This window comes from Molossus molossus, unplaced genomic scaffold (genome assembly GCF_014108415.1).
Source record: "Molossus molossus isolate mMolMol1 unplaced genomic scaffold, mMolMol1.p scaffold_m16_p_1, whole genome shotgun sequence".
NCBI lineage: Eukaryota > Metazoa > Chordata > Mammalia > Chiroptera > Molossidae > Molossus > Molossus molossus.
In genome coordinates, this window is record NW_023425344.1 from 9,924,171 (window position 1) to 10,068,349 (window position 144,179).

At 46.1% G+C, this 144,179-nt stretch overlaps 1 protein-coding gene and 1 pseudogene across 13 annotated transcripts; one reads left to right on the forward strand and one right to left on the reverse strand.

Annotated features, from left to right (window-relative positions):
* Positions 1–14,201: 14,201 nt before the first annotated feature.
* On the reverse strand, positions 14,202–71,457 carry TAPT1 (transmembrane anterior posterior transformation 1). 13 transcript variants are annotated; one of them, XM_036247596.1, is made up of 16 exons: positions 59,277–59,340; positions 57,507–57,554; positions 57,363–57,390; positions 48,042–48,182; positions 44,178–44,296; positions 35,573–35,735; positions 31,440–31,575; positions 30,052–30,149; positions 29,804–29,873; positions 28,253–28,333; positions 26,487–26,596; positions 25,221–25,280; positions 24,788–24,856; positions 21,247–21,323; positions 17,467–17,627; positions 14,202–16,210 (listed from the first exon to the last, which is right to left on the reverse strand). In XM_036247596.1, the coding sequence occupies exons 5-16, from the start codon at positions 44,291–44,293 to the stop codon at positions 15,993–15,995; spliced, it is 1,359 nt and encodes a 452-aa protein (XP_036103489.1). In that variant the 5' UTR covers positions 44,294–44,296; positions 48,042–48,182; positions 57,363–57,390; positions 57,507–57,554; positions 59,277–59,340; the 3' UTR covers positions 14,202–15,992. The 13 variants fall into 13 exon arrangements, with proteins under 13 accessions (XP_036103489.1, XP_036103467.1, XP_036103459.1 ...); XM_036247574.1 differs by lacking the exons at positions 57,363–57,390; positions 57,507–57,554 and adding an exon at positions 50,618–50,811 and having other exon boundaries at positions 48,042–48,087; positions 59,277–59,385; XM_036247566.1 differs by lacking the exons at positions 57,363–57,390; positions 57,507–57,554 and adding an exon at positions 50,618–50,811 and having other exon boundaries at positions 59,277–59,385.
* Positions 52,083–52,896, forward strand: LOC118620504 (annotated as a pseudogene).
* Positions 71,458–144,179: the final 72,722 nt, after the last annotated feature.

Below are 144,179 nucleotides of genomic sequence, written 5' to 3' on the forward strand. Positions count from 1 at the left end.
CAGAGGGATGAGCCAACAGAGCAAAGGGGGTTTCAGAGCAGCGAAACTCTTCCTTATATGGTAAGGATGGATACATGTCATTACATCTTTTTCCAAGCCCACTGGATGTCCAACGCCAACATGGAGCCTCATGTGTTCTATGGACTTTGCATACCAATGGCGTGTGTGTAGGACATGGGCCGTGACAGACCTGCCTCTGTGGGGGTGGTGATCGCTGGGAGGAGGTTGTGGGTGTGGGGGAGGAAGGGGGCACGCGCATGAGGACTCCGCACTTTCCACTCAATGTTCGTGTGAGCCTGAAACTGTTCTTTAAAAATAAGGCCTATTTTTCCAAAATCACATAAAGGGGAAAAAAAATCACTGAGTTCTGTCCCACACCCATGATCACTCAACAGTTTGACCCATGTGCTTGAGTCTTTGGCAAGACCTTTTATATAAATAGTTTTATGTTATGGTGTTTCTGCCTGTTTTTCTCCACTTAGAAATATTCCGTAAACATTTTTCTATGTCAGTAAAGACTTGACTCCATTTGAAGCATCTGCATGGAAATGCACTAGGTAGATGAGCTATGATTTATTTAAACTCTCCACATTTCCAGGTATACTCCTGACCTGTGTTAGGACCGCCAGTCCCGCGTCCTCCTGCTGTTCTGATAATTAAATCTACATGAGAACATTAATAAGAGAGAATAACCAACTTTAATTACATGATACATATGGGAACTTCATATGCATGAGAGCCAGAGACCCCCACACACAAAGCTTCAGAGACAAAAAATGTAACTCATGAATCCATAAAAATCCTAGAAGAGACTGTAGGCAACAAAATTTCAGACATCATACGCAGCAGAATTTTTACTGACACATCACCTAAGGCAATAGAAACAAAGGAGAAAAATGAACACATGGGACTACATCAAACTCAAAAGCTTCTGCACAGCGAAAGATACAATCATCAAAACGGAAAGGCTACCCACTGTATGGGAGAGCATAATTGCCAATGATATATCAGATAAGGGGTTAATTTCCAATACATATAGAGTGCTCATACAACTCCACAAAAGGAAGACAAAGAATCCAATTAAAAAATGGGCAGAAGAACTAAATAGACACCTCTCCAAACAGGACATACAAATGGCTAAGAAACATATGAAGAAATGCTCATCATCACTAATCATCAGAGAGATGCAAATTAAAACAACAATGAGGTATCACCTCACACCTGTCAGAATGGCCGCCATCAACAAATCATCAAACAACAAGTGTTGGCAAGGGTGTGGAGAAAAGGGGACTCTAGTGCACTGCTGGTGGGAATGCAGACTGGTGCAGCCACTATGGAAAACAATATGGTGTTACCTCAAAAAATTAAAAATTGATCTTCCATTTGACCCAGTGATCCCACTTCTAGGAATATACCCTAAGAAGCCTGAAACACCAATTAGAAAGAATATATGTACCCCCATGTTTGTAGCAGCACTATTTACAATCGCTAAGATCTGGAAACAGCCCAAGTGCCCATCAGTAGACGAATGGATCAAAAAGCTGTGGTACATATACACAATGGAGTACTACGCAGCGGTAAGAAAGAAAGATCTCTTATCCTTTGAGACTACATGGAGGGACCTTGAAAGTATCATCCTAAGTGAAACAAGCCAAACAGAGAAAGACAAGTTTCATATGATCTCTCTTATTTGTGGAATATAATGAACATAACAGTCTGAGGAATGGGGTAGTCCTAGAGACGTGGAAGTGGGGTACAGACTGACAATCCCCAGAAGAGGGGGTGGTGGGGGAGAGATAAACCACAGAACTTATATGCATGTATGCATGAACAGTGGACATGGACAACAATCTGGGGAAAGGGCAGGGAGGGAGGGGGAGGAGGGAATCAGTGGGGGAAAAAAGAGAAATATCTGTAACAAAAATTAATTAATAAAAAAAATTAAATTAAATTTAAAAAAAAAGGGGGGGTAACGAGATACATACCACATTCTGAGCTAGGGCTTAAAGGGAGGAGGGGCTTTCTCAGGGCAATAAGAGCAGATGTTTCCTTATCAGTAGTTTGCCCTTCCCTATATAGGTCAAAGGTCATCTCTGATTACAGGCTAGGCCCCTAATTTAAGTTTTCCTAGGTAGTTAAGGGGCAGGAGTCCAAAAGTTTCTCTTGGCCCTGCAGGGTCTCCATTGGTGGCCTTTAGGTCAAACACTGACAATTTGGGGGGAAATGGCATTTTGAAAGAATTCCAGCTCCCTTCTGCTTGTCCAGTCCTGTGAATGCAGACAGTTCTCAAAGATACTGCTGGGCCGGAGAGTGGGAGATGGGACTGGAGCAAGTGAAAACTCAGAAATTATATTTTGATGCAACATTTTCTGATTTTTAAAACGCCCTTTGATGGTCCCCAGTGAAAACACTTGTGAGTTAAAATTGACTGTGGTCCCAGTTAGGACCCTGGGTCACAGAGAGAGGCGGCTTCTGCAGTAGAATAGTTTCCAACGGTGTTAAGTAGTAGTAACTTTTTATCAGATACAGTTTTCGAGGGTGACGTAAAATATTTCACAATCCAAGGCCGAGGCACCTGCTGGTCAGAACAGACTCCGGTGTTTGCTGTGCCAGGTGCGGTGAATGGCTGGGTGTGGGGGGATAACAGGGTGTCCAGGATCGGGGACCCCAGGAGCAGTCCCCGGAGAACTGACACAGGTCAGGCTGATGAACGTGGGGAGAGAATCTGCCACTGAACCCTGCTGTGCCTCCACCCTCCCCACTCCTGCAGTACCCCCTAAAGAACCTGGGGAGCCAGGGCTCTGCAGAGGCGTTTAGAACCTCTAGGAGTCTCAATAATGTAGCCAGCATCTGGGCTTCTCATAACTGGGTCTTTTGGGGTCTACCCCCTTCCCCATGATGAGCGGGAAGGGAAAATGGGGGAAAGCCAGCTTCCCCCTCCCACCAGCCCTCCTTCAGCCACAGGGCTCAGCTGTCATGCAGGGCTGAGAGGGGGCTCCGGGGTCTCTCCATCCCCCACTCTTCCCCCCCACTCCTGGCAGTCAGAGGGTGGTGCCTGGCCCTTCCAAGGACTGGCAGGTGTTCATTCTGCCCCTCCTAGCGGCTGGACGGCCGTGGATGCCACGCTGGAACTGGAGGTGTGGTGGCCCTGGGCAGCAGAGAGGACCTTGGCTCCCTGAACCCCACAGTGTCTGGAGGAAGGGGTTCCTCCCCGAGTCCCCCTCTTTTCCAGTATTCCTTTGTATCAAGTCCTCTTTAAAAGCTACCCCCCACTAGAAACCCCGCCCGTCTGTGTACGGTCCAGCTCTGCCGGGCGCCCAGGTCCCAGCGGGGGTCCCGAGTCGGTGCGGCCCCCCACCCAGAGAACTGCCGGATTTCCCACTCCTCTTCCAGAGGGAAGCAGCCCGGTCAGTGTGAGCGCTGCTTCCCCTGGACCCACCGCATCTGGTTCTGTCCCGGGAAAGCGCATTCCGCCTGTGACATGTCTTGGGCCTGCTCAAGGTCTCACCAGGGGCCTGTGCCTCCTGTTTCACTCTGCGCGTCCTGTCAGCCGGCAGCAGGCTCCTTCCTGATTGGCACCAGCCAGTACAGCTGCGGTCTCTGGGCCCCGACGGGGACAATGCCGCTGCTCTCCTCGCCGATGGGCATGGTCTTCGGTGTCAGCCAATCGGTCTGTCCGTGCTCTCCACCACCTGCAGGTGCTCTTAGCGGGTTCACGGGGCCTCCTCACCGCAGGCTCCTCAATCACAAACCTGACCTAAGACTGTCCTCCTTGCTGGGAGGATTAACTCAGGGGGCAGCAAGTGCCCAGGCTTCTCCCGGGCAGGAAGCGGACCATCAGCAGGAGAGGGTCCCGGCACTGCTCCCCTCGGCTCCTGGTGCTGGACCAGCTGACGTCCACACCTCGTGGAGCGGCCCGGAGAGGGCGATTCTAAGACCCTCTACCGCTCTGCGGGCCCGTCTGCTCTGTGGACAGGACCACCGTCCACGGACCACGAACCACGGACCACGGTCCAAGCCCAGGGCTGCAGAGGAGCGCAGGGGCCCCCCGTGGTGGGCACTAGCTGCCGGTTTGAATCCTGCCTCTGCCACTCCTTGTCCCTCTGAGCTTGCTGCTTCCCCCAAAGCCTCGAAGTCTTATCTGTGAAAGTGGACAGTGACAGTGTGTAGCCGAGACCCGCGAGTGCAGAATGAAGGACCCGAGGCACCTCAGTGCGTCAGCAGAGTCCGACGTGGTGACAAGCCCCCCGCAAACCAGGATTACTTACAGCCTCTCAGGGCCCCTCTGAGCAGGCTCTCGGTGAGCTGTGAATGGCTAGTTCAAAATAACAGCTTACTGCCCGGGCAGGTTTAGCTCAGCGGTTAGAGCGTCGGCCTGCCGACCAGAGAGTCCGGGGTTCGGTTCCCGCTAAGGGCACGTACCTGGGTTGCGGCTTGTCCCCGGCCCTGGTCAGGTCATGTGGGAGGCAGCCAGTCGATGTCTCTATCACATCGATGTTTCTCTCTCTCTCTCCCTCCCTCCCTCTCACTCTATCTGATGATAAATAGAAAAATATCCTCGGGTGAGGAATAAAAACAAAAATCAAACAAACAAAATAATAATAAAAGCTTATTATCATTTGAACAAAACAGCAGGGAGGGAACATGGTCCCGGCTGGGATGACACCAGGGCGGGGAGGCTGCCTGTGCCCGAGGAGACTGCGGTCGCGCACACACAGAGAAGGTTCTGCTCCACGGTCAGCCGCTTGCCGGGGGGCTATTGTGTGACCTGATTAAATGGTGGGAAGTGAAAGGACTCTCGCAAAGTGGAGAGGAGACTCCATCAAGAGCAGTCACGTATGTTAAAACGACAGACCTCACTAATGTGGCTTTCATTAGGAAATCATAGGAATTTAATTTGCTGTGGCGGCCTGTGCTCTCCTCAGGACCACGAGGACAAGCCAGAGCCGGGTTTCAGAGACCTGCGTTTGCACGAGACTTGTCTCCACCGCTAGCCAGTGTGCAGGGCTGGTTACCCAACCTCCCCAGGTCTTGTGTTCATTAATTCTTTTGTCTCCTTTATTGATTTTAGAGAGAGAGATAGAAACATTGATGAGAGAACGATTGGCCGCCTCCTGCATGCCCCCCACTGGGGATCAGGGCCACAACCTGGGCATGTGTCCTGACCGGGAATTGAATCAGTGACCTCTTAGTGCATGGGTCAACACACAACCACTGAGCCGCTCCAGCCAAGCTGTTCATTAATTTTTTTAAATTTTATTTTATTTTTTTATCCTCACCCAAGGACATTTTTGCATTTATTTTCTGATAGAGCGGGAGGGAGAGAGGGGGAAGAGAGAGAAACATCGATGTGAGACAGACACATCAGCTGCTTGCCACCCACACGACCCCAACCAGGGCCAGGGACAAACCGCAATCGAGGTACATGCCCTTAGTGGGAACCGAACCCCGGACTCCCCGGTCTGCAGGCCAACACTCAACCACTGAGCCACACCAGCTGGGCTGTTATTGACCACCCTGTTCCAAGGACGCGAGGCAGCACGTGGAGACACATGCAGAGTTGAGCATCATCCAGTGAATGCCGCAGGAGTCCCGAGGCTATTGCTTACAGACGCTACAGCGACTTGGGGGTTCTTCTTCCCACTTGGTTCGTTGAGGCTCTGCATGCCTGAATGGGCGGTAGCAAGTGGAGATCCTCGTCAGGGAGCACACACTTCTGCAGCATCCACCAGAACCTGTTCGAGAATCTCTCTAACAGTCATAAAGGCATCCATGGGAATGGGACCACCACCTTCAAGACGAGGAAGCTGACACCCCAACAGAAGCCAGGGCTCTCAGTGCACGATCAGCGTGGACACGGTCAAAGAGGTGGTGAAACACTCCTTCGGCGGAACGGAAGAGACCACAGCTGAAAACACAGATGCTTTATTTCTGAACTCAAAGGCATCTGAGCAAAGCCCTCCTTTTGGGGGGGTGGTTTCTTTGTGTCCAGTCTAGACAGAATGGGGATCATTTCATGCCCAAACGCTGTGTCCTTAGCCTTGTGGGGCACCGGCGATGAGGGAAGAGGATGCCGAGTGCCGTGTCCCAGAGATGCACCCAGTACTCAGGTGCTCTGTAGCGTGTCCACGCCCCACGACTCGCGTTCTCTGTGACAGGTGTTGAAGGCCGTTTGGGGAACTGTCCAGAGGACGAGGTTAAACAGGACCTTGGTGGAGCGCTCGTGATGGCTACGTCCTCGAGGAGGCATCCGGAAACGTATCCTGCAGGAGAAAAGGCACACAGAAAACAGCCGCAACCTGAGCACAACTGGGGAGCAGCGCGAGCTTGGTGAACAGCCCTGCGGTGGGTCGGCCTGTCGTTAGAGAGCAGCTGGGGCCTGGGCAGCTGCCTGAGGACAACTCCCTGCTGTGGACAATGTGTGGGTCCCCCGCCCCCCCAAGTTCACGGGTTGAAATCTGCTAGTACACACAGACCCGAGAAAGATCCCTGGACTGAAAATCTACCTCTGTCAACAGGGCAGGGAAAGGCAGAAGAAAAGAACTGGGTACCCGTTCTGGTAATTGATGGGGTTTATTCGGGGAAACTTACCTGCAAGGCACACCTTGGGCAGCTGCAAGATGGAGTGGCTATCTGCACCTCCCGGGAGCCAGAGAATAGGGGCAAAGGGGGGGGCGAGAGTCCCCGAGTGCTAGTAGGTGGAGGCCACCAGTTACGGGAAATTACTTGATGTGTTTGACCAGGTCAGAACAATGGCCTGTTCCGGAACCAGGACCTCGTGGGAGGCAGGGGAGGGGTACTGCTTTGTATCAGAACAAACACGGCTTATGATCAGATAATCTTCAAGGGGGACTTGCAAGAGCAGTCTTCCCTGGTTCTGGCCCTGGTTCAGCTCACGGGTCAGACAGCAGTTATGTCAAGAAACAGTGTCTGCTCCCCCAAATCCTAACCCCCAAAGTAAGGTGGGAGGGGGTGGTTAGGAGGTGGGGCCTTTGGAAGGCGATTTGGTCTGAGGGTGACGACCCCCTGGATGGGATCCCTGCCTGTATTATCAGGGTTCTCTAGAGAAACAGCCAATAGGAGATACACAGTATCTGAGACTTGTTACAGGGATGGGCCTTGCAGTGACAAAGTCCCCAGATCTCCTCTCTGCCGGCCGGAGTCCCAGAAAAGCAGGGGTATAATTCAGTCTGAGTCCAGAGGCCTGAGCAGGGGTGGTTGGCTCATGTAAGACTTGGAGTCCAAAGGCCCGGTCGGAACCGGGAGCTCCGATGTCTGGGGCAGGAGAAGATGGACATCCCAGCTCAAGGGGAGAGGGTTCACCCTTCCTTCACCCTTTTGTTCCAGTCGAACCCTCAACAGATTGGATGACGCCGGCCCACACGGGTGAGGACTTGATCTCTTTGTTTAGTCTACCGAATTAAATGCTAATGTCTTCCAGAAACACCCTCATAACCACACCCAGAAATGTTTCACCAGCTACCTGGGCACCCCATGGCCCAGTGGAGTTGACACAGAAGAGGAACTATCACAGAGCCCTTGGAAGAGGAGACAGGAGAGAGCTTGCTCCCTCTCTCTGCTCCGGGCCACGTGAGGACACGAGAAGACAGCGGCCGGGGAGAGGGTCCTCATCAGACAGATCGGCCAGCACCCTGACCAGTGTTTGTTCAAGCCACCCAGCGCTTGGTGATTCGGCACAGCAGCCGAGCTAAGACGCTCCCTGAAGGGGTCTCCTGCCGCCTGGTAGTCAAGGTCCTCGGGCACTCCCCTCCTCCTGCCCCCCGCCCCCCACCCCTCGTCTTCACCGGCCGCTCAGAGTTGAGGTCCAATGCGGCTCCACCGGGGTGTTCCTGACGCCTACCGCCCTCTCACTCTGCTGACGAGACCCCGATTTTGTTCAGCGCCCTTATGTTCCAGGTAGTTGATTGGTTTAAGCCAGCGTTTTTTAAACTACAGGGCACAATTCATCGCGAGGTTATGAAATCAATTTCCTGTGGCATGAATAACATTTAAAATATAAACAGAAAACGTGAAGACATCACAGTAAAGGTAGGTGTCGCCTTCAGTCACGTATGTGCGGGCACACTGGGCTGCAACTGTCCTTCCAACACTTCAAGCGTCTGGGCCAATCGGGGTTTCAGCTCCGCCTCCCAGCCCTCCGCTTGCCGTCAACACCAAGAAGGAAAATCCAAGGTGTGAACACACACGTCACTAACGGGGAAATATCTAACACATCTGTTAAAAGCGCACTCACACTCGTAAGACTAGGTCCCCATTCTGAAACACCTGTAGGGTTGGCAGGCATCGGGCAGGCATCGGGGCAGGGCGGGTGAGCGCGGGGGCCGAGGCCGCTCTCCTGCCCCTTCCTTCCCCTCCCCCTCTCGGAATGTGCCTTCCACAGTGACTCTGGCCCTGAGCGACCCCCAGCCTCGGGGAATCATTTCAGAAGAGCCGCGGGGGAGGGGGGGGGCGCTTGTCACCAGGATCCATCCCCAGTGAGACAAGGAGAGAACCGACGTCCTGCTGCGCGGTGTCGCACGGAGGGGTCCAGTCCAGGCTGAGGCCAGTTCTGTCTGCACTGCCTGTGCAGGTGCAGCTGCTCCTGCCACTGCTTCGTCCGTCCCCGGTGAAGACAGAGACAGCGCCAGGTCAGCCTGGGGCGTCTGGCACTCCCTGGCGTGACTCCAGGCTGCCTGGGCGGCCCCTCACCGGTGTCCCTCCTGTCGAGCAATATGCTAACTGCTCCAGCCCCGGGACTTGAATCCCCAGACCTTTGCTCTCCGCGCCTTACGGCCCTCACACTGCAGACCGCCCCGCCCCATGCCCCAGCACCTCGAACTGCTGCTGGTCAGACACACCCTGCTCACTCTCGCCTGGGCAGCTGTGAACTTGCTGGTGACTCACCAGGCTCCTTCTCAGCTCACACCACCTCCGAGAGGCCTCCCCGACCATCCCGTTTCAAGAAGGCATCATGCTACCTCGTTCTCGGCGGCTCCCACGTCCATTAGCTGGTTCTCCCCTGGAATCCACGCTTCCAAAGGGAAGGGCCCTGCTGGTCTGCTGGGCCCAGCTCCGAGAACAGCCGCCGTGCCCCAAAGCGGGAAGGAGCCCTCACCAAGGGCGCTGGTGCTGCCGCCCACTTAGTGGACTGTGGCCCTGTCCCACTTCCTCGACTCCGTTTGGTGACAGAGTGCTGGAGCATCATGCGGTGTCCTGCCCCGGCGCTCCGTGCCTCGGCGTGCCTGGGCTGGAAGGTTCCACGGCTGCAGGACCCCTGGGAGCCTGGTGCTGAACCCTGTTCTGCTCTATCCAGCTGCCTGGCTTTGAGCAAATGACATCAGTCAAACGCAGCGTTTAAAGTAAATGTACATGCCAAGGAATGTTGGCCCCAAATTCCACTTTTGTCTCTCCGATGTTCACCTTGGGAGAGCAGGAGATGATTTTGGCCACATAATTCTCAGGTCCAGATCCTAGTGATGGTGCTGGGCCAGCGGTGCTCAAACTCGAACATGTGTGGGAATCCGCTGGAGGGCTGGGAAGACAGCGGTCAGGCCCCACTCCCAGCGTTTCTGACTCAGCAGGTCTGGGCGGGGGCCAAGACTCTGCGTCTCTAACAGGTTCCCGGGTGGCAGGATGCTGCTGGCCCAGAGACCACACGTTGAGGACCACTGGTCTAGGCTCTGAGGCACCAGGCGATGTAGGTCAACGAAAGGGTTAGTAATGTTTTAAAGGGTAAAGGTAAAAGTTTGCAAAAGGTGGAAATTGTGTTGCTTGCATGACATTTGCTCAGCCTTTTGTTGAGTACGGATAAGGATTATCTGGATCATCTGCAAGGCAACGGATAACCCAGCAGATGCTGGAGGAGACACCAGACCAGTCCTACTGCAAAGTGGACAGTGGGCCAAAGTACATCAGCAGGAACTGCCGGAAGGTAAAAGCAGGGTATATAACTGACACCCCAACCCTGATTCGAGGCTGAATTCTTCTCGGCTCAGCCCGCCTGCACCCAGGCGCAGGCAATAAAGCCATTTCACTGTACATTGACCTCGTGTTGTGGACGTGATCTCCCGCCGGCTCCGACCTTTCAGTCAACACTAGTGCTTGAGCAATTCATAAACTGGCTTCAGGGGCATTCTTACCCGCCCCTCCCCCACCCCTGAGAAGTGGTTATTACATCCCATTCACAGATGAGCAGACGGAGGTTTGCTGTACCACACAGAGCAAGTGCAGGCTCCAACACTGCTGGCCCGGCCTGCACGCCTCGTTTGAGCCCAGGGTTCCTGGTAAGGACGACAAGCTCGCCAGGATCTAGCCCCTGCCTTCTCCTCCAGTTTCCCCGGAATAAAGCTGTTCCTTCTCGTGTCTCTGCATGATGGTTGCTTGGCACTAACTAGGCACTTGGACACGTACATTGAGCGGAGAAGCCCTGTGCTGCAGCCGAACCGGGCTCTTCCTCCCTCGTTCATGTCTGGCTTGCCCTTCCTTTCCCTTCTCATCCATTTACTTCCTAGTTTTCTTTTTTTTCCCATTTATCATCAGAGTGGGAGGGAGGGAGGGAGGGAGGGAGAGAGGGAGAGAGAGAAACAGCAAAGTGAGAGAGACGCATCGACTGGTTGCCTCCCACACGACCCCCACCAGGGCTGGGGATGAACTGCAACAGAGGTGCGTGCCCTTGACCAGAACTGAATCCGAGACTCTCTGGTTTGCAGGCCGATGCTCTAACTGCCGAGCCAACCCGGCCAGGGCTCTTATTCCTTTTTTTGAAGGCAGCCCAAGTGCACATCCTCCACAATGTTCATTCATCCAATAGATACTGGCTGCCTCCACGTGCCAGGAAAGGTACCAGACGCCAGTGGCGAACGTGGTGGAATCGGTGCGAATTAGATGCTCCTCCACAACCAGGACCTACGTTTATGGTAGAGCTTATCCCATGGGCTGTAATCGCCTGGTTTGAGGTCAGTTCCCCCAGCAGACTACAGACATACTTTGTGAGCAGAGAATATAGCTTATTCATTTTTTTCTTTTCTCTAATTTTTATTATTTTTGTTACAGAGGTTTCTCCTCCCCCCCCCCCCCGACCCCCTTCCTCCCCTAGCGTTGTTGTCTATGTCCATTGGTTATGCATACGTGCATATAAGTTCTTGGGTTCATCTCATCTCTCACCCCTGCCCCCTACTCTGAGGTTTGTCACTCTGAACTGTACTCCTTTCTATGTCTCTGGGTCTATTTCGTTCATCAGCCCGCCTTGAGAACATAGCTTACTCATTTCAGTGGTTTGCACAGCGACTGCAAATTACTATTTGAGAAATGAAGCCCAAGAAGTTATTGATGCATTTTTGTCATATTTCACTTGTCTTGTTTACCCTGACTTTATAGCTATTTCTGACTTTCCCCAGTATTTATTTTTATGTACATATCTAAAATGAAATGAGGATATGGCTACTGAAAATAACTGCAGTTTCAAAAATATCAACCCATTTTGCAGGTGATTCACCCTCTTCAAGAGTTTATTCATTCTGCCCTGGCCGGTTTGGCTCAGCGGTTAGAGCGTCAGCCTGCGGTCCAGAGAGACCCGGGTTCGGTTCCCGCTAAGGGCACGTACTTCGGTTGCAGTTTGTCCCCGGCCCTGGTTGGTCGTGCGGGTGGCAGCCACTCGATGTGTCCCTTCACGTCGATGTTTCTCTCTCTCCCTTCCTCTCTCTCCCTCCCACTCTATCTGTACAAAAAATGGAAAAATGTCCTTGGGTGAGGATTAAAAAAAAAAAAAAAAAAAAAGAGTTTATGCATTCTGGCCCTGGCCGGTTTGGCTCAGCGGTTGGAGCACCGGCCTGTGGACCAGAGAGTCCTGGGTTCAGTTCCTGCTAGGGGCACGTACCAAAAAAAAAAAAAAAGTTTATGGATTCTGTAATTCTTCAACTATTACCTTAAAAAGGTGCCAAGTTGCCCTGGCCAGTTGGGCTCAGCAGTTAGAGCGTTGACCTTTGGACCAGAGTCGTGGGTTTGATTCCCGGCCAAGGGCACCGTATCTCAGCTGCAGGTTCGATCCCCATCCCTGGTTGGGTCATGTAGGAGGCAACCAATTGATGTGTCTCTTATCACATGAATGTCCCCCCCCCCCCCATGGAAAAATATCCTCGGGTGAAGATTTAAAAAAAAAAAGGCACCAAATGTACTTTCAAGAGCCTCCTTAGCTTCCTCACCTTCCCAGAAGAAAGTTCTGAGTGAGAAGCAAACTACACTGTGCAGATGCCTACCCTTCTTTTCCGTTCCTTTCGATGTCGGCTTCAGATACGACTCGACTCCGCCAGGCCGTCGTGCCTCCCCTGACTGGCCATGTGCTGACTCTCTTCTTACTGAAATCCAGAACAGCCAAGCCGAGCTGGCCAGCACTGCGGAACCTTCACAAACTCTCCGGGTGACGCCCTTCAAGCGCCGATTTCCTCAACTTCCCCTCTCGGTCCACATCCCTCCTTCACCAGGGCAGACACATGGGCCATCCTCCCCGTCTCAGGCGCGGACTCCGCAGAGCCAGGACGCAGGGGCACTGTCAGCGTCACCTGCAGGGCACCATTGTCTCAAACTGGCCCCAGATGACATTGTTGCTGCTCTTTGGACAGGTTAACTCCTTTTCCTTCCACTTGTGTGCTGGTAGGCTACACACACCTGCTCTGCTACTGTGCACAGGCCTGTCCTGAGAGATGAGGGGCAAGGCACAGCTACCTGGTAGACTTACGATCAAATAGGATTTGGCACTTAGAAGCAAGCTTAATGTTCAGTTCGAGGTGGCCCTGGGTGCTGGGAGGCTGGTCGCTGAGGAAGTGGGACAGTAATCTTTATCTTTTCCCCTGAAAACAACCAATAGTAAAAGTGAATCCAGGCGTATCTTCAGGAGCACGTGTTTTAGAGTCAGGTCTAACACTGTGCTCATTTTCTGTCAAGGTCTCTAAACCGGCCCTTTCAGATTCCCTGGTGCGTGGATGGGGCTGCAGTAGACCCTGCACATTCAGTGGCTTAGAAACAAAGGCCTTAACTGCTCTCTCGTCGCAGGCAAAGCTGAATGTGGAAGGCTCTACAGAGGCCTTTGGGGAGCCAGTTTCTTGCCTGCATGGCTGGGCAAAGGCCCTTCTTCTCTGGGTTCCAGCTCGGGGGGAGAGAAAGTGAAGGGGACCCATAACGGCGTGCACCTCTCCAAGGTCCATCCCTTGGTGAGGACCAGTCACCTGGCCACATGGAACAGCAAGACAGAACGTCGTCCTCGGCTAGACAGCCTGGGGCCAGCTACAGCTCTTATGTTTGTATGGACAACTAGCGTCTCTAGAAAAGAGCATTTTCTTATTTCTTTGTACTTTATAGAAGCACTTGAAACCACGATAAAATTATCTTATTTCAAATAAGCAAATTCAATAGGAAAAACAAATCAGATTTACATAAAAATAGTAAAGAACTAGATTTATTTCAGGACTGAAATAAGCCGAGATCACTCGGTCATTAGCTGTATCTCCAGCACATGAGCTCGCTGATGTTTGCTATGGGTCTCCCCAAGGACAGCGTGACTTTGTCCACTGCCCACCCCAGCATGCAAAATAGTTCCTGACACTGTTCAAGTGTAAATAAAGCTGAGACATATCAAAATGTAGCGATTTAATTATTGCGTGAATGTGAGCCCTCTCTCCGAGTCTCCGAGAAGGCAGATGTCTGAGGATCTGGGTATTTCGAGTTCTTCCGTGGACACGTGTAGAGCACGAAGTCTCCGTGTCAGCCAATACAAAGTCCCGAGAAAACAGTGACCAGCTCCTGAATGACCCTTCGTGTTTACACCCCAACTCCAAAGGACAGCCTGGAAGAGTCTGACCACGATGTGCCTGAGATTATTTCTAAAACCAAAGGACTGTGTTGAACTCGACTCCCAGATGTGAAAAGCATATTGTGTGACATTCAAAACATCTGTAAAATGCAGGTATCTTCATCTGCTGACAGACAGTAAATGGCCCAGCCCTTTTTTTTTTTTTTTACGAAAGAATCAGTTTGTCACCATTAAGACCAAAAGAATAATTCAAATTAGATAGTCCTGTCACTTGTAAATTAGAAATAAATTCTTACAGAATGGAACATTCACCCCACCAAATATAACAGCAAACATCAAAATAAATTCATTGACCTTTTTTAAAAAGATTACAAAATTGAATTTATTGAGTTTCACACATGATGCACTTATAAAATTAGGACTGACTGCCATCTGGACAGAAGAAATGAACATGGTTCGAACTCCCGGCACGGTCTGCAGAGGGATGAAACCCTGCGAATCAACAGCTGGCAACGGTGACTCAGGTTGGACTGAAGATATGCCCGCAGCACATTCTTGCTCTGAATGGGGCTGTGTTTGGCAAAGTTTCCCCAAAACTACTCCTAGTCACCATGGACACTGTTCCTTTTGGTGGAGAAGCTGAAAAACAAAATTCTACAATGGGGCTTCATGAAAACACACACAGAACGACGATGGTCTCCCACAAGCTTCGGTCCAGTTTCCTCTTAGCTCCGTGCACGTTAATCTTCAGATCTCTTCAGTTAGCGTACACACATTCACGTCTGCGTGTCCAGCGAAAGGCCACGCATCCCAGCTAGCTCTGTTTCACCCAGGAAACAGGCACACCCCTGAACTTTACCTCCGCACAGTACGTGGCGGAAACGTAGTAGCGCCCCGCTTCCCACGGGAGCGTCCCAGGGGAGAACCGTTAGTGACGCCTGGGCACTGCGAAACTGGAGGCTGAAACATTTTTATGACGACGCAGGAAGGCCTCTCGAGGTCACGTGCTGGAAACAGCCTGTCCTGTGGCGCAGCCGCAGACTACTACGTGGGCAGAAACGGAATCCTGACCTCACACAAAACCAAAAAGCACCTGGACAGAAACACCTGCCAGCGCCCGACCGCCACCCACACGCCCGGCTGACGTGCCCCTCCCCAGCGAAGGCGGGGACAGTCACAGCTCCTCGCAGACACCCCGCCGAACACAGGGGGCGCGGGCACACCCTCACACCCAAACAGACCGGTGCACTTCACAGCCCAGGCAAGACGGAGCTGCTCACCCTACTTACTTCAAAACTGTCACTTAAAAACTCAGTTATGGTCGACACCAAGTTTTGTACAATTCTTCAGCCTATTCAACACCAAAGCCTTTTAACTGTAACCACTGATGAAGCAATTAGTTTTAAAGCAAAACCAGTCGACTATACATTAAAATGACCACTGCTCTTTTTCGGTATGAAAAGTTCCTTTTTGTAAGGTAATTTGTCTCATCCACTGCAATTAAACAATACATGGCTCACATTCTGCTTTAAAGAATAAACTGAAAACTTATAAAACATTTTCTCAGGAATGCATAACCTTCATTAGTGAGTATTTTTTAAATAGATGAACTGGCTTAGGGCTTCTGTTTCCTATAAAATGCTACTATTCATCATGTCTTATTTAAGGTAGCCTTTTATTCTGATTAATTCAGATACATCTTCAAGGATGATTCTGTGGTGAGAATGATCTTGACTTGAATTCAATTACTATTTTTAAATGCTTTGGCAGAAGGAGCAGAGCGTGGAAACGGTCTGTGGACCTAGTGGGAGACACGGCAGGTAAGTCACGGTGGAGACCCCAGCTTCCCGGGCACACGCCCTTGCACTGCAGACCCGAGGCCAACCCGCCGCCTGGAAGCACGGACGGACAGAGCGGAGGTGGTTCTGAGGTTGTTGCCGTCGGGCAGGAAGCAGCTGCGGCCTCCCGGAGCAGGAGGAACTACCTGAAGTCAGGGCTGGGGGTCACTGCTGTCCCGTGACCTGATCGTGACCAGACCACGTTACTGGAAGAAAGAGATTACAATTTGCTTTCCGTTAATAATTTAAGTTTTTAAATAAATATTTAAGTGCCGCATTTCGCATCTGTCCGCCCTGGGGGCAGAACGTGGCTGCCCAGGGCTCGCGTCCAGCACGCGGGGCTGCAGGACTCAGTCGATCCGGTTTCCACAAATTGTGAACCTGTCTATGTCCAACAAGTCTTTCTTCGAGGACCTGTGCTTCAGTTCTGAGTTCTCCTGGGGCATGTCCTTCTCATCACCATCTGGAGTTGTCAGAAACTGATCGGAATTGCTTGTCACAAGTAATGGTGTGACGTTTTCCTTTTGATGGCTAGGCTGGCTGGTGACTGCGGCAGACAGGTTTTCTTCTGTGGGAAAACAGATCCTTTACTTAGAATAGGACTTTCTCCACACTACAATAAAGATGAGCTTACCAACAGTGGTACTGAAAAAGCATAAAGGATAACCAAACAGCACGTTGTGAAAGCAGCCATCATTTTTAGTGCAACTCAAAGGCCATGCTATTTGCTAACCCAGAATTTTATAGAGGGGCTGCCATCTTTTGCTTCTTTTAAAACACGATGAACACCAAGCTGTCTTGAGAGTCGGTCCCACCGTGTGTCCTTTAATGGGCCTGAGCTGCCTGACTCGCAATGCTCTCTGCCTGAATGCTCTCTGGCCTCTGCTCTCCTGACCCCGACGGCTACACAGACAACTCACCGGAGTGGCTCCTTGCACACAGCCCTGGACCCGGCAGCCCTGACCTGCGATCTGTGCCTGAGGGCTCATCCCCTCATTGGTTGGGAGGCTCCTTAAGGCAAGACTAACGCTCATTTCTAATGAGCTGAAGGAGCCTAGCGTAACAGGGCACTTACGCCCCACCATGAATCATCAAGTTAGTTGAAGCAAATGCAATCCCATGACTAACAGTACTTACATGCTTTTTATAAAAAAAAAGTTACTTCAAGTGATGCTACCACTTTTCACCCCACTCCATACTAGCTGCCTGCGATGCACTCGCCATGGCCTCTGGCCAGCTCACGTCTCATCTCCCTCTACCTGGCTTCACCCGGCCTTTTTCTTCTTCTCACCCATCAAGATTTAGTTTGGGCCTCACCACCTCCAGGAAAGAACCCCTTCCTGTCCCCTCCCCAGCATCAGTCCAGCCCGGCCACCCTGGCCTTTGATGTCCCTCCACATGCCAAGGCCTCTGCCCGACAGAAGCGGAGTCTCCCCGGGCTGGGCAGTGTCCACGTGCCCCAAGCCTGCTCCGCTTTCTCTGCAGCACCGACCTGCTACCGCCTGGCAGTGCGCTTGCCTTCTCCCCTCTGCCTGGCACTCTGGGTGAGCTCTGCTTCTCCTCCCACCGTGGACCCCGAGTAACAGGTGCTCGCCCATCACCTACTGAACCACCAATGAACGTACAAACTCAGAGCCCGCATGAGGTGTGTCTGTGATGAGGTCTAAACAGAAACATTAACAGTAACAGCTAAGCAAAGTGAACTTAAACCTCGAAAGCTCTGCTCAACGTTGACAGAGTAGTGATTTCTTTTACCCGGGAGAGTGCAGGCAAACAGCTCTCCTGAAGATGATGCAGAGCAGTGATGACAAGAACCCGGCTTACCTTGGGAGGGTTTGCATTTGCTCTGTGATTTACTGGGCGGTTTGCTGGGAGTGCTGGTGGGTGGAGGGTTAAACAACTTCTCTTCCATTTTGGCTTCCTTCACATATTGGCATGATTTTCCCAACAGCACAATGCTATTCAGTACTTTCAGAGATATCAACCTAAATCCAGAAAGAGACAAACGACCACTGTTGGAATTCATCTCAATCACTGCAAATGCCACCCACTACCATGGTGAACAGAGAACCCAGGAGTCAGAGGGCCTGAGTCTGAGAAATTCCCACACTGAGATCCTAAAGCAAAACCCGGGTTTCCTGAGACTTCTTTATCATGGGAAATCTATAATAATTTCCTTACTTCTCTCTGTAAGAAGAAACCATACCATTCAAAAGTTATACCTTCTAACTATTTAACATTTACTTTTTTCCTATTATCACTTAGAAATTTTATCTTCCAAATTATTTAACATTTGTTGTCTTATTAAAAACAAATACACAGTAGTAAATGCAGATGAACAAAACTATACACAAAGTGGCTCCTAACTCCTCACTGGAGCCCTAATCCCTGACCTCCGCCGCTGCACCACCTGTCAGCAGTGCTGATGCGAATCCATGGATTTGTCCTTTCCTGTTCAGAATGGGCTGGCGGGGCAGGAGGGGCTGGGGGCTGCAGTCAGAACACACACCCTGGGCCCAGTGTTGGGGTTTGCGCCCCGACTGCACTACGAACGCTGTGTGGCCCGAGCTGCCCCACCCGTCGACCCAGAGGACATGACTTTGGTCAGGGCCCACAGTAGTGCCAGGCACAGCACTGTCAGCCGCTCTTGTCATGACCACTGCTTTACATAAACAATATATGAGGAATATTTTTCCCTATCAGTTAATGCTTCTCAGGGACATTATTTTAATGGCCTTACCGTGCTGTATGGGTTATCATATAACAAAGCCCTTAGTTTCATAATATTTAGATTATTTTGAATATTTTTATTCTACTAAAAAGTTTCTGATTAAGAAAATTTATTTTAAATCTATATTTCCTTAAAATAAATTTCTAGACAGCTATGATTATAGAAGTCAGATTTCTAGACCAAAGGTACATAACATTTTCAGGTATCTGACACAAATCTGGCAAAAAGTTCTGACCAAAAAAACCAAAACCCTTCCCACCGGAACCTTGGACGGCAGCACCAAGGCCCTCACCGCTGTCTGCAGAGTGGGGAGCGGCTGCTGCTGACGTCCGGGATGACCCTGGCACTGGGGGCGGGGCTGGCAGGAGGTCCCTGTGGCCTCTACAACGGGAGGAACACACACCCACCCCGCAGGCCTCACACAGCCCCCGGCCCTGCTGCGAACACACCTCCCAGTCGGCCCCACCGGGCTCGGAGTCCTCACTCACCTTCCTGCTCCCTCGGCACTGCCTCGGCTGTCCGACAGGATTCCGGACCTGCTACATCCAAACCAGAACTCCTTCCAGCCCTAACCCTCCAAATCACAACAAAACTAACCCCAGGGACCTACATGCGCACAGGCTTCCCCATCACAGTGAGTGGCAATTCCACTGCCCTACATGCTCGGCTCCACACTGGCACACACCTGCTTCTCGCTCCCTCGTGCCGCACGTCCCATCGGTTCATCTGCGAGTCCTGTCCAGCTCCACTTTCAAAATATACCCCTAGCTAACAAATTCTCACCAGTCCAATTCCGGTCGCCACCTGCCCCGCAAGGACAGGAACGACTCCGGACCCAGACGGCCTTTTGCTCCTCCTCTCGCCACTGCAGTCCACCGTGCACAGCAGCCCGCGGGCCCGGCAAGAAGCCACGGGGACCCAGCTCTCTTCTGCGCAGAGACCCCCACTCTCCGTCCCAGAGTGCAGCCCGGGCCCTTCTCAGGCTGCAGGTCCCGTCCTGCGCTCCCCGCTGCAGTGCTCCAGCTGCTCCTCACATCAGGCTAGTCCTGTGCCTCTCTGAGCCTGCTCCGCTCTCGGGCATCTGCGCGGCTTTCCCCGTGCTCCATGCATGTCCGCACCGAAGCAGCAGCTCAGAGAGGCCCGCTGCTGCTCCCTCCAGGGCCGCCGGCTCCCTCTCCGCCCGACACTACCATGTTTCCTCCTGATGCTTGCTACCAACGCTCCCTTTATACGATTTGTCTTTCTGGTTGTTGCCCACTTTCCCACTGGAACTTCAGGGACATGAAGGCGGGTACTGTGTTTTCTCGGTGGGTCCCGAGACCAGGGCTGGGAGCAGCCTGGCACGGAGCAGGTAGGCCTGTGAGGGCAGGGCCGCCCCCACAGCTCAGGGAGAATGGTCTGCAGGGAGGGAATGGCGGTGGGGGAGAAGCACAGCGTTGGGTCAGGAGGCCCAACTGAGTTCTGACTGTCCGTGCTGAGGGAGATTCCCGGGCTTGCGGGGCTGAGGAGCAGACAGGTGGCTTTGAGGACGTTTCTGGAGGCGGAGGATAATCTGGGCATCGCCCTCAAGCAAGGAGAATGAAAATAAGTCAAAAGAACGGAACGGCCAGAGAGCAGATGTGACTAGCTGGATGACAGAGGGGGCGACGTGGTGAGATGTTGAGGGAGGTGCCCGGGGAGGGGTGGGGGAGGCTGTGAACTGCACAGAGGTCTCTGGCGGAGCACAGGCGCCTGGACGTGTCTGTCACCAGGCGCGAGGATGGCGGCACTGTGACATCCCGGGGAGCAAGGCGCCAGGCCCGCACTCCGGGCAGTGTGAGAGTGTGCAGCAGAAAGGATCTTGCATTTTTTAATGCCAAATGATGGAAGCGTTACCTTACCCTAGTAAGCAACTATGTGTCCAGTGAGCTGGAGAACAGTGAATCACCCTTGCTTCGCTATCACTGAAGTCAGCCACATGGCCTGGACAGCACGGGAGGGGCTGGGAAGCACATTCCTGACTCATGGCGCTCCAGGGACAATGACGAGTGACTGGTCCCGTGCTCCTGTGGCAGGAGCTTCTGAGTGCTTGCGTGTGCCAGGCACCAGGCAGAGAGCCATGCAGGAAACTAGGAGCCCCACCGATGTCTCTGGAAAGCAGACCTCAGGCAGGGGAGGATCCCGAGTGGATCTGCGGCTGGGGTGCCACTGTCCTGTGCGCTCTGCAGAGGACCTCCGTCTGACCGCCCACAGCCCCACACGCGGAGCCAGACTGCTCGTGCGTGTGCGGCAGTGCACAAGGTCCCTATTCTTCCTCCCAGTCAGACTACAGCTGGGCGGGGGCTGCTTTATCACAAATTCACTTCCACAGAAAACTAACAACTGCAGAAACATCACTTTATATTGTTATTTTCTTACCATTTCTCTTCCCCAACCAGAGTGTAAGCTACACAAGACCAACAAATTTGCAAATAAAAACTCAGCCAATCACAGGCAGACTGATGACCTTTCTGCAGCTTCTTTAGGTTCCCACGACATGGGCTGGAGCATGCTAACCAGTAACATAGCACACAACAGAAATTCAGAGGTTTTGTACACAGAGAAATGTCTGAATGCAATGGCAGATTTTACTTTATAACGGAAAATATGGGTAAAACTTAACTCCTAAGCATAAAGAGCTTTACGTCAATGATTTCACTAAATTTCGAAAATAAAATCTAAAGTGCTATTAATACTACTGGCAAGCGATGTGAATGAGTCACAAACACATCTGGAGGTACACACTGTTATGGGAGCCCCAGGACAGTTAGAATGGGTGGAGTATGACTTGATTACATCTTGCATTTATACTTTACTGTATAACCAAAAACATATTTAAGAATAGTTCATCTTACCCAAAATAGAAGAGTATGACACAGGCATAAGACAGGATTCCTTGCACTTTAATTGAGCTTGTTACAACTCTGATGAGCTAGCCAAAACAGACCAAAACAACAAAAACACAAACAAAACACACAACCAGAGTTATTAGTTCATATTTAAACAGTCACCTCTTTGACTCTACACTCTGGGCACACACCTGTGGCCTGTCTAGAGCTGTCCATTCATAGTGAATCGTGGCAGCTTGGAAAGCCTTTTGTGGCAGATTTGGGTGGTTCAGGCAAATCTAGGATGCCCGTGGCTACGTTCAACTGCTCAGATACTGTGCCTAGTTCATAAATGACACGTTTGATTAATCCTGATAGAGGTGCAAATCCACTGATTTTTAAAATGGAAAACTATTCTGGAAAATACAAACGGACTCATCATGCCGCTGTGTCCCTGCCAGAGCCAGAACATTCAGTGGGCGTTTCTGTTCTTCCGGCTTTGTCCTTTGTTCTTTGACTCTTTTTAAGAACCCTTGGTGACTCCCAGGGATCAGAGAGAAAGGGGAACCTTAAGAGATTTGTAGTGCTTAAAAAAACTAAATACTATTATAAAATTAATTACGTAAAGAATGAAAATGTGTCTCTTTTGGATAGTTGTGGTTAAATGTCTATTTTCTTTTTTATCTCAGAGAAATATGGCAATACAATCTTCATGCTCAGAAGCCTCTGAATGGACGGTGGTATCTGTCCCGGGAAAACACGTAAATATCATAGCTTTATCTAAAAATGTGCCCACAAACACACCTCGGTTGCAGGTTTGATCCATGGCCGCAGTGGGGGTCGTATGGGAGGCAACCAATCGATGTGTCTCTCTTACATCGATGTGTCTTTCTCTCTCCCCGTTCCTCCCTTCCGCTTTCTCTAAAAATCAGTGGGAAAATATTGTCAGGTGAAGATTAACAAAAACAAAAATAAAAAATATATAAAAATGTGCCCACATACAGATATCCCCATCTTCAAAGGTTGCTTTATATCACTGTGCTTTTACAAAAGACCTACTCTGGTACCTGTTTTTGCTAACCCAAAGAAATCCAAAGGTGATTTTCGCTTTTACTATAAAAGGCAAAGACTGTTCAGCATTTGATTTGCATGGAGCTGAGACAGATGTAGCGCTCACCCCAGCAGCAAGAGTGGCCCTGCCAGGCTCCTTCAAGGGACCACACTCAGCACCATCAGCATCAGGCCCGCTGGCTGTGAACTGTGTCTGGGAGCATCTCCCTGCACTGTGAGCATCTGTCATCATGTGTCCTTGGGTAGCAGAAAAGCCTAAGACAGCTTGGAAGGGTGTTTACATTAAGCGTAAAGCTGGACGTACTTAAGCATTTTGATCATGGTGAACAACATAAAGGCATGTAAATTCATGTCAACTGTGTCTTCGATGTGTGCCATTTTGGCTTACGAGAGGTTTCACAGAGACGCTCTACATTCAGGTGGGGAACTGCATTAGGGCCGGGGGACTGCTATACGGAAATGGAAAGTCAGGGAAATGACTGAACTTATCTAGTAATGTTAAGTTACTATCAAGTAAAAAGTTTATTAGGGTATCTTAAATAAACATCATAAGATACATTTTAAATAATATCTTTAAAATGCTGTCAATAAAAGAACTGGGAGGAACTAGAGGGGATGGATCATCATGTGTTCAATTAGGTTCAGTATGAGGAAACTGATACAGAAGTCCTCATCATTTCCTCTCCCAGGGAAACGGCCCTTGTACAAACAGCTGTGATGGCAGTTACTGTGTCTAGGACTTACTTTATATAAAAGGTTTGCCAACGATCACATTCACGGCTTAAATGACTTCATTTTTATCTAGTATATTATCAGGTACTTTAAGATACCATGTGTTCAAAGCCTCGTCTCCATGAGACCTTACCACATGATTTCTTTTACTTTTTTGGGTGTGAATTCGTTTCAGGACCTAAGGTAACATTTAGAAGTAAGCACTGCCTCTCTCGGGCCTTAATTAAAGGCCTGACCCCCGAGGCTCAGCACCCCCTCCAAGCTCTTCAGTGACCGCCAGAGCTACGGTGTCACTCTGGGGGTCTGAGAGAAGCCTGCAAAAACCCACTCACTAGCTCACTACACAGTCACCTGTGAAAATACTGGTTTTTCAGAAGTGTTTTTTAATTATTAATTAAGCTCAAAGCTTTTGGTGTAACAACCATAAAAACTCATTAAACACAAAAAAATATTTAAAAACTAAATTAAAAAACCCACACTAATCATGAATAGAGTTTTCTAAGAAATGATTTACTAGACAGTTACTATTTAGCAAAGCAGGGCCCCATTCAAATACAGTCCTCTAGGCTGTCCTTTTAAACAACCAGTCAGGCCATCCAGCTTTCTCCTCACGCTGTGCGAACCAGCTTTCGAGTTGTAGAAGCCATATGTAAAAAAATTTAATATTCTATTTTGTCAACCTTTTAAACATTTAACAAATAATTATTTTAGTCTCCATTTTCCCAAAATTCTAGGCATTCCTTTTCCCAAGCAAAAATAAGCTATATTATTAGATAATAAACTACTAAGATACTTGAAAACATTTAGGATGCGATTATCTGGACAGGTGCACTGAAATCTGAATAACATTATTAATCACCAACCCTCTAAAAACACCGGGCGAGCTGGTCTACAACACAAGTGGTGTGAGCCAGTGTCTTTCTCCTCCTAGGCGATGCCGTGGACGGCATGAACGAGAACTCCAGGTGACCTCTGGCAAAGAGACGGCTGCGCGTGTCTGAGGTGCGAACAGGTAGCCACATGGAATAGAACCAAGTACAAGGGCAGCCAGCCAGGCTTCGCAACGAACATTATTAGAGCATGACGTGGCCAGTGACTATTTACAAGGCTGTTCTGAGCAATTCATTAAGATATAAACTTCATGACTTTTTTTAGTGGATTTAGTAAATTTCAGTGCTATTATTTTAAAATACATATAATTACTGAATATAAGACTAGAAAGTTTCATTATAAACCCTTTGGAAAATGAATATAGACTATTTCTTCATTTAAGCATGTCATAATTCGACCTACTTCATTTGTTTCAGATTTTACTATAAACGTCACTATAATATATAACTTTGCCTATAAATCGTCATGTGCCTTTTACAGCCACTTCCTCACAATAAATTCCTAGAACTGGAATTACTCCATAAAACTGCCACACTGCCCTGTACAAATGCTGGACCAACTTCCACTTCCACCAGCATGTGTTACACTGGCCAAGCCCACGCCCACCACCATTTCCATTAAAAAAAACCCTCTCCCAAATGAATAAGCAGAAGAGAGTATTCTCACTGCTGGAAAAGCCATTAGTAAAAACAGTTCCTGATATCACTTCTCTATGGGATGGCTCAAACTCCAAAAGGATAACCCAATTTCCTCCCACATCATGTACCTTTCATTTCTATATCAAGTCCTTTTGAAACAAAGTTATTGATAATCCACTAACATTCAGTAATCATGGGCATTGTATCATTTAAAAAAGCAGAAGGTACAGACTTACTAAGACGGCTAGTGGGAGAGGGATGAAGCCCATCCTCCGAGCCACGGAGTCGCTGTAGTCAGTGTACGCCTGGCAGAGAGAGGGGAGAGGGTCACGGCATCTGCACCACCGCGAGGTGCTCAGCTCTCATCATCAGCTTTCTGAACAGGCGAGGTTATGACGAGCACCCAGCACCTACTATGTAATCTAGCAAACTGATGTGGAAATCTAAATGTTCATAAATTTTAAATACAAAATTGCATAACTGTTACAAAGTGGCAAAAATCATCTTATTTTAGTATTAGTATTATTGTTATTAATCTGTAAAAACTTAGTATCAAGAACAGAAAGAAGTAAGAAGTTTAAGTTCATGTAGTTTTCCCTTAACTGATACTTTGGCTAAATTAAATCACTGCCAGGTAATTTCCGATTCTGTCTTTGATAGAATACTCACATTTTTCTGTCGACTGCTAACAAGGTCAAAAGCAAGGCTGGCTCTATATTCACTGTAGACCTGAAGACAAATAAGAATGCAATATATTAAGTAATACAGTGCAAATATATAATGTGGAAAGACTTATACTTTGTAGAGAAATATGTCTAATAATTAACCAGAAAAAAGGTCTTAATAGCCAAGCAGACATCTGGGTAGTGTTTCTCTAATTGTTTTCTTACAACAAGAGTAAAACAACCTCAGTTCCCCTAACTGTTATGTTCATAAGCCTTTTAAAGGTTTCTCTTCAAAGAGGGATAAATACTAGTCCTGGCTGGGTTGCTCAGTGGGTTGGAGCATCATCCCATACACCACAAGTTGATCCCTAGTTGGGACACACACGGGAGACAATGGATCAATGTTTCTCTTTCTCTTACATTGATGTTTGTCCCTTCCTCTCTCTAAAATTCAATGAAAAAACATATCCTCGGGGAGGATGTAAAAAAAAAAAAAAAAAGCCATGCCCTGGCCAGTTTGGCTCAGCGGTTAGAGCGTCGACCTGCGGTCCGGAGAGACCCGGGTTCGGTTCCCGCTAAGGGCACGTACTTCGGTTGCAGTTTGTCCCCGGCCCTGGTTGGTCGTGCGGGTGGCAGCCACTCGATGTGTCCCTTCACGTCGATGTTTCTCTCTCTCTCCTTCCTCTCTCTCCCTCCCACTCTATCTGTACAATAAAATGGAAAAATATCCTCGGGTGAGGATAAAAAAAAAAAAAAAAAAAAAAAAGCCAAACTTAAATACGCATTACAGTCCTGAGAGCTTAGAATCTGGGAAGTACTGGCTAGTTTAAGTAGTATAATATATATGATATTTGGAAATTTTAAATTCAATAAACAGTTTTAAAGTAATTATTACTTTATATCTAATAATAATAATGGCTTCTTAGAAAATAGATACTGAGCAAGATAATTGAGTTTTTAAAGTCCAATGTTTTAAATAAAAACAATGTGATTTTTAAAAGTTTAAGTAGATGATAATATTAACAGTTTATGATGACTTTGAGTTAATGACATTCTGACTTCAACTACTAGTCAACCTATACCTCCAAAGTGTGGAACCAGAATTGTTTAATACTAATTTTTAGAAATTTAAAATTATAATTCTAGCTTTAAAGTAGTAGTACTTCTATTATCTTCATAAATGCAATAAATCTAAACTTGTTATTATACAACTTTGTAACATTAAGTAGAAGTCAACATCAAACACTAAATTGCTTATGAAAACACATACATCTGCAGTAATGTCATTGAACTTGGTGATAAAGGCATGCTTCACAATATCCACTGCAATTTCTGATGCAATCACCATACAGACATCTGGAAATAACACCCAAAGATGATCTATAAAGTATAGAAAAAAAAGAGACAGATTACTTATTATAAATATAATCCACACTATTAGAGGCTACCACAGAAATCTGAAATTCACCGGGCAAAACTGTAATATTTTCAATAAATGATAACAGACAGAATTAACATTCAATAAATTATCAAAGGGGCCACATTTTAACAAGTTAAGGGATAATTCATTCAGATATTTAGTCTGTATTCCCTCTGTGCCAAGCACAGCTCGAGGGATCACACGGCAGGAGCAGAGCCTCTGCCTCCCTCCCTGGAGCCGACATGGGACCCCAATGGGGTAATAGGCAAGCTCCGCCAACTCTCTCCTTCCACGGCTGCCTCAGTGGGACAGTCAACAGCTAGTAGGCACATGTGCTGAGGGCGACTGAACAATCCTCTCTTCGATCACTGTGACTTAAAGACATAGCTCAGTCACTTATCTCGCTGTCATAGAGACATGATTTATCAAATGTGCTCACCTTCACATTTATTAAAATGTCAATTTAGTATGAAGTACCTGATAAAAAACACAAAAAGACACACTCCTAAGACTTTAAAGGATATAAGAATGGGACAGAGCAAGAAGAAAACTATGCTGAGGAGGACCTATGGCGATTCAGAACCTGGGCAGCTGGGGGTGGGTGCAGACAATATGACGGGCAGTGTAGCACAGTTTTAGTGAGTCTGACATCATGCTGAGGTTGGGGGAATCAGGGACCTGATTTTATGGTTTCTACAAGAAAATAACTTCTGGACATACATTTCCAAGATCAAAAATCTCATTTTATATCTGTTTCTGACTTTCCACAGGTACCTAAAAACTAGCGATGAATCAAAATAAATTAACAAAAAGTTATTATATGCCTATAACATGCATGGTATGCAGGTAATAAATAAAATGCAAAACATGATCTCATTTCTTAAGAACAAAGTTGTACAAAAATGTCAGACATTAGAAAACTCTAAATTGCTTGATACCTGAGCATGTGGATCACTTCCCACCAAACTCACTGCAGCATTACCAGACTATGCTGTAATAACCTGTCTGTTTCCTCTATAAGCTTGAGTCTTAACATATGTTACCACTTGTTACATGTGCCACGTAGCACACACGTAGAGTCTGCCAACTGTGTGGAAGGTGAAAATCCATAGACTCTCGACAACTTGTCAGCCTCAGTTCAGAGATGTATATAAGTAACATTTTATTGCTTTACATTATATTTCTTTATCATTATTCAAAATGCTAATTAATAGGTAATGAATAAGTAAGTAAAAGACAAATGTTAGGAAAGAGCAAAAGTTCTAGTGAACCCCTAAAATGCAAAAAATCCGACTGCCTTTAGATAACCACGGGACACTATAAAAAAAGGGGGGGGGGGCTTGGAAGCTGCAGTGCTCAGCAGGGCCCACCCCCCACTGGGAACACAGCCCTAGACACTGTGTCATTTATGGGACATGATGGCTGAAGACTGTCACACACGCTGCGGCATCCCACCCACCAAATCACTCTACTGAGACAGGTTCTGCTCGTGCCCAGAGTGGAGCAGCTAAAATGCTGTCAAATTTTCTGCAATTCTTATTTTATTCCATGTAAAAGAATGATTTTTGGTTCAAGGATAAAATTAGAAGCCACTGTATTTATTAAAAGTTACTTACCTGGATTCCAAGAAAACTGTTCCATGTTTCTTAGGCACACTATTAGCAAAAGCACATAATTTGTGAATCGTTCTTTGATATCTGAAAAAGATTTCACATATAAATATACAGTGCATACAAATAAAATGATAATACATGTATACATAAAATAATTTTCTTTTAGTCAGAACATAGAATTATTATATATGTGTGTCTGTAAAATAAATATACTACTTTATATACAGAATCTGCTACAATGGTAAGCCATTTACTTCTTTTACCAGCATAATCCTAGCATGGAAATTCCAGTTTTCTACAAATTTCAAAAAATACTCAAACCATCAACCTGCTCAGATTGAGCAAGATTCCTCCAATGGTCTTTGGGTACAACCAACAACTGTTTTCATTTTACAGAAGACAAAAACAGAAGCAGAGAGTACATACAATACAGGCCAGGGTAATGTACAACCCTGCAGGCAGACTATTTCCAATTCAGTCAATAGTAAATGTACAAGTGGTAACCTGATGCTCGATTAGCTAAGTACTTCAGCTAACAGAGTATTAGTTATTATGAAAGCACTTCTTAAGATATGTGTAAAAGTTGAGGGGAAAACAACAAGGTTTCATATTATTTATCATAAGTTACTAAATACTCTCATCTTAGACTGAGTAAATTTAATAAAAGCAAATAACTAAGTTCCTGCTAAAAGCTAGTTTACACATTTCACTTTGTAAGCTATTTTCTAGTCTAAGATACTGCGTAATGGAGAAATGAAGGCGACCTGTCTGCGGCAAGCCTGGCACTGCATGTGTGAGTGTGTCTATGTAGGTGGGACTGGCCAGTGCAATCGTCAGAGTAACCCACCCAAGGCCTAAGTACACTTACACTGTCCTTTCCCTAATTCTCGTTTCTCAGCAATTCTGGGCCGCAGCCTGCCATTCAAATGTGGGACCCCCTACAGCACGCTGCATTTCAATTTCACATTGAAGTCCTTCCTCGGACGGTCTTGGTTTCTCTTTTATGTCCAACCTCTGCCTGTTACTCTATAGCAAGTGATCTGGACTTTCATTCTACAGCCAAACCTCGGTCTCTAAGTAGGCTGGCATTTTCCATGTGTGCATTCCCTAAATCCCTAAACTCTGGGAGACCAGTCAGGAGGAGTATCGTCTCTTCCAGGGTAGCTCAGCTCTTAGTCCTTATTTGTGAGGGGCCTGAGCTGTCATAATTCCGCTTAGTAGCTTAGTGACCTTGGCTAAGTCAAAGTACTTTCCCTGTGTTCTAGTTTTCACATCTATAAAATGGACTATCATCTGCTACAAAGAAATTTCTGGATTCATGAGAAATTTCTGAAAGTACGGTAAAGTGCTATATAAATGCTTGGATTTTTTTATTATCTTAAACATCCTGAGATGGCAATAACCAAAGCCATAAGCAAACTCAGTAAATGCTGACAGATAAGAGAAAGCGCAGTTAAAGAAATTATAACCCACAGGAAATGTGACATTAGAGTTTTACGATGAACTGCAGAATCATACTGGATAAAGCCGCAAGGAGAATCTAGCTGTACATACCGCTATTTGACATTTGAAAGAGATTGTTCTTTTCAAACTTCTTGAAAACACTCCCTTTAATTTCAACAAACTGAAATAGTAAAAAAAAAAATCCTCATCATTATAACAGTTTTAAAAATGAACACAGGCTATATAAAACTTCCTGAAGAATAAATAACATTTAGAAAAAATTATTTTTCCCATCCAGAATATTGCTGTTAAAGTGCCCATTTAGCTTTAGAAATGTAAAGTCAAAATCTCATACTTACATTATTGGACATCATGATAGTGAGCAGTGACTTGTTGTGTGAATTAAATGCCACATTGAGAGTCGTTGCTTGAACCATTATAAGAATTGCATGCAAAACTAGTAGTAAGTGATGTTAAGGAAAAAAACGTAAGTCTGTTTTCATATTATATTAATACATAAAACTATACAATTTTCGGAATAAACAGGGAAAAAGATGACTATGTTTTCTAAATCAAGTCTTACATAAGTATCTTATTCTCTGTAATTGTTCATTAGTTGACCCAAATCTGACAGGATGAAGATGTGTGCCACCAAAGAAAACAGAAGCAGAATGAGCCTCACGCATCCATCCGCACGGAGGAAGTCCTGGGACACAGCTGTCTTCTTCTTTCTGGTCTCTGGCATCTGGCTCAGTTCTTGTGAAATAGGTCCTTTAAAAAGTGTGTTAAATAAATGGAATACATTATGGTAAATACTGAAAGAAGACATTTAGCAACATACACTCTGAATTAAGATAATTTGCATTCTAAAATAGAAAAACAAACAAAACAAAGCAAAAGTCTGGAAGTGATTTACCTTTCTGGTTCTTCAGGGAATGGGGAACATAAGACAATAAGAATTGTCTAATAATTAAGATTCTTCATCATAAGTTATTTTTGAAGCCATCACACATTGCAAAATTATATCCATTATTACACATGAAAATTTATTTAAATAAGAACAGTAACTTTTATTCCATTATACTTGGAACAAGCTTTTATTCTATAGAAATCTTCCCACTTAGTCTCTTAACTTTCCAAGTGTTAATCCAATTCTTTAAAGTATCACTGTTTCAGAGAGTACAAAAATATCACACGGTACATTTCTGTGAATGAGTTCTGACCCCACATGGAACATGTAATATGCACGTGTATGTAAATACCTAGGAACAGGCGCGCACACACACGCTGTTTATATACAACGAAGCCTTGACTCTGAAAAGGAAATGCTTTAAGATGGGGGTGCAAGGGGAAGAACAAAACCTCCAAAATTCCTCTCAATTTCAAATTTTCTTCTAGATGAGTTGCATACATTTTAAGCCCAGGTTATAATGAAGAATTCACAGGCTTAAAGATAACTTAAAAACATTCCAAGTAAGTACATAAAGTTACACAGACCTATTAAATGTAAAGTATGTATAATACCTTTCCATCAAGTCTTTCCACATAATCAGTTATGCGGAGAGCAAAACTGTTTTTTAGCAGTTCAAAGAAACATGCATACATGAGGCTCTTTAAAATAACCGACATTGACTATTATAACTAATTTCTCAAAAGAAAGCAGACATTCACATTAATGTTCAGGATACACACACACACGCACGCACGCACGCACGAAATCAGAAAAACAGCTACGTCAAAAGGATACAGACATAGAGAACAGCCATGAAAAAGTGAGGAATCACCCCAATGTGGGCTCTTTTTCTTTCTTTGGGCTCTGTTGCTGTCCAATAGAGAGCATCTAATATATCTTGACCAAATGATGAAAACAGACGATCTGCTACCTAAAGAGAAAAGTGATTGAAAAGGTGTTTCTTAATATTCCATTTAAACCTGTTACTACAATTCAGAAGCAACTCAAATACTAGCGATCTGCACTGATACAAAAACGAACAGTTAAAACCCCACTGGAAGGTCAGCTGCAGAAGGGCAAGGCCTGTTCACGAATCCACGGCCGCGTCTCCACGCTGACAGTGATGCTCCAATCCTTGTGCTATTGGAAAGAGGCTCTATTTAGCTATGTTTGTAACAAAACAAAGTCTTATTACATGTTGGCAAAAATAAAAAAGGAGAAGACACATCAATATTACAGTTCCACTGTTTTTAACTCTCTAATTTCAAATTCAGGATTCAAACTAAAAGTCTTTAGAACAAATACATCATTTGACCCATTCTATTCATACTTAATATTTGTAAACAACAAAGCTGTTAATTTGTTTGAGGTTTACTACACAGAATATAATGTGTAGATTTACTTCCTAAAGTCATTTTCAGGTACTGGTCTCCAAACACAGTATGATAAATAAAATGAAGCACATTTTAAAAAAGAGAATGTATCATTCAGGATTCAGCTGAAATGTTACATCCTGAGAGAGGCCTTTCCCAGACTGTGTCTGATCTCAGGCTCCCACAGTCTGTAATGCATCAGCCTGGTCGTTCTCATCACGGCAAGTATCATCTCCCAGCACCTCCTGGTTTACTGTCCCTCTCCCACAGCAGAACACAAGCTCCATGAGCCCGGGCTTTGTTCACTGCTGGATCCTCAGGGTCTAAAGCAGTGCTTGGCATACAGAAAATGTCAATTAAACACTTGCTGAATGAAGGAATAATAGCTACCACTTAGGAGAGTTCTTACCACATGCCTGGCATTGTGCTAAGCCCTTCCTATATAGTATCTTATTTAGTCCTCACAATTACCCTGGTATCTCCAATTTACAGACAAGAAAGTGAGGATTAGAGACATTCAGGAACCAGCAGCATAGGCAGGAAAACCAGGACTGCGGGCAGTTTCTCTGCACCAGAGCCTGGACCTTCCTGTCCACTACGCGTAAACCACACTGTCCTGCTCTGCACCAGAGCCTGGACCTTCCTGTCCACTACGCGTAAACCACACTGTCCTGCTCTGCGCCAGAGCCTGGACCCTTCCTGTCCGCTACGCGTAAACCACACTGTCCTGCTCTGCACCAGAGCCTGGACCCTTCCTGTCCGCTACGCGTAAACCACACTGTCCTGCTCTGCACCAGAGCCTGGCCCCTTCCTGTCCGCTGCGCGTAAACCACACTGTCCTGCTCTGCGCCAGAGCCTGGACCCTTTCTGTCCGCTACGCGTAAACCACACTGTCCTGCTCTGCACCAGAGCCTGGACCTTCCTGTCCACTACGCGTAAACCACACTGTCCTGCTCTGCACCAGAGCCTGGACCCTTTCTGTCCGCTACGCGTAAACCACACTGTCCTGCTCTGCACCAGAGCCTGGACCCTTCCTGTCCACTACGCGTAAACCACACTGTCCTGCTCTGCGCCAGAGCCTGGACCCTTCCTGTCCGCTACGCGTAAACCACACTGTCCTGCTCTGCACCAGAGCCTGGCCCCTTTCTGTCCGCTACGCGTAAACCACACTGTCCTGCTCTGCGCCAGAGCCTGGACCCTTCCTGTCCGCTACGCATAAACCACACTGTCCTGCTCTGCGCCAGAGCCTGGCCCCTTCCTGTCCGCTACGCGTAAACCACACTGTCCTGCTCTGCGCCAGAGCCTGGACCCTTCCTGTCTGCTACGCGTAAACCACACTGTCCTGCTCTGCGCCAGAGCCTGGACCTTCCTGTCCACTACGCGTAAACCACACTGTCCTGCTCTGCACCAGAGCCTGGCCCCTTCCTGTCCGCTACGCGTAAACCACACTGTCCTGCTCTGCACCAGAGCCTGGCCCCTTCCTGTCCGCTGCGCGTAAACCACACTGTCCTGCTCTGCACCAGAGCCTGGACCCTTTCTGTCCGCTACGCGTAAACCACACTGTCCTGCTCTGCGCCAGAGCCTGGACCCTTTCTGTCCGCTACGCGTAAACCACACTGTCCTGCTCTGCACCAGAGCCTGGACCCTTTCTGTCCGCTACGCGTAAACCACACTGTCCTGCTCTGCACCAGAGCCTGGACCCTTCCTGTACACTACGCGTAAACCACACTGTCCTGCTCTGCGCCAGAGCCTGGACCCTTCCTGTCCGCTACGCGTAAACCACACTGTCCTGCTCTGCACCAGAGCCTGGCCCCTTTCTGTCCGCTACGCGTAAACCACACTGTCCTGCTCTGCGCCAGAGCCTGGACCCTTCCTGTCCGCTACGCATAAACCACACTGTCCTGCTCTGCGCCAGAGCCTGGCCCCTTCCTGTCCGCTACGCGTAAACCACACTGTCCTGCTCTGCGCCAGAGCCTGGACCCTTCCTGTCTGCTACGCGTAAACCACACTGTCCTGCTCTGCGCCAGAGCCTGGACCTTCCTGTCCACTACGCGTAAACCACACTGTCCTGCTCTGCACCAGAGCCTGGCCCCTTCCTGTCCGCTACGCGTAAACCACACTGTCCTGCTCTGCACCAGAGCCTGGCCCCTTCCTGTCCGCTGCGCGTAAACCACACTGTCCTGCTCTGCACCAGAGCCTGGACCTTCCTGTCCGCTGCGCATAAACCACACTGTCCTGCTCTGCAGCAGAGCCTGGCCCCTTCCTGTCCGCTGCGCGTAAACCACACTGCCCACTGTAGTCCATGAAGTGAACAGTAGTAAAGCCATCTGGTCAGCAATTCATGGGTCCTTTTTCTTGACCTACTTCATAATAACAGTAACACCACCTGTAGTGGGCTTCATGAACCAGGAGACACACACATCAAGCTGGGGGCAGGCAGAAGCCCTCGTCACCGGCAGGGAAGGGGAGGGAAGCAGTAACGGAGACCAGTGGGGCTACGGCATGAAGAGCCACTCCAACAGGCTTCTGAGAGGAGGAAGGCGTGGCTCCTCTGCCTCACAAAGCTGACCCATCCACCATCTGCATCCTACCCATGGGGCAAAGCAACTCTAAGGCACTGAGCCTAGTCAGGACGGCGGCTTGAAATCATTCGGTCAGTGGATGGAGGACAACCAGATGGCTCGAGTTCCGTGGCTTCTGTGACAAGCTGGGAAGCCCTCCCGCACCACAGCAAGGCAGCCTCAGCACAGAAAGGCCAGCAGCCCCCACTCACCCCATCTGCCCACTCGTTAAGATAACCCCTTCCTGGCTAATTTGAGATAGGCAAACCTTACTTGTGTTCCTAAAAAGCAGTATAGAAAATGCAATTTGGATCTCAAAAATGTATTCTATAACATAGGGTTATTTACCATATTAAAAACTTATTTAAGATTCTGCCTATACATAAAACACTTTTTTTTGCTGTAACTATTTTTTTTATAAATGCAGATTTTCACATGCTGACTGCTCTAAGTTTAAAGTGACATATATTGTATAAAAATGTTAAGTACTTACAGATATTGGGAAAGTTATGTTTACTTGATCTATGTGAAAATTCAAAGAAATTAAAAATGTAATTACAGCAAACATATATATAATCCTAACATTTTCTTTATAATTTTTTAAGTTGTTGCAAAAAGAAGATGCAGGTTTCCATGAATCTGCAAACAAATTTCCCTGTCATATGACAATTCACACTGTCAAGGGGGCAATGACTCAAAAATGTCCAGGCAGCAGGTACCCTTCTTTCTTCCTGAGAACATGTCATGCCCTGACCTACTACCCTGAGTGTCCCAAGACCAGCAGCTCAGATCTCATCTTGTTAGAAAGACAGATTCTCTGGCCTCAGCCCACATGTACTAGGTCAGAACGCGCACTTTCACAAGGCCTCCAGGCGACTGGACGAGCCTGACGGCAGGAAGCAGCCGCACTGGAGCCGCTAGGAACGTCGTCTGTCCTGGAAGACCCTGCAGGAGGGGCTGGACTGGCCAGCGGGTTAACGAGGCCCTTCCTCACCTCGAGCATGTTGTAGATGATGTAGAGCTTGATGACCGACTGTCCCCTGATCAGGTGGTACATCATGGAGTAGTCAACATAGTGCATCATAAAATAGCAGATGACCAGAATGACACCCTTCAAAATGTCACACACCTGGGCCGGCTGCAGCAAACGTCTGTCCCTGCAACATAAGAAAGAATAAAAATACGAGTTTTACTTTCTACCTTCTCGAAATAAAGAATCTTCACTAGACATATACTGGTATTCAATGGTAATGAGAATTAGGTTTATCTTTTAAATACTTCAAACTAACTGGGAATGTTATGTATATAACTGAATATTCAACCATGTGAAATTTTCTGCCCAAGCACAGACGCAAAGATGTTAAGCAAGAATTACTATCAGAAGTGCTAACAAGTGAGCAGAGGGCAGGTGTCTGGGGACAGAGCTCTAAAGCGATGATTTCCAAGACAGTGAATAAGCCTCTGGCCCCACGAGGAAGCCCTGCAGCCTGCTGGGCCAGCTCGTCACACGACCTTCGCGTTCTGTGCACATCGCTCTGTACCTGGTACTTTTGTTCAACAGCACAACAGATTTTCCAGGTCAGTTCATAAGGGACTCATATCTCTACGACAGTGTAACGTTCCATTGTGTGGATGCACCATAATTACCTGACATATCATTGACAGATTTCCAGTCTTTTGCAACTACAAACCATGATACCATGCACATGTCATGCTTCATACATGAAACTATATGTACAGGATAAATTCCCAAAATTGGAATTCCAAGGTGATGTCACGACATCCTGACAGAGGCAGCTGAACTGCCCTGTGCAGGGGCTGCACCGACGTGAACCCCGACCACCAGCAGAAGGAAGCTGCGCCCACGTGCCTCCGCGCGGTGCCCGAGCAGCTCGGGACTTCGCCAACCCCACTGGAGAAAAACGGAACCTAGTGCAGTTTCCACGTGAATTTCCCTCACGGGGAGACTGACATCTTCTTCATGTACTTCAGCTATTTATATCTTCTGTGAATTCCCTCTTTATATCTTTTTCTTACTGGTTTGGAGAAGAGCTTCTCTATTACAAAGTCAGTCCTCTGTAACATGAGTGTAAAACAGCCTTTCCCTAGTTAATATAAGAGAAATCATTCTTTACTTCCGAGGCCAGAGGATGAAGAGCTAAACCTAAATTGTGAGTGGAAACATCTTACTAAGACCCAGAAGAAAATACACGCAAAGAAGTTTAACTCCCGTCCCCGCACGTAAGCCTGTGCGCTGAGTGGAACGCTGGGCTCGTCCTCCGTCCGCCCCCGCGGGCCGACCTCGCGCTGACGCCAGGACCTCAGCGAACTGCCCTCAGTGTTTTCCTCAGCAGCTGCCGCACCCCTTGGTCCCCGAGACAACACTCGGCCCAAGGCAGGGCCCTCGACGCCCTGAGCTGCCTGCTGACAACATTCTGCTTCCGCAGCCTGCTGTCCTCTGCGGCTCAGCCACCTCCCCGTTCAGGTCGGGGCTCCTTCCCCGAGACCCTTGCACAGCTCAGCCAGGACGTGCGTCTCCCTGCTGCGTGGAGCGGCCGCTCACTGCTCCCGCGCTGCTCAGGAGCAGCCGCACAGAACCTCTTCCCCGTTTCTGCAGTTTTCTACACTGCCGTGGTTTTTGGTCAGGAGTGAGTTTCATCGACTCACAGAGAGAATATGGGTTACTGCAAAGTCCTGAAAAGAGGCAACCTCTGGGGAGACTATGTCCAGAAAGGGCTATGGATAGACGGGAAGACACCGGGCGGAACCATGAGCCTAACGGAGACTGGGTCACAACTCCTCAAGGACAAAGCTGAGCAATCTCCACCGTCATTTCTGCCCTCCCTCAGTGCTGCCCTCTCTCCTCCAGGCCGACTCTGAACCCAGACTCACTTTCTCTCCACCTCCCAACACCTACCCAGAACACAGCTCTCTGCCAAGGGCTATTTGACGGTCAAGGGGATTAACTCCCCATGCTCAGCCCCACAAGATTAAAAGTGGAAGAGGGGCTACATGTGCAGAGAGCTGGAGCTAAACCTACTTTTCACTCAAACGAGAGGAGACACTCTGAACACTCTTGAGCTCCTGACCATGTGTGCCAACCTCCTCGGGTACGGCCAGAGGCAGAGGAGGCTCGGCACGGGCTGCACCACCCACCTCCTCCTCGGAAGTGTGGGCACAGCTGGGTATATGGTGAAAACCACAAACCACCAACAGTCGTGGGCCTTTCTATTTAAGAACCATAGGTCATGTTTTACGAATTAAAGAAAATGATGGGAACAAGAAGTAGGGTGGTATTAATAAATCTATGTTAATTATCAAAATGATTGTGATAACTAATTGAAGTAGAAAACTATACTTGAGTTTTTGGTACTAGACTGGCAACTACTTATTTAAGTGATCCCAGTCAAAGCGATATTATTTAAGAGATAAATACTACTTAGTTAAGTGATTCCAGTCAAAGCGATTTTATTTAAGAGATAAGCGGCTAACCCTGGCCGGTTTGGCTCAGTGGTTGGAGCTTTGGCCTGTGGACCAGAGAGTCCCGGGTTCGGTTCCCGCAAGGGGCACATACCCCACCCCCAATAAAGAGATAAGCGGCTAGCTAATATATATATCTAATTGTATTTCTTTATAAACTTTATTTTTAAAAATTCTATTTCTTGCCCAGGCCGGTTTGGCTCAGCAACTGGAGCGCCGGCCTGTGGACCAATGAGTCACAGGTGCGATTCCGGCCAAGGGCACATCCCTCGGTTGCAATTTGTCCCCGGCCCTGGTTGGGCTCGTGCGGGAGGCAGCCACTTGATGTGTCCCTTTCTCTCTCTCCGATGTTTCTCTCTCTCTCTCCCTCCCACTCTCTATCTGAACAAAAATGGAAAAAAAAAGTCCTCGGATGAGGACTAAAAAACAATTGTGTTTCTTTACAAACATTCTCAGCAAAGGCCCAGTGAGTTAGTATGTCTATGAAGAACTATTATATTTAACACAAGTCATTGTTAAAAATTAGAACTATCAAACATTGGAAATCTATATCCCAAAATAACAATCCCACACATTTTGAATAAAAATGACAATACATTAAAACTTAACAATGTAGCACAGACGATTGTAACGAGCTGCTGTGGCCCAGGAGTACACCAGGCCGTGCACACAGGGAGCTGTGCCGACACCATGCTGCGACCCTGTGCGCCACAGTAGACGCCATCCGGCTCTGTGCGCACATCCACTTCGTGTTCACACAACACTACGAAGGAGGTGCTACACCACCCAGTTTTAAGATGAGGCGAAGAGTAGCTAAGAGATGGGGGAGCAGGGATCTGACTGGGCAGCCTGGCTCCAGGAGGAGGCGCCTCACTACCATCTACCATTCCAGAGTCTCCTGTACAAGGAATTTCAAACTTACAGGGATCGACCACTCAGCACCTCCTATCTTTCAGCATAATTTAACACTGTATAATCTGTCACTGTACTGTCATCACATTTGGAAAAATTATTGTGCTAAAAAGCAAGTACATCTATCACGTTTACTCTTTATCGCCAAAAAGAGGACAGACAGGACCGCAGACTACTGTACCCACTGCTTTCTGTGCTCCCGCTGCTTGCAGAAACCTTCTAATGTGACTCGTTGCTACAGAGACAACTGATTTTCAAAGTAAGGCGTGTTATTCAAATAAAAAATAAAAGGAGGACTCTTAAGAAAAAAGGGTCTTGTTTTCATGTACATGTACCTGCTAATGAAAAAGGAAAGTTGCAAAAATAAAACAACTGTTTGCATGGTGGCATCTTAAAAGACACATGCATGCATCATGGCCAGTCTGGGGAAGAGAGCACCGAACCTCAGATAGTTCCCCCGGGGCTCAACAACCTGAACTGCCCAGTGTTTGTTTCCTTCTCTGCCAGGACAGTGTCAGATGACACTCAGTTACGCACGTCCAACTCCGTAAGAAGCTCATCCACAGCCCTGCCCATCAACTCTCAACTGGCTTTTGAACAATACTTCCAGGGCGAAGTTCTTCCTCATAAATGCCTGTTAAGCAGTAGTTACTGGCAGTTCACTTTGCAACTGCTGAAAACCCCAGGTGAACACAAAACAATGGGATAGCTGTTGAACAGAGCGAAAAATACACTAACCTAATTTAGTTTGGCTGTGAGTTCTCAGAATACGGGTAATATTAAACAAGGTATTCGACAGGACTTACATTTGTTTTCAATTTTCAAGTTAAAACACTCTTCCAGAAACCGAATTTCCTACATTTGTAAACTTTACCTTCTACTCAAATACGTCCGTTAGATTTGCACAATTACCAGCTGACACGGCCCTTTGTTCCCAAGGGCTCAGAGGTTTATGGGAACACCATGACACCGTAGACAAAGATGGCCAAAGGCAGGCCTTTCCTCCCAGTAGCAGAAGATAATCTGCTCACCAGTCAAGACTGGTCTCAGATAGAAACACCAGGAAGGACGAGGCAACGACACAAACGAGCGAGTTTTCAAATCGGTGTGCAAACATGCCAAGGTACCATCCTGAGCTATTCATTATAAAATATTTGGGCTGGATCTTTGTTTCTTTCTCTCTTTCTCTATCTCTTCAGACATTTTAAGCTATTTGTGGTATAATTGACAGAATAAAGAAATATAAGCACTACTGAAATGAAAAATGTAAAATGTTAAATATGGTTCTCATCTATAAAATGTTTTAAAGGTAAACTGGACTAAAGTATTGATACTAAGATATTCTCCTTAATTAGAAAGCAGAACATTTTAAACCCGGTTCCGGACAAACAGCGGACTAGTGACCCTGGGCGGTTCACAGCCAGCGGGGCGTCTGCAGTGACAGACGCTGCCTGCAGGAGGAGCCAGCTCAGCGGACTGGTGGCTCTGGGGACGCAGTACCTGTTGCTGTGAAAAGTCTGGCCCAATGTGTGCCATCGAAAATCACTGCACCGAGTACTTTCCTGGCAGGTGAGATCAGGGTCAAATCCAGCATGGCTGTGGACAAAGCTCTGTCGGAAGCAAGGAGGGAGCCGCACGTTCTCTAGCGTGCGTCCATTCCCAAAGGGCTGTCTGCCTACGTGGGGCTTTTTCACTGTAACTGATACTTGTTTGTACTGATGTCAATTTGGCCAAGAGAATAGAAGGAAAATCAGGGTTTACTCACCACAAGGAGTCCCTGTGACACCACATTCCACTCTACAAAGGAAGTGAAAGTGCTCCTCCCTTCGGTCTGATTTACGAGAGAAAGAAAGAGAGAAGGTTGTAATGTTGCTATGCTACTGAGAGCGTCCCTTGAGGAAACAAGGGACACCACCTGACATTCCGAAGACTCCGTTCACACAAACACCCTGCTGTCTAAATCAGCCACGTGGATCAGCCCCGGTAAGGGGGAGTGACAGACACACTGCTTCCCCGAGAAAGCTACGGAGCTGTGCCGACCTGTGCTGTGGGCCGCACGGGGCCCTGGGCCACAATCACGGTGTGTCTAACGTGTGTGCGCAAGAAGTTAATTTTAGGTAGAACTGTCTTGAAGGAAGTAAGGCACATAGAGGAAACCCAGTGTTAAGAAACTCTCAAGCATTTTAAATTCATAATAATTCTGGGAGATAAGAGCTTTCCTATGAGGTAAACACTCAAGAAAAAATGACTCTACAGTCTCTTACAAAAAATAAAAAAGCCCATGGAGCCTCAAATAAGAGTTATGACTAAAAACCAGGGTGAGATAATCAGAAAATTTGCTTGCATGTATTTCATTTGCTCTAGAGTAAAAGAAAAATACTCCAGCATTTACTACTTAAACCTACTCTACACCTATTACTGTCTAAAATGTTTTAAAAGTTTTCAAAAATCACTATCAGATCTTGGCACCAGACAGTATCATTTTTCTCTACAACGGCCCTCAATTTCTAACCGACGTGACTGAGAATTCTAACACACAAAATGAAATCAAAGTTCAGGAGGAAAGAGAAGTCACAAATATGCCAGGCAAATTAAAAACACGTATACAACTGGTTATTCTTTATTCTATAAGTAAATTTGGAAAAATTAGGTTTGATACCTCTCTCAGCATAACAGATACTTTTATTCTTCCAAGAAATATGGATACCTCATTTGATGAATCAAAACTTAATTCTGATTTCCATGTTCCCATCATTTAACATATTATCCTAATTCAAGAAATATCTGGAATGTTTTTCTAAAAAGGCACTACCTTATCTGGGAAGAAATATATAATTGAATCTGCTTTGAAAAAATCTGAGTTTGTTTCTTTATTTTAGTCGACAACAATACAATGTTTGGGGGCAAAGATTTTCCAAGATTGTTCATTCACCGGGAATAGTTTTCAATGTAGTATTCCTAAGATTACTAGGGAAAGACATACACTTTTTACGAAAGCTGTGCACCCTTTGCAGACAACACACACCATAACCAAGTCAAGCTAATTACTCTGCCAAAATCGTAAAATGAACAATATTTTAACGGCCAGCAGCTGGCGAAATGCCCGCCGGTGGAGCAATCGTGATGAAGACTGGATTTCCATGAGGGCTGCCCTCGGCGTCCTGGCCCTCAGCCTCAGTGAAAGGCAGAGTCCTGTCTACTTCAGCTGCACATGAGTAAAAAGCCAAAAGAAAACCAAAAACCATAGCAAGTTTGCAGAAGATTTAGAAATAGGTTCAAAGAATAAATTCTGAAGCAGAAAATTCAGGAGGCCGTCCGCTTTCCAGCCTTCCACAAACGCTGCACCAGACAGCTCTGCGAGGACAGGAGGCGAGAACGCTCAGACAGAACAAGGCGGCGACCTTCTCCCACGACAGACGTGAGATGGACACACTGTGCCAGACTACAGAGTTCCTGTCCTCATGTCAGCCCCTGAGCTCCTTTCGTCCCTTTCCCCCCTTTTGGGAATAATTTCAAAGAAGAGAGACTAGAAAGAGAGTAACTTTTTTATTTTTAACAGAAAGAGGACAAATAGAAGAAAGTGAGACAGAGAAAACAGATATAAGAATATAATCAACTTCTTTGTTGGTCTCTTTAACTTCTTCTTATCCCTTTGAGAAAACAAAGTTAAACTGAAGGAACGAGAAATTTGCTGAAAAAGAGGGAGCCTGACACAGCAATGGCAAGACACTCACAGAGCTGGAGCAGAGAGTCAGAGGAAAAGCTCTAAGAAGGCAGACTTTGCCCATTTCTGAGCAATGAAACTTTGTAAAAGTAAAATGTATTTTTATATTCCTAAAATTTTTGAAAGTTCTTAGTTTTAACATTAACAATAGTTCTGTTAATATAATTTTTCACATTATATTTTAAATTTCGACTATTTCAAGCATGGTGCCTTTAAAAATAATGCTTAAAAATACACAGTTTTCTGAATTTCCCAAAGGAAATAGAAATTGTAACCCATATTGCTGTAAGCACAAACTACTCCATTTTGATAAAGCATATGAAGGCACTAAAAAAGGGCAGGCAGCATGTCCATATTCTGTGTAATCTGGTCTGCACTTGCACAGAGTATTTAAAATTGCTGAAGTTCTGTTGTATAATTGTAACTGCATTTCACATTTTATATATAGCATATATTTGTTAGTGACAGCATGAAATGTAATTTTTTAGTTGGTCTGAATTGCAGAAATAGCCAAGAGCTGTTTGCACAGGGAAATTTGCTGGAATCTTAAATGTAGGGTGTGACACACTGCCCTCTAGTGTCACTTTAGCTATAAAACCTTGAAAATAGAACACTTCAATTTTGTTATAAAATGTAACTGAAATTAATTTAGACTGAGAAGTATAAAGTAATATACAAAACCAATCATCTTTACTTACTAATATTTGTTCCATCTACGGTGAACCAGGCACTACACTAGGTATTCTTTCGAATGCCTCCCAATCTCTATGGTAAAAGATGCTGGACTCTCAATATTGGCTTTTTACTGATGGGAAACAGCTTAGAGAAATCAAGTAGTTGCCCACTACTCCCCAGCTAATCAATGTCCGGTCAGGCTGTCTGATGCTTCCCCTCCAGGAAACGGCCTTTACGAGCTACCCTCTCACAAATCGGAGGGAGTCTTACCTGCACTCATGCGCTAAGGCTCCCTAGGCCACTATGACAGTGACTCTCAAAAAAGATGGAGGAACCCCTGCAGTAGCGGCTCCCTGGGAGAGTCTGATGCCACCTGCTCCCTCCCCCCCCCACCTGGAACCCAGTCCTCACTTTACAGACATTGCCCAGGTGGCCAAGGGCCTTCAAGAAAATGAAGGTACAGGGCGAGGTCGCAGAGTGCAGTGAGGTCACTGACACTCAGGTCCAAGGTCTTTTCTACTCTTTCCACACACAGCCTCCTGCATTAGTAACTTCCGTTTACTAGGCAGAGCAGGGCTCTGGTTCAAAATCATTGAGGAAATAAATGTGAGTATACAAAGTACAAATATTACACAAACATATAATCTTCATTAAAAAGATAGTCTTACCTTATGCATTAGAGTCCAAAGTGTGAATCAAAGTGTATGAATTATCCCTATCCTACAAAACCTATCCATGTGATTATTTAGTTTAACAACTACAAATAGTAAAAAGAATGTGAACATTTGAAGAGTGACCTCACACGTACCTTAAGCCATAGCACGGCAGAGTGAAGAGCCTGAACAGCGCCAGGAGCACTCTCAGGGGGAGCAGGGTGAACACGTACAGAAACGCATCCAGGCACAGGAAGATTCCAAACACCATGAGCTGGATTTTAAAAGGAGAGAAGAAAACAAATAGTCTTTAAATAATTGTAGATAAAAATTTAAACATGGAATTTTAAAACTTTTTGTGAAATTCATTTCTCATAACTTGGTTATGAGAATAACTAGCTAATAGTGTATATGAGCCATATTTTCATGAAAAATTCTTTTTCAAAGTGCAAATTTGTACCTCTTCTTCCAGAGCCTTTGGCTTCCCACCTACAGGTCAATTACTCAAAAGACGAGTTGCCCTTGACCAGAGCTATGAAAGATCTGATGTGGCTGAGAACTTCCTCAAACTTTAAAGATATTGTAGATACAACTTCTGATAAAACTTTTTGACTCTAACTTTACTCTATTAATTTTGCTACTTGTTTATCTCAGTGCTTCATGGATAGGAAAGACAGGTATATATATTGAGTTAAAATATGTAAACTGATTAATTTTAACACAAAATTTCATGTGTATTTGAACTTGTTATAGTCAGAAGGCATTATTCTTAATTGGAGAAGTAGCTGCTAATGTTTGTATTCCCCCATCCCTTTCTAGTGTACTTACATCCGTCCTAATTTTTTGTAACATCATACATTTTTACCCATTAAATGTAGGGCTATATTTCACAGAAAGACGGTGGAGTCTTCTGATGTCTTGGGGAAGTAGCTACACCCAGGCTACCAAATTCTGCAACTGTAAGAGCGGTGACTTCCTGTATGTCTGACACACAAGCCAGGTACGATGTATAGAACTCACATACAACACTCCATGTATCCTTAGTATATAAACTGTCCTACACAAATGTATGAAATAGTTAACCTGCACACTGTTACCGACAGAACCACATGCCCTCCCCACAAATACGTATGTTGAAGTCCTAGCCCCAGCTCCTCAGAATGACTATATTTGGAGATGGGGGTCTTTAAAGAGGTAACAAAGTTAGAATGAATTCATTAGTGTAGGCCCTAACCCGGTATGACTGGTGTCCCTACGAGAAGAGGAAGTGTGAACAGAGGGAGGATGACAAAGACACAGGGAGAAGACCGCATCTGTAAGCCAAGGAGAACAGCCTCAGAAGAAATTGACCCTGCTGCACCGTGATCTTCAGAACTGAGTTTGAAGCCACCCAGTAAGTGGTCTCTGTTACAGCAGCCCTTGCAGATTCACAGAACACCTTTAGAAAGGGCAGTCTATCAATCAATTTTTTGCAAGAGGTCTCAGAAATATATTTCTCATATATATACCTAAGATGTAGATATGTACACATATATACATACTGTATACATACATATACATATAGGTGTGTGTGTGTATGTTTACAGCATTTTAAAAAATATAGACTCATGAACATAAGAAAGTACAATGCTTAAGTACTCGGACTACACTCTGTCTTCCTTCCATGACAGTTGGTCAGTCGGTCACCCAGTCTGTCACCAGAACAACCAGTGTGTGCACATTCCCTTGTTTCACGCACCTACCAAGGAGTGTTGTAGAAGACTGAGCACCATCTTGACAGCCAGCGGTCACTATCTATTACTGTCTGTCACTGGTCACTGAGAAGCCATCCTGTGTCAGTGTGTATGCATAAGGGAACAGCATGTTGGGAAGGAGAATGAGCAGCTTTCTGATGACCTGACACTGGGGATGAACATGTTACTCATTCATCCAACATCCACTAAGCTATTCATAGTACCCGAGTCACACGCTCACCTCAGCTGCACAAAGCCGGGCGGGACACCATACACATAAAGGTCAAGTGGTGGTACCAGCACTGTGACACAGGCAACAGCAGAGCCCTGGAGAGAACATGCACAGCCCAACTTGGGGAGATTTAGAAAAAGCTCTGCATTAGAGGAGACTCTTAATAACACCTGAGAAGATGAGGACAATGCCACACGGAGAGGGTGCACTGGGCACAAGGGAGGCCTGAGAGGGAGAGAAGGGGAAGGATTCTCTTCAGGGCAGGACGCATGAGCAAGAGCACAGAGGGAAGCGATATGAAGACAGCCCTTTTTTGCGGAATAAAATTACAGTCACCTTTCTTTGGCTTAGAGGAATTTGCATTAGTACTGTTTATGGTTAACAATAGTGACTAAAGTCCAGTGAGACTTCCCATTCACATATTAAACCAGCCCAATAAACTTAGTGGGCAAGCAATCATCTTCTCGCACTGCATGCTGACCACGCAATGACTACCCGGAGCTGTCCATACAGAAGATCTCAATATTAAAATGGAAGGAAAAAAAGAGATGGAGATCTAAAGCAACTGCTGCAGGGTGGAAAGAAACCATCCATGGATGTGAGAATACACAGCACACAACCAACAGAAATGCCTTTCAGGGTTTAGAAATTGGAAAAGTAACTCAACTACAGTACCTACTGTTTGAATGCTCCCCTTTCTCATAAGGTACAGATTCTTCTAAATTCTTTACAAATGAAAATAAGATAATTTCCTTAAAAAAAGTAAGCAAGATGTAATTCTGAAAATACCCATCCTTCTTTGAAGGAGGTCAAAAGCCTGTGCTGGGGGAGGTGCGAGCCTGGCACCCAGCTAGACACTCAGGCAGCGATCTAATCGGCACGGACCCAGGACTGTGAAGAGGCTGTGCAGTCTTCTGTTTGTGGCCCTCCAGGCATGTGGAAAGTGCTACTACTTAACCCTCAGAGCACTGACAGAGTTACCACCCCTGCTTAACACTGAGGAAACCGCAGCTCTGCAGGCTGAATGCCTGCCCAAGATCTCACCCAGTATTTCTGTAATTTTCTTTGTGCTGACTCATCTTTTCCCAGTTTGCCTAGTGGCAGAAGAAATGGGCATTTAATGAATCAAATTTGCCCTGGCCGGTTTGGCTCAGCGGTTAGAGCGTCGGCCTGCGGTCCTGAGAGACCCGGGTTCGGTTCCCGCTAAGGGCGCGTACCTCGGTTGCAGTTGGTCCCCGGCCCTGGTCGGTTGTGCGGGTGGCAGCCATTCGATGTGTTCCTTTCACGTCGATGTTTCTCTCTCTCTCTCTGTTCCTTTCTCTCCCTCCCACTCTACCTGAACAAAAAATGGAAAAATGTCCTCGGGTGAGGATAAAAAAAAAAAAAAAAAAAAAAATGAATCAAACTTACAAAAGGCATGAAAAATTCACGTATTTATACTTATTGCTAGCTTTGAAAATGTGTTAAGAATGAAACACTTTGAGTTCCATTACTCACAGGAATAGTGTGTACTTTCTTCACACCTTTGGTTACTTTGTATGGCACCTTGATAAACAAGCAATCACTATTCCCTGCTTATTTGGACCAAATCACCATGAAGTACTCAAGCAGTCTTAAGTAACGTCTCAAGAACACCGCCCCTGAAATAAGTGTGAGGCTGGAAAGTAACAAAGCCCTGCCTTGGCCACTCTTGGTTTCCCTTTTGAGAAACACAAAAATCTGTCCTCCTTTAAGTATCACTTGAAGTGCTGAAGTAAATACAATGTTGTGGCTACAATTAAATAACAGGATTTTTGTGGCATGTGCTTCTTTAAATTTAAATCACAGGCAAAAAGTGACCTATCAGTTGACAGTCAGGCCTGAAACTCTCTGGTCCCATCCCCCACTTCCTCCTCTTTCCCAGTCTCACCTTGTAAATGAGGTCTCTCACTTGACAGATATCTCACTTTCATGGGGGAAGCCATACAAGGAATATGTCATCTCCTTAAACTGGCCATAATATAAACAAACAGAAAACCAAAATATGGCAAAGAACCAAAGCATAATAAGAATACCTCAACAAGAAATCACATGCTGGAGTTTTTGGCTTCTTCCATTTTCCTGGGGACAGAAGACTCACGCTTTGATCTGTTCCTCCTTTTCTCGCTTAAGTGAACATTTAGGGTCCAGCTCTAAAGTGGCAGAGACTATGACAGCTGAATAAAATACATGTTTGTTTCAGGAAGATCGCACTAAGTCTTGCAATGAAGCTTCACACCCAAAGAAGAGGTTTCACATTCTGACCACAACCCAGTTAGACATGCACTCTGTCCTGCAATTCACTACACACACCTACACACACTCAAAACTCCAAAGAAACCTTCACTACAATAATACTAACTTTTACTCCATGAGATCCAGGCTGCTTTTTCCTATTTCCTTCTTAGAAAACAATGCTGGTCTCAGGAAATTCATGAGCCACCAAAGGGTGAGAACTCAGTGTCTGAAAGCGGTCCCAGGACAGGCAGCCTCCCTGCCAGGGAGAGCTCACAGGGGCCAGGAACTCTGCAGAACGCGCCTGCTCCGGAACCGCTGCGAAGGTCTTTGTACAAGAGTGGGTGAAAGCACGGAGTCACACTGCAGCTACTCAGTTTAAAATCATTCTCAGAGTAGAGATTCATAAATATTTACATGAAAAAAGAATTATTTCAAAATAACCCTCTGCTTGATTAATAAGGCAGTTCTTGAGAGTCATCTTTGGAATAAAAAAAAAAAAGTGTAAGTGAAAACAAAGGGGGAACTGTTCACTGGCCTTTGTGTCCCGGAGGTCTTGCCCGGAAGGACCCCAGAAGCCTTCTACAGTACGGGGCACTGCAGCCAGGCACTGGCCAGGTGCTGTGTGGGCCTGTGGGCATGGCCTCAGTCCATCATCACTTCCACTCTGCAGACTCAGGAGCTCACCCAAGTTCACGAGCAGAAGAGGCAGGGCGAGACTTCAGGGGGTCTGCAGAAGGCACGGCTTTGTAAAATGAAGCCCTTTTCTACTAATGACACCTATCGCTCACCCTTCCAGCCTCAATCTTCCACTGGATTTAGCACCATATATATTTTAAAAACTGCAACAAGGTTAGCAAAGTTTTTAATATTTGAATTTGAATGTTAAGAAAAGTACAAAATGGCAATGATTTTGTAACCCTATAGTCAACAAAAGGTCACATGCTAGTGAAAAATATCACAACCAGCTCTAACCACATTCACTTTGGATCTACTACTATGGCCCTTAATCATTTGAAAAATAACTGGCCTCCAAAGAAATCAGTAAAAAGGCCAGCCTCTCTCTATGGAGAACAGGACAAGACTTAACTTTTTGACAAAAATCTCCTGCCTTTTTAATGCCCTTTGAAGTTTCAAAAGAAATAAAATGTTATAACTAAAATTAAAACAGCACAATGGTTCTGAAATAGGCCTCTTGGAATTTGACAAACCACCTTCTGGCAATTCTAAATACCATCTTGCCTCCACGACCACCAAATGCCACCGGCTAGTCAAGGACCTGGTAGTCAAGGACAGTTGGTCTAGAGTGTCAGCTGGAAGGAGCAGGCAGTAAAGCAGGAAGGGGCATTCCCCCCCCCCCCCCCCCCCCCCCCCCGCGTCTCACTCTTTGTAAAACTCTGGGTCTACTCCTGTAGGAGCGGAGCAGAGACCATATCTTGCTTAGTTCTACAATGGGAGGGTAAAAGGTCATCAGGAAGGACATCTTCCCCAGGGAATTCACAGTCTAGTGAACTGGACACAGACCATGTGGTGAGTGTCTTATGAATGATGTGCCCTAGAAGCACTGGCCAAGAGAGTAGGTCTGAGTGGGTGTGGGTGGGAGTGGAGGGTGGCATGGGGAACGTGCACACGGGAAGGGGGAAGGGACTCAGCCAAGATCTCCCACAGAGGAGACAAGACGGGCACTATGTTTTGCCAGGCCAGAAGAAACAAAGAGACGAGTGTGCACAGGTGCAAGGTAAGTGGGTGGCTGTGTGGCCAGAAGGTAATCAACAAATCTTTACCCTATGTTCCAGAAGTTCTCAACAAACGCACAGGCAGCGATCCATGATTAGAGGAATGGTATCCATGATTAGAGAATGGATTATCAATAGGAAAGTTTAAAAGTCACTGACTTTGAAAGCAACTACTGCAGAATCAAGATCATCCCTGAAATAATTTTATTCATATGAATTAAAAAATTCTCCCTGGCCGGTTTGGCTCAGCGGTTAGAGCGTCCGCCTGCGGTCCGGAGAGACCCGGGTTCGGTTCCCGCTAAGGGCACGTACCTCGGTTGCAGTTTGTCCCCGGCCCTGGTTGGTCGTACGGGTGGCAGCCACTCGATGTGTCCCTTTCACATCAATGTTTCCCTCTCTCTCTCTCTTCCTCTCTCTCCCTCCCACTCTATCTGTGCAAAAAATGGAAAAATGTCCTCGGGTGAGGATTAAAAAAAATAAAATAAAAATTCATGTCCCCAGAAGTCTACACTCTAGGAGATGATGAACAAAGGGATTACTATGAGCCAGGTTCTTTTATGATAGGCAAGGTTACAAAACCATATGTAACCATGGAAAACAAAGTAATTTTGATAAAAGGCTTGACAATAATTACAACTTACATCTGACATATATTTAACACAAGGAATCAATTGAAGATTTTATGGGGCCAGAAAAATACTTTTCCTCTCAGCTTCTAAGTTCTTCTAGGTGGGCTAATAACCAAACTGACGGAGGCAGAATCACAGGAGAAAATGTATGTTCATCAGGATGTCCATGCTGTGGAGCTTCATCAGAGGCTGAGACCTGAAAGGCACTGGGTAGTTCAGGGTTACGTGTCATTATGGGCAAAGGAGAAAGGGGGGCAGGGGTCTGAGATTTCCAAGGAAATAGGCATTTTACATGTAGCTGAGGAAGAGTGTAACCCAAGTATCAGGCAAAATCTTGTTAGGCAACCCATAAATAATGGACGGGGTTGGGGGAATGTCTATCTACTAGGCCCCTGCCTAAAGCCTTCCTACCTAACGCTAAAGTGAGGATGTTAAGATTTGCTTCCCAGAGCAGGCCTTTCCATCTGAATCTCCCAGGTGTGTGTGTGGGGGGGGAGGGGGGTCAAAGGTTCTGAGTCTTTTGTTTCTTAATAACCGGCTTAAAATCAATAACCCAAAAGGCATAGTTATAGGGTAGCAAAATTCTAGTCCCTTTCACTATGCACATGGAAAGTCTTGAGATTTTCTTGCTTCTCTTAATTCCAATCCATGTTTGAATATCTTTATTTTGTAAGCATCTGATCCACATTAATTTACCGAATGCTCCCAGCAACCCTGGGGGCAGGGCGTTACTTGGTATGACGCAAGGGACAGGAGGGCTGCAAGGCTCCTGCTGAGAGGCTGCAATGGTGCAGGAGGCTGGCTGTGCTCTCGGGACCCATGCACATCTGAGTCACACTAAGGATGAGAGGTCTTAGCAACTAGCGCAGGCTACCAACATGGCACAAATCTGCTTTTTAGAGTGTGGTCGGCAAGCAGCATTATGGCAGATTGACAGTAAGCAGGGACAACAGTTAAAATGGACAATATAGTCTGAGTGAGTGCTCACAATGGCCTGATACAGCAAATGGAGAGAAGAAAAGACATTTAAGATTGTCATAGCTAAAGGAACAGAAATAAGTTACTGATTCAAAAAGATAAACATAGTCCCGCAGTGCCAAGTTCACAAAGTATCTTAAAATATCAATGAGAAGCTCTTCCTCCAGGGAACACACCTGTCATTCCCTACCCCTTCTCCGTCCCCCGCAACTCCAAGGGACCTCATGAGACCTGCAACCAGGGGAGCAATAGGCAGAAGCTTGTCCTGGACTAACCCCCTGAACCTGTCTCCAAGACCCCTCTTCTCTGACTTCCTGTGAGCCAAGGCAGCCCAACCTAGGCTCTCCTGCTGCTGCTTCTGTGCCCTTCCTTGTTCTACTGTCCTAAGTGTGTTTTTACTGCGGTCAATAAACTCTTGCTTGCTTTTCTACACTTTTGTCTTTTGACTGAAATCTTTCCTTTAAAAAGACAAGAACCAAGGTCTCCTTGTCTCACTGACATGGGGAAGTCTGTTTGTCATTTGCCTTTGCATTCAAATAAAGAAGATGCTTATGGTGGAGTTGTAGCAACTGAAAACATGAGGAATGGATTGGTGAATAGTGAAGTCCATAATGAAGATAGAAGAAGTGGAGATGTCTCTCAGTTTCCAAATGTGGAATTTACAGGAAGAGATAATGTCACTTGTCCCACTTGTCAAGAAACAGGAAGAATTCCTAGGGGGCAAGAAAACCAGTTGGTGGCATTGATTCCATACAGTGATCAGAGATGAAGGCCAAGAACAAAACTGTATGTGCTGGATTCTGTGTCTGTCTGTTGATTCCTGGATTGGCTGTGTTTTTCCTTTTCCCTCGCTCTATCAGTGTGAGATGTATTGGCATAAAATCAGCATACGTCAGTTATGATGTTCAAAAGCGTACAATATATTTAAATATCACAAACACACTAAATATAATGAACAGTAACTATTATTTTATTTAAGTTGAAAACATCACTGCACAAGCTCAGTTTTCAAAAACAGTTATTGGAAAGTTGCGCTTAAACAACGTAACAAATATTGGTCCACTGGATATGAAACAGATGGACCGCTCAGTACCTATTATCATAGCAGAGGACCTGTGTTACATGTATGATTTCTGCACACTCATATCCATCAAAGTGCATAACATAGTACTCATGATGCAAGTCACTGTGACAACATACTTTGGACACCCTGAACAAATGTCCCAGGGGACCAGTATGTTGATTGTGGAAGGAACACAACTTATCATCTGGGGCAGTCTAATAATCTGAATGTACTTCAGCCACAACAGTGAAAATCTGAAAGAGATGCAGCTGGAGAAGAAGAAATACCTAGTGATACTTTTTAAACTCTGAAGGATAAGGTACTTACTTTCTGATAGGAGATCTTATACTGAACAAACCTGAAGTTTACGCTCCTATTTTAAGAATATGGCTAAAAGTATATAGATTTGCAAGTTTCTGCAGCTCTCTACTCAGAGTTCATGATATCTGCACCAGGATCTTTACTTGAATCTAAATTTACTGATTGGTTTTCTTCTCCCCCCACCCCCATCCCCACTCTCGAAAGGGGGAAACTGAGACTTTCCCTGCAAGACAATCAATACTTCCAATTCACAACTCCAATCATGACTGAAAACATGTTTGCTGATGAACATACTTCAAGAAACATCATTTCTGAAAGTTTTTATAAAGACTTATCACTGATAACCTAGACTGTTAAGGAATAACCTTTTTTTCCTGTTTTATAAATTCCCATTGCTATAAAGAAGTATTTCAACTATTTTATCCTTTAGATAAACATGGTTAGTTTTTATTTACTGAAATTCTACACATTTGAATTTTTTGTCCATCTTCTTTCAAGCCCGTGCTTGAATAACACTTATAAACCAAAATAATCTGCAAAATTCTATACCTAAAATTTTTAAAGTCTCTAAATGTGTTTCACGTCTTTCCATTTTATAGTTTTGTGAAATTTTTGTATAATCTTCAAAATAAACTATGCATGGCTTTTATACAGCTTTAATAAATGTCAAATAAAGTGATACAGATTCAAAATAAAGTTGCTCATAAAACAAAATAGGAAATGAAATTCAGTAACCTACAGAATGTGAATGTTTCTATTTACATATTAGATCAGGCATAAAGTAGATTTGAAATAAAATATTTTGATGCTCCAAAAATTAATTAATTAATTAATCAATTAATACGATAGAGGCCTGAAGTCGCGACTGGCTTGTCCCAGAACCATATCATGGGTCTTATATGCCCAGCAGGTGGCAGGACCTACACCAGGCCAAGGAGGCCTGGATGCCTGGCCGCTTCCCCACCACCTCTAGGCCGGTTCCTGTGCTGCGCCCTAGGCTGCAGAAGGAACAGGGAGCTGCTGTCAGCAGCGGGCACCAAGCCTCAGAGGGAAGGGAGGCTGCTGAGGTTCCACGATGTGCAGCTCCCATGCTCTCCTGCTTCTCAGCAGCTGTGTGGCGGGACCCGAGTCCAGCCGTGTCACACACAAGGGCCGCATCACGAGAAGAACTTAGAAGGGTGGTGCCTCAAAGTGTTTTCATGAAATCAGAGACCGAGCAGGACGCCCAAGAAATCTCTGTCACCCACGTGGGTCTGAGTAAGCCCCTCTATTAGTTTCACAATGAAATCCCAGGGCTGTTTTACTGAACTAAGGGTGAAACAACGGCAATGACTACACTTTCTTAACATATACCTCATGGTGAGAGACAGCAAAAAGGCTTCCTATGACATTTTGATTAAGTTCATTACTTTGAAAGAAACTTTAAATTATTTTTTCTAAATGTTACCCTCTCTGATCCTCAAACAAGCAGAAATAAGTTCCTCCACTATTATGAAACACTTCCCTTTCTGGGGTCTTTCCATTTGCTCTGTTCCTCATATGCAAACTCATTCACAGACTATCAGCCCTCCTGAGATTACCTAGTCCAACCTTCTGATCTTGGACAAAGGCAAAGAATGTTGAAGGCCTTGATCAGGCCACTCAGCCATGACCTGCAGACCTGAGATGAGAAGCCAAGGATATTGATCTTTGTCCCCAATATTCCCGTGTGACAGTAGCCTTTCTCTCTTTTAATAACAACACCAGCCTGTGTCTAAAATAACAACATTCTATACCTATAGAAATAGCTCTATCTTCAACCTGACAGATTTTAAGTTAAAAATAAAAATTCATTCGATTGTTAAGACAAATAGTTCCATTTAAGACTAATCACTTGAGCATTGCTGGTGTGGCTCAGTGGACTGAAGGTCGTCCCATGGACTGAGAGGTCCCAGTTTGAATCCTGGTCAGAGCACAGGCCTGGGTTGCAGGCTCAATCTCCAGTAGGAGGCGTGCAGGAGGCAGCCGATCTATGTTCCTCTCTCACATGGATGTTTCTCTCTCTAAAAATAAATAAATAAATATTAAAAAAGACTAATCAGTTGCATTCGAATTTTTTAAATGTATTATTTAATAACTACAATGCACAAGATATACTAACAATGAGATAAGGGTTTGCCAAAAAGCATAGAATTACAATGTAAAAAAAGGTCAAAAATGTATTTTCATTTTAGTTTTAAATTTTATGATAGACAAAATTACATAAGCACATGTAACCACAGAAAATAATTTTGATAAGAGTTTTCATAATAATCACAACCTACAACTGACATGTGTCTAGCATGAGAAATAAAGTTCTTAAAGGTAAATAAATAAATCAATTGGCTTTAATTTGAAGAAAGATCATGCACATGGAGAGACCTTGAGATCTTGTTGCTTCTTTCATTTCCAATCCATGTTGAATACTGCTATACTAAGTTTTCAGACGCATAGCTCTGAGGGGCGGCTAATCCAATTACCATGCCTGATTTGTTTCTCCTTTTGTTGGGAAAGCATAACACCCACTGTCCTTGTCTCCCATTCAGCTGGGGATGGCTGTGTAACGCAGTCTGGCTGGTGAGACACAGCAGAAGGAAGTGCGCTGGACACTTCTGGGGAAGCTTTTAATTCTTTATAAAAGGAAGTGCTGTCCATCTCCTCCTCTTTCTTTTTGCATTTTTAAAAAATTTTCAGAGCGGGAGAGAGAGAAACATCAATGTGAGAGAGACACATCAACTGACTGCCACCCACACAACCCCAACTGGGGCCAGGGACAAACTGGTACATGCCTTAGCGGAAACCGAACCCGGGTCTCCGCGGTCTGACGTTCTAACCGCTGAGCGAAAGCGGCCAGGGCTCCTCCTCTTTCTGATTACAATGCAGATGTAATGCCTGAGGTTGCAGCTATCATCTTTCCATTAAAAGGCAACAAGCACGAGGACCAAAAGCCAATTTGCCAATGATGACAGAATAGAGAGATAAAAAAAGGCTTGCGTCTGTGCTGGCTTCATTAATCTGAACAACGGAGACCTCCTCCTTACTCTAGACTTACTTTTTAAAAATCTTTTTTGTTTAAGCCACTGTCAGGCATTCTGCTACATACATAGCTAACCGTTAGGTATTCTGTTATATGCATAGCTAAAAGTATTCCTGAGAAATTGATTTTAACAGTCCTCCCAAAGCCATTGAAACTCCTAAGCCTAACCACTTAAAGGAGCCTGGATCAGCCTGTCCTTCCAGTGCACCTGTCTTTTCTTGTGTGTCCCTAACAGTTCCACCTGTGGATCTTCCTAGCATGCCCACTCCCCATATGCACACACAGGCCCTACAATGCACGGACAAAATCTACCTCTTTTTCTCACCACCTTGCCATTAATTACCTCGCAAGTCTTAAGTCTGTCTCTGTACTTCCACACTGTAAAAGTACCTGGAACGTAGTAAGTACTCAAAACAAAGATGGAGAAAAGAAACAAATAAGTGAATAGGTGACCTGTATTTCTCTAAATTAGCATGTATATATATCAGGCAATTTTTTTAAATGCTGATTTTTTTTTACTATTTGCTGCAGTTTCAGATTCACACAGATGACAAAATGAGCCCTTGGACAAAAATCTGGGATTTTTTTTACATCAGTAAGCAGGTTCAGTAAAAGATAGTGAACTGACCTTTCTCTTCACTTTAAAGCACAGACGTTAATTACAAGTTTTACAGTATTTGCAACCCTTGCGGAAGCAAAGTGCTCTGTAACCATCAAGTTTCTCTCCCTCAAAGGGCTAGGTAAATGTCATACATTTACCGAAAACAAGAACAAAACTGAGTCAAGTATTATAGAATAGACAATGTAAACACAAAGAAAACCAATATATAATTAAGATTAACATGAATGTCTAGATATTCTCCCAATTGTATCATGAAAGCCTGAGGTGAAATGCTACTCATCTGAAACAGAGGCCACAGGGGTACAGAGTGAATTCATGTGATTGTGAGAGATAGTTAAGCCTGGAATTAAACTAAAATCTACCTTTCCTCTGGTTTCACTTAATCTTAAAAGTTAAGAAGAAATTGTGCTGAACTGAAATGTGTGCCTTCCTTCCATGCATTTAAGCAATAAAGCTTCTAGAGGGTTGCTCTAAGAGACTAAATAAAATTTTCCCAAACAGGTCCAACACCAAAACCTCTTTCATGAGAAACAAGATTAGAAAATTAAGACAACTGTGCATGAATGGTATTAATTCAACTTTTCTAGCCTTGTACATTTTATATACATACAAAAGAAACCCACGTTTCATGACTAAACACCCTTAGTCTAGGCAATGCACTCTGATACTTTTTCTGCTCTTTCCGTAAAACATAAAACTCTAATTGACTGCAGCTTACCATACACATAGGTTCCTCATCTGTGGTCCTGTAAGGAATCGTAGTTTGAAAAACACTGATTTATACCTAAGTGTAATCAAGACCTGCAGGCATTTTCCCCAGAAGATAACTCAACACTCACAACAACAAACATGAAATGCTTACCGGTGTCTTTGAAATGCACTCAGAAATTTGCTTGTTATTGCAATGTTGCTAATAAAGAAGAGAGAATGATATGTATATTGAATCTGCCTGATGACGTGACAGAATTATAAAAGGATGTTCTCACTGCTCATTATTTGTCACAGGTGGGGTAAGAAAAAGGGTCAGACAGACAGACACCTCCTGCTCTGAAGCAGTCCCCTGGGTGTGCCCTGGGTTTGGCTGTGGTGGCAGGCTAACCCTCGTGTCTCCCCAGAGAAGAACGGGAGTCCAGAACTGCTCCAACGGGGGAAGCAAGCAGCGCCCAGCAGACAGCAGGGGGGGACACTGAGCGTGGCCAGCACTATCCTGTCCGCGAGCACGGCCTCAGCAGACTCTCCCCCCCCCCCCGCCTCTGCAGCCTGTCCCCACCCTTCCATCTCATGGCTTATTACTAGAGGAGAAAAGATGAGCTTTGAAAAGCAAGTGAAAAGTGTTCTAAGAAAGATACTAGAATTAGTTTAAATTTTTTTTTTTGCAAGCAGAAACATTACCCTCCACCCCGACACAATCTTAAATAAACTCCAGTATACAAAATAAAGGTGCTGCAGAGAACACCCCCCACACTCCTCCATCTCCCTCATCTGCCAGTCCCTTGGCTCCTCCTCAGAACCCCAGAACTCCCAAGAAAAGCAGGGACACAATAACCACTGAGCACATTCGACAATCCTGACCTAAGGAGCAGGGAGCTGCACGGCCACGTGCTCGCTGCCAGATCTTTGATGGCCCCCCAGCTCTCTGCATCTCCCCCAACATGGAACTTCCTAAAACTGCCGCATGTGACACGCCACCAAGAACCTATGGAAAGCAACATTTCTCAAGTTGTCACTCTACGCCTGACTCTCGTCCTTCTACAAATAAAAGAACATCAGCCAAACGAGCTGATCCTTGCCTCTTGCTGTCTACCATGCCCCTTGCTGTCTACCATGCCCCTTGTCATTAGAACACGTGGTAAAGCAGGCCTATGACACTCGTCCGACAGCCACTCCAACCGAAAGGATGGTGCTAGGGTAGTGACTGAGATACCTTTTTGTAAGTGATTGTAAGTTTTGTTACTATAAAACTACAAAAACACGTTTTAATATAGCAAAAGCTGAATTATTTCTTAATTCTTTCCTTCTAGCAAGAAATGTGAAAGTGTTCAGTGGCCGACTCGGACAACGCAGAGGACAGAGCGACTTCCTGTCACGCCTGACCTCTGGATAGACTGCGACACAATTCAGGGAACATGGTGAGTGGACACACAGTGCTGTTCTAACTTGCTCACCCTAGGATGAAAGTCTCTGTGATAAAAGTGAAATAAATCATCTTTTTCTTAAAGAGACCATCACTTATGTTTTTAAATATGAGGGCTTTCTGAAACCGATGCCTTAAAACAGGCTGAAATGAAATAATTTATCATGCTGAATGAAAAAAAGAACTGCTTCTAGTAAATAAAACTGAAGGGAACTTATGGAGTAAGTGGAGATTAAGTCCTTGGAAAAAGTTATTGAAATGGGACACAAATGGAAATAGGATAAATTTAATAAGAAGCAAAGTTAAGAATCACCGAATCTTACACTAAAAATGTAGTCTTTAAAGCCTTTTCCTATATGGGAATTCCTATTCCCCCAATACATTTAATTATTTCCAATAATTAAAAAACTCAACTCAAGCTGTTCACTAATTTTTTTTTGTATGATTAACACATTGACATAACTTTTAAAATGATGGCTGGTAATAGAAAAAAGGTACCTTTTCCAATTCTCTTGGTATTCGCATACAAGTGTACACTCTTTCTCTTCTTTCTGTATACTTGGCCTCATTATGTTCAAGGAAGTACCCTCTTGTTAGTTCAGCACTGAGGAACCTCAACAATGAAAGCTCTACAGGAAAAGAAAATGACACAAAACAAAAGAACAGTATTTATCAGGGAACTCACATGCTAGCTGGGGCCATAGGCAATACATATATAAAACAACAAGAGAATAAAACAAAGTCTCTATAACTCTGTGCCCAAAACGGAACCACTCATAAATCATTAGCAAGGACTGTTGAGGAAACTGCTGCTCTGCACGGTATAAACTGAGAACAAAAGAGACAATTACTATGAGCCAGAATATCTGGAAGGTATTTTGCAAGAGCCTAGTTCTGGGTCTTATAGGTTATATAGGACTATGAAGGCAGGTAAAAAGAGTACATACCCAGTATATATAAAATGAAAATACATATAAATAAATAAATGTGTGTGTGTTTTAAAGGAAGTCAAGTCACCTGACAGGCATTGTTTCAGTCCAAGAACTATCTCAGGTGAACTACATGGATACTGGTGTAACTTCTTCAGCCTCAGAGATCTTGCAAACATGTCTGAAAATGCCACCTGCTTAGATGAAGGCTTATCAACATGATGCTAATCATAGTGTGGGGGAGGAAGAAACTTCCCTCTACCCTCAAGGTTCTATCAGCTGGTCTAATAACCTAATGAACGTGAGACAGATTAGTAAGAGAAAGTGGCCACATTCAATTACACACATATGTGTGGGAACCCCACATACACGAGAGGTTCACAGACGAAGGGGAAAACAGGGTGTATATGACATTCTGAGTTGGGGTTCAGCTTAGGCACCTTGGGGCTTCAGAAGGTAACTGCACGTATTCAGTGATCATGAGTTTGCCCTGCCATGTAGACTAAAAAGTTATTTCTGGTGGTAAATCATATCATGGGCCAGGCCCCTGATTTAAATCCCTCTAGATATTGTGGAGCAGGGGGGCAAAAGTTTCTATTGAGCCCAGAGGTCCCTGGTTGCCTTCAGCTCAAAGTAATCCACACACCGCTGAGGCATGTCTTGGGCCGGCTGGCTCGGAACCCCTACAATGTCAGTCATCGCAACAGATCTGAAAGAATCCCTTTCCTTGGATCGTCCCTTCGCCCTCCTGCTCCCCCTCTGCGCCTGGCGCAGCAATGCGGCCAGAGGCTCCTGTCTCAGCTGGGGGAAGCAAGGCCAGACGCGGTTGGCATTTCCCACTTGGCGAGGCTGGCAACTGGAGATGAGAAGCTGAGCTGTCAATACCTGATCTCAGCTCTTTCCCCCCGGCTACACCCCCTCACAGCCCATCACCTCAAGGACCTCTCCACACTGAACTTCACGCTTTCCCACTCTCACTCCCCGGGAGGCCTGACTCTCCAGCACGCAGGGTACCAAAGGTCTCAAACTGTCCTCTGCTCTGCGCTGGCCTCACGGTCCTTCTACCAAATGCAGTATTGCTGTTCCCCTCAGAAAACCACAGACGGAGGTAGTTTCATGCATGTTTATGTACGTCAGGAGCTGCCTCTTCTGTGAGTACTCAGGTCTGCAGGCATGAGGAAGAGCACACAAAACCCTTGAAAAGTCCTCGGAGGACTCAGAGGCAGACTTATTATGCGGATGTGCCTAAAACAGCTTACTTTTTCCAGCACTGGAACTGATTGCTAGTTCTTTGAACATCAAGTCAAGTGGCTTGCTTATGTTTAGCTGTTATACCAAAAATAGTACTGATGATCATAATAATTACACACACACACTTTTTTTTTTTTCCTAATCCTCACCTGAGGACATTTTTCCACTTTTGTTCAGGTAAGTGGGAGGAAGAGAGAGATGGAGAGAGAGAGAGAAACATCGACATGAAAGGGACACATCGAGTGGCTGCCTCCCGCACGACCCCAATTGGGGCCAGGGACAAACTGCAACTGAGGCACGTGCCCCTAGCAGGAACCCGGGTCTCTCTGGACCACAGGCCGACACTCTAACTGCTGAGCCAAACTGGTCAGGGCCACACGCATTTCTTTAAATATTGGATTCATAATCTGTCTAAAGAGTTACTGATCCCACGAAGGATATCAGGGAAATGAAACAGACTTCCACCTCCTCCGGTCCAGCACAGGGGCTCGCTGAATCATAGAATGCACTCTGAGCACCAGCCTTTCAGTATACTGACAGCTGAAGCCATGCACATAAGATGTGAACTCTGTTGCATATACAAACAGGTGTTCGCTTAAAAGGCCTTAGTATAACCAGGTCCATGTAGAGTAAAACTTTGGTTAGGAACTTTCTCATCTGTTGTAGGCTGCTTTAAACCAGAAAAAAACCTGCTGTTTGAAGGGGAGAAAAAGAAAGCCTTCTGAGCTGCAGACAAGAACAGCCAAACCTAGTAAAGGAGCAAAAATCATACCCACACTCCGTTCAGTCAGATTTCCAATGAGAAAGAAAAGGCTGTCCTGATTGGCTGATATCTATAAATATCGGTTGTTTCATGTAAAAGCTGAGCAGCAATGGGACAGAGAGAACAGAAGAGAGGGCACTTGCACGTACTGTCACTGATGCCAGTGAGCTGAGTCACTTCTCAGGAATCCCTGAGCAGTGTCTGTCCCGGCTTCCTCCCTCCCTGCTACTCCTCCACCAGTGATACTCTTCTCTCCAGTGGCTGACTTTTCTGTCCTAAGGCTTTTTGGCAGCTCCTCCTCCTCCACCTCACCCTGAAATCCCTTAAATGTTTGCCGGTTTGGTGCTCCATTCACTACACGCCACAAACATGCAGCCCAGTGAACACTGGCCGCCCTCTAAGGCCGGCATTCTCTGATGTGTCCTCAGTGACCTTCTCGCTCTTTTCTTTCTTTTTTCCCCCTATACATACTCTCCTTGGACAGTCTAAGGTTTGAACCATCATCTAAATCCTGAAGTCACTCTATCTTTAGCTGACTCCTGAGCCTGAACCCATGTTTCCAGCTGCCTCCTGGGCAACTCCACCTGGAAATCCCACAGGCACCTCTGACCTGCAAAGCCAAGCCAATATCTTCCCCACGACTCCCCGTTCCTGAAGCCCAGACTTCAGCTCACGGCATCAGCAGGCAGTTCTGAGCTAGATGCTGACGGTGCCTCTGCTCCTCTCACCAAGCCCTGCGGATTCTTGCTCTGAAACAACGAACATTCCCCTCTTCTTCCCACACTCCAGCCTCGCCGGTCCTCATCTTCTCTCTCCAGGTTGCTGCCAGAGCTTCCTGACTCATGCTCTTCTACCAACCTGCCCCCCAGCCCTTCAGCCCCGACGTGGCCGGGCAGCGAGTCAGCAAGCTCATTCACAGGGACACCCTTCAGCGGCTCTGTTACCTCTAGGTAAGGTCCTGCACCTCGGCAGTGAGGACACCAGATCCCTTACAACTTGGCTCCTGACTCTCTTTTCGCCATGCCTCCCACCTGCCTGCCCTGAATCTCTAGGTCACAAATCTCCAGTTACACTACTTTTCATTTCTTGAAAACATGTCAGTTGGCTCATACTGTTCGTTGGCCTGAAATCCCCTTCTAGTTTTCTACAGGTGGACAGGCTCAGACATAGCCTGCTCTGTGAAGATGGCTCTAAGTGTCCCAGGTGAATCCATCCTCCCCCATTCGGCTCCCACAGCATCACCCTCACCTGTGCTCCCTTGTGCCCTATTATACTCATTTTCTTGTCTGGTTTTCTCCTTTACTTTTACATTCTCAGGGCATAGCACATACTAAATGCTCAACAAATGTTTGCTAAAATAATATATGGATCAGAGAAAAGGAAGCCAAATCACTGAGATGTGGCAGAGAACAGAAACAGAATAAAAAATCAGAAGTGGTAAAGGCAGAGAATACCAGATTCTAGAGAAGAGAGCCTGTGGCCAAGACAGAACTAACTCTGTTCTGATTCTAGGCTGGGAGTGCACCTGGCTGGTGTGGCTCAGTGGACTGTGTGCAGTCCCATGGACTGAGAGGTCCAGGTTCAATTCCCAGTCAGGGCACATGCCCAGGCTGCAGGCTCCATCCCCAGTAGGGGACGTGCAGGAGGCAGCCGATCTGTTTCTCTGTCATATCAATGTTTCTATCTCTCTCTCCCTTCCTTTCCTAAAAAAAAAAAAAAAAATCAGTAACAACATATTTTTTTAAAAATGATGGGAGTAGGAGGGGTGGGGGATACGCAGGGAAAGAGTGGAAGAGTGGAAAGCCCCTGGCCCCTCTCTGGACACAGCAGCCACTGCGGACGAGGAGCTTCTACTGTGTGTTTTCAAGTGACTGTCAAGGTGATCCGATAGGTACTGAACTTCCACCTGTGAAAGGGCAGGGGGCCACAATGCAGTGACAGCCAGTGAGTGCCCGGGGTGCAGGAGGAGAGACGCGCAGGGAGGAAAGCTGGGCAGCCCGCTAGTATGTCAGCCATGTTTAAGTACGTATAGAAATGGGTTGTAATACAACTTAAATCTGAAAAAAAAATTCCATTCAAAGATTGAGACAGCTTTATCCTTGTTTACTCAGAAATTCTCCTCCACACGGTTTCCCCTAATGACAGGAGATGCCTGAGCATTTACATAACAAGAGTTTTGTTATAACCCATAGGAAAAAGCACAGGATCAGAAATCTGAAGAAGGGGTCCTGGCACCAGCTCTGTCACACATTAGTCCTGTGAGCCGGCTCAAGTCTCAGATCTGCATTGCACAGGCTTAGAGCAGCTTATAATACCTGCTACCTGCTTGCCTTCCACACAGGACAGCTGAAGGGCTGAGAGAGGATTTATGTGAAAGCATATGAAAATCACAAAGCATGCCGCAACGTCTTGAATGACTCACCATTAATTTCACAAGATCTGTACATTAACCAATTCTAGCTGCTGGTTACTTAATGTTTATTGATGCTACTTCTGCAATCCCGTTTCCATGGATAAAAGGTAATCTGACAAATAAGTATATTTCATAAACTATGTGACCTATGTAACTACTTTTTTATGAAAGTTTTACAAAATAAACCTATAAAAGTGTTTTTACTATATTTAAATAAAAGCCAGTGTTGTGTCAGGATTCCACCTCCAGAAATCGAAGAATTTTTGTTATAAACACAATCTGCATTCCACATGGGGAATTTTAAAGTAAGCCCTTAAAAATCAAATCACAAAAATATGTTTTGAGAGTACAGCTTTCAAAACTATGAGATAGGTTCTACTGAGATGTGCATTCTGTAGATGAAGAAACCAAGGCACAGATAGGTTGAGGAGACCTCCAGCATCACACAGGAAGCAAGTGGTCGAGCCAGAATTCAAAATCAAGCAGTCTGTCCCTAAAGCACATGACTATTATCGCCTCAAATGCTTCTGTAAACCGGCCACTACGCTCCTTCCGAAAGCTGGGACCTCCTCCACCCTCCCTTTTCTGCGGTCCATAGCCCTGGATTTCTTCGAGAAGTTACACTGCTAACTAGTTGGCTCCCTTACAGCCCCAGAGCTTTCTGAAAGCAGGTACCATATATCCAAATCTTCCCAATGTTCAGCCCCCAGTGGGTTCTGAATCCAAGAGCAGGTAGTGTTTGTGTACAATTAACTCCATACTAATCGGCTAGGAATTAGTTATGATATACACTAAAGTAGTATTAACAAAAGAACCAAGTTTCATAGGGTAAAATATTTCAAAAGCTTTATCTTCCTTCTTGCACCCTCTAAGAGAATTGGTCCTATTTAAGGAATTAGGATCCTCCCTCTTATGGCCAGAGACAGTTTACGAAGGTCTTACATATACTACTTCATAAAACCTTCACAACTCTTGAGAGCTGGAGAGATCAGATAATGGTGTTCACATTTTTGCAAATGAAGAAACTGAGGCTCACAGCAACTGATCCAAAGTCACTGAAAAGTTGAGGGGAAAGATGGGAAGAGACCTAGGTCTTTGAATTCCAAGCCCAGCGTGCGTTCTCCCCTTATACAATGATGATCATCCATCATCTGACACTCTTACGAGAGAAGATAACCTAGCACTACTCCAGCTTCAACACATCAGAAAGGGCCCTGTGACTTGCTGAGGAAGGGGAGTGTGTGGCCCTGCTCACCGCAGGAAGTCAGCCCGGCGTGCTGCTTTGTCAGGTCCACTTCCACCTTTCCCTGGCCATGGGCATATCTTGCAGGATGCTACCTTATCTTCTGTTTCAAAGCATAGCTCTGTTTCAGTGTTTCTGGTTTTGTTTTTTAAACATTGTTAGCACCCTAGCGACTTGCCTGAACTTACTCGACTTGCCTGAACTTACTCGTCCTGTGATGCTGGGTACAGTTGCCTGACTAATTATTTAGGAAGGCTATTTATTGTTCTTTTACCTGTGGGTACCACTCTTCAAGAATTCTGCTAAGTATACCGTACTTTTTCCAAACTGTGGTGGCATTTCTTCTGAGCAAAAGAGTCACTCTCATCTGTTATGCCCAACATCTGTCTATATTTTAAGAACAAATTGTTTTCTTTTTTTTTTTTAATCCTCTCCTGAGGACATTTTTCCATTTTTTGTTCAGGTAGAGTGGGAGGGAGAGAGAGGGAGAGAGAGGAAGAGAAACATCGATGTGAAAGGGACACATCGAGTGGCTGCCACCCGCACGACCAACCAGGGCCGGGGACAAACTGCAACCGAGGTACGTGCCCTTAGCGGGAATCGAACCCGGGTCTCTCAGGACCGCAGGCCGACACTCTAACCGCTGAGCCAAACTGGCCAGGGCAGAACAAATTGTTTTCAAAAATAAAATACGTGTTTATTTTTTGAGCACTGACTTAACTTTACAGATGCCAACCAATTTTAATTCATTTATCCAATTCTCACCAAGAAGAAATATCACTTAGTAAGTCTTTTAAAAATAGAAGTATTTTACTATTTAATTATAATGTAAACAAGTGCTTCTACATTAGAAATAAATTTTGTCGTGAATATTTAAGAAAGATAATGTCAATCAGAAATCCAAATCAATTCATCTGGAGTATTTTTAATCAATATTCATCTCCTACCACCGACATGTTCTGTGATCCAGTATCTTAAATTGAGAGGCATAATAAAAATTGCTTGTTCCTCATCCCTAAAATAAACTTTGTTTAATTATCTACTGAGATAGCTTGTTTTAGACATAAGAAGCCAGGATAGAAAAGTATTAATTAAAAGTAATAACTAATCACACACATATTTATATGTTCAGTAGTATGTCTAAATATATCTTTCTCAAAATAGCACTGACCATTAAAAAAATTGGAAAGTAATATTGGTTAACTGTTAGGAAAATATTATGAAACATACAACTCTCCATAGTCTTAAATAATGTAAAACTTTAATAAACTTTACTATGGTTACACTAAAATATTAAACATAAGTTTATTACACAATACAGAGGCACACTCTTGTTTAAGGCTAACTAACCAGGAATCAATCCAACAGCAATTCTGCCTTCCAAAGTCAAATGCAGTAAAGGTACCATTCAAGTTTCTAAGATACTCAAACTGTTTATATTTTGGGAAGTAAGGAACAGGTAGTAATATGATTATTCTGACATTCAATGCTACATAGTCTTTCCAAAGACCTCCTTTCTGCAAGCATTCCCCAAGTGGGCTACATGTGAGCTGTGAGGGCTAAGTCAAACATTTTCAAAAGACAAGATATCGACTGGTCAAAGACTGAATAAATAACTTTTTACTGCTTGTTTAGTTACATGTACTAAGTCAGGTAAAGCAAGAGAGAGTTTTAAAGCAGAGCAATAGCTTGTCTGAAGAGAAGTTAATTTTATTTTCTGTGTATCAGGGTAGTGGTTACTCCAAGTCATTTCCCAGCCAGTTTTACAGTTACTCTTCCTTTCCTTTGTAAATGAAAAATCAATCATTTGTAAGTAAAAAAGAGCATAATTTCAGAATCAAAGCCTTTAACAATCCATTAGGATAAGTTTGGGGCTACAGAGATATGTAAGATATTTTATGGAGGATGAAGACTGGTTAAAGGAAAACACATTTTAATAAAAATATATTATTTGTAAGATGAACTTGTTTTTACACAAAATATAAGACATAGGAAATATGAACAGCAAAAACCTCTGTCCCACTCGAAATCTTTTGTTGGAGTTGCTAAAAAGGAGATCAGTTGGCTTTTCTCAGTTTTTAGTCTTTTCTTCCTGCCTCTGCTTATTCTTATGAAGGTGAAGCAAGGTCTACAATGGGTAAGGCAGAGAAGAGAGGCCAAATAGATGGATAATGAGCTTAAGTGGTAGAAGTGGTGAGTCACCATTTAAAGACACGGGAAAGAATGGGCCTCACAGTCCTGTTACCGTCAGAAACAGTACTGCCCACCCATACCTCACTTCTGGCTCTCATTTACAAGCAATACTCGTCCTTATGCATAATCCAGCACCTGCATTACACAGGTATTGTTTCGTCCTCGCCAGTAGGCGTTATACTCACTTATTTTAAACCAAGTCTCCATGGTCACTGCAGCCAATTTAGATACTTGAGATACTATCTACTAGTGGAGTTGTGAAACACAGCTGATGCATTAGGCAAGCCTAAAGTCTACAAGGCAATTCAACAACTGAACAGAGACAAGAACAGATTGCCTAATTCTTCGTCCAAGGGTGACTTGCTAGACCTAGATTCCTAAATGGGAATATGGCTGTGCAGAAACTCTCCCACTAGCACTTTTACAGAGGAGTCCAGTGGCGAACAAGCACAAAAACACAGTAAAATGTACTTACTGTCTGATCTTATGTCAAAAGGACAACAGTCAAGTTTCAGAGCCACAATTCTCCCCTTACATATTTCACTTCTACAATTATCTGTATAAATATATTAATAGTTTACTTGTTACAACTATGTTGGTCACAGAACTTGCCTCTTGTTTGTAACATTAGCACTAAGGAGATCTTATCCTTCTCAAGTAGCAAAAAATATTAATCATATTTTCACTTGTGCATTACTTCCTCTTTCTGTCATTCACTAAGGCAGTTAAATAAACATGTTTTTTAAAAAGGACAATAGAAGTTGGCATTATTTTTAAGAGTAGGAAAGACAGACGAGATGAAGTACAGTTCCTGATAACTACTATACCCAGAAAGAATCCAAGAACGGTGACCACAATGGAATACACAATGATCGTTCTGAGAGGGAGAATGAAAACCAATGAGATGTCAACTTCAACTTCTTACTGCACTTAAGGCATAAGTATTAGCACGTGAGAAAAGTTTCAGTCCACCACTAGGCAACGTATATGTTGAAAAGGAAGTTCAGAGAACCAAGCAATCAAAAGAGCTTGAAAAGAGAAACAAAAAGAAAACTTACACTCGCTGTAGATACATGTGTAGGTGTATACAGCCGTATATACACACACCAATCTTCATACTTACCTTCTAAACATATAAACAAATAAGGACAGGTATTTTTTTTAAATGAACCTCAAACACTGTATTTTGAATCATTTCCCTCTGATGGGGAGGGTTTGGATAAACACCTAATCTATATATTCATTTATGGAGGCCTAGGCTCTTAAAACAGACCAACAAGCATATTAATTTATAATTCTGAATTCCTTGGAAGAAAGGCCAAAGGGGACTTTGGAACTCACTGATCAGCAGGCCACCAAGACACCAAAGGAAAGATAAAGGCGGCTCTAACTTGGGGAGGGGAATACAGAATCAGAGGCAGCACCAGAACATAAAAAATAAACAAGCAACACCTACATGTAAGCCCTTAGGCTTGGGAGACTGTTGATTCTGGGAGAAATGCTTCTCACAGGATGCTAGGTGGTGCCACTCAAAGGCCCTCTGAACATCCCAGGCCAGCCCCTAGGACAGTTTTCTAAACTCAGGACAGAAGACCTAGGGAGCAATGCTCAAGGGTCTGGGTGAATGCAGAAGCCACTCAGCAGCCTGGGCATTCGAGAACGGCTGAAGGAATTCTAATCTCCTGGGAGGATGCTTCTGACCAAGGTGGCAACAGAGTTAGAAGGTAGGTACAAGCAAGAGCTATGTGACAAGCAGAGCAGAAACAGACACGGGGGCAACAAATAAGAAGCCCACGTGGAGGCCCAGATGGAAGAACACTAGCTGAAGACTCCAGCTGAAAAATTTCTGATTCTCATCTAAGTCCTGATCCCCAAGTGTGGTCACTGTCATCTCCCTCACACATAACTAAGGGAATTGGGGAAACAATGAGATCTACCCCCACAACTAAAGCTGGATGTGTCTCCCTGATAACAACGGTTTGCAACTATGGGTTAAAAGCCGTTTCAAACATGTTAAGTAAACCCTGCTCAGTAACTCATGTTGAGGAAGAATGGGTGTGTGGTGTGAAGTCTATGCAAGTCCATGATACTGGTATCCAGACCCATCCAGGAAGGGTCAGGGAAGGAGTGTTAGGGGTTACCCCGAGAGCCCAACATCAGAGCTCATCAAAAGGCTCCTGACAACTTCGTTTTCTGTGCATGCAAAACAACAACAACAAAAAGGCTTTTATAATGTTGGCTTTTCTGAAACTCAGAAATATTTAAAAGAAATTATAGTGACACTTGGCTACATTATTTCTATTTGCATCAGAGTGCTTTCTTTTTTTATTTGATTGATTGATTGAAAGAGAGAGAGAGAGACATTTGTTGTTCCACTTTATGTATTCATTGGTTAACTGGTATGTGCTCTGACCGGGGATCGAACCAGCAACCTTGGCTTACAGGGACAATGCTCTCACCAACTGAGTTACCCAGCCAGGACCCAGAGGACTTTTCAATATTCAAGTCTAAGTACGTAAACAGACAACTGAGAGATTTAACTTTGTCTTACTTAGATCGTGCCCATTCAGAAAGTCCTCTTGCAAGCAAATGCTTGACTTATGACTAAACCAAATACAGTTGAGAATTTTTAAGTGGTTAATTGAAAAAGACTGAAGGCACAGTCTGTGCTTAATTTTTCAAAGATATGGACCTCTTGAAAAAGTAACCTATGCCTAGTTCTGCAAATTAGTAAATCAGTCAGGATCTCAGCCTATGGCACTGAAGAACCCCTATATTTTCAATACCCCCTACAATCAGTGCATAAGCCTTATGACAAACATTAGCTGCATGAACTGCAAAAAAATAACGGCTAATAAGTAAAGCCCTGATTGTACACCAGGAGCAATTTTTTTTGGAAGAAATCTAATGGAGTTATGGTTTGGTTGTTTAAAACTCAGACTTATGTAAGAATATAGTGTGTTCCCTCTACATTCAAAGAAACATATCTCAAAAAATCTTGGTTTTTTTCCCCCTTTAAGCCCACTATGCAACAGCAACATAAATACAAACGCACTTTTGAAAATTCTTCGAAAACAAGAATACCCGACAGCTGAAAGAAGTCGTGAAACAATAATGCCTAAGAGCTGTCGCTGAAAGTAGGACTGGCAACTGCATCTCTTCTTCTGCAGCCATTTTTTTTTTTTTTTTAAGTGGCATAAGTTTCGGTTTAGGAGAAGTTCACAGGTTACGGTCCGAGGGGTGCCAACTCCTGCTCTGGGCGAAGCACCGACTCCGCGGGCACCGCCGCCGGCTCGGGCGGCCGTGGCCAACGCCGCGCGGGCGCGTTAACAGGTTTCCGCGGCTCAAGTTCGCTTAAAATACACCACCAAAGTCACCTTGGCGGGGAGGCCGTTACATCACCCGGGGCCCGGCGGCTGCAGCCCCCGGCCGTGGGCACGGGCCGCCCGGCGGCCGGGCTCCGAGCGGGGCAGTGAAGTGGCCCCGGACCCCCGTCCCGCGCAGCCCGGCGCCCGGCGCACCTGGCGGGCTCGGTGCCGCCGCGCGCGGGAGCCGCGGACCTCGGAGCGGCGGCGCCCACGCGCCCACTGCCCGGGCGGCCCCAGGGCGGCGGCGGGTCGCAGCCCGGAGCCCCCGGCCCCCCGCGCCGCGGCCGCGGCCTAGCCCGCCCGCCCGCCTCACCTGCGCGGCTGCGGCGCCGCTCCCGCCGCCGGTCGCTCTCGTAGAAGCCCAGCGTCTCCGTGTGCTGAGGAGCCGGCGGGGGCCCGAGACCGCTGCCGCCCGGCTGCTCCGCCTGGCCGCCGCCACCCCGCTGCGGGCCGTCCGCGCCCCCCTGGCCGCCGGCTCCCGGGGCGGCCGCGTCGCCGACGCCCGCCATGTTCCGAGAACAAACTAACCCCGCCGCCTCCCTCCAGCCTCCCGCCCGGCCTCCGCCCCCGGCCGGCCCCCTGCCCGCCTCGCCCCGCCCCTCGCCGGAGCCCGGGCAGCCGCCGCCGCCGCCGCCGCCGCCGTCCGCGGCCCGTCGGCCGGCGCGCTCCATTGGCGTCAGCGGCGCTGGCGAGGCTGCCGCCGCCGCCGCCACGGCGGCCGCCATCTTCTTCCGGACGTCGGCGTGGCGCGCGGGCTCCATGCAGCCGGGCCGCGCGGCCGGGGACGGCGGGCGCCTCCGGGGCTCGGGGCCGGGGCCGGGGCCGGGGCCGGGGCCGGGCGGGGCCGGGCCGGGGGCGGCGGCGGCGGCGGCGGCGGGAGGAGGGTCGTGCGAGGCGCCCCGGGGCGCCGGCTGCTGCGCCCGCTGCCCGCCGTCCGTGAGGGGCGCGGCCGGCCGCCCGGAGCCCCTTTTGCAGGCTCGGTGCCCAGAGTGCGGCGGCGCCGCCCGCCGGGACTTGGCACCGGCCGCGCGACCACGGCGACGGGGGCCGGACTCCAGATCCTCGACCCCCGCCAGGCCCGGCCCCATGTGCCCGCTAGTCGGGCTCCAACTCTGCGGCATGTTTATGGGCACCCGTCACGTTCCCCAGCCTCTGGGTGTCCGCGGACCGTTTCCAAAGCACTCGGGCAAGGAGCGTGGGGATGCTGTCCAACAGGTGGGGGTGCCGAGGGAGGCGACAGGCCTCGGGGACTCGGCCCAAGAAGCGGGGTGCTTTGTGCTTTTAACGCGCCCGGGACCTACTAGGGCGCCCTTCGGGTCAGCACTGGGCTCCTGGCCCCGCGCCCCAGCTCCAGCACCTGGGTGTCTGCTTCACTGGGGGCGGCCCGCCCTCTGCAGCTGGGGCATGTGATCTGGCACCGACCGCGGGGTCCGACCACCTGCCACACGTGTCGCCGAAGGGAAGCCGAGCGGGGACGGGAGCGGGACCTTTGCCGCGCGCTCCAGCGGTGGGGACCGTGGCCGGTCCGTTTCCCATATGCCAGCTTCAGAACCCACCTGGGCCACTGTTACCCCTTTGATTAGGAAAAGGAAAACCAATTCCTCCCCGAACGGGAAGCTGTCTAGAAACAGCCCTAGATCTAAACTTGAGAACCAGATGTGAAGGGCCTGCAGAGAGCTAAATCTGAGTTCGCGTGGATTCATCAAAAGACCCGAGGGTTTGTGCCAGTCCTGACTACCTGCTGGCAAACTGTAGCAAGTTTAGAACAGAGTGGCTGTTTTCTGGGCAGCGTGTTGGGGCAGCCCCGGGCAATCTGACCGCAGGGCAGGAGGCCACGCTGAGGGGCCAGGATGGACCAAGCCCTGCAGCTGGGAACTGACCTTGAGTGCTGTGACCTCCTTAATAAAATGGAACCGTTAACAGAATTACATTTCAAAATATTTCTGTGACCATCCTCGATGAAATTCTCTGTTTGGGTTATGCTTGGTCAAAACAGAGCCTTAAGCCATCAAAAACAAATGTTCTGGTGAAATAATCAAGAATCGTTTTGAAAACCAAAAGGGACCGAAAATTGTATGGCGTCTAGGGTTGCTTACAGTTCAAATTCTATTATTCTCTGATCTTTTATAGTGTAAATCCTACCCCATCCCTATATATTGATTGTCAGGAAGGAAAAGGGTTTATTGCTTGTGTATGTCAGTTCCCATTTACTGTCTCACCACGTTTATTGGCTTATTGCCTCTGCTGTAACTTAACAGGAGCCAGAAGTGGAAAAAAATCTGAATATTTGTTTTTTTGGGGCATCCAGTTGTTGGAATGGTGTTCTCTCACTTTCTGTGTCAGAGCTGAGGAAAAACATTGTGTACCAAAGGCTGTGCCTGTCCTTTTAAATAGTAAAAAGAGAAAGGTGCTGAAAGTGTTAGGGAGCAAAAGGAGCAGAGTGGAACTGGAGAAGCCAAGGGGTTTGTAGTTTCTCATCAACTGGGCTTCTCAGTGGAGCTGCGCTACTTTACGGGACATTGTGAAAGTGCAGTGAAAAGAAACGATGATGTCACCACGCTAAGTCATTTTAAAAACAAGCATTAATTGATTTTATTAAAAAATTTTTCTTTATTGATTTTAGAGAGAGGAAGGGAGGGAGAGAGAGATAAAAACATCAGTGAGAGAAAACATCAATTGGCCACTTCCTGCATGCCCCACACTGGGGATTTAGCCCACAATCTGGGCATGTTCCCTGACCAGGAGTGGAACCAGCGACCTATTGGTACATGGGTTGATGCTCAACCACTGAGCCACACCACCAGGCACATTAATTGATTTTAAAAACAATTTTTAAAACAATAGAAATAGCCCTGGCCGGTTTGGCTCAGCGGTTAGAGCATCTGCCTGCGGTCCAGAGAGACCGGGGTTCGGTTCTCGCTAAGGGCATGTACCCCGGGTGCAGTTTGTCCCTGGCCCTGGTTGGTCGTGTGGGTGGCAGCCACTCGATGTGTCCCTCTCTCTCTCTCTTCCGCTCTCTCCCTCCCACTCTATCTGTGCAAAAAATGGAAAAATGTCCTCGGATGAGGATTAAAAAAAAAAAAAAAACCAATAGAAATAATTTTTCCAGTTAACTATATATTTCCTTGTGTAGGTACTAATAATTAGATAATCAGCTTATTGGATGTGAACGTTGTTTTCTTTGAGTTAATTCAACCTTTTGCAAGTTATTAACAATCTAAATAAGGGTATTTTCAAATACAGTTGGTCGTGAGGAAATCTGACTTCTGGGATTCCATCAACGTCAGACTGGAAATATTTGAAAAATAATTCTAGAAAGTTGATCCCTGAATGATACAGTGTAACAACTATTTACATTGTATTTGGTATTATAAGTCATCTACAGATGATGTAAAGTATACAGAAGGATGTGTAAGGTTATGTGCAAGTACTATGCCATTTTATGTAAGGGACTTGAGCATCCTCAGATTTTGGTGTCTGTTGGGGTCCTGGAACTAATCCCTTGTGAATACCCAGCAGCGTGTCTATATGTATTCTAAGTCGTTAAAATATTAAGTTACAAATAATCTTAAGGTAAGAAATAGTTGCTCAGCTTAGAAGAACCAGCAGTTCTCCGAGGTAAATGAATAGCAGTCAAAATATCCTAATGTTCTTTATCTTATATCAGTCATAAAAAGAAAGAGGCCTAAATGTATAATACCACCATTAGAAAACAGTAGGAGGACTTCCGGTCAGGATGGCAGTTAGGTAAACGCGGTATCGCGTCCTCCCACGACCACATCAAAGTTACAACTAAACTACAGAAAAACCATCATTCAAAACCGCCTGAAATCAAGCTGAATGGAAGTCCTACAGCTACGGAATTAAAGCAGCAGCCACATCCAGACTGGGAGGAGGGGCGGAGGCGCGAGGGGCTGCAGTGGAGGGGACGGGCTGGTCCCACACCCACGTGTGGCAGATAAAAATCAGGAGAGTCCCGAAGCTGGGAAGGTCCTTCCTGAGGACTGAGGGGTCCCAGTCCCACACCAGGTGCTCCGCTCAGGGTTCCAGTGCCAGGAAGAGAAGTCCCCATAACTTCTGGCTGGAAAAACCAGCGGGAACTGAGGCTCAGGGAAGCTGACGCGGCGGGAGCCCCAGGCAGCTCCTTAAAGGGCCCACGCACGGACTTATTGGACTCACTCCCTCTGAGCTTGGAGGGGAGGCAGCTCGAGGGGCACCAGAGACACACAGGGAAGAACTGAGCTGTTTGGCACTGGAGTGAGGGCTGGAGAGGGAGCTTTCTCAGGGACAAACGTGCTGTCAGAGGCCTTTGTTCCTTTGGTGAGCCCTTCCCTGGGGCGGCAGACAGCCGCCATATCTGGGACTCCAGCAACCTGGCTCACACTGGTAGCCCCGCCCTGCTGACTCCCTGAGGCCCCGCCCCGCCCCACCCAACTTTCAATCCCACCCAAGCTGTTAACACTTGCTTAACCATAGGATTGGCCGGTCTTGGATCCTGCTACAGGTTTTTCCTAAATTCTTTCAAATGAGCAGCATCTGGTCTCAGCTGGCCCCATACCTCTCATTAAGTAATACACTGAAACAAACACAGGGAGGCAGCCAAAATGAGGAGACAAAGAAACAGGTCCCAAATGAAAGAACAGAACAAAACCCCAATAAAAGAACTAAGCGAAATGGAGATAAGCAACCTAACAGATACTGAGTTCAAAATACTGCTTATAAGGATGCTCAATGAACTTAGTGAGAACCTCAGTGAACTTAGGGAGGGCCTCAAGAGCATAAAAAAGGACCAGTTAGAAATCATGGATACACAGTTAGAATTGAAGGAGGCACTAACTGAAATAAAGAATAATTTACACAGTTTCAATAATAGAGTATGTAAATCCAAGGAGCAAACCATCGATTTGGAATATAAGGAAGCAAAAAATGCCCAATCAGAACAGCAAAAAGAAAAAAGAATCCAAAAAAAATGAGGATAGTGTAAGGAGCCTCTGAGACAACTTCAAGTGTGCCAACATTCGCATCGTGGGGGTGCCAGAAGGAGAAGAGAGAGAACAAGAAATCGAAAACCTGTTTGAAACAATAATGGCAGAAAACTTTCCTAACTTGGTGAAGGAAACAGACATACAAGTCCAGGAAGCACAGAGAGTCCCAAACAAGATGAACCCCAAGAGGCCCACACCAAGACACATCATCATCCAAATGCAAAAGGTTCAAGACAGAGAGAATCTTAAAAGCAGCAAGAGAAAGGCAGCTAGTTACCTACAAGGGAGTTCCCATTAGGCTGTCAGCTGATTTCTCAAAAGAAACTTTGCAGGCCAGAAGGGAGTGGCAAGAAATATTCAGAGTGATGAAAAGCAAGAACCTACAACCAAAATTACTCTATCCTGCAAAGCTGTCATTTAGAATCGATGGACATATAAAAACTTTCCCAGACAAGAAAAAGTTAAAGGAGTTCATCACTACCAAACCGTTATTATATGAAATGATGAAGGGTCTTTTTGAAGAAAAAGATAAAATGTATGAACAAACAAAATGGCAATGAATACATATCAATCGACAATGGAATCTACAAACAAAATGAACAGGTAGAACAGAAACATTCTTATAGATACAGAGAACATTTTGTTGGTTGCCAGTTGGGAGGGGGGTTGGGGAATGGGTGAAAAAGGTGAAGGGATTAAGAAGCACAAATTCATTGCTAGACTGATAAACCTCAAAGGGAAAGAGGTTGGGGTGGGTGGGAAGAAATAAACCAAAGAACTTATATGCATAACCAATGGACACAGACAATAGTGTGGGAAAAGGTGGGAGGGGGGGCGGGAGTGGGGAGGAGGGGGTTAATGGGGGAAAAATGTGGAACATCTGTAATACATTTTACATCCAACAATAAAGATTTGGGAAAAAAAAAATTCTCAGCAATATTTAAAAAAAAAGAAAGAAAACACTAGGAATATTTCAAAAACATGACTATCCCTGCCATTAAAGAGAATCAAAGGACATTTTGAATTAAGTTATAAGATAAAAACAAGATTTGCATGACAATGACCTTTAGTAATTCCATTTAAACATTAACTCAGCAAATAGCAGTGCCCAGGCAGCAGGACAGTGTACTAGCTTCTAGGGGAAGAAATATTCCATTGGTGGGAAATAGTTTCAATAGAGACAAATAATGAATGAGAACAAGCGTCTTGCATGTAAACAGTAGAGAACAAAAAGTTCAATGAGTTAAGAAAGTTTTGTTAAATGGACTTACACTCAAAATTATATTTTAATATACACGCATAATAATTATGATTATATAAATTCAATGAAAAGATAGTTGTCTACCATGTGGCTATTGTATTTTGAAAATAGTAAACCACGAAATAGTTTTAAAAGGATGAAAATTTGGTGAGTAATATATACAATTAAAAAAAATGTTGAGTAACTTTGAATTTTATTAAAGATTTAATCATTGGCCCTGCCCGGTGTGGCTCGATTGGTTGGTCATTGGTCATCTGTGCACTGATAGGCTGCTGGTTCCATTCCTGGTCAGGGCACTTACCCGGATTTTAGGCTCCATCCCCAGTGGGGGTGTGCAGGAGGCCGCCAATTGAGGTTTCTCTCTTACGTCAATGTTTCTCTCTCTCTCGCCCTTTCTCTCTAAAAATTAATAAAAACATTTAAAAAAATAAAAATCAATAAAAAATCTTTAAGAGAAAGATTTAATAATTGTGATTTTGAGACTAAACAAAATACATCCAACTCATTGGGTATTAACCATGGATTTAAGCTCCAGAAAATTATGAAGCTTATGAACTCCAGCCCTCAGTGTCTTTCCTTGGTAAATGGAGCAATGTCTATTTTATAGTAAGAGCTAAAAAAAATGCAGTTTCTGTTTTCTTTCTCCTTAGTGGAAACTTAGTGCCATCTAGACTGAGTAGGTTTTACTTTTCAACTACAAAGCAATTTATCTCTTGAATAGCACTTCCCATATATTGCTCCTAAAATATGTTTGAAGTTAGTTTCATATACTTTTCCTGATTAAAAAAATAAATAAGTACTTGGATGACTTAAGAGAACCCTGAAGGCCTGGACTCTCTCTGACTCTGATTGGTCTTCTGCTCTAAGGTCACACGTGTGACCTCTCTGCCACATTTTCCTCACTATAGAATGCTGGGCAGATCACCCTGATGGCCTCTTCCAAAATTTTGTGATAAAACCCTTGCAAACCCATTTTCAGATTCTTGAACCCCTGGGCTAAAAATAACTAGATATGCCTATTCTATGAATATTTGTAGAAAAGTGTGGAATCCTTAATTAGAGAATGACTTCACAATTGGGTCTAAAATAGTGCAGGGAATTCAAATACAGTAACACATCAATGGTCTTAAGTCTTTAATGAACCTTCTGTATTATCTATGCATTAGTTCTTCATTCCTTTTGCATGAGACCTGATGGGTTCTTATAACCTGTGCAATCCACACCCCAGGCCTCAGTGTTTTTGCATTTTGAACAAATTTTTCATATTGTACCCAGACATGCCTAAGTCCAAGAACATTGCCCTAAGGTGACATTCAAAGCAATGGAAATGGGATTTGTGACGATTGCTGTTGTAGAGTTTTTGGAGTATAGATTCAACCACTGAATAGAGTACAGTTTAATTCTATATTTCTCATTTGAAAATTTATTTCAGCAGAACATGAATTCTGTTTTCTAAACCATAAATGTTATGTGTCGAATTCACAAAAGGTTTTGAATTTAATTTATTTACCATTTTCTCTTCAAAGAGAAAATAATCGATATTTTTTTAAAACCTGAACAGCATTGCAACTGATGTTCTAAAGAAATAAAATATATTGCTGGGCCCAGAGCAAGACTTTGCAGTAAATTTATGTGACTTTATTGAATCTCTGAGTTTCAGTAATAATATTTTCTATCGTTGGCAATCATTTTTGGACTGATATTCACTAGGTTTTATCCTATCTGGGCTTTACTCTATGGATTTCTAAAGGACATCAACTCAGTTTGTGTCTGGAAGATGTAGCACAAATTGAATCATGTGCCTTTGATTTTCATGTACCTGTTACAACTTAACTAAAACGGTCATGAGCAAAATCTTATTTCTAAAACCATTTCTCTGGCACAAGAATATAGGACCAAAACCATTCTAAATAGGACCTATTGAAAACTGCGTTTTGTTCAAAGGGATGTTTTATAAAAGCTATTCTGTTTCTAAAGATCTAAAAGTTGGTTTTTTATGTGGTAAAGGTGTGTTAACATAAATCTATACTTTATTGGCTGATAGGATCTTTTACACATGATCAGATAGATATAAGGCTTATTTTGTGTTAGATTTAATATTTCTGGAAAATTCCAAAATATTGCTGAAAGGACCATGGTGATGACTTAGCAAGCTTTCCGTTCCAGATTTCTCGCTTAAGGGGAAAGAATACTGCTCATTTTTTATTATCCTCGTATAAAATAGATGTACTATGTTTAGAATGGTTTTAATTACTTATTCAGTTAATTATCAAGAATCGATTTGCAGAATGAACTCTGATTTTCCAATAAATTTGTTGATAATTGTCAAAACCTTTTTTTTTTTTTAGAATTTCAGCTAGCAAAGGCTTTAATTTGAGAATTTGTGAAACAGAGATTTTATTTATCACCTAGTTCATGTTGCTGGTGCTTTTGGATTTTGCCTTTCAGAATTGTTTATGGCCCTGTTCTAATTATTTCCTGGTGTTCAGCTATTTGCTGCTTTCTTTGGCCACTTATCAAATAGTATAGCTGGTAAGCAAAAGATTTTACATGATATTTAAGATAATTTTATACTTTTTTTTTTCTAATGTTTTTATTGACCTTGCATGAATCAAGATAACTGAGTAATTTTTCTCTTTACTTTCATGCCCTGTAAGTTCTTTTGGGCTGTGATGTGTAATTAGCTTTCATTCTGTTCATTAATTAGTTTTTGCATTCTAATCTGTTTTCTATTTCTTCCTTTTTGTTTCTGAGATAGTTAATAGTGAATGTACTCTTTGGGTTTTATAATAATCTATTATTTAAGTTTTATCTCTTTCTATGTAAACTAAGTATTTATATCTCTTTCTCATTTTTGTTACCAAAATGTATTGGAAATGCATAATAAATGTTCAGATTCTCCCAAAATAATCCTCTTTTAGGGTTTCTGCTTTCTAGGATTTAGAAATTTGTTTATCTGAGTTTAAGGCTTTAAATTTTCTAATTGCTTCTTTGTGTACATCAGTTATATGCCCCTCTTCTTTTCAATAGTCTAAGTTTATATTTATACATACAATTTCTCTGTAGTTTTTGACACTTCTAATTGAATATAAATTTCAAATAATCAACGACTTTTACCCCTTTTCTTTCGTATGGATGCTGAATAAGTACTTAACTTAGGTGTGCAGTTCATGTAGGAGAACAGTACTCGGGCTCGTTTTTCTAAATAGCAATAAAGAGAAAACGTGTGTGTCCATAGCAAACACTGACGTCTTGAGACAGTTTTGTCCTCCTGATTATGCTTTGCCTAAGCTGATATGAACACTAATTCTTGTTCTCTGAGCATATGCCCACTGGTGACAGATACATGCTGGGGTTAAAAATTTGGCATGTATAATTCATACATAAGTATTTGATTAGTAAGAAAACTGAGGCTAAATTAGATGCTGATCATTATTGATTATCTCTTAACTTTCACTCTGATGTTCATCCATATACTTAGCTGTGTAGTAGCAGCAGTTGTATAAAAATCCATTTCTAGTTCTGCAAACCATTTTTTAAATATTCAATTTTAATGCTATGCTGCTGGAATTTGTGATTTGACATGGTTAGCTAGATATCCTTTTTCTAAACAACACTACGTTTCATAAAATTTGATGTTATTTTTAAAAGTTTGATGTACTTTCACAGTTTCTAGTTTATCTTAATGTAGACAATAAAATCTCATGTTAAGTAATTAAAGATACAAACAAAAACCAGTCGATTCCATTGACTTTGGGTAGCTCAAAATTTCTGCTGTTTGCTGCCTTCTTAACATTTGAGTGTTGCATAGAGAGTTTAACTGGTATGATAGTTTATGGATAGTGCCCTGTTTGACAGTAGTATGGCTGGCTTCTCCCTCAAAAGCAAATAGTTCTCTTTGTATTAAGGGTATTTTTTAAAAATACACATCAACAAGGAAACTTCTTCTGACTCTATATTTTTGTAACTAAATTTTCAGATAGGCAGTATCGTCCATTAATCCTCCAGGGACCTACACAGGTGGGTTTCCCCATGCAAACATTGGCTTCTGGCTAACGGATGGTTTTCTCAAAACAGTCTGTTTTTTGTTTTTTTTGCTTGTGTGCCAAAGTGGGTAAACTATTTCTTTAAGATGAGACCATAGAATTGAATCTCAAATGATGGCAGTAGACTAGACAAGGTCTTCAGCCCTCGGAGACAGCAGAACGAAGGGAGGAAGCGAAACACTGGTGTTGAGGCCGGTTCGGATTCTGTGCTGCCACTTGCTAGTCATCGGGCCTGGGATGTGCTCCGGGTCTAGTCCCTGATCGTGTAGCGGAGGCTGGGAAGGTGTCTTCAGGCTTCCCTGCAGCTCCAGAATGACAAGATTTCAGTGCTTCTTGGGCTACTATAGGCTGAAGTTCAAGGTTGACTTGGCATGAGCATGTAGTATTATTTTTCTTCTGATGGACTCAAGTACCCTATTCTAAATTGTAATGTTTATGTTACATTGCTTACCTTTCAGTCAACAGACTTTAGTATTTCTTCTCCGGCAGATGTTTCTTGAATGTTTTGTGTGTGCCCGGTACTGCAGAGAGCCCTGGAGGAACGGAGAGAATGTGTTTCCTGCCCACAGGTGACTGCATGGCCTGTGATGAGTGCCACACTGGACGAGGAATGCAGTGCCCCGAGTTCATAGGAGAGGCTGGCTAATCCCGCTCTGGGGGAGCCGGGGCAGCGCAGAAGGAAGTGGCATTTGAATAGGTCTTGGAAAGTGGGTTTGCCAGGTAGAAAATGGGGCGCAGGGAGGTAACTGAAGGACTCACAGGCAGACAAGGACCATGGACAGGGTGTGAGAGGCAGGAAAACGCACAGTGCTTGAGTGAAACTTAAAGACTGAGTTTCCGTTTCCAGAGCTCAGTCGTAGGAGCAGCTGGTGGGCGAGCCAGGGCACTGGCTGGACAGAAGAATGGGCAAGAATGGTCTGGAGGTGCAACGAGGAATCGGGACCAAAAGGTTCCTAACACTATCTCCGAGCCTTCTTCACAAGTTGCAGAATAAGTCATAGCTTTTAAGCCTCGTATGGAGAGAGGTTTGCTTGCCCATGATTGTTGAGTAGAACAGTTAGAACGCTAGTCTGTATTTACTTAGCTTTTACTCTGTATTAAGCCTTATTCTCATAGCTAAGTCCAATATCTAGTCAAGAAATTTCACCAACATCTTTTTTGTTGTTGTTGAAAACTTATCTCAGTATAACACTTGTAGAACAAACTTTTAAAAAAATGTGTTTTGTGCACTGTAAGAAAAAGGCTGTAAGACAAAGGATTAGGTTTTGGATGGAATCATAGATACATTTGCATCATAAGCAATTCACATAAAATATACCGCATTTCACCTTAAAAGCCCAAATCAAATCATTTCAAGGATAAAAGGTGGTTGAAAGTGGCTTTTTGTAAATTTTAAAGTTCTATATTATTTTGAAAAAGTACAGGTATCAGAAAAAATACAATATTAAATTTATGCCTGAGTCCCTGCCCTCTACCCCCAGAATTATGGGGTGGGGTAAGAACTGTGTGTCAACTTGGAATCACTCTGTTTTGAGCCATTTAATTTAGTCACATTATTTTAATGTAAGTGTTTTTACTTTGGCCGTCAGCATACAATTTTAATTAGCACTTGGAACACAGCAGAATAGGCTGATGAGGTACAAGACACAAAGAAATACCTTCACAATGGCCTGCCTGAGGACTCGGGCAGCATCCAAGAAAGATGCTTTCAGCGTCACGCTCAGTACTTCTGAGAAATATCTCCGTTGGCAATCCAGTTCCTATACCTTTAATCACTTCAGTGTTTTGAACATCAAAATATTGGCATTCGCAGCTTTATCATCTATAATACTCTCAGAGAGAATATCAATTTCTTAGCTTCTTCTGATGTGGCAACTGAGGTATAAGAAAGCTCAAGTCATTTTCTACATCTGCGCAGAATTTGTTTCTCAACTTTGCCAGCCATGCTCTTACTCATCCTTTAAACCCCACTTCGAATATGCCCCCTCCCAGTCCTCTCTTCCCTTCTTTTCCCTGATGGCCATTCTCCATTGCCCATGCATCTCCAACTGTATGACCACACTGTGTTATAATTCTTTTTAATGCATTAGTCTCCCCCGTGGACTATCAATGCCATCTTTGTAGAAACGGTGTCCCCATGTCTGTGCATTGGTTACATCCAGTTAAAAGGCACTGCATGGTGGGAGAGACAAACCATGCACTTCCTAACTAAACTCGTATGGGTTAAATCCTAACTGACTTGCTATGGGAACTTGGGCAAGTTACTGAACTTCTTTGAGCTCCTTTCAATAAAGGTAGGAGTGCCCGCTGCTCAGGATTGTTGTGAGGATTCAAGGAGATCCGTCCATCCATTTAACAAAAACAGGCAGCTCCTATTACACGCGAGGTACAGTCCTGGGTACTAAGAACATGATGTTGAACAAGGCATGATCCTGCCCTGAGAACTTTATAATTTAGCGGGAGAGACAGACAGAAAACAGATCACTGTGGTGTAAGTCTTGTTGGATGAGTAGGAATTCACTAGCATGGGTTCTTGGGGCCGTGGTGAAGGCAGCAGGATTTGGGGTAGAAGAGCCAGAGAGAGGGTAGTAAGTCAAGACACAAAGAGAGGCATCATGTAGTGGTGACCATGAGCTTGAGGCTGGAGATGTAAATACCAAGGAGAACCCGTGAAGAATGTAAGATCAGTTTGCTCTTCAGAAATCCCTTCCTTGGCAGGTCGGAGAGAGCCGGGAGAGTCAGTAGGACCAGTTAAGAGGATGTAGCCTGGAGCGATGATGGCCTCCATGGCAGGGGTTGCAATGGGAATGAAACAATGAGAATATATTTAGGAGCCAGAAAAGGCAAGAGATGCTCAGATATGGAGGTGGGGAAAACGAGGAAAGGAAGAGAGAAGAAACACAAGAGAAGGAAGTGGTTTGGGGTGTAGATGGGGAATGGAAAGGGAGTCCGGTGTGGAAACTGTGGGGTATGAAGTGCCCATGGGCAGTGCAGAAATGTTGGCGTCACCATTTTGAGCCCTTGTGTGCAGGTTGGGGCAAAAGTAGGGTTACAGTTGTTCGTATGGAAAATAATACAGTAATTAATAAATAATAGTATAAGAATAAACTGTGTTTCCCGTACTCACAACTGTGAACCTATTTTTGTCCCACCCTGTATTTTGGCCCTGCTGGGTTTTTTTTTTTTCTTGAACACAAACATTACCGTAAAGATGATGTCAACACTGGTGGCTATTGTGGCAAAGATTTATTCCGAGGTGAACTCCATTAAGCCAATTTAATTCTCTGATGCGTTTTCTATATGGCATATTAAAACTGTTTCCAACTGTTTTCGCTTCATTTTTATTTTACCAACATTATTTTCATCAGGATAAAATCTTTCTCATGTAGACTTTACAATGAAGGCTGGATTTCCCCCTTATTTTTCTCCATCTTTGTCAAACGTGTACAGCTTTTTTCCATGCTGGTTTCTTTTAGGGCACTATTTTAGCCGTGGTGGATTGACTGGGTCAGGTTTGCACATATAAACTTTTATCAAACGTTTGATTTTTCACCAGTGTGTAAGAAATAATTCCTTTTTTTTTTTTTTACCATTTGCTATTGTCAACTGTAGTTTACGTTTTTGTCATCCAGGCTCATATTTTCCTGGAACAATTTTTGCAGTTTTAAAATTTACTAATGATATGTGATTCTCAAGTTAACTTTCCATTTACAACAAATATTACCATATACTATGTGCTATATGCTATGTACTGTGTTCCATATACTATGTACTATGTGCTATATGCCATGTACTGTGTGCTATATGCCATGTACTGTGTGCTATATGCCATGTACTGTGTGCTATATGCCATGTACTGTGTGTTATGTACTGTGTACCGTGTGCTATGTACTATGTGCTATATACTGTGTGCTATGCATTGTGCACTGTGTGCTATATACTGTGTACTGTGTGCTATGGGCTGTGTGTTATATACTGTGTACTGTGTGCTATGTACTGTGTACTGTGGGCTATATACTATGTACTGTGCTTTGGCTCTCAAATTGACAGAGTCCAGATGGCCTGCCTATGGCCAACAGGAGGTGTCCAGGAAATCGGATGCGTTTAGGGATCTGGTGATTTGGAGTGAAATCTGGGGTCAAATACAGACCTGGGCATCATCTGTGTCTGGATGTTGAGGCTGAGGGAACGGGCGACAGCTCATGAGCGGGTGTATAGCAGGAGAGAAGAGGACCCAGGAAAACTAGAAGGAGCATCAACATTGTGGGAAGAAACGGCCCGAGGACGAGGAGTCTGAGAGGGGAGTCTGCAGGTAGGGAGGAACTTGCAGGAGGGCATTAGCAGTCAAGTCAAGGTGGAGGAGGGTCAGTGGTGATGGATGCTGCAGAGAGTGTGGGCTGCGCACCGAAACGTCCTCGCGATTTAGCAGCGATGACCCCTGACTGTCAGTGAGAGGCTCCCTGTGGGTGCAGACAGAAACGCCCAGCCGGGAGTGCTCGAGAGAGAAGGAAGTGAGTGGGGACGTTTGCGCAGCCAGCACTGTCGGAAGGGGAGCTTGTCTGCTTGTCTGTTGACTGGTTTATTTCCTCCAAATAAGAGAGATTGAGCCTGGAGAAGTGCCAGTGGGTGGAGGGAGAGGATGAGCATACAGGAGAGTTGGACTAGGACCCCAAAAAGTGCCTTAGGACCCAAGTGCTTTCCAGGGGGTGGGAGTCAACGTCAGTCTCGCTGCCTATAGCCCTTACGCGGAGCCCTCACTGTCACTGCCCTGAGGACACAGCCTTCACGATCGACCCAGCCTCCTGGTCCCACGGCAGTGTCCCGAATCCGCACCTCCTGACTGGGCTCAGCTCTGCCCTGGACCGTCCCATTTACTTAACACTTTATTTATTTTGTGAGAATGATTCCTCCTCCTCCTCCCCCTTAACTTAACACTTTAAATCCTTAGTCAAAGGGACTTTATCAAGGGTCCCTAAGCCTACAACGTTATCACCTGCCCCGACCCTGGAATATGACTGCCTCTGAGAACAGCCTGCTGCCACGGATTGCTCAGGGCAGCAGATCTGCTCTGATAGCCTGGCTCTCCAGGTGTGCGCAGGAGGGAGGGGGGAGTGTCACCACAGCTACTTAGATCTGTCACTCACAGGTCCCACGGAAGGAAAAAACAGCTCTGCCCTGACCCAGCCCCGTCGGTGCTCCTCGCATTTGTCCTGAGATGCACAAGTTATAGCAAAACCCGGGGTGCTCACAAATGACGGGGCCCTCGCCCGCACACGCCGTCTGTCCAGCCACCCGTCCTTTAGTCCTGTTTGTTGGGCATGTGGGGGCTGACACCGGAGGAGGCACGGTCCAGCCCTCATGGGGCTCGTGGTCCAGCAGGTGTGTGTTACTGCAAGGCAGTGGGAAGGGGGGCGGGCAGAGAGCCAGTTCCTCTGGGTAACGGCGACTGGTAGACTGCTTTAGGCTCTTTTGGGGGGCGGGGGCAGGACCTACAACTGTCTCATGAGGCCAGCTGGACACCTGAAAGGCGCTCTGCTCACCCTAATGTAATGATTTCACCCGCCAGTTCACACAGCACTAAAGGTTAGCTTTGTTTCATGAAGCTGGTTAGGTTCCAGGACGCCGCTCACCTTGAAGAACACGTGTCTCCTTATGTAGCAACCAGGATGAGCGACCGAGCCTGCGGACACTGGTGGAAGGGCATTCTCTGCGTATCCCTCTGTATTCTGGCTGGCATCCCATTCCGCCTCCCGCTCCGAGCCGTCTTTTTGGTTTGCTTGTTTCTCCTTCAGGACAAAGTGTCGGACCGTTCTGCTGGCTGTTCCGAGTCGAGCATATTTGTTTGACCTCTGTGGCCTTTCGTTCTGGGCACATGAACCGAATAAAGGTGGACCTCGCGGCTGTGGCCTGGCTCTTTCCCGGACAGGCCCTCTGAGCCTGTCTTTGCTCACTGGTTTCTGATCCCGCCAGGCTGCCGGGCCCCAGCGCGGCGCCCACGCGGGTCGGAGAGGTCATTGACTTTGTGAATATTTGTGACGTTCACGGGATTCCAAAGTCCAGAGACACCCTGGTCTTGTTTCCCTGCACCAAGCGATTCCCCTGGGGATCTCAGTGCGTCTGCTTCAGGTGAGAAAGAATCAGCGACCTCTCACTCCCCCACTGGAAGTGTGCAGTAAACACTGGTAAAATGATCTGTAAACAAGTGTAATACTGACTTGAGACTCACAGGATGGTGGGCTGTTGGAAAAATGGAAGGAAAAGGGACCCCCACTCCTTCCCAGGGCGTGCTCTCTCCCTGACGCGTCTCAGTGGGTCCTGCGTCCTGCCAACGACCGGGTGAGAGCTTCTCTGGGTTTTGTCCACAGTGCACACCGGGCGTGGCTGGCTGTTTCCCCGTCTCGCTTGGAGCTCAGGGTTCGGGCCAGGCTGTCTCTGGTGGGTCCCAGCCACACGGCCACGTCTGACATAGTCTGCTCCTCTCTGTGGGGCATGAGAAGCAGGGCGTCTCCTTCTCAGGACCCAGGTGTCATTTGCTCCCCAGGGTGTGTAGGGGTGGGGCAGTGAATGGTAGACAGACAGCTTTCCCCTTCTACCCTCACATCTGCTCCCTGGGGCCCTGAACACTAAACCGCCGCGCTCCGATGGGGCAGGAAGGAGAGACACGGAGGAGGAAAAGGACACGATTAATGTCATAAATAGTATCCTGTCATACAAGCAAAAGTGCCAATAGAAAAGGGGGTCTCTCCTAAATACTTAGGAATAACTTTTTTAAAGTTATTTTTATTGAATTTATTAGGGTGACACTAGTTATTAAAATTACACAGGTTTTGGGTGCACAATTCTACAACACATCCTCTGTACACTGTACTATGTGTTCAACACCCCACGTCAAGTCTCCTCCATCACCATTTATCCCCTCCTCTCCCCCACGCCCTCCCTGCACCCCCACAGTCACCACCCTGTTGCTCCTGTCCAGGAGTTTTTCCTCTTTGCTCAGTCCCTCCTCCACCCAGTACCCAGCTGTCAGCCTGCTCTCTGTCTCTGAGTCTGTCTCTATTGTGCTTGTTAGTTCATTTTGTTCATTAAACTCCACATACGAGTGAGATCATACGGTACTTGTCTTTCTCTGACTGGCTTACTGCACTTCGCATAATGCTCTCAGGTCTAGCCATGCTGTAAGTTACTCGCAGCTATAAAAAAAGTATCTGCGGATGACAAAGCCTTCCGGCAAGACCGAGGGGAGGGTTTTGCAGACAGCTGGAGGACGTTCTTGGGGAAGGGGTGCCTCCTGTCCCTGCGGCTCCTCCGTCCCGTTCTCCGTCACTTCCCCTTGGCCACTCTCCTCCTGACCATGTTGTCTCCCTCTCTCTCTATTCCCCGTCTTTCCCCTGCCACTGATCCTCACGGTCCTCTACACCCCTGCTGGGACAGCCATTCAGAGGATGGCCACCCTAGGAGGTTCCCCATCTTGGAGGCTTTATTCAGAGCCCCACACCCACGTGCTGACTTTTACCTGTGGATTGCTTCTGTAAAATATCCCCTTTTTGAATACTTCTATCATTTGCGTGATTTTAACGTCAAAAGGACATGGTCATGCCCAGGGCACTCTTGCTTGCATCCTTGAGCCTGCCACTGTTTGCCGGATCGTGACTCTTGTTCCTGGTGTCTTCTTCTATAGCCCTTTCTGCAAATGCAGGAATCCGCGTACGAAAGGTGACATGTGAGTTAGCGGTTTGCATCTTGCTTTTTGCACATAATAGTTTGTCTTTGTACCCACAGATACGCATATAGGGATTCTCATTTTTCCTCGAGGCTGAATATACAGAATTGTGGGAACATATCACAGTCTATAATTCCCCTATTGATAAGCGTTTGGATTGCTCCAATCTTCTGCTATTATAAATAGTGACTCTGTGAATAGACGAATGGTCCTTTGAATCTTTTGATGACTTTCTTTTAATAAAAACAACTAGGAGAGAAGGTAGGAGGGCAGGAGAGAGAGCAAGAGATTGAGAGAGAAATGTTTTTTTTTTTTCTTTAAAAGATGGTCCCTTGAACAAGAACATTTTTGAAAGGGGACCCGGACGCTGTAGGGAATTAGCTGACCTTCCAAAATGTTCTCTAGTCCCGATGGCTTTTGTGCCCTGTGGGAGAACCCCAGGAACCACAGCCATTGTATTGATGGGGACCTGGATTGGATTGGCTGTTCAGTGGCTGTTGCAGCTTAGCAGGATAGGTTCTCCCTTCCAGCAGGTTCTCTTCATTGTCACTGACTCTTTTGACAGGGAGAGGCCTCCTATTTACCATCAGAGCCACCCCAGAGGAGAACATTTGCTGACATTAACGTGCAAATAGCATCTCGTGATTCTGGGTTACCAGTTCCAATGTGTGGGTGTTCTCCCCACACCAAGCAGTTCTCGGACACCAGCCGGGTGTCCTACAGTTCAGCTCAGTTCTGACACTGTGCGCCCAGAATCAGACCAAGGGCTCCGTCCCAGTCCCACAGACCCAGGGCTCCGTCCCACAAGGCGGCCCTCAGTTCAGGTGCCAACTGCAAGTCCAGGTCGCCACCTTGCTTCTGGCCAACTGGCTCTGCGTCAGAGGTTGCTGCGGCTCCCTCCTGAGTTCAGCTCATTTCTAGAGTGGCTCACAGACCTCAGGAAGCCTGTGGACTCACTAGAGCATCAGTTTATTTAAAGATATGAAAAGATGCAAATCATCAGCCAGATGGAGGGATGTATACAGGGTGAGGTCGGAACCAAGGAGCGCCCGTCCCTGTGGACAGGTCTTCACGAGCAGGGTTACTGTGGTGAAGGGGCCACGGCTGGAAGCCTGGCTCTCCAAACGCCGCTGGATCCTAGACGTTGCACTGTCCCGTGTGTGCGCGTGATTGAGGTCTGTGGATTCTGAAGGTCTTTCCACAGCCCCCGAAAATGCTCTCTGACACGTCTGTAATGATTAGCTTCTTTTGTTCTTTCTTTCAGAAGTCTGGTACAGAGGAAATTAATAAACAGTTTATGGAGAAAGACCATTCATTTGAGTTCTGGTTCAAGTCAGAAATGACCTGATCTTAGTGCTGCTGACCCAGGAAATGATCGGTTAGACCATTTACAAAACAGCAATAATATTTTTAAAGGATGTTATCAGAAAAGTCAAGTCATCTTCTAAGCAGAGACATGAAGATTTAAGATATCTGTGTGTGTTTATATCTATAGTGAGTTAAATTTTATACAAACCAAATTATATGTGTGTAATAGGGTGCCCGGTATGGTGGAAGTTTTTATTTAGAGGTGAACAAAGAGAATCACAGTGGAGCATGCAAATCGAAGAATTAAGTATGTCTTGACTTTGGAACATGATACACAATTAACTTTTTTTTTTTTTTTTTTTAATCCTGTGATTTTGCAAGGGCTTCTCAGTTTGCAGAGGTCTGGGGAGGAAATGGATGTATTTGCATAAAGACCCTAAAAGCCACCTGCAAGGAAAGGAAGTCGGGTTCCCCCGGTTTCCCCAAATGTTAACTTTAGGAAAAGCTGCCGTGTGGACGGTGGTGGCCCTGACTGAGGTGCGGTGACAGCAGAGGGCAGGACGTTTTCCCCAAGGGGAGTCTGGCAGTTATTTGAGTGCCACACAATGACCCCAAGTCAGAGCTCTCACTCTGAGCCTGGAGGCAGAAGACCCGCAGGTGGGAGCCAGGAAACCGAGCACCCTGTGTGCGAGGGTGAAGAGCCGAAACACCCCGCGGTGGCTTCAGGGCCACCCAAGGGCTTCACGGGAGACAGTGGCTTGGTTTTTGGACCAGCGAGTTCATGCTAGTGACCAGCGTGGAAGGTATTTGTCAGAGGAGCAAGAGTAGCCGTGGGAGGCTGTTGACATGGTCCAGGGAAGACAGATAGGGCCCAACTGCATGAGCCAGAGAGGGAAGGAGGAGATTCTAGCAGTAGAAGGTCAGCTTGTCACAACTTGGTGACTGACTGGCTCAGGGGGAACAGTGCTTAATCTGTTTTCTATTTGTACTGTTTATTATTATTATAAATAGCGGGGATTGGAATAAGTGGCCAATTACTCCCTCCCTGCTTCTACTTGTTTCAGCTCTTGGTCTCTAAAAGGAAAATTATGAAAATGGGGCTTTGATGAGCTTCACTCACTGCCATGACTGGGGTTATCATTCCCAGTTTATTGAGTGGAGTCATTGTTTTAATTTGCATAAGTGGCTTTTGGATATGCAAAGATTCAATTTCGATAAAAGCTGGATCTCAATTAATATAGGAGGACAATTATTTAGACATGGCCATGACATTAAAGAGAACAAACGCTTGACTCGAGGGTTTGCCAACATCTCCACTGAGTGCGTTCTGCCTGCCAAGGCGGATGGGAGGAAGACAAAGAAAAGAAGAAGAAAGATAGATGGTCTGAGCCAACTGGCACCTCGGCAGATTAGAAGAATAGAGAGCGTGTCATTTTTTTAACCAAAATATTTAAAATTTGAAAACCGACACATTCTTTTTTTGTTGTAAAACAGCCACCATCCCCTCAAACAATACATTGGTGTCGATGGTAAAAATAAACCAACGTTCCCCCCATCACAACCTCCTAGTGGCCAGGACCTGGGGGGAACCGCTGTTAACATATGGGTGGCGAGTCTTCCAGGTTGAAGGTGTCTTTCAGGAGATGCTGCTCGCTCACAGAATGTGTGGCAGAACTCGCTTCTTCACGTGGCCTCTGACCTAGTTCCTGGTCTCGGAGAGTCTCCTGGATAATTCAGTTCACAGCTGGCTGGTTGGCAGAGGTGCCATCACATGGGGACGGTAGACAAAGGAATACGGGAGAGTGGACAGAAAGCCAGCAGAATAGGGTCAAGTGAAGGTTGAATGTAAGAGACAAATGCTGGGGATGGAGGCTTGGACGTCCACCTTCTCTGCCTTCACTTTTCTCTCCAATCCCCTGCGACTCCTACATTGTTCTCCCAAAGGTCACCAAGGGACCATTTGGTTTCCACATTTGATGACTTACCCTCCATGTTTACCTTCCTTGACCTTGATCCGCGTTTGACATGGCCAGCTGCGGTCTCCTGCGGGAATCTTCCCCTTCCTTGGCTCCCGTGACGATAAGCTGTTCCAGTGCTCAAACACCCTTGACTGCTCCTGCCCGACTCCCCTCCCCCTCCCCTTGCAGCCCCTGAACTGTGGGCATCGCCTACACCTGTTCTTTCCCTGCCCCTCTGCTCCGCGTTGCGTGTTTCTTGGACGTTTATCTTGTGTCTGTGACTTCAGCAGTGATCTCCATGAGGGAGACTCTGAAACAGTATAGAGACAGGCAGCAATAAGGATATGATTCTGGCCGTGACCGTCCCTGGAGTTCTGATCGTCGGTTCTCTGTCACACTCTAGGCACGTCCCATTTGTATCTCATGCTCAGCATGTCGGAAATGGAACTTGCCCGCTTCCCAGCTAGCAAACCCTTTCGCATGGCCGCGGGGGCTTCCTGACCTCTCTGCCCACCGGTCCAGGCTCCTCTTGCCGTCACTCCACGGGCGCCCTCCTTCCCAGCCGCACTTCCCTAACTGCAGCGGGGTGACCATGTCTTGCTACCACATCCCTCTGTGCTGTAACCTGTGTTCCCTCCACTGAGACACCCCTTTTTAGCCTTCAAAACGTCTCTGGGCCGTCACCTTCCGTAGGAAGACTTCCTTGAATTCCTGGAGGGGGTGCCTCGGTGCTGTGTCCTATGGCACCCCGGAACCTTCTGCTCTAGAACTGGCCACACTGCAGAGTCCTTGGCTGTGTCCTTGCTTCTGCTCTGACTCAACTGTGAGCCCTTTGAGGGGAAGGACCCTGTCTTAGGTCTCTGCACCGCCGGGTCCTAGAAAATGCTTCACACACTGAGTGCTTAGTACATGCTGGGTAAGCGCGAGAACCATCTTCTCCCTATGTTTGCTGACCATCTCAGATTTTTATCTCTAACGTGGACGTCTCCCCCTAACCCCCGAATCAAATCCTTTGCAATATCTGCACTGGAATGATCAGCAGGTTTATCACAGACAGCAGGTGCGCGGTGAAGCTGGATACCCCTTTTCAGTAAGGGCACAGCCCAGGTGCTCAGAGCAAAAACCTTGGGCACATCTCAAATTTCTCTCTTTTTCTTCCACTCCGTGTCAAATACAATAAAATATCCTATCAACTGTATCTTTCCACATATTGGGAATCGGGCTGTTTTTCATCTTCTCTAGTAATGTCACATGAGTCCAAGCCACCGTCATCTCTCCCTGGACTGCTGTGGAGCCTTCTCTCTGGTCCCCGCTTGTCCACCCTTCCCCTCCACAAATGATGCTTCCACACAGTGGCTTCCACGCAGCCACCAGACCCTTCGGGATTTGGCCATTGACTGGCCCTCTGGGCTCATCTCCTACCACCAGCACCCTGGGGACTCGGCTGCGCCCACAGAGGCCTCCTTGCTGCCTCCTGCACACACCAGACAGGTGCCCACGTCCCCTCACCATCATTTCGGCCCCAAACACTCTCCTTCCAGAACCTGGTGTGGATCATACCTTCTCTCTCCTGCTGTCTGCTCGGAAGTCACTTCCAGAGAGGACTTCTCGGTGGCACTTTCTAAAAAATCACCTCCCTGACTTTCTAGTCTCTTTCCTTGACTTATTTCCCTGCCCCCTTGATAGTTTATATTTCTTTACATAATCTATTGACAGTGTCTTCTCACGAGTATAGAAGCTTCCTGAGGTCTTCGGCGACCTCTCCGCTGCAGCTGGGCACCTGGGCATCTGGGACAGTCCCTAGGACCACAGCAGGGGCGCAACACATAGTTGATAAATGAGTGGATTATTCTAGATCATCTCTGACTGTCCACTTGCCTTCCAGCCTGGGGATGGTCACCAGGTCGTAGTGCAGTGGACATTACTGTGCAAATGGTCTCACACACGCTTATTGTCGAGCTACTTCCTCCCCACCGTGGCCGCGTGGCAGGAGCTGGAGAACGTGGCAGGGATGCTGTAAACTCCAAAGCCTCACACCAATGTCATTTGCCTCCTAGCCCCCCTGCGAGGACACGAATTCCCATTCCTTTCGTCAGACAGGAGCCCCTCACTGAGCTGCTGCTCCCAGCTCGCCCAGATGATCCCCTCCAAACCCTGCAGCCCACTTACTCTTCTCAAAGCGTGACGATAATTATATTCTCCTCCTACTCAGAAAGCCGACTGCCTTTCAATTCGTGACCAAACTGTGCAAATTCCCTGGCTTGGAGCAAAATCCTCCCAACCTGGCTCCAGACGCCTCTTCCCTGCTCCCTTCCTCCCGTGCAGAGCTCTTGGTTTGAAATCTGGACCTCAGAGCAAGTGAACATCGTGCTGCTGTTCTCCCTGCTGTCCCTCTTGTAGGTGACCTTCCTGTTCCCTGCGCTGTCAATAGCATTTCGTTCTTCCTCTTGAGGGGGCGTCCTTACCCCATCCCACCTTTCCTTGAAGGAGGGAGGGAGGAAGAAGACGCAAGGAACACTAAGTAACTCTCTCCCCTCCCTCTGTTCTGATGTGGAGGGCAGGGCAGAGCTGATCTCCGTCTGTCTGAGCTTCTCCCACTGTCTGTCCATCCCTCCAAAAGAGGCCACGAGGTTCTTTCCCTGGGAGCCGCCCGCTGACAGTAAGGGTGCATTCAGGGTTCCTGCCTCCAGAGGGCGAGGTTCAGAAGACAGGTTTATCTTGCCTTGTGAGCTGGTAGCCGGGGGAAGTCGTGGGAAACCCACATTTGCTACAGGATAAGCTACATTGTCCAACCCAGCCTTTCTGGAGTATAAGGCTGATGTTTTGGTCTCCATGTATCCGACTCTGCTTTTAAATTAGTTGTGACCTCTGAAAAGAAGGAGCAATTCATTGTCATTCTCCCTTAAACTCAAATATCACCCGGATGACCCTTTTTTACAATCTGCTCTACAGTATTGATTTGTATCATATCTGTTCAGATTCGTAATCTAATATCATAAGCATATAGAAAGAAGAGGCATTCTTATATATGCTCATGCTTCCTAAATCTCTCTAGACTTCAGATTCACGGGTCAGTATTTATTTGCACGGAAGTCATAATGGGCTAATAAATTTGATACTAAGGAAAAAATTTTTAAAATAAAGTAGATAGGATGAGAAATGAGATGTTTCCTGTTTGTAACAAAGCTAGTTATAATGTACGACAAATTCCCCACAAACGAAGAGGGGGTTTGGGGGGAAGGGGGTTGCGTAGGGTAGCAGACCTCTGCCCGCAGGAACAAAACAATGTTGCTGTTTTAATATCTGGGTTGTGGGCTGTGCTGGTGCAGACTATCTGAAGCAGCTATGTCAGGAGAGAACTGAGGGAGAGTATATCCAACGTGTTCTGTTCTGCCGTTTATGTCTCGTCCTACACACGTGAACACGGGTTGGTTGGCCTGACAGTGATGATCTGTCAATGAGCTGGTTCAAAGTACAGACCTGGGGGCTCGGCTCGAGGAGAAGGGTGCTAGTTCCAGGTCACGGGGTTGCAAAGCCCTGTTTTTGGAAACGGGTGCAGGAGTTGCCAACTGCGTCAGCCCTAGCTGTTGCTGCTCTCGGTGATGGCACATTAGTCATTGTTCTCCCAGCAAATCCCCGTCGCTTCAAGAGATTCAGTGCTGAACTTCAGATCCACTTGAGGAATATTTTCATGACTGGTATGCTGAAAACCTTGCACTATTTGGATAAAAGTCACTTGTTTGAAGATCAGTGGGAAAGTTGGGGAAAACACAAGCTCCTGGTCACTGATTATTTTTAAAAGTGTTACCAATGGATTGAACCTTAACATACTTTGGGCAACTCTTTTAAGACGTAGGTCGATAGACTAGATATCATGAAAGTTTGGTGTGGACTCTGTGGGGTGTAGAGGTTGTAAATTACACTTGGTGAGGAGAAATGAAGAAGGGAGGACAAATGCTTACGTCCTGCTCCAAGTGGACGACGTTTGAAAAGGCTGCACGAGCTGATTAACGCAAATGACTTCCATGAGCCACCTGCTGGGTAGCTTGTGTGAGAGCACTTTTTATCCAGTGTGTTAGCCAGGGCTCCCCAGAGGAATAAAACCAACAGGACGTCTCTGTCTCCATCTCTGTCTCTTCAATCGTTCTGTCTATTTTAAGTCTGTCTTGTGGTAGGTAGTTAGAATGACAGGGAAGGTATGGGAGGTCACCAGGGCCGAAAGCCCCAGGTACCCAGCAACAGGCAAAACTAGGAAAACAAGGACTTGGCCCCAGGGTGACCGTTCCTCCCCTAGCAGATCCGGTGATCGATGATCACGGGTTTGGACCTTCCCCTGACCTTTCCTCCTCTGGTACCACTATCGTGAGGCAGAACTGCTTCGAGGAGGAGCAAGGGGCGGAGAGCGGCCTGGCGAGACTCTCCCACAAGCTCTTGCGTGACCACTCTCTTAATGAGCACTAAGCCCTCAGGCCAATGAGATTCTGACCTGCCTCAAATAATCTTAAGAACAAAGCCTCGGGTCTGCTGACCGCAGAATCAGAGTTTTGGTCAAACAAGGGACGACATCTGGGCCTCAGCTGTGTTTCAGCTCCAGGCCCAGAAAAGCAGCAAGGCCAGGAGGGTGACGCCACGGCTGACATCAGTGATGACTAATGACCCCCTGCCCTGGTGCCAACCAATCAATAGAAACCTGGACTCAGAAAGGACACACCTGGGAAGCTAGTGAATATTCCATTGAGATCCTCCTCTGGCATCTCCCCTAAAACCCCCACCTTCAGAGACAGGATAAAAGTTCTCAGGATGGAAGACCCAGCAGGGCCCTCTCTTAAGCACACCTGCACCTTCCCCCACCCACTTCTTTCCCAGGGCTCCCTTCTTTCCACAGTGCTCGTTCTCCCCCCACCGCTTTCTCTGAAGCACACGGACCAGCTCCCCCTCCTCTTTCCCCTTTCTTTCTCCTGAGCTCCAAGGCCCCTTCTCTTGCCTCTGTAACCTGTTTCCTGAGCCCACGCAGCCCTGCTGGCTCATTCTTCCATGGCTCACATCTCCTACCTCTGTGACTTTATAAATAAACTTGTGCTCACATTAACTGTTGGCTCTGAATTCTCTTTTAGTCAGAACTCAAGTACTGAGGTTGCTAAATCGAGGTTCAATCACTGGTAACATTCTGGTGCAATTTTGAGGCTGACATGTTGATGCAGTTACTAGGCCTAAAAACTAATAGAGCTAGGGCAGCAAAGAAGAAAAACTAGAGGTCTCTCGCTTGGTTAAAAGGAGTCACCACTTGATCCCAGCCTCTTGTTACATATGAAAACATGGGCATATCTTCTGGATGCACCAGAAAAGCCAGGAATTTGGAGTTTTGTATGAAACAGCTCAAATTTAAATATGGACAAATCTTACACACACACACACACACACACACACACATACACACACACACACTCTTCAGGCCAAGCACAACACGGTCATGTCCTGAATTTGTAGAATGTCAGTTAGCCACCTGCGGCCTTAAATATCTCAGTTGCATTGGTGTGTTTCCCTAAAGGTAAAATTTCGACTTTCTTTTCTAGATCACTAACTGCCAAATAAAATTCAATATCTGATTTTAAGAAAGGTTTTGTTATACCTGGTTGTTGGTATCTATTGAAAACTCTCTTTGCTTAGAGGTGAGTTCTCATTTATTTTAACTAACATTGATAAAGAAAAGATGTCTCAAAAATCCCAACCCTTCTGTTCATTATACTTTAGTGTCAAGGGTTTTTACTTAAGATAGAATGTGTGAATGTGTGGGGGAAAAGGATGCTTCTAATAGATCCACTGTCCTCTAAAGTTAAGCTGAAAAAGCACTAAAGTTCATTCTATTGTTTTGTATCTATGTGAGGCTGATATTTGTTATAAAAGTAGCTTTTCACAGTTTTGTTATTTATTACCTTGGAATATCATTATTTGTTATTACATGCTGCCACCTAGTGGAATAGCTGAAGGACTGTGTCAGGGATTCAGAGGTGGCTTTGTAACTGAATTTTGGTGTTCCGCTTTTCCCAAATCATGTAACATTTTAGAAAAACACTGGTACAGGCAGTATTTCCGAGAAAATAGGAGGTCTATATATAAATATGCATGTTTTTTAGTCTTTAAAAAACAGATTAAAAGTTGCATAGTTAGATGTTTGGAAGACTAAAATAAAATTTAAAGGCAAGCTATATTAAAAAATGTTTTATCCTTGTAGCTTGCTTTGTTTTGAAAATAGTTATGTTTCCGTTTTCTTAGAGATGTAAAAGTTCAGAACAGAGGAGAATTTTCTGGGGGAATAAAGTCATCATTACTTTGAGGGTTTGTCTAAAGAAAGGGCTCCTCTTCCCCCGGCTCCTCCCCAGCTAGTACTGTCCTGTTCACGCCCCTCCCAGCAGCCCCTGTCACCCCACCTTCTTGTGTCTGTGCTGGGAATTTCTTTGTTTACTTTCTCAGTAAAGTTCTTAGCATTTGAAGTCGATAGACGAAAAGCAGTTCACCATTGCAGTAAGATCCACAGATTCATTCCTCTCAGCTAGAAAGGACCTCACACTTGTCAAAAATGTTCCTCCCTCACTTTACAGAAGAAATGTGAAACGTACACCCAGAAGTACTTATCAGCAAAGTCTTGTCCACCCAGCTTCTGGGGCCTTGCTGTCGCCACCCAGGACATGCAGGGCAAGGAGAGACATGACTGAAGTTACTGGGCATCCATCCTCCCTCCCTCTCCAGCGGGGCTGCCCTGCGCAGGGGTGCAGAGCTCACCAGCGGGCCGCTGCTTGGACGGGGTGGAGCCCGATCCACCTCCTCGACTCCTGAAACACCCTTTTTTACATAAGCTAAAAGAAAAATGCTGTTGTAGTAATAGTAATATTAGCCTAATTAACAGCAATTACTAATATTAGCTTATTATTTTATTAATAATTAATATTAGCTTTTCCATAGCAGCAAAATCAACGTTAAAAATAAAGAAGGTAACGATGTAACAATAAATTTAGCAATTCCCCAGGAAATGAGAGTAGTTCTGAACTCATCTGCACCTAACAGCATTATTTTCAAAATATTTAAACAAATATTGAAAGAATTTCAAGGACAAATAGGTATATTCTTACTAACTGTGAGAGAGTTTAACATATCTTTTTCAGATCTGATAATAAGGCAGACAATTTTTTTAAGGATTCACAAAATGTGAACAGTAAAACAAAATGGATTTAATAGAACCATCCTGGTCAACTCGAGAACAAATATATACAAAGCCACAAAAAATTCTTAGTAAATACCTGAAAATAAATATACTATTGACCCATGCAACCAACCTAGCAATCAGTACTGCAAACAATCCTCATAATTTAAAAAAATTAAATAAAAAATTATAGTAATCGCCCTGGCCGGCTTGGCTCAGCGGTTGGAGCTTCGGCCTGCGGACCAGAGAGTTCCGGGTTCGGTTCCCGCTGGGGGCACGTACCAAAAAAAAAAAATTATAGTAATAAATTAATAATCTCTGTCTCAAAAAGAAATTATAATAAGAATTACAAAATATTTAAGATTGAATAACAATAAAAACACCTCAAATGAAAGATAATGGGATTTAGCTATTGTAAATAGCACTGCTGTGAACATAGGGGTGCATATATTCTTTCTGATTGGTGTTTTAGGGTTCTTAGGGTATATTCCTAGAAGTGGGATCACTGGGTCAAATGGCAGTTCCATTTTTAATTTTTTGAGGAAACACCATAGTGTTTTCCATAGTGACTGCACTAGTCTGCATTCCCACCAGCAGTGCGCTAGAGTCCCCTTTTCTCCACACCCTCGCCAACACTTGTTGTTTGATGGTTTGTTGCTGGCGGCCATTCTGGCAGGTGTATGCTGAGTGGATAAAAAGCTGTGGTACATTTACACAATGGAATATTATGCAGCTCTAAGAAAGAAAGATCTCTTACCCTTCGAGATGAAATAGAGGGACTTGGAAAGTATTACTCTGAGGGATATAAGCCAATCAGAGAAAGACAACTATCACTTGATCTAACTTATTTGTGGAATATGAAGAACACAATATGCTGTCCAACAAAATAGATCCAGAGTCATGAAGTAGGGAACAGATTGACAAACCTCGGAGGGAAGGCGGTTTGGGGGCTGGAAGGGGTAAACCGAAGAACGTGCATGCACATAGGCGGAGCCAGTGGACACAGACAGCAGTGCGGTGTGGTGAAGGCAGTGGGGCAGGGGAGGGGGCTGGGACGGGGCTGTCAATGGGGAGAAAAGGAGGGACATCTGTAATACTTTCAACAATAAAGATATTTTTAAAAAAAATAATGGGATTTAGCAATTACCATACTAAACTACATTTGTGGAGTTAATACATTTATTAGGTAAAAGGAGATATAGCCTAGCTGGTGATTGGGTGTCCCATGCACCGAAAGGTTGCTGGTTCAATTCCTGGTCAGGGCACATACCTAGGTTTTGGGATCGATTCCAGTTGGGGCAAGTATAGGAGACAACTGATCAATGCTTCTCTCTCACATCGATGTTTCTCTCTCTCACCCTCCCTTTCTCTCTCTCTCTCAAATCAATAAACAGATCCTCAGGTGAGGAAAGAAAGAAAGAAAGAAAGAAAGAAAGAAAGAAAGAAAGAAAGAAAGAAAGAAAGAAAGAAAGGAAGGAAGGAAAGAAGGGAGGGAAGGGAAGTGGGAGGGAGGGAGGGAGAGAGGAAGGAAGGAAAGAAGGAAGAAAGGAAGGAAGGAAGGAAAGGAGGGAGGTAGAGGAGGGAGGGATGGAGGGAGGGAGGAAGGAAGGAAGGAAGGAAGGAAGGAAGGAAGGAAGGAAGGCAGGCAAGTGGACCGAATCGTTATTTCAGAAATGTTGGTGCCTCCCACATGGGCTGTTGCGCAGTGTGTCGGGCAGTTTTGCATAAGCATTTTTCCTCTGAACGTTTTTACCAATCCACTAATCTGCTCTAAGGTAATTTTGCCATAAAAGGTAAAATAACAAAAAAATAAAAGGGATACATCTAAAAGAACATAATAAACCATGAAAACTTAATAACAAAATTGAAGAAGATTTTCTTGCAAAAAATGAAAATACATTGTCTTCAAAGGCATTCATTCATAGTAGCATCCTTTTTTGGGAGGGGGGTGCTCGTTGATTTGTCTTTTTGTTTGACCTGGCACTTTTTCTTTATTGCTACAGTTTCTTCCTTTATTAAGAGTTTTCAGTTTTTACCTAAAGAACGGATAACCAGGGCTCTCGAGGACTGTTGTGGATGAGTCTATTGGCCACGGCTGCCGGTGGGAGGGAAGGACTTGCACACTGATGCGTTATCATTTGCTATACGGGATGCAGCCTGGCTTTGTATACAGTTATCAGCCACTAGTCTCCTCCTCCCCCTATGGACCATGACGAAGGCTAAGATTTATCAAGTATAAAAATGGGAGTAACTGAGAACTTGACCAATGAAGCAATGAAACCAAACTGGCAGCTAGCTTAAAGACATCCGCCAAAGGTAAACCGAGCCATCAACCAGTCATCTGATCTTTTGCAGTGAAGTTGCCTTACGGCCGATTAGTTGTGCAGTGACAATGCGGAAAATGCGTGGGCAAAGGTGTGCACAGCAACACCGTTCCTGGTGAAAATGCCGAGGCTCCGGAACCACCTCCCCCAGGCTGTCAGCTTGCTGTCGGGCTCGGCCCTGGACCTCCGCGCGTGTCGCTCGCTGTCCCAGCAGCCCCGGGAGGAATGCATTCTCCCTCTCCCGTTGCACTTGTGAGCAACTTGCCCAAGGTCATACAGCCATGAAGTGGAGGCGAGGAGGCTCCAACCCACGTGGTGAGGGTTCCGAGCTTGGTTCTTCACCTCGACTGCTTCTCAGGATGTCATCTACACCCAGGGTTATTTCCAAACTGAAATGCACCACAAGCAATCTTTAGAAATGGCCCCAATGTCCCAGACTTTAATGACCTTCCTGGTTTCCCCCTCCACTGGATGCCATGCAGACCTTGCTTAAATGTCTTGGGAGAAATGTATCATTTGGGGCTTCTTGTTGGAAAGCCACAGAAACAACTCTGGCTCAGATCACATAAGAGAGGAGTTGGTCAGAGGGATGTTGAGAGGATGGGAATGAGGGGGAAGCTGGAGAAGCTGACTTAAAAATAATTTGGGGGGTGTCCCAGACGTGGTTGGTGTGTGCTGTGGGAGGGCACTGCCTGCTGCGGGGACAATGGGCGCTAGTTCCCATGGATCTTGAGACAGTGAGTCTGATGGTCCCAGCTCAGGTCATGTGCTCTCCCAGGGGCCGTACAGAACGGGGAGAGAAAGGTTTTGATGGAGGAAACTTCGGGTCCTTCCACCTGGAGGTAGGAAGTGTGGGGTGTCAGGAGTGGGAGGAAGGACCTCCTGCCTTACTATCGCATGGAATGAGCTAGTGGAGAGTATGAATGGATAGAAGGAGGGAGTGAGAAGGAGACGGATTTGAAGACAATTAGAATAGTAGGTGGTGAGGTAGGGTTTGAACCTGGAAAATGGAAGGGAGATGGGGAGAAGACAGGATTGAAGAGGATGACTTACCAGCCCTTTCTTTCTTCTTGGTCTCCCCCTTATTCACCAGGTTCTCAGACTTCATGCCCCACCGGGATATACTTGGGTGACTCTGAGAATTAAAGCTTGTCTGTTTCCAAGTCTATCTTCCGGCCTCGAGACCCTCTCTTCAGAAGGCCGACCTCTCCTCTCGAATCCTAAGTCTCACCCCAGCATCATTGTATTCCCAGTACTTTTAATCCAAAGTCACTTTTCGTCGGAGAGAGACAGCAGCACGTAGGGTTCACCATTTTAATGAAAAGTAATTTCAGAAGCTGACCATTCTCTTGATTACAGCGAAATCAAACCTAATATTAGTTTGGACTTATGTTACTGTTAATATTATTTACTTTCTGGAAACAGACTGACCCCCAATTACATCGTGAATTGTCTGCCCTGTAATGACCAGATGGGCCATTCTATTACATTACTGAAATGGTTTGCATGGTAATTATGGTTCAGCTCTATTGGTAATTGGAATTGCCTCCCCCCTGGTAATGTACGATGGGCTGTTATTAGTCCCGAGGAAACCTTGCCCGTCGGCAGGATTGAGGAAGTACACTCCCACTAAACCCACGGTCAGTTTAGGTTCGAGACCAGGGTCTCTGTTTGCTGCATCCTCAACCCTCTAACATTTTTTAGTTTTTAAACCACTTATGCAGCAGGAAAACAATTTAAAGTAAAAATGTGGTTGGTCTAGGAAAATTTTATTCAGCAACGTGAATTACCCATCCTGTCCCCCTCCCTCCTCTTACATGACAAATGACACCTGAAAGTAAATGTCACAGGCTATCAAGGAAATACAGGCGTTTCTCTCTCTCTCTCTCTGTAAATCTGCTCTAAGTAAATTAGATGTAGTATAGGGAGTTTGCATAAGAAGATACAACAGGACTAGAGACTTACTCTTCACCTTATAAAAGGAGTCTTTTAAAATATGTCTCTGAGCCCTGGCCAGTTTGGCTCAGAAGTTAGAACGTCAGCCCATGGACCAGAGAGTCCCGGGTTCGGTTCCCGCTAAGGGCATGGACCTCGGTTGCAGTTTTTCCCCAGCCCCGGTTGGGGTTGTGTGGGTGGCAACCGGTCGATGTTTCTTTCTCTCTCTCCCCCCCTCTCTCCCTCCTGCTCTATCTGAAGATAAATGTAAAAATGTCCTTGGGTGAGGATAAAATATACACACACACACACATACACACATACACACATATATATACACATATACACACACATATATATACACACACACATACATATACACACACACACATATATACACACACACATATACATATATACACACACATATATATGTCTTGGAATCCTAAGGGCCTCTGCTTCAATTAAAATATCATTTCATCTCTAAAGTTTTAATTTTTAAAGAAAGAGTAATAAAACAATCTAAACTTACGTACACACACATGCACACTCACTCACAGATGCATACATTCACCCAACCAGCATCTGAGGCAAGAAGATATAATGGGAAGTAGGCAGGAGCCAGGCAGAGCTGGCCCCTTCTCGACTGTGATTGGATCTAAGTCATTCTATCTACCTGAACATCAGTCTCCTCATCTGTGAAATGAAAATAATAATAACTTACCAGTTTTAGTTGCGATCCAGGTCGGACACCTATAGCAGAGACCAAAAAAACTGTGTTTTAGAGAAGACGTAGACATATTATGCTCCTCACATAACAGCAAAAGCAGGGACCCAGGCTCGCTCTATCTTGTTTCCCATCCCTAGGTAGGGGGCTTCCTTTTTCCAAAAGACCCAGCATGGGTCACCACCACATCCACATTCCAGCCCATAGAAAGGGAAGGTGAGGGTGCACCCTGAGCTTTTAACAGCCTGCCTGGATGTTGCTATATGTGGCTTCTGTTCACACCTATAAGAGAGAACTTGGCCCTGGCCAGTTTGGCTCAGCGGTTAGAGCATCGGCCTGCGGTCCTGAGAGACCCGGGTTCGGTTTCCGCTAAGGGCGCGTACCTCGGTTGCAGTTTGTCCCTGGCCCTGGTCGGTTGTGCGGGTGGCAGCCACTCGATGTGTTCCTTTCACATCGATGTTTCTCTCTCTCTCTCTGTTCCTCTCTCTCCCTCCCACTGTACCTGAACAAAAAAAAAAAAAAAAAAAAAAAAGAGAGAACTTGGTGATATAGCCACATCTAGCTGCAAGGGAAGCTGGGCATTACGTCTTTACTTTAGTTGTCCATACACTCATGTAAAACTAGGGAGTATTCTACAACTAAGGAAGAAGGAGGGTTAGATATTAGGAATGGCTAGCAGCCTGTCACCCCATGCCACATTGTGGTGAAAAGGAGAAAGAGATGGCACTATATTCATTTGTATTTTTATTTTAATTGGAAGAGTAGAACATTTCCAGAGACCTCCTCCAACCCTGGAAGACTTCTAAATGCATGCCAGAACATTGCCACGTGGCTACACCATGCTGCAAGGGAAGTTAGGAGAGTGCGTACTTAGCCTTCCACCCTTGGCAATGGACTTGAAAAGGGAGACAGGAGATGAAGATAAATACGTACAATGAAGTCCCCTGCACAGGATGGCACAGGTAACAGATCAGTACTGAGGCAGAACTGGAACCCAGGTCATTTCATGTCAGGCCCAGTGCACTTTCTCCTCTAACAGCAGCGAAGGAGTCCAAGGCTTGAACGCAGATGCTCACGTGGAGAGACAGTACAGACAGGTGTAAACTGACGTAGAAGGACCCATATCAGAGTGGACATCGGGGAAAGACTAGCCACGGAGCCCCAGAAGAGAGGGAAGTGAGCTGGCAGGGGGAGAGGATGTGGGAGATGCTGTAGAAGGACGCCAACTTCTACCTTTGCCTGGGCCGACGCCTGGAGCGGGGGGCGCCTGTGTCTGACTACTTGTCTCCTTCCATACACGTGACAGGCACAGTTAATCCACAGGGCTGGGACCCAGCACTGCCATCCACACAGCGCTCCAGGCAGCCACTACCAGTCAGTGTTCTCACGTGAAACGTCACCTCGTGGCCATCCCTACTCTGAAGAGTCGAAAACAAAGACGTGCCATCTTGGTCAAGAAAGGAGGAAATCTTGGTATAACCTGAGAGTACTCGGGCATTTTACAACACTATCTATGCCTCAGTTTCCTCGTTTATAAAATGGTGAAAATAATACTTATTTCAGAGGGCTGTTGAAGGATCGGAAACTGTAATGCCTACACAGCATCTGGCTGTTTGCTATATTATTATTAGCAGTTCTAGTTACTGGGTGGCACTGCCTCCCATAATCTGTAAGTTTATAATCTACTCTCCAATTTGGTTCTCAACATAGAACTAATTAGTTTATTCATTCACTCACTTGTTCATTGATTGATTGATTCATTCATTCATTATTGAGTGCCTACCAGCACGCAGGCACCTTGTTGGACTTGGGAAATACAATGATGAATAAACTGGCTGGGGTTCAATGACTTACCTATAGTCAGCCTCATGGAGGACCCAACTGTGTAACAAGTGCTAATCAGGATTTTTCCTTACCCTTTAGTGTTGGTGACTAGGACTCAAGGCTGAAGACAAAGAGGTACAGAGTACACCCCATTCTCACTGTTGAATGGGGTCTCTTGGTTCCTGCCAGAGAATGCCTAGAGGTGGGCAAAGATATTCACCCAAGTCTAGGGCTGTTGGTCTTGGGGAGGAGAAGAACACTTCCCTCCTCCATGAGCCCAACCAAAGGATGTTTGTAAAAACCCATGTGTGGCCCTGGCTGGTTTTGCCCAGTGGTTAGAGTGTTGGCCCACGGACTAGAGAGTCTTGGGTTCGGTTCCCACTAAGGGCACGTACCTCAGTTGCAGTTTGTCCCCGACCCTGACTGGGGTTGTGTGGGTGGCAGCCACTCGATGTGTCTCTCTCACATTGTTTCTCTTTCTCTTTCTCCCTCTCTCCCTCCTGCTCCTCTATCTGAAGATAAATGCCAAAAAAAAAAAAAAAAAAAGCCTCGGTGAGGATAGAAAACAAAACAAAAAATAAACCCCATGTGTGGGGATCAGAGGTGTCTGCCGAGGACGGGCCGCCACCGTGCTCCCCTGCCACAGCCTGCGGACCCCGGTGCTGCCATCAGAGCGGTGAGCTCTTGGGAGAGCACATGTCCCCTGAGACACACAATCAAAGATGCCACTAACTGCTCTTTGTGTCTACATCCCTGCAGGCAGGAGGCTCCCTGGGGCTCTCTGTGCCAGCAGGACAAGGACCTGGGAAGAAAAGAACAGGAGGAACATCTACTCCAATTCCCTCAAGGGCGACCCCGGGGGTGTAGAAGAGGAACGAGCCCCTAGTCCTGTAGGCTCCGCACGAGTGCAACAGAGGTTGGAGGATAAGGCAGGAGCAGAGGGGCTCCCTGGGTGGTCAGGAAGGGACACCCCACTTAGAAATACGGCTGGACGTCTCCTGCACATCACCTCCTCCAACAAGTATCTCTCCTGCGATTTCCCACCAACCTCAGGAGAGAAAGACCAAAAAGACAGAGGCAAGGGTGGGGCTGTGTTTCAGGGCTGACCGCCTCTCTGCTCCCACTTCCAGGGGTCCGCGGAGCGAGGAGTCATCCCCAGACTCCTAGCCTACCCCTGATGCTGCCGTGACAGCTTGAGCGGGGTGGTGGTGAGGACGGTGTAGAGGGAAGATGACATTTAAATAGAGTGTAAGTCTGAAGTTTTAAACTGATCTGGGCATTTAAGAACTGAATATGTCTAGAAAGTTATAAAATCTACCCAAGATTTTCCTAAAAATATTTCGAAGGATTTTCTAAAGGGTATGACTGAAGGAAATGATCGTAGAAAAGTATGTCTCCGTGTTTACCTCCAATGGAAATGATACTTCAAGTGACTGGTGTAGGTTCCTTTTTACAAAACTGAACACCACCTGTAGGTGGAGCTGTGACCTTTCCCAGGGAAGTATTTTGAGCTGGGAGGAACCTTGGAGCAGATGAAGCCAAATCGGCTTGCTTTTGGGGATTACCTGGGAGACTGTAAAAATAGGGGTTCCTGGGCCCCAGAAATTCCGATTCAGAAGGTCTGCAATAGGCCCTGGCGATGGAGATACAGTCGGCCATAAGCTGTGTTTGAGACCCCCCCATCAGGGACCTTCCAGCGGGGATGGCACTGGGGGACATGTCACCAACTCTGCCTGACGCGTTTGCTCATCACTGTCTTGGAGAAGCAGGGTCTGTTCCTTGTGTCTCTTCACGAGATCAGACACTATCCTCAAAAACGTGATGTGCTCGATTTGAGGTTCCTAGACTTGGGACCGCCTCATCTCTTTCAATAAAACCGTGATATTGGTGTTTGGGGTTATAACTAAAGAAAATGCAACACCCCAGAGACTGAGGACAGCCAAGGAGGTCTGTTCTCTTTTTAGTTCTTGTTAAATAAAACTTCAGAGTCTCTGCTGTTCCTGCCTCCTACCAGAGGCTGGTGTGGGACAGCAGAGGAAACATCTTTGTGTGTTTACATCGTCGGGGCTTTCGGAGCAAAGAAACCTGGGACTTAGATGGAGAACCAGCCTGGAAAACGCAAGCCTGATGAAGAGCCCAGAGACCTCAGGAAGGATTCAGAGATGATCTCTCCACGTGTTTACATCTCAAAGGGGAAGAAACCCCTGGTGACAGACTCCAGTTTGTTGTATCTACTTCCTGGAGACATATTCCGATGGGTAAGCACTCAGGAAGTTTCCCTTCTCTCCCCAGAAGGAACACTATACTTGGAGATTAGGTTGCTCTCCCTCTCTCTTGGGTGGAGGGGCATCATGTATACTGGCCCCCAGCTTCATGTTTTCAGGGTTCCTCCTGCGGTGTGACAGCCTCCCTCTGTGTGAGCCAGTGTGGCTCTCACCGCACCACCCACAAGGGGGCGCCTGGGGACCCTGGGAAATGGATGCTGCTATGGCTGTAACTAACCGTGATTGCGAGATCCAGAAACCCCATGTCAGCCGTCAGGATAATTTAAATAGATATCGATATTAACAGCTTATCATCTGGGGGTCTAAGAGTGTCCTCTTTTACTCATTGATGGGGGCAAACAGCAGAAGGCTTGTCTAGAGTTACAGCTGAGCCTCTGGGTACGTGATGGTGGAGGGTCTGTAGGAATGAGGTGGTGGAACGGGGACATGTTTGACTCCTTTTTCTGTTTCAATCAGCAGAGAAATAAAGGGCCCGTAGTGATATTTAATTACTATCTCTTTTTTGTTGTTGCTTTTTGGCAATCTATGTTTATTTGTCATATATCACACGACAGTGTGCTGGTATCAGCGTAACAACTGGCCCTCTGGAAATGGGGTAGGGGTGGGGAATGGAAGCCCAGACTTGCAGTGTTTGCCAATATCTGTGGTGTAAATACTCCCACCATGGTTGATACAGGCTGCCAGCGTATGCCAACCAGCTTGCAAGATTTAACAATAGGCTCTGTCAAGCTGGTATGAGCCAACTGTTCCACACCACTGGCATACGGCTAAAACAAAACAAAACACTGTGAAATGAAACATGTACGTCAACGGAGAATAAAGGAGAATTCCCAATCATCTATGAAGATCGTCTGCCCTTCGAGAGTTGGCGCTCAGATGTTACGCACCCCCTCTTCCTCCCCCACCACAGAGAGTAGCCTGCAGTCGGTGAATCTTTCCAAATGACAGCGCAGGGAAAGGAGAAAACAGTAAACTTTACAGCGGAGAAGCCTGGCAAACGCAACCTTAAACAGGTGACGGAACTTACCGTTACCACGTAGCGGGATGTGATGTCACGCACCATGCACCCCCTAATTTGATGTGATGAGAAGGGTAATTCACATCTGCATGTTTGTTCAAAAACCACATCACCTCAGGCTAATCATGAGGAAAAACGTCAGGCAAACCCAGATACCCGAGCAGTCCTCCTCAAGATGCTCAAGGTCATGACCACCCAGGACAGACAGAAATCTGTCCCAGACCAGAGGGTACTGGGACAACAACATGCAGTGACATATACTGAGTTGGATCCTGGAACAACGAAGAATACTAATAAAAATGGCGAAATGACATTGGAGTGTGGAGTTTAGTTAATAGCAACATACCAATGTCAGTTTGTTTTGACAAATAATCATGGAAATGTAAGATGTTGACAACAAGGTAAAATGGTTGAGAGGTGTACAGAAATTCGATGTGATATCTTTGCAACTTTTCTAAAGTCTGAAATTATTGTGAAATAGGAAGGTTTATTGAGATTTTTAAATTTTATGTAATTAAAAAAATTTTTTTATTATTTATTTTAGAGAGAGAGGATGGGAGAGGGAAAGAGATAGAAACATCGATGAGAGAGAACAGCAACTGGCTGCCCCCTGCGTGCCCCCCACTGGGGATCCAGCCCACAACCTGGACATGTGCCCTGACCGGGAACTGAACCGGCGACCCCTTGGTGCATGGGTCGATGCTCAACCACTGAACCACACCGGCCGGGCTATTGAGATTTTTAAAAATGCAAGTGTTAGAGGGGAGAGAGTGAGGGCTGGGCAGAGCATGGAGGGGTTTTAGGCAGCGAAGCTATCTGGATGAGACTACGATGGTGGATACATGTCATTATCCATTTGTCCAGCCCCACAGAGACACACCACCAACAGCGACGCACTGTCAGCTGGACTCTGGGTGAGCCAGTGCCGGCCCTCAGTGATGACAAAGGTGCAGGATGGTGCAGGTGGACAGTTGGGGGGCTCTGCCTGTATGAAGGCGGGGGTGTGTGGAAACTCTACTTCATGCTCAGGTTTGCTGTGAGCCTAAAACTGTCCTGAAAAGGACGGGTAGGAAAAGCAACAACAGAAAAGCACGGTTTCTAAACGGAAAGGACTTTTAATGTCATTTATGCTCCCTTCCCCCATGAGCGGTGGATGGTCTGTCTCCGGGAAGGGCCAGCCCTCGGTGTCCCTGTTCTGACTCCTGGACCGTTTTTCCACGAGACAAGGAACCGCCGATTCTCAGAGCTCCCAGGCGGTGGGCAGACTTTTATTTTGAAGGCCTTCTGTAATGCCTTCCTTTTTTGAAGTAAATTCCTTAAATCAAAGGAGCGCTTGCTTCTTCTTGCATTCTTTCAGATGTTTTCCAAATGTATTCCTTCTTTACCCAGAGAGAAATGTAGACATTCATGTCACACGGTTTGTGTGTTTATAAGTCTCATGTTACCATCAGATCTAGAGAACCACTCAGTTTCAGATCATTATCTCAACTCTCTGGGGCCTAAATAAATGGGAGAGAAAGTAAGGGCCACTTTCTTGGAGATTTAGCTTCTTTAAGTTCCCAGAGAAATGAACGAAAACCACAATGCACTCTCATTTTTACTCCGCAAAAAACAAACACGATTTCGTGTTGAAATTGGTGAGAACGTGGACGGTCTGACCCCTTGCTTGGCAGAAAGGTAAAATGAGGCTTAGTGACCTGCTCAGGGTGACTCAGCGAGTGACAAAGTCAAGGTCCTGAGCGTTTTGCCGTCCCTTCCAGGCCTCTTGCCATTGCCTGCAGCGGGACAAAGTGCCTTAGGACGGAGGAAGCACAGTGAGCACCTCCTTGCGATGCTGGAGAGAATGAATGGACCCATGGCCCTGTAACAAGCGTCCTGTTTTCAACAATGAGCATGTCTGGGGAACCATCATTTATCAATGTCCTAACTTTTCTATAGCTGCTTAGTCTTCTTGGAGCAAAAATCTTTAACGTTAAAATATATTTTAAAACTTTGCTTTGAGCTCTAATGACCTATCCACGGGTCTCCATTGTGAGGACCGTGAAGGCTTTTTCCTTCCCTGAATCAGAACTAGCCGGTGAGCTGAGGGTTGGCCCGCGTGCAGCGGTGTCTAGAAAACAACGTCAGGCAGCGGATGATTCTGACTAGATATCAAATGAACACGGACCGCGTCTTGCTCTCCGGCAAACATCCTTCGAAATGGATGCCACCGCAGAGAAGATGGTAGATCTGAGAAGGTGACTAAAGGCTGTAATAAACTCCCAGAGAGAAAACAGTGGCTGGGCCACAATCTGCAGAAACAATTGGCGGCTCGGAGTGGAGAGACAGGCACTGTGTTCTGGCCCCTCTTCCTTGTGTTCTGCGAACCAGGAAAACGGCAGCAGAAGCTCAGCCCGGGCTGGAGACGGAGAACTGGCGCTCACCTGTCGGGGGCGGGAAGCAAACAACAGGGAGGGCGCGGCTCCTTTCCATCCCCTCTACTATAAGGAGGAGGAGAGAAGATCATAACATTGGAGCTCTGGGGGCAGAGTGTTATTGGTGGAAATGGGGGAGCCCTTCCCCCACTGAGTGCTGGGGGTGGTGTCCTTAAGATATCTCAAGACAAAAATAATTTTCTGAGACTCGCACAGGAGGATGAGTGATTTTTATTTGCGTGGAATTACATCCCTGGGTTTCCACAGTCCCATTTCCCTTAGTCCAGCCCTGGAAGACGTGCAGCTGGGGCTTCAGCAGAGCTAGAAGCAGAGCCAGTGCCCGGAGTTTCTGCTCAGTGTTGCAGCCGGGTCCAGGCCAACATCAGGCCAGCTGCTGCCCATTAGTCCATCGTGCGTGGGGTCCGCATGGCCTGGGCCTCGTGGGCGGATGCAGGGCAGCCAGGAGAGCATGCCCCCTGCAACAGGTGCCAAGGGAACCATGAGAAAACGAGAGCGTGAACGTCTTTGTTCAGGAGATTAAATACCTGAAATCTTCCCACGCTTGCAGTGGCCATGCCTGTTCTGGCCAGTGACCTGTTCCCAGGCAGGATTGGCAGCAAGGACCTTTGCTAGTCCCCTCACTTGACTGGGCACGCGTCTGTCCTCCCCGGCCAGGCCCTTCCCTCAGCGATCTGTGGGGAGCAGACCGGTGGCTCCCTGGGGAGTGTACAGCGCGGTTTCCTGGCAGAGCTGCCCAGTGACATGCCTGTACTATGTGGCTTTCTCTTTGCTCCTTTCCTGCTACTAATACCCAGGTTAATCGCAGTGGTATCACAGGCAGGTTCTTTGAAGGCTGTTAACGTTTAAAGTGTTTCTCTCAACATGTGTACGTGGAAGTCCTAACCCCGGCACCTCAGAATGTGACCTTTGGCAAGAGAGTCATTGTAGATGTAGTTAGTTAGCATGAGGTGATACTAAAGTTAGAGCGACCCTTACTCCACTGGGCCTGGTGTCCTTACAAAGAGGGGCACTCTGGGCACAGTCCCATGCGGAGGGGAGCACGGCGTGAAGATACAGACAGAAACTGGGGTGAGGCTCCTGCAAGCCCAGCGACACCCAAGACTGCCCGCCACCCACCGGAAGCCAAAGGAGGGGCGTGAAGAAGATTCTTCTGAGAGGGAGGAGGGGATCCACCCTGCCCATACCTTGCCCTTGGACTTCTGGCCTCCAGAACGGAGACAACACGTTTCTTTTCTTTAATCCGCGCGACGTGTGCACTCCGTGAGGGCGGCCCAGGAAACCGAGGCAGAGCAGTGGCCCCCGGTGGACTGGCACTGTGAGAGGCAGGTGGCATGAAGCACAGAAGCTCCCTGGCGGCGGCATGGTCCCCTCTCCTACTGAAATCACTGGGAGGCTGCCGGGGACTGCACTTCGGCCTCTCCTCCTGGTACAGACCAGCCAGGAAGGCGCATGACACTCTGCATGACGACCCGGAGTCACCGACTGTTAGAACTAGTGGGCGGCAGCACCGACGTTAGCAGAGGTTTCGTGTTCCCCTATAGCAGCAGACAAAACCGGAGTGTGTAATGGAACGGAACACGACAGCAGGAAATCCACACCACCTGCAGGGGTTTACTTAACGAAGGATGCTTACGTTGTATAGGGAGTAATTTACAGCTTTATCAAAGGACGAAGCCCCGAATCCATGGCCACACCGTTAGGCTCACAGATGCGGTGACTTACAGTCGTAATAGGATCACTTTTCCTAAAGTCAATCTACCCATTACATGAAAATTTAAAAAATCCAGCATTTGACTTCCGGTCAGGATGGTGGGTAGGTAAACGCGGTATCGTGTCCTCCCGCAACCACATCAAAGTTACAACTAAACTACAGAACAACCATCATTCAAAGCCGCCTGAAATCAAGCTGAATGGAAGTCGTACAACTACGGAACTAAGAAAAAAAAAGCAGCTACATCCAGACCGGTAGGACAGGCGGCGGCGCGAGGGGGGGCGGCGGCAGCGGAGGGGACGGGCTGGTCCCACACCCAAGTGTGGCGGATAAAAATCAGGAGGCTCCCGCGGCTGGGAAGGTCCTTCCTGAGGACTGAGGGGTCCCCTCCCACACCAGGTGCCCCGCTCAGGGTTCCAGTGCCAGGAAGAGAGTCCCCATAACTTCTGGCTGGAAAAACCAGCAGGAACTGAGGCTCAGGGAGGTTGAGGCGGCTGGAGCCCCAGGCAGCTCCTTAAAGGGCCCGCGCACGGACTTATCAGACTCTCTCCCTCTGAGCTCGGAGGTGAGGCAGCTCGAGGAATGCCAGAGACACACAGGGAAGAACTGAGCTGTTTAGCACTGGAGCGAGGGCTGGAGAGGGGGCTTCCTCGGGGACAAACGTGCTGTCAGAGGCCTTTGTTCTTTGGTGAGCCCTTCCCTGGGGCGGCAGACAGAAGCCTTATCTGGGACTCCAGCAACCTGGCTCACACTGGTAGCCCCGCCCTGCTGACTCCCTGAGGCCCCGCCCCACCCAACTTTCAATCCCACCCAAGCTGTTGCCACTTGCTTAACCATAGGATTGGCCGGTCTTGGATCCTGCTTCAGGTTTTTCCTAAATTCTTTCAAACGAGCAGCACCAGGTCTCAGCGAGCCCCATACCTCTCCGTAAGTAATACACTGAAACAAACACAGGGAGGCAGCCAAAATGAGGATACAAAGAAACAGGTCCCAAATGAAAGAACAGAACAAAACCCCAATAAAAGAACTAAGCGAAAGGGAGATAAGCAACCTAACAGATACTGAGTTCAAAATACTTCGTATAAGGATGCTCAATGAACTTAGTGAGAACCTCAGTGAACTTAGGGAGGGCCTCAAGAGCATAAAAAAGGACCAGTTAGAAATCATGGATACACAGTTAGAATTAAAGGAGGCATTAACTGAAATAAAGAATAATTTACACAGCTTCAATAAAAGAGTATGTAAATCCAAGGAGCAAACCATCGATTTGGAATATAAGGAAGCAAAAAATGCCCAATCAGAACAGCAAAAAGAAAAAAGAATCCAAAAAATTGAGGATAGTGTAAGGAGCCTCTGGGACAACTTCAAGCGTGCCAACATTCGCATCTTGGGGGTGCCCAAAGGAGAAGAGAGAGAACAAGAAATCAAAAACCTGTTTGAAACAATAATGGCAGAAAACTTTCCTAACTTGGTGAAGGAAACAGACATACAAGTCCAGGAAGCACAGAGAGTCCCAAACAAGATGAACCCCAAGAGGCACACACCAAGACACATCATCATCAAAATGCAAAAGGTTCAAGACAAAGAGAGAATCTTAAAAGCAGCAAGAGAAAGGCAGCTAGTTACCTACAAGGGAGTACCCATTAGGCTGTCAGCTGATTTCTCAAAAGAAACCTTGCAGGCCAGAAGGGAGTGGCAAGAAATATTCAGAGTGATGACAAGCAAGAACCTACAACCAAAATTACTCTATCCTGCAAAGCTGTCATTTAGAATCGATGGACATATAAAAACTTTCCCAGACAAGAAAAAGTTAAAGGAGTTCATCACTACCAAACCGTTATTATATGAAATGATGACGGGTCTTTTTGAAGAAAAAGATAAAATGTATGAACAAACAAAATGGCAATGAATACATATCTACCAACAATAGAATCTACAAACAAAATGAACAGGAAGAACAGAAACATTCTCATAGATACAGAGAACATTTTGTTGGTTGCCAGTTGGGAAGGGGGTTGGGGGAATGGGTGAACAAGGTGAAGGGATTAAGAAGCACAAATTCATTGCTAGACTGACAAACCTCAAAGGGAAAGGGGTTGGGGGGGTGGGAAGAAATAAACCAAAGAACTTATATGCATAACCAATGGACACAGACAATAGTGTGGGAAAAGGTGGGAGGGGGGCAGGAGTGGGGAGGAGGGGGTCAGTGGGGGAAAAATGTGGAACATCTGTAATATATTTTACATCCAACAATAAAGATTTGGAAAAAAATAAAATAAAATAAAATTCACCTGGAAAAAAAAATATCCAGCATTTATTTTTTGATAAGGTTGACAGACTAATTCTCAAATCTGTGGCTAATACAAAAAGCCAAGTCAATTTTTAAAAACAGGAACAAAGAAGGGGGAGCTCCTGTGAGGTATACGGACATACTGTCAAGTCCTGGGAGCAAAGGCAGTGTTGGTGCAGAAACTATCAGCTGCAGCACTGGGCAAAGTGAAGGGCCTGGAAGCAGTCCACCCAGATCTGGGCGCTCGATGCGTGGCAGAGATGGCGAGACAAATCGGTGCGGAAGGACAGGGTCTAAGACGTTGATGTCGGGAAACGGATTATGTTATGGAGAAAAATGAAGTGGGATCTCTGCCTCACACCACACACAAAGGGGGGCTTCTAGGTAATCTGAGACTCAAATGTGAAACATGAACCCGTAAAGTAATGAACATAAAAAAATTGGAGCATTTTTTAAAAATGAGGTTAGTGTCTACCATATACAAAGTCTCTCGCAAATCAACAAGAAAAAGGCATAAATACCAACACAACAGTAAACAATTTGAGCAGGGGAATCAAATGCAGAACTCAGGTGGCTTGTGAGTACAGGAACAGAGTCTAACCTCACTCATAATCACTCATGTGCCCAGTTTGGGCCGCAATGGGACACCTCATGGCACCTGTCGGGTGGACAAAATTCAGCTTGTCTGAGAAGACCGAGTCTGATGTGGATGGCAAAGATGTGCCAGCCTCACATGTCAGCCAGTGAGGGTGTTCAGTGGGCTACATCCTGGGCTGATCTGGCCAGTAGTATGGCAGGACTCAGGAAGATATGTTTTTTCAGTTATAAAATAAACACATTTTAATTCAACATATAAACTTATGAATACAAATTTTTTTTTTTTTTTGCACAAAAAGTTATGCTGGAGGACATTAACATATTTACACCAACAGTTGTGAGTGGCTCAACAAATGCAGAAGTCCGGGGTCCTTCTTCTCTGGGCAACGTGGTCTGGAAGAAAGGACGTGTCCTTTGGAGTTAGACCCTCTACCTTGAACGTTAGTGCTCTTTCTGCTGCAGCAAAGTTACTCCCATAAACGTGATTAGTATAAGGATGTCTCCTGCGGGAGATCTCAGGACTGACAGAAGTTTCAAGGACTGGACCTCTTAGGGCAAGATGCTGACTCATCTTTGTATCTCTGGGACCGAGCTCAGATCCTAACATGTAGATTAGAGGCTTCTTCGTCACTTTTTATTGAGAGAAGAGACAAACTATTTGTTTCCAAAAATCACAGGAAGACTTTTTTTGGAGACAGTAACCTAAACTCCTTTCCCCCCCGAGAGTCCTTTTATTCAAGAGACATACTTTGACCCCCACTGTGTGCCAGGAAATGTACCAAGTGCATTTCGTGCACCATGTCACTGAATCTTCCCAAGGACCACACGCAGGGACCGTCAGACCTCTATGCACAGGTGAAGAATCGAGACTTGGAAGCTTGACCTCACTCGTGGTCACATAGCAAGGGATAGGGTGAGACATTGAACCGCCGTCTGCCTTTACACGCATTAACGGCACAGCTATAAGGTGAGACCCTCCTCTAGTTCCATGGAAGCTGCAAAGGTACACAGGACAAGCTCTCTTTTCTCAAGAACGTAGCATCTACTTGGCCATTTATAAACTGAGGGAAGTCTTACACAGTTCGTGCAAAGAATTGAAAAAGGGTCTAAGAAATAACGAAAGGGAAGGTTTCATGTTCTCGAATTAGGGGCTGGCTTCCCAGAGGTGGTGGCCTTGGAGCCAGGTTTTGAATGGCGAAGAGAATGTGCCCAGGGGCGTTTTATGAAAGGGGATCGGCATGCGGAAAGGCTAAGCCATAGGCCAGGGCAGGCGGTTTACATCAGGAACAGTGACGGCTACTGGAAATGAAGGGCTGACTCTGGAAAGGGACACAGGCATCTAGACGTGTCTTCATAGACGAGGCAGCTCCAAGCCTGGGGTTCCATAACGTCACCCAAGGTAATACTGTGTATCTGACATTCTACGTGTGAAGCTTCAGGAACTCCCTGAACTTTTTGGCAAAGATGCGTGAGCATGTGTGTGCTTGTGTTAGAGAGAGCGCGCGTGTGTGGAGCAGATGGCTATCTGAGCATCATTTTCTGGAAACAAGGAGCATGGTGCATGACGGACCACAGTCGTGAGTCTATGAGTGATGTAACCTAGGAAGAGGTGAAGAACCGCTCACTGCACAGAGAATGAGAACGCAAACATCACAACTTAGGAATTGCGTAGACAAAGCGGATTTGGTGAAGGAGGCTAGAGGGGAATTTTCAGAGTGATATCTGCTATTGCCAAGGGCCAACAGGGAAGAGTTACAGCATGGGATGGCTGGTCAACCAGGCCTGGTGGGTTTGAGAGAACACACGTATGAGTTCCATCAGGTGTGCTCTCTTCGGTTATCAGGAAATCATTTGCCTGCCCTAATGATGCTTTGTGTATGTAGGAACAGTCAGGCTAATGTAGTCTCAACAATAAAGCTAAGCCCTATTAAAAAACGGTCCACAAGATGGCACTATGGGCCAATAAGAATATTCATCTGGTAGTCACAAGTAAAATGTTTACCTTCCTCTCATTTTTCTTTATCCTTTGCTAATACAGTGCAGCCTGATCCCCTGCATAATTTGTCTATTAAAAACACTGGCATTTGTAAATAATATCCCTACTTTTCACGATTCTTGCTTACTCTTTACATAATCCTGAACGGACTTGGGAAAACCGTCATTGGAATCACAGTTCTAACACAGGAAGTTGGCCCTAATCCTTAATTCACTAAAAACCCTCACAAGGCCACGTGTAGTCACTGCTGGCATTTGTCGGTGCTCGGGGAGCTGTGAGGCTGGGAACGACGGGAGGAAATAAGAGTTCAAGGGCAGAAGGGGGCTGGAAGTTTGATCGGAAAAGCAGAGAACGTACGCTTCAGCCACCGTGGCCGGGCAAGGGAACGAAGGGACATCCATGAGGTGCCACTCTGCTTTCAGAAAAGTGGGGTGCAGCGTGGTTGGGGCTTTCACTTAAAAACTTGCTTTAAAAAAATTACGATGACGATGTAGAAAGAACAAATGGCTTAAATTAGTCACCAAGAAAAGGAGTTAAAATGTATCCTTTGGCCCAAAGACATCATAATACATTTTACATTTATATGGTGCTTAACCGGTTTACAAAGTGCTTTCACACCTCCATCGTCTTGTTTGATTCTCAAAACCACAGCACTTTGCACAACAGGATGCTGAGACGCAGAGAGGTTCGGAGCCCGGCTGGAGGACACACAGCCACTGACTGGGACCGTAGTGAAGGGAGCTCGTCAGGCATCGATAAAGGGAGCACACGGAATCGGACAGCAACCTGACTAACCAGGAGGCTGCGGCGTCACAGGCTCGCAGGGGACTGCCACATCCTCCAGCGAAGGGACTGTCATCCCCAGTGAGCAGGAGGAGCTGGCCTTCCAGTCTCCCCAGGAGGGTGCGAGAACCAGGACAGGGGCAGCCGGGGCAGGGGCGGCAGAAGCCAGATGATGAGGCCGCGCTTCGAGGGGTGGAGTCTAGCCTGGGAAAGTCTGGGAAAAGGATCGGATAGGATACGGTCACCAAGCCCCAGAAGACCCAGGAAAGGGATGGATCAGCAGGGCCCAGCACAAGCCTGTGAAGAATTAGGAAGGAGATTGGTTAGATGAAAAGAAAGCTCACCTCTTCCAAACCCAGGGAGATGGAATCAAAGCGTAACCAAGGCCCAAGTTCATCTTGTTCCTTCCCGTGTTCTCTCCCTGCGACAGCCGCACAGGCTGAGTGTCTGGGAGCGGAGACGGTGCTGGATCCGGAGCCCAGGGTGAAGGTGACACTTCTGGGTCCCGACCCTCCTGGCGGGCACTGTGCTCACCAGGTGCAGACGGAGTTGAGCCGTCTAGCCATGGATGAGACATTGGGCACCTGGGGGCGGCCCTTTCTTTTCACTCCCATAAATCTTACGACTGTGCCTCAATCCTCCTATGCATGGGTCCCCGAGATGCATTTCTTGCAACTCTGTGGAACAATCCCACTTCCACCGCAGCAGGAGGGCTGGCATAAAAATCTAGGTGCTCAGTTTCCTGATCTGTGAAAGGGGCTGATGACACCCACTGCTGCAGTTATGTTATCCACAGCCACACGGTAAAGGTCCGGACAGACTCAGTGTGTGCTAGCTAGTTCCATTATTTAGAAAGAATAGGTTAAAGTGCCTCTTTCTCATGATATATACATTGAGGATCTTTGACTGCAACAATAAAAACCAATTAACTTGTTAACAATCAGCTGGATTACCTCCCATACCCACTGTCCTGCTCCCCAACTGTGTAAAAAAGAAAAAGGAATTTGTTGGAGGACACAGAAGAGCTGCCAAATAGGAGGGAAAGCAGATGAGCTGGCTCTCGGGAAGGACAGGAAGCAGGAGACGAGGGGGACCGCCTGGCCCACAGGGGTGGTCTCTGGGGGAGGGGACAATGTCCCCTCTTTTCCCTCTTAGTTCTTCTGGCTGTTCTATTAAAATGGACAAGAGACAGATTAACAGGAGAAAATTACCAAATTTATGGGGTATGTACGGAGGTTCTGTAAGATTAGGGGACCCCAGAAGAAATCAGAGAGTTGAGGCTTACATATCTCCTTGAGCTAAGAAGGAAAGGGGTTGTACTTTGGAACTTCAAAGGTGGGGGGAAGGCAATTCAGATGGAAAACTGAATGTTTGGTAAACACATCTTTGCTGGGCCACCTTTAATGGGGCACAGAGAGGACTTGCATCAAACAGACTTGCTAGGTTCCTCCCTGTGGATGCCACCCAAGTTCATATTAAATTGGAGTGGTCTATGATGAAATTCCTTCCTGGAGCAGATTCTCTATCTAAATTCTTTTAGGCAGTTAGGAGAAAGGTCAGAGATTATTCCTGAGCCTGCTGTTTCTTCAAATAATCAATATCCCCAAGAAGCATGTTTTGGGGGGACAAACTGCTTGGACTCTTCAACCCCATAGCTAAGGGAGGCATGGCTCCTTGGCTGACAGCCTGTGCCAGGGGAGGGTGAGTTACCTGAAGAGGAAGTTGGGGGGAACTCACAAGAAGAAGGGAGGAAGGTGGAGGAGGAGAAGGAGGAGAAAGGGGAGGAGGAGGAGAAGGAGGAGAAGAAGGGAGAAGAGGAGGAGGAGGAGGTGGAGGAGGAAGAGGAGAAGGGGGAGGAAGAGGAGGAGGAGGAGGAGGAGAAGGAGGAGAAGAAGGGAGAAGAGGAGGTGGAGGAGGGGGAGGAGGGGGAGGAGAAGGGGGAGGAAGAGGAGGAGGAGGAGGAGGGAAAGAAGGAGGAGAAGAAGCGGGAGGAGGAGAAGAGGGGGAGGAGGAGAAGGAGAATAGGGGGAGGAGGAGGAGGAGGGAAGGAGGAGGTGGTGGTGGAGGAGGAGGAGAAGGAGAATAGGGGGAGGAGGAGGAGGAGGGAAGGAGGAGGTGGTGGTGGAGGAGGAGGAGAAGGAGAATAGGGGGAGGAGGAGGAGGAGGGAAGGAGGAGGTGGTGGTGGAGGAGGAGGAAGGGGAAAAGAAGAAACAAGTGCCTGGCAGGAAAAAGAAAAATCAGATGTAACCACAGAGGCTACGTCTAGCATGAAGCCCTTACACATCACTTTATGGACAGCGAGTGATATGACCTATATTTATTGAACACTTTGTGCCAGGCACTGTTACATTCACGAACTCGTTTAATCCTCTGACAACCCTACGCATCAAGTTCTTGCACCGGGCTCATTTTACAGGAAAGCCGGAGACGTGGATTGGGGTGACAGACGTGAGTCTACAACCCAGCTAGAGCTCATGACTCCAGAAAGCAACAGTCTTCAGAGGGTTGTGGTGAAAACCAAGAGTTAATATTAGATGGCAACAGGAAATTGCTGGTATTTAGCCATTTTTGTCTTAGAACAATGCCAGTTTCATATGCCTCCTCCTAATACATGAGCAACACTCGGAACAGTGCCTGGAATACAGTCTGCGCCCAACCACGCTGCTTCTCAGATGGCTCTGCCTATCTGCAGGCAAGTGAGCTGTAAAAACGAAATTTACGTGGGGCCATTATTATTGAGACTGGACAGGGTGGGGTGAAAGCCCAGGAAGGGGCCCTTTGATTGCCGCCACACTGAAGTTCCCCAGAGAGCAAGCTGGGCCTTGCGTTAACTCTTTTGCATGCATGACCTCCATGTGTCTGCACCGTTTGCTTCCCGTCTCTCTTCCCAGACTTCGGCCAATGGCAGAAACTTTGGGACTGGGAGCAGAGCAAGGGGTCTTTGTTTTCTGGCAGCACAACAGCACAGGCAGAAGCCCTCACCTCACCCTTTGGGGCTCGATCCCCTCTCCCTCCGGGCTGCTCCCCACACTGCTGGCCCTGTAGCTGCTGCCTCTGGAATACCCTGAAGGAATCCACCCGGAGCTGGGAGCATTTCTGGGCGCTGCTACCTCACCCTTCGAGCTGTTTATCAATGAAAGGGCGGGGGCAGCTGATCAAAGTGCTGCAAAAAGGGTGGGGGATGGCCCCTGTGTAGGGGGAGTAGCTGAGCCCCGGATCAGGTGGGACAATCAATGGTCCCGCAGTTCGAGGCGGGGGCCGTACACCCCCATTCTGAAGAGTTAAGTCACTTCCACAGTACATCTCCGCGCTGCTCCGCCAACAAGGCTCACCCCAGCCTGCCTGCAGAGCCCAGGGTTACTTCTCTCCTGGAAGGATGAAGGAGGGCCTATTTCCAGTGAAACTGATTTCCTAGAAGCCTGTGCCGTCTTGACGGCTGACCCACTTCCAGATTCAATCCCAGCGGCCGAGGTTGCGAGAACATCATCAGGGTAGCTTTCCTGCGGTGCCGTCCACGTGGGAACTTACATCGCCTTTAAAAGGCACCAATAGCCGCACTGCATAATGTAACCCGATGTTCTGACAACCCCACTTATACTCAGGCGGAATTTAAAGGTCACTAGTGCGGGGAAATGGTGGGAGAGAATGAAAGTGCCTTAAACATGAATTTCACAGCCGTTTCCTCATTCTGAGTCTTACCTTATGAAATCGAGACCAAATTGCCTGTGCATTGGACAAAATATACAAGCACGGAATCCATTTCTTGGGAATCAAGTAGCCCGAGGAAAAATGGTAGAATAGGTAGACGCAGTGCGAAATGGTCAAAATTTGTCTTAGGCGATCTCTGTAATATCATTCATTCTTTCCACCTGTCTTTATCAAACACCCACTAGATGCACGAGATGCAAAGAACCGGGCTAAGTCCTGTGGATCGGATGGTGCAGAAGACAAACCGAATCCCTGCCTTCGCAGGGCTCAGTGGCAGGGAAGAAAGACACAGAGACACACAATTATAATAGAGGGAGAAGAGGGTCAGGAAGTGGAGATAGAGTTGGGAAGCACAGAGCAGGAATGGATGCTCTAAAGGTGTGGACAGCACCGCCCAGTGAAGCAATGCTTTAGTTCAGCGCTAAAGGATGAGCCGGGGAAAAGGCTGTTAGGGGAAGGGAAGCGTATTACACACGGAGGGAAAGCGAACCTAGAAGCTGGGAGAGAGAAAGCCCACGCTCCAGCTGCCATGACAGAGGATCAAGAACAGGGTCAGCACAGGAGGACCTGTCCACCAAATCCAGCCTGCTGCCCATTTTTGTGAATAAAGTTTTGTTGGAACGCAGCCACATTCATTTGTTTTATTTTTCTCTCTTGGGCTACAATGGCTGAGTTGGGTAGTTGCGAGAGTGTGTGACAAGTAGCTCATAGCAGGCACTTGATACACGGCAGCTGTTACAGTATTCTCGTTCTTCTGCAGGCAGAGCATTGAAGTGACTGGCTTAAGGGAGAGTAGAAAGTTCCTATCTTCCTAGCACAAGTCTATTGTTCTTTGGCCAAAACAACAAGTAAACTCCAGACCTGGTCTTAAATCCATCCTAATTGATCAATAACCACTTTGCATCAGCAGCTACGCTGCTGATAGTCATGGAGTCAGCAACAGGGTCACACAGGCAACCACAGCAAAAGGTCAACTGATCTGTAAACACCCTCACTTCTGAAAAATCCCTCAAACCCTGAATTCTGTTCTCTCTATGTCTAGCTCCAGCCTCCAGCCTTGCTTAGAGAGATTGGTCCTTACGAGTTGCCGTTTGTCTCTCTGGCGATGACAGTCTTTTATCTGGACATGCCCAGAGTGGGAAAAGTGACCGAGCCAGGATTTGAATCCAGGTGTGTCTTCGCCCAGTCCCACAATCCCGTGTTGTCTTGCCCACCCCTGCACGTCTCAAGTTTGGAATGCATACTGCTGGTGCTAGCTGAGAGCATGGTAGGTGTCAACTAACATCACCTCACATAAGGAGGAAGTCATTGCTCTCTCTGTTCAATTCTCTCACACAGCCAATAGGCTCTGGAGCCGACGGTTCTACTACTGTGTTAGTTATCTATTGCTATATAACAAAGCAGGCCAACACTTCAAGACTTAAAACACCAATAAGAATTTACTATCTTACACAGACCAGATGGATCAGGAATTTGGGAGCAGCTAAGCAGGGTGGTTCTGATGGGTTTCTCCTGACGCTGTAGTCGAGATGTCAGCCAGGGCTGTAGCCCCCTGAAGGCGTGACTGGGGCAGCAGGGTCCTGCTCCAAGGTTGCTCACTCAGCTGGTTGGCAAGTGGGTACTGGCTGTGGGCAGGAGCTGTCAGTTCCTTGCCATGTGGATTTCTCCACAGCACTCTAAGTGTCCTCGTGGCATGGAAGCTGGTTCCCCCAGAGCAAGTGGTCTAAGGAAGTAACAGCATCTTTTATGACCTAGCCTTGGGTTTTAGTTGGACTGCTATAACAGGATAGAATAGACTGGGTGGCTTTTAAACAACAGAAATTTATTTTTCATAGTTCTGGGGGCTAACAGTCCAAAATCAAGGTGACAGCATGCTTGGTGTCTGGTGCTGTGTTCTCATTGTATCCTCACATCATGGAAACAGGGCAAAAGAGCTCTCTAGACTTTTTTTTTTTTAAATATATTTTTATTGATTTTTTTAGAGAGAGGAAGGGAGAGAGAGAGAAACATCAATGTGAGAGAGAAACACTGATCAGCTGCCTCCAGCATGCCCCCCACTGGGGTTCGAGCCCAAAGCCCTGGCATTCGCCCTGACCTGGAATTGAACCAGAACCTCCCAGTCCCTGGGGCAATGCTCAGTCCACTGGGCCACACTGGCCGGGCCAGACTGTCTTTTATAAGGGCACTAATTCCATTCGTGAGGGCCCCACCCTCATGGAGACTCCCAATACATCAGAGTGGGGGATAAGATTTCAACATATGAATTTTGGGGGACACGGATATTCAGTCCATGGCACCTTGCAGGTTACACACTATCCCGTCTACACATACTAATGTTGATACAGTAGGAGAGCCAACCACACACGGGTGTGAGCACTGGGAAGCCAGGGTCATCGGGGCACTTTGAGGGCATGCTGGAGGCTACACCACCGCTGAGTAGCTGTGTGATGCTGGCTGTATTACTCAACTTCACTAGACCTCGCTGGCCTTACCTGCAGAATGTTAATAAAATGGAAATACTATTGCCTACCTCATACACACAATTTAGAATCAAGGGAGTTAATATTAGTAAAGCCCATAGAACATTGCTTAGCACATAGTACGTAGTCAAAATGTTCAGTTGGTACTCTCTGCTTCTCTAAGTCAGCGTTACTCAAAGGGCCAGCGCACCAGGAGACAAGGGCTGGAAATCCATGCACTGCTTCCTTCGCTGAGGGCGCTGTGCTACCAAAAACAGTCAGTTGTGAACTAAAATTTTAAAAAGTTAATTTAAAAAGAGTCATTTAAACAAAATATTGCATGTAATGATGGAGTTGATTTATATTCTGAAGCAAGCTGATAACTGTAAGCAGAAAAAGACGTTTGTAGACCAATAAGCAGTTCACAAACCACACCTTGATAGTGCTTTTCTAACTCTTGATGATCGCATATATATGAATTTATAAATGAGGTACTTTATTGCTGAAAGTATTACAGATGTTCCTCCCCCCCCCCCCACTGACATCTCCCTCCCCTCTCCTCCCCCTCCTGCCTTCGCTGCAGTGTTGTCTGTGTCCATGGGTTGTGCCTATATGCATCTAAGTTCTTTGGTTTATCTCTTCCTGCACCCCCACCCCCTTCCCTCTGAGGTCTCCCTTTTTAACCACAAGAGCGCAAGTGACCGTGTTTAATGGCATTGTTTTTTCCATTTTCTCCTCTTTTTTTTTTCTTAATTTCTCAAAATGCAGGGGGAGGTCCGTGAGAGCAGAAAACTTTATGCAGCTGACCATGTGCTATTGAAATGCAGAAGAAGGGCGGGGGGAGGGGCTAAGAGGAGCAGGTGTTTGACAGGTGGGAAATCATGGGAAGTCATGGAAAGACAGCTATCATATGTTTAATGGCAAATAGTTATTTATTTTTTTCATTTACAGATATATTACAGATTTTTTTCTTGACCATGACCTCCATTCTGACTTTACTAACAGTTTGGGCTCATAACACTTGGTAGGGTAAGCGTTGCCCAGCCAGACAGAAAATCCTTTCCCTTAAAGCATGCAGGCAAGAAGACACAGCTATTTGCATAAGCTTGTTTCAACATTCCAGCTTCCATATCCCTTTCTCCCCTTTCACTGGGAGAACAACCTTATGTTCCCTCAGCCTAACTGTGGCCCACGCCAGGGATTCACCAGTGGACTTTTGTACCACAGTTCGTGGGGCTCCTGTGTCAAAGAGTCCAGAAACTTCTCTTCACCTCCTGACCTTTTGTCCACTTTGGTGCAAAGGCTTTGGGTCACCTGTAAGGGGATGAGTCAAGGGACCCTGGTCCTTTTGTCAACCTTTATCTCGATTCATTGCTCCAAACAATTGCAGGTCAGATTTCTCATTATAGTCTTTGAATCTGGGCTTTCAAAATGTCTCCAGACCAGTATAAATGGGTCAGGAGGGGGTCCTTTCGGCCCGCACCACCTAGGGTAGTATTGTATTAAAACCTTTGTTTGAACCCCATCAATGTCCATTTTATTCATAGTTAACCACTGAGGGTGTGGGTGTTCATGCTCTGAGCCAGGGCCGCTGGGGGTGGGGTCGCAGCATTGGCTTCTTCTCGGGGGGCTCAGTGGCATGGATTCTGAGCTGCCCCATCAGCTGAGACTGGCGTAGGCAAAGACCGAGGGAGCCCTTGGTGGCAAAAGTTTTGGGTCCCCGACAGCTGTGAGGGCTGCTTGGGTCCTTGGTGGCGAAAGCTGCTGGGGTTTCCTGAACTCCTTTTCCTCCAGAGGGGGTGGGGGTCGCAGCCGAGGGCATGTGGGACTAGGGGATGGGCTGACACAGGTAAAACGTTGCCTATATTTATTCTATGTGGCCAGCTTTGACTTCTGTGCTCCTCGGGGTTGCTGTAGCTCCTGTGTTGCACTCCGGAGCTCTCTCAGAGCTATTTTTCATCAATAAGTAGCTGTTACTCATTGTTTTTTGGAGGTACAAGTGACAGGACCTTCTACTACACCAGTCTTCCTGATGTCATGCTCCTAAATGTTTGTTGTTTCTTTTGTGTGTGTAACAAAAAATAAGATGGTCCTTGGAGGACAAGAATTTTTACATGGTGTTGACTTTAGTGGTGGTGCTTTTATGGTGTTAAGCTCAACTTGGGCAAATTAGGACCCCAGGGAAACTAGCTGGCTTCTGCTTTCTCCACAGGCACGCACAACTGTCCTTGATACAGAAATTGGGCTCAGGAAACTCAGAGGACAGGACTTTTAGGCAATGATAAAAGGTGGGGGGAAAAGTAACTGGTCTGTTTAGGCTGGAATTGACCCATTAAAGTATTTGGAAATGTCTCTCAGTTTGGCAAGATTTGGGCCACAGACCTTTCTCAAGAGCTGTGGATATGTTAGCCATCAAACTAGAGATCAGGCCCGGCCATACTCCCTCAACCAGGGCACTATGGGAAGAGGTACTGACCTAGGCTGCTGGGATGAGTATCCCCAGGTAAGATATATAGTTGTATAAACTGAAATGTCATAGAGATTGGAGGCCCAAGGAAGATCAGAGATACTCAGATATATCTGTTGGAGGTCATGAGGCTGAGAACCCCATGATGCATTCCACACAGAGGTACAAACCCCTCCAGGTTGCTTGATACCAGAAGGCTTTGGGGTTCATGGTTATAGACATCTGCAATGCTGGGACTCATGGGATAAGTGTTTATACAAGTTACTGGTACAGGGGTCTTCTCCTCCTTCACTGAATGATCTAGTTAGGTACTTCTAGTGCCAGACTTGAACAAGGTTGCAGCTGCTGCTTCCTCCTTCTGATGTGCTGGTTCTTTAACCAAGTCGTTATTACTCACTCATCAAGTTGGGTAGCTGAAGTAAGTTCTGCTGTAGTAACTCAATATGGGTACAGGGTCTTTTCAAGTGTGTCTTTCAGTATTCTAATCTGTTCCAGACTAAAGGTTGTGTGGAACTGTGTGAGCAGATCTTGGCTTTTCTGCTCCATTTTATACAGAAGATTTATGTAGGGGTTCTTTCTTCTTTTTCTTTTTTAATTCTCACCCAAGGATATGTTTTAATTGACTTTAGAGAGAAAGGAAGGGAGAAGGAGAGAGAGAAACACCCATCGGTTGCCTTCTGTACATACCCCGACCAGAGATCGATCCCACAAACCTTCAGTGCACAGGATGACGCTCCAACTAACTGACCCACACTGGCCAGGGCAGCCCTATTATTCATACAAACACATGCTCCCCAAAAGCCAGCATGCTGCCTAATTGCCCAACTGCAAAGACAAGAGGTCGAACCCCAGACTTCACTTAGTTTGTCAGTATCTACCATAATGTCTTTTATAAGTAGAATGATGAGCTGTGTGTATTTTTGAGCCCCTGAATCTCTCTAACTTCTTTTCAAACAAACTTCTGTTTGGTCTGGGTTTCCTAAAAGCAGAGCCTGAGATGATGACTTGCCTGTGGGATTTCATCCAGAAAGTAATTCCAGGGAGCAGACACTGGAGAGCACCTGGGGAAGCACATGAACAAATGAACTGTTGAACTAGCCACTGCTGCAGGGGACTGGTGTTTTGTCTCACCAGGATCTTCTGAAAGCATTTTGAAACTTTTGTCTCCTTGGAATACATAAGGGAAAAACATTTATCCATCAGCTTCTGTCCCCTATTAGGTAGAGATGATCTCTGGGTCTTAACTCTCCTTTGCTTCCAGGTTGTAACGTTGCACGCGAGTGTTGCCTGGGTCCCTTAGGGAGTCATGGGTAGAGTCAGAACAGCTCCAGGTTGGGAACCGAGACATGTGTAGTATAGCTGGAGGCCAGGTGCTCTGTGGTTATGCCGCTGCACAGCAAAGCAAAGTCTGCTGCTTGGGACTGTCACGGAAGTAGCTGTAGCTAAATAAAGGCCCTACAAGATCTAAGAGCCTAAGAAATATCCAGTGAAATGCATTAAAATAAGAAGCATAAGAAAACATTAAGTAGGGACTTTGCCTTTAGCTCAAACAGATAAAGAGTTTAGAAGCCATCGTTCCTACTTTTTTTCAGAAAAACCTGGATGACTTGAAAGTCAATGACTTTTCCTGGACCTATTAGAGCAGTAAGACTGGACCCGTCGGAGGAGTGTAAACTCAGGGAAAGCTGCCAGCTACAGTGTGGGGAGACAGATTTGCTTCTCCAGAAAGAAGCCACTAGAGCTATCGATGGACAGGAACATTTAAATGGTAATTCTAACAAATTTCCAGATACAGAGTATGGACTGGTGTGACAGTAAGAAACTGCTGGGCTCATCAGTCTTAGGGGCTCCCCAAACTTTCACAAGCTTTTCACTCAGAAATCCCATCAGGGGAATGGAGAAAACATCCTTGCAGCTATGGCAATCACTGTGACACGAGCCCAGAGCTTCTCATGGCAAAGGCTTGTTCTCCTAGGCAAGGACTTTGCTGAAGCCTAATTCCAGGTGGAAGAATGGAATTTCTTCCACTCCAGCCTTCCTGTCCACCTAAAGGGAGAAAAACTCGTTTGATCAGGGAACGGGGCTCTAGACTGGGGATGCTGCAGTCAGGGATAAAAGCAGGGAGCAGGAGTCAGCTCTTCCACTGAAGAAATGATGTGAAGGTCACAGTCCCAGGACCAGGCCCACTAAAAGGCTGAAATTTAATCAGAAAATTATAGATTGCCCTCTCTCTCTCTCTCTCTCTCTCTCTCTCTCTCTCTCTCTCTCACACACACACACACACACACACACACACCTTACCACCACACCAACAGGACTCCAATATAACAATGAATTACAGCTGAAAGAACTTCAAGACACAATTTATTTCTGAGGAAGAGTACCTAGAGTAACCTAAAGTCAAGACAGGAGATAGAAAGAATCACTCTAGAGGAATTCAAAGCCTCAGGCATCTACAGTCACAACAGGCATTAAATATAGCCCAAGTCCTAGCCAGACTAACATATATATATATCATCATGCTAATGGCCTATTTACCTCAGTCCCTATTACCTGATACAACATGTCCAATTCTCAACAGCAAGTTAAAAGGCATGCCCAAAGCAAGAAACAGTATACTCTGAAGAGACCAGAAAGTCATCAGAACCAGATTTGTATATGACATGAATGTTGGAAATGTCTGACAGGAAATTTAAAATAATTATTATTAATGTTAAGGAAAATATAGCCAGCATAGAAGAAAAGACGTGACATGTAAGCAGAGACATGGCATTTAAGAAAACATACATAGGGGATACTAGAAATAAAAGTAAGTTAATTAATTAATTAACTATTAATAAGTAAATAAAAAGAGTGACAAATGAAGAAAGCCTTTGATGAGTTTATTTTTAGACTAGACACAACCAAGGAAAGAATCAGTGAACTTAAAGGTAGGTCAATAAAAACTCCCCTAAATAAAATACAAAATGTAAAAGAATAAAAACCAAAAATATAACATCAAATGACTATGGAGCAATATAAAAAAGGTGTGACATCTATATAATGAAAATATGAGAAAGAGATGAAAAAGAAAACAGACCAGAAAAAGTATTTGAAGTAATAATGGCCAAGATCTTCAAAATTAATGATAGTCATCAGATTCAGGAAGCTTAGGGAACACCAAGAAAGATAAATACTAAAAAAAATCAACATCTAGGCCTAACATGTTTAAACTGCAGAAAACCACAAACAGAGAAAATCTTGGAAGAAGTCGGAGAAAGAAAGCACCTTACCCACAGGAGGGATACGGATAAGAATTCCATTAGATCTCATCAGAAACCATGCAAAGACGAAGAGAGCAGTGAAGTATTTAAAGTATTTCCAAAAAAAATATCTACCAATCTAGAATTTTATAGCCAGCAAAATTTCCCCTAGAAGTAAAGGAGGAATAAAGACATTCTCAGACAAAGAAAAACGAAAAAAATTTTAACATCAGTACACCTGCCTTGCAAGAAATGCTAAAAGATGTTCTTCGTGCAGGAGGAAAATGATACAGGTCAGAAACTTGGAAATGCATAAAGAAAAGAGAGTAACAGAGAAGGAATAATGAAAGTGCAATAAAATCTTTTACATTTATTATTCTTAATCTAAATAATAACTGTCTGCTTAAAGCAATCATAGGAACAATGTGTTGGGTGATGAAAGCATATGGATAATGAAATGAATGACAGCATCGTCCTAAGTGAGGGGACAATATTCTGCTATCAGGTTAATGCACTCCCCATGAAGTGGTACAGTGATACGTGAAAGTGGACTTAGAGTAATTGTAAATGTGTATCACAAACTCTGGCAACCACTAAGAGAGCACATAAAATACTCAAATGAATCATAGACATAATAAAACATGCAAACTATAAGCTCCTAGAAGATAATACAGTAGAAAAACTAGGTGTCCTTGGGTTTGGTGATGACTTTCGACACAATATAAAAAGCACAATCCATGGAAAAAAAGAGATCATTTAGACTTCATTAAAATTTAAAGTTTTTGCTCAATAAAAGACGCTTCAGAGAATAAAAGCGTAAGCCATGGACTGGGTGACAATTTTTACAAAGCACATATCTAATGAAGGACTGGTAAATCAAGCTTCCCAAAGAACTTTTAAAACTTAAAAATAAGAAAACAAAGAACTGCATTAAAAAAAAAATCAGCAAATACCTTAACAGACACCTGATCAAAGAAGATATACAAATAAGCATATGAAAAGCTGCTCAACCTCATATGTCATGAAAGATCTGTGAAGTAAACTCAATGAGATTCCGCCGCATGCCCATTGGAGACACTGGCAGCACCAAGTGCTGAAGACATGGGTGCAACAGGAACTCTCATTTGTTGCTGGTGGGAAAGGTCACAGCCACTTTGGAAGAAACTTTGGCAGGTTCTTGGAAAAGTAAACATAATCTTACCGTATGATTCAACAGTCACGCTCCTTGGCATTTTTACACAAATGAATTGAAAACTTATATACACACAAAACTTGCACATAAATTTTTAAAGTAACTTTATTCGTTATTGCTGAAACTTGGAAGCAACTAAGATGTCCTTCCATAGCTGAACAAATAAACAAACAGTGGTATATCCATGCAATGGACTATTATAGTCATTAAAACAAATGTGCTATTAAGCCACTAAAAGATATGGAGGAAATAGATGCATATTGCTAAGAGAAAAAAAGCAATCTGAAAGGCTATGTATATAGGATTCCAATTATGACATTCTGAAAAAAGCAAAATTGTAGAAACAGAAAAAAAAAAAAAAAATCCGTGGTTGCCAAGAGTTTGTGAGAAGGAGTGGAAAGCTTGAATACGTGGAACACAAGGAATTTTTAGGGCAGCAAAATTATTCTGTGTGATTCTACGGTGGTGAATGCATGTCATCGTGAATTTGTTCAAACTCCTAGAATGTACAACACAGAGTGAACCCTGATATAAACTATGGACCTTAGTTAATAATAACGTATCAATACTGGCTAATCAATGTAACAAATGTACCACAGTAACCCACGATCCTGAAAGGGTGGGGGAAGTATATGGACATCTGTCCGCTCTGTGCTGACCAGGAGCCTTTGTGTGCGCTCTCTCCTTTGTCGCTCATTTCCAATGCGGCTGATTTATTCCTCTGTGATGCTGCTTGAATCGGTCTTGTTTTCTTTTCTTTTCTTTTCTTTTTTTTTTTTATCCTCACCCGAGGACATTTTTCCATTTTTTGTTCAGATAGAACGGGAGGGAGAGAGAGGAAGGGGGAGAGAGAGAAACATCTACGTGAAAGGACACATCGAGTGGCTGCCACCCGCACGACCAACCAGGGCCGGGGACAAACTGCAACCGAGGTACATGCCCTTAGCGGGAACCGAACCCGGGTCCCTCTGTACCGCAGGCCGACGCTCTAACCGCTGAGCCAAACCGGCCAGGGCGAATCGATCTTGTTTTCTACACCTCTTCCAAAATTGCATTGGTTTGGGCCACCGTCCTCTCTTACCTGGCAATACTGGTGGGATTCCTGGTTCAGGAACTGAAATGGAAAGTAATTTAAGGCCTTTACATCTTGGTTTCTTTATCTTAAAAATGAGAATACTAATACTGCCTAACCTCATAGGGTTTGGTGAGGATGAAATTAGTTACTTTAAGAAGAGTTTAGACTAATGCGTGGCACAGAACACTATATAAATGTTAGCTATTATAGCATCGTTCTCTTTGTTTTCAATATTTAACCAAGAATTCGTGTAAAACAAAAGAACGAAGACACGGAAGCATCCCTGGCCTGTGTGGCGGAGTTGGGTGTGGTCCTGGGCACCAAAAGGCTGCTGGCTCAGTTCTCGGTCCGGGCACAGATCCGGGCCGTGGGCTGATCTCTGGCAGGAGGCAGCTGATGGATGTTCACGCTCACATTATGTTTCTCTCTCTCTTCCTATCCCGCCCTCTCTCTCTTACAAAAAAGTTAATAAAATAAAATCTTTTAAAAAAAGACACAAAAGCAATATGTATACATTTGCTTTGGCCTCTTTTCTTTCTGATTTTTTAAAAATCCTCACCCGAGGATATTTTTCCATTTATCTTCAGGTAGAGTAGGAGGGTGAGAGAGAGAGAAAAAACATTGATGCAAGAGGGACACACTGATTGGTTCTCTCCCACATGACCCCGACCAGGGCCGGGGACTGAACTACAATGGAGGCACATGCCCTTGACTGGGATTGAACCCATGACTCTGGTCTGCGGGCCTGTGCTCTAACCACTGAGCAAACTGGCCAGGGCTAATTTCTTTCTGACTTGATAATACTTGTGCAATTCAACTGTGATAATGCGCATGTATGTTGATACCAAACCTTCATTCCTTCAGCTTTGAATGAGTCAGTGGTGGATGCTGTGTGTGCCTGCGGGGAGGTGTGTTTGAAAAATGTTCTGACTGCTCGGCTGGTGGCTCAGTTGTTGAGCGTTGACCCCTGCACCAAGGTCACTTGTTCAATTCTCGGTCAGGGCACATGCCCAGGTTGTGGGGGGCATGCAGGAGGCGGCCAATCAATGTTCTCTCTCATCGGTGTTTCTATCTCCCTTCCTCTCTCTCTAAAATCAATAAAGGAAAATAAATAAATAAATAGATAAAATTAAAAAAGAAAAACATTATGACCAAAAGGCCTATTATCAACCAAAAAGGGTAACGCTGGGGTTTTTGTAGTCTGGGTAGGGAGGGGAGGGGATCCTGCTGTTGCAAAATCGACACCAGGAATCAGGGGAGTTCTGGTCTGTCAATGGAACAAGCCCTGGGAGGCAGGACAGACAGAGCAGGGTGGGGGCCATACAGCTGGGGTCAGAGGGCCTGCAGAGGTCACCCGGAGGCAGGAGACTTCAGAGGTAATGAGAGGAGACTCTGAAAAATGACAGCCAGGGTTCCGTCCTCTGTGACCCGATTGCGCTGTGGCCTTGGGCAAATCACGTAACCTCTGAGTCTCATTTTGTCACCTATAAAGCAGAGTGATAAGAGTACCTACTTCTTTAGGGTCATTGTGCAGTTAAAATGAGTTAACAGAGTAGCCCTGGAACATCGCGAAATTCCTGCAGAGTCAGAGACCCCAGAGACGTGAACGCTCCTGTCCTGAACCATAATGGACCCAGGTCCCAAAGCTGCTCCTGTGAGGCCAGCCTGGGCCACTCCGTGAACCGGTGCCAGGGCTTGTTGAGGAAGTAGTCCCTGTATGTGATCAGTGATTCAGCTCCTTGGCCATCTTCAGTGACCAGCAGATGGTCACCTTATTATTATTTTTTTTATTCCTCACTGGAGAATGCTTTTCTATTTATCTTTAGACAGAGTGGGAGGGAGAGAGAGAGAAACATCGATGTGAGAGGAACACATTGACCAGGGCCGGGGATGAATCGTAACCAAGGTAGGTGCCCTTGGCATGAACTGAACCCGCGGATCAATGACACTCAGCCGCTGAGCCAAACCGGCCAGGGCGGGTGGTCACCTTTGAATCCGGCTCATTCTAGCTTTGGACAGTCCTAATGATTAGAGCGGACCCCCCTAGAGGAATTGAAAGCCTTCTTCCCTTGCTCTCATCCACTGACTATCATTTTTCCCACTGATCAGAATGGACCTGATCTTTCCACCTGACACTCCATCCAGTCACCCAGGGTCAGCCATCAAACCACTCTGAGCCTTTCGTTTTCCAGCTGAACTCCAGAACAAGGAGAATATCAGGGTGACTTCCTCGGCTGACATAAGATACTGGAAATAATCGCGATCAGTGTTCCCCAGCCCTGTGCCTCGGCAGAACCCCAGGCTGCCCGACAGTAGGACCCGGTGCGCAGGGGAAGAAGCGGTCGCTGTAAAGGCGATTTGTTAGCAGGTTTGCTCGTCTAAGGGCCTGTACGCTCTGGTTTCCTCCCAGCCCTTCTCGAAGCTCCATTTCCTGGCCATCAGTGGGAAAATCCCCAGAACAGGATTGGTTGTGTGAAATTTCAGATTTTCTGCAAGTTCACAGCTAGAACCGATGCACAATTACTGTTAAGAGTTTCATTCTGTGACTATGAAAGCCCCACGGATCAGGCCTTTCGGAAGAAAGGGAAAAGCCTCTTGGGAATTCTCGGCCTCGGTCGGACGTGCCGGATAGAACCGCCTCCGTGCTGCCGCAGCATTTACACGCGAGCGTTTTCTCGCCAAGGTCAGGGTTTAGAGCCCAAGGCCATTACTGAAACTGCAGGGGCAGAGCCCGAACAATTCTTTCGGCTTTCTGAAAATAAGAAGCTTTATTTTCAAACTGCAGGATGTGGTTTAAAGACGGAGTCTCAACAATATACCTTTTTGACTCGCCACTTGTATCTTTTTTCTGTCAATTGGGCCCAGGAGAAGGAAACTGGTACGATACCAAGGGACCCCAATTCCTGAGAATCACGTAAGATTGATTCTCGGTTCTCGAGGCTTCTGGTACGAGTGCCTCCAAGCGTCCTCTCCCTTCAGAGCCCAGGTGATGGGCAGTGAGATCCATGGTGGCTGAACCCTAAGCAGGACCAGGCCTCCCTCGGACACCCCAGTGGGGAGAACATTCTGAACGGAAGCCAGCGCTGTAGCCCTGCACGGAGCTGGAGCACACAGGCCTCGGGGCAATCTCCCTGGGCCCCTCCGGAGCCGACCAGCCTGTGCATGGGCGGGGGCCGAGGTTCTCAGTCCTGGTCGTTTCTCACCTCCTCCCATTTCTCATCCTCAGTGAAAAGGAGCGAGTATCCTTCAGCATAAAATGTATCCATAAAACAGCACACTACGAATACCCAGCAATCTTACTGATATGGGGGGCTTTTCCCCGGCGGCTCTGGAAGACCCTAGCCTAAGACCTCTTTGCGCGCACCAGCTGGTGAGCCTTGACCGCACTGAGCTCAGGCAGCACGAAGCTGAGTTGTGAGGAACGAGTGTCCCCAGGGAGGGCAGAGGGTCTGGAAAGGAGCGTCCAGGGTGAAGGGCACTGTCCCCTGAGCTTCCGATCTTGAGTGTGTGTGGATGGAAACCTGACCAATAAGAATGGCAAGCACATTCCACAGTCTTCTTGGCTGGCTCAGGGTCAGGAGTCAGGAAGACTCTGTGCTCCTGTTAATGGACTAATGGGCCGCACCAACAGGCCCATCCAGAGTTTGCTGGGCATAGCAGAAGCCTTTTATATATTTTTCATAACATATATCTAATGAAGTATACATATATATTTAATTATAATTATATATATGTGTATATATAATTCATTAGATATACAGGGTAGTCCCTTGTATTACCTTGTTGTATATATGATGCTATCTATCTATCTATCTATCTATCTATCTATCTTCTATCTATTATCTATCTATCTATCTATCTATCTATCTATCTATCTATCTATCATCTTCTATCATCTATCTATCTATCTATCTATCTATCTATCTATCTTCTATCTATCTATCCTTTTTCCCAGCACCATGGTATTCACACAGACCTCCCCTGAAACCTTCATTTTCCAAGATTAAAGCAACTATTTTAAGCCGTCTTACCTATCATTCTCTTTTCCATCAGTCTTCGGGATTTTTTGAATGGCATCTTTTAAAAAAACCCAACATTTAGAACTGCTTTTGTGGTGCTTGAGGATCCTGACTGACGGGGTAGGTCTCTGAATGGGAGACTTGAATGTGTATCTGAGTGCTTTTAGAGAAAAGTACCCCCATCCACAGCTAAATCATTTGATCTGTCTTCTTACTGGAATCATGACACAGGTTTTGATATCTATAGAAGTTTAATCTTGGACGTGTAGGAGTTTCTAAAGAAGGCATCACGGTGCAGGAAGAACTAGCTGGCTGGTGTTCAGGAAGGTCACCTTTGCCCATCTTGCCAAAGCTAGGTGGCCTTTAGAAAATCACTTATGCTTTCGGAGCCTTTGTTTTTGTATCTGTATAATGGGAGGGCCGAGACGGCTCAATGGCGGTCAGCTTCTTTCATATACTGCTGGAAACTCCTTCACCTCTTCTTCTTTGACTCTTCCTTTGAATGTCTTTCAGTACAAGGAGTTGACCTTATAGGTCCCCGATTGTACTGTTATCTCCCCTTCCCACGTCTGGCTCATTTTCATTCTGTAAAGCTCCCAGCTCAAAAGTGCCCTCTTCAGAGGGGCCTTCCTGGACCATCTGTCTACGTCACTGGTCGCCTGTATCACCCTGCTTGTGTCCGTGATGCGATGCGTCTACTCTTTTCCCCACGAGGCCCGGATCGGAACTCCTAAGCTTGACGAGCGCCCACCACAAAGCAAGTGCTCAACGTATATGTGATAATGCATGAATAACGTGTACTTTTCACAGAAATCACCTCTCTCCATGCATTTACTACGACAGTTTAATGTTTGAACTCACACCAACTGTGGGGCTGTGAGAGGCAGAGCGAGTGCGGTGGTGGCTTTTGTGTCTTGCCAGCCTGGTTGAGGTCTCCTGGCCTCGGCCACACAAGAGCCTGGGACCGGGAGCCAAGCCTGGTGTGATGCGCGGGCAGCTCATCCAGCTGCAGAGAAGCCCCAGGCTTGCAGGACCCAGTGACTACCTCCGGTGGAGAAGTCACTGGAAGAGTTTGCTGTGGTCCCCACGTCAAATGATCAGTTTCGGTTCTCAACCTGTGGGTTGTGACCCCTTTGGGGGGTCGAACAACCCTTTCACAGGGGCCGCCTAAGACTATCGGAAAACAAAAGTACAGTTATGAAGTAGCAACAAAAATAATTTATGGTTGGAGGTCACCACAACATGAGGAGCTGTATTAAAGGGTCGCAGCATCAGGAAGGTTGAAGCGATGCAAAGTTCACCCCATCAGTGTTTGAGGGGAAAGAAAGATGCTAGGACTTCCAGTGTACAAGTCTCATATTGATAAATCGAGGGCAGAGAGCTGCTATTTTCTTTGCTTCCTGCATCCTTAGAAACTACATAACAAAGTATATCAGCCAAGCAGCGAATACATCTTGTACACTTACTTGCCATGTGACATGCAGTGATGACAGAAAATCTCTGGTTATAACCTCCCTGAACTTAACAGCACCCAGGAATGCCCTTCAAGGATAGATTTGAGAATGATTAAATGTGATCCGAAGCCGGGTTTAGTATAAGTGTTGGGTTTATCTAAACCATTCATCGTTCTTAAATGGTGTGACAAAGTTGTCACTTTCTACCTTTCATTTTTCAAATCAACTCCCAAAGCGGTTTGTTCACCTCTGGAAAAAGTGGCTCCTGAAATGTAGTCCTCTAGGGGCAGCTTTCTAAGGTCACGTAGTTCAAGCATTAGGGCAGAAATCACAGGCGCTCTGACCACAGGCAGTCAGATAAGAGATCGGCATTTTTCCCTAAGCTTTTGTTAAATACAAATGAGTTATTTTTAGTAAAAGAGAAATAGACGTGCAAAACTTTTAAAGTTCAGACTTCAGAGCAAATCATTTCCTAAAAGCAAATTCTTTATCTTTTAAGGAAAAAGAAAGCTAACCTCCAGTTGGGTGCCTGTTCCTTCTGCTGCTCGGTGTGTACGAGTAGCAGCAACAGCAGTTTCTTTCCAGCAAGATCATGAGCTGTCATCAGCCGCAACTGGAGGCTTACAGCGTTGGCAAAGGCTTAGCCAACTCTCTGCAGAGGAAAACACTGTGCAACCTTAGAAGCACACAACAAAGTAGGAGAAACAGTTGTGGCTCGTGTCCCTGACAAATGGCTAATTAGGAAATAGTAAGAGAAAGACCCACTATGTAGCCCTGGCCGGTGTGGCTCAGCTGTTGGAGCATCGGTTTGAGGACCAAGGAGTTGCAGGTTCCATTCTGGTCAAGGACACATACCTCGGTTGAGGTTCGATCCTGGCCCTGGTTGGGGTCATGCAGGAGGCAATCAATTAGTGTGTCTTTCTCACATTGATGTTTCTCTCTCTCTCCTTCTCTCCAACTCTATCTGAAAATCAGTGGGAAAATATCCTCAAATGAGGATTAAAAAAAAAACCAACCCTACTGTTTAGAAAACCTTTACTTCTCTCTCCCATGCCTTCCTTTTCGCTCACACTACCACCACACTCACTTCTGACACCAGATGTGGGGGTTTTTGCCCACACCAAGCTGTTCTTTGACACCAACTGGGTGTCCTACAATTCAACTCAGGTCTGACACTATCCACCTGAAGATAGAGCCAAATTTCAAAGGTTAAGAGCTTCGTCCTACAAGGTCACACCCCTCTTCCGATGTCATTAGAAAGTTCAGGTGGTCAGCTATGTTTCATACTGATCAGCTAGAAACCACAACCCCTTCTTTGGGTTGAATTAATTTTCTAGAGTGGCTCGCATAACTCAGGGAAACAGTGTACTTACTGTTTGCCAGTTTACAGGATATACAAGGATACACAGGGACATCCAGATGGAAGAGATGAGTAGGGAAGGTATGTGGGAAGGGGCAGAGCTGCCACGGTCTCTCCAGCTGTGCCACGGCCTCTCCAGGGGTGCCACGTCCTCTCCAGCTGTGCCACGGCCTCTCCAGCAGTGCCACGGCCTCTCCAGCTGTGCCACGGCCTCTCCAGCTGTGCCACGGCCTCTCCAGGGGTGCCACGGCCTCTCCAGGGGTGCCACGGCCTCTCCAGCTGTGCCACGGCCACTCTAGGTGTGCCACAGCCTCTCCAGGTGTGCCACGGCCTCTCCAGCTGTGCCACGGCCTCTCCAGGTGTGCCACAGCCTCTCCAGGGGTGCCACGGCCTCTCCAGGGGTGCCACGGCCTCTCCAGCTGTGCCACGGCCACTCTAGGTGTGCCACAGCCTCTCCAGGTGTGCCACGGCCTCTCCAGCTGTGCCACGGCCTCTCCAGGTGTGCCACAGCCTCTCCAGGGGTGCCACGGCCTCTCCAGGGGTGCCACGGCCTCTCCAGCTGTGCCACGGCCTCTCCAGGTGTGCCACAGCCTCTCCAGGGGTGCCACGGCCTCTCCAGCTGTGCCACAGCCTCTCCAGGTGTGCCACGGCCTCTCCAGGTGTGCCACGGCCTCTCCAGCTGTGCCACGGCCTCTCCAGCTGTGCCACGGCCTCTCCAGCTGTGCCACGGCCTCTCCAGGGGTGCCACGGCCTCTCCAGGTGTGCCACGGCCTCTCCAGGTGTGCCACGGCCTCTCCAGCTGTGCCACGGCCTCTCCAGGGGTGCCACGGCCTCTCCAGGTGTGCCACTCCCCCCGCAGCTCCACGTGCTCACCGACCAGGATGCTCTCGGAATCCCAAACCAGTGACCCTTGTGTGGCTCATAGAACATATAACACTTCCTCATACAAGCACGATCACTAATAAACTCCTTTCCTAGTCTCTCTCCCTTCTCTGGATTATGGAGAGTTGGTTTGAAAATTACAAGCTTTTAATCATGGCCTGGCCTTTCTGGGGACCAGCGCCCACCCAGGAGCCCACCTGGGGTCACCTCACTAGCACAATAGACACTTCTCTCGCTCGGGAAATTTCAAGGGATTTAGGAGCTCAGGGTCTGGAAGCAGAGTCAAAAACCAAACGTTAGAACAAAAGATGCTTTTAGTGTTCTTATCCCTTAGTGAACGACGAAGGTTTTAGGAGCTTCGTGTCAAGAATGGGGGCAGAGACCAGCATATATATTTTCTATCATTTCATCCTCACCATCAAAAGACAAATGGGCAAAGGGTGTGGACAGATAGAAAAAAAAGTGATATAAATGGAAATACAAAACATATGAAAAAATGTTCCAGTCTTCATAAGAGGAGAAATATGAATTATAACTACCCACGAAATGTCATTAATCACCCACCAGACTGACAAAAACGCCAAATTTAGATATTGCTGGAGTCCCAAGAAAGCTAGTGCGTTTGTGCACCCGAGGGCGGCGCCCATTGGCACAGCTCTACAAAGGACCCTTGGAAACAGCTGTGCAGGTTAGCGGTGAGTGTTCTGTGGCCTGTCCTTCTACTTCGAGGGCTTTATTCAACACGTTTGCTCAGGAGAGAAACGATGTGTATACAAAGTGATTCTTTGCATCACTGTTTTTAATTGCAGGAGATCGGAAACAACCTTAATGTCCATCAGGAGAGGATTGTTAAATAACATTTTATTTATCTACACAATGAGGAAGTTCTTCATGTATAGTTATGGGAAGGTTGTTAAGATGTATTAAGTGAAAAAAGTAAGATTCAGAAAGTGTATAATCTGCTACCGTTTGCGTAAAAATGATAAAAAGTTATGTGGAAGCAGATATTGCACGTAGATACCTAAGTATTTGTGTGCATATGGGGATCAAAAGGTACAAACGTCTAGTGATAAAATACAGAGGTTCTGGCGATGTCATGTACAGCAGGGGGCTGTCATGAAAACTGCTGCATGTTTGAAAGTTGCTAAGAAGTAAATCTTAAATGTTCTCATCGTAAGAAAAAATTTGTAACTACGTGTGGTGATAGACTGGACCTATTGGGGTTATCATTTCACAGTATCTACAAGTATCCAATCTGGCTGTTGTGCACCTGAAACTAACATAGTGTATGTCGATGAAATTCATTCCTGTGAATGTGGTTCCTATGGGTTTGGTAGATCATTCTTCCCATTGTGCAGATGAAAGTGCTGAGACCCAGGGAGGCAGAGCGACTTGACCAAGGTCACGAAGTGGCAGTGATGGGACCCGCGCTGGGATCTGTCAGATGCCTAAACTCCTGTCCCTAAACGTTGATACTGCTTCGCGAGTCCCATCACACCTCAGGGACTCCGTTTATTCAATTTATTCAACGGCTGTGGCTCCATCTCACTGAATGGCAGCAATTAGGCAGAACCGTGTTTGTGAGAACGGCTCTTGGTGTTTGGTATACAGTAGGCACTCAACAAGTGCTTCTTTCTCACACGACTAAGGTTCTAGAACCCGAGTCCAGGCTTCCTGAGTTCAGGAGGGCCTTCTCTCTGAATCCTGGCTGCGATGATTGGAATGTGGTGGTGTGGTTTTGAAAAATAAATAGATTAAAAATATATGAGAAGTGAGATACACTCATAGGAAAGCCCGGGGTAGTATAAAGCCCAGGAGAAGGGGGGAGGGGTTCAGTTTGGATGTCTGAGAGAGCTTCCTCTCTCTCTTAGTATCTGTCACTTCACAACGTGGTGACCTGCATCCAGTTACGTAATCTCGCTGTGTCTTTGCTCTTCTGCAGAATGAGGGTCCCGGGCTTACTTTGCATGGCCACTGTGCAGCTGGACAATGATTTACAATGTCTGCCACCAAGTAGGCACTCAACTAGGAACCCCCAGCTCCAGGGATTACTGCTGGTCTCACTGCCGGTGCAACTGCAGGCATTTCTTCCTTTTAAAAAAATATGTTTTTATTGATTTAAGGGAGAGAGGGGAGGGAGAGCGAGAGAGAAACAAAACATAGGTTGGCTGCCTCCTGCACGTCCCCTACTGAAGCTCGAGTCTGCAGACTGGTGCACGGACGTCGCTCAACCAGCTGAGCCACACCAGCCAGGACCACTGCAGACATTTCTATTTCCTCCATCAGACGCCTCTGTTTCTGTGCTTTTCTCTTTGCCTTTTCCTTTGCCATAGAGGGACTCTTATGTCATCTCTGCATTTCTTGGGTTGAGCATGGTGTACCTCCTATTAGGCACTCGGAAGATATTTATTAAAATCGATGCACTGATTTTATAATATGAGACTGATTTATGGCATATATAGTACCCAGACATGGTCATCATAATGACAGTGATGGCGATGTCCATGCGCACAGCTTTTCTGTTTCCCGTGGCACTTTGACGATTCTTTTCGGCTCCGTTCCTTACTTCATTTTTGGTCATCAAAGCACATCGTTATTTACCAATGCTCCCACTTACACAAAGAACGTGCTACTTTCTGTCTTAGTTCAAATGTTTGTAAGAAATGTACCTGCGCACTGTCTCCTTGATGAGCTTGACCTATAATTTGATTATATAGGAAGATGTCGCGGCAGGGGTTCCGGCGGAGAAACAGGAAAGAGCCCAGGAGATGAGGAACAGAACTGGCTGGCGGTGGGGCGCTCAGCAGGGCGTGGGGAGGGTGTGGTGTTGCTAATAATAATAATAAAAAAAAGTCAAGATTTTCATCTGAAAATGAGAAGAGAGAAAAACAGCTGCATTTCTACAAGATGCTAGGATTTGCTTCCACTGATGGACAGCATGGGAAAAAATAGCACGAGCCACTGGGGTTCAGATCGGGTTG

Excerpts from the sequence above, each read along its gene's own strand:
- TAPT1 (XM_036247533.1), bottom strand. The coding sequence starts at position 71,447 with ATGGCGGGCGTCGGCGACGCGGCCGCCCCGGGAGCCGGCGGCCAGGGG. Across the intron at positions 21,324-24,787 it reads CTCTCCCACTAGCCGTCTTA|CTCATCAGAGTTGTAACAAG; the intron begins GTAAGTCTGTAC and ends TGTTTTGGCTAG. Across the intron at positions 16,211-17,466 it reads CAAATGCAAACCCTCCCAAG|AAGAAAACCTGTCTGCCGCA; the intron begins GTAAGCCGGGTT and ends GTTTTCCCACAG.